Source organism: Crotalus tigris, unplaced genomic scaffold (assembly GCF_016545835.1).
Source record: "Crotalus tigris isolate CLP2741 ecotype Arizona unplaced genomic scaffold, ASM1654583v1 scf7180000017601.7605149639:7615979, whole genome shotgun sequence".
Taxonomy (NCBI): Eukaryota; Metazoa; Chordata; class Lepidosauria; order Squamata; family Viperidae; genus Crotalus; species Crotalus tigris.
Window position 1 is genome coordinate 7,473,997 of NW_024096505.1, and position 139,804 is coordinate 7,613,800.

General features: G+C 39.3%; 1 protein-coding gene and 1 long non-coding RNA gene across 7 annotated transcripts; one reads left to right on the top strand and one right to left on the bottom strand.

Annotated features, from left to right (window-relative positions):
* Window positions 1-36,353: 36,353 nt before the first annotated feature.
* MAPKAPK3 (MAPK activated protein kinase 3) lies at window positions 36,354-112,926 on the bottom strand. 5 transcript variants are annotated; one of them, XM_039319660.1, is made up of 11 exons: window positions 112,549-112,721; window positions 109,916-110,207; window positions 51,651-51,790; window positions 46,434-46,498; window positions 45,766-45,845; window positions 45,304-45,430; window positions 43,769-43,844; window positions 43,420-43,544; window positions 41,614-41,699; window positions 39,780-39,860; window positions 36,354-38,871 (listed from the first exon to the last, which is right to left on the bottom strand). In XM_039319660.1, the coding sequence occupies exons 2-11, from the start codon at window positions 110,138-110,140 to the stop codon at window positions 38,713-38,715; spliced, it is 1,164 nt and encodes a 387-aa protein (XP_039175594.1). In that variant the 5' UTR covers window positions 110,141-110,207; window positions 112,549-112,721; the 3' UTR covers window positions 36,354-38,712. The 5 variants fall into 5 exon arrangements, with proteins under 5 accessions (XP_039175594.1, XP_039175576.1, XP_039175584.1 ...); XM_039319642.1 differs by having other exon boundaries at window positions 109,916-110,269; XM_039319650.1 differs by lacking the exon at window positions 112,549-112,721 and adding an exon at window positions 112,032-112,505 and having other exon boundaries at window positions 109,916-110,269.
* A 154-nt stretch (window positions 112,927-113,080) lies between these two features.
* On the top strand, window positions 113,081-120,209 carry LOC120297248. 2 transcript variants are annotated; one of them, XR_005553746.1, is made up of 2 exons: window positions 113,081-113,513; window positions 119,914-120,209. It is a non-coding gene; the product is annotated as an uncharacterized LOC120297248 (long non-coding RNA). The 2 variants fall into 2 exon arrangements; XR_005553747.1 differs by having other exon boundaries at window positions 113,081-113,285.
* The last annotated feature ends 19,595 nt before the right edge of the window (window positions 120,210-139,804 follow it).

Sequence of the window (139,804 nt, forward strand, 5' to 3'; positions counted from 1 at the left end):
CTGCAATTTTAAGAAGTGATTAAAAAATATTTCATAATACTTTCTTTTTATTATTTGGAACATAAAGTGAAACAAATGTAATTTTTGTCATTTTTTTTGAAACCGTAGTAATAAAAATCTCCCTGTCTCTGAATTTGTTTTTTAACTACCAGAAGCCACAATTTGTTTTACCTAAATGCCTTTATCATAGCATATTAACATTGTTTGTAAATATAAGCTCTTAAAAATGTGTTTTTCTTCTTTAATTTCAAAAATATTTTTAATTCCCTTTTAAATGAGTTATTCGGTTTATTAATATTATCTGTGACACACATTAAGCTAACTGCCATGGAGATTTCTTTAGCTTATTAAAACCTGACATATTGGACATTTTTCAGTCCCTTCGTATAAAGAATGATGTTAGAATATCTAACCTATTTTTATTTGAAGATTTAAAACATTTAAAATTTGATATTGAAGAATTCTTGGATAGATATGTGAACATTGTGTTCTCCAGCATGACAAATGGCGAATCCACAGATGGATTGATCTTGCCTTTCTGCCCTAGAGACTAAGTTAATCAACCTTTGCAACGCCTCTCTTCCTCAAGCTAGGAATCCCCAGTCACGACTTAGTCTTAGCCCTAGAGAGACGTGGTGAAGATTGGCACTAGGTTTTAGCAGAAGGCTACACAATTGGAATCTCTGGCAAAAGGTCGTCTAAAGCTGCTGAGAAAGAGGCAAGCAGAAGGCATCAGGCATTGGAAAAAGAGTTCTCCAAAGCTGCAAAGCAACAGAGCAAGGCAGGAGTTGGGCAGGTTACTCATGTTCCTATAGAGGCATCCGTTTTTGACCCTCAACATGCTCCTTAAACCTCGGCTGCTCCAAGTGCCTGATCTCCAGAAGGGGAAACAGGTCAGTTTGTTTTTCCCATGACATAGCAGGTGCAGATGGTTCCCCTTTCTGGTGAGGGGCTTGGCCTTCAGATCCTTCAAATACAGATAGGCCTCTGGGCCCAGAGGCCATTTTCACCCCTACAGTGGCAGGGCTTTGTCCCTCAGAGACTCAGGAGACAGTATTATCAGAGCAACTGCAGGTTCTGCTTTCTCAGGCTATTGCCCAAGGCGTAGCTTCGATCCTACACCAGAGATCTCGACCTGAGTCAATAGCATCTTATTTCTCCCAGGCGGAAGCAGCTGCATACCAGTGGTTGGTTTCCCCCTCCCATTCCTCCAGGAGAAAAATGTTCACAGTGGACAACGAACAGATGGAGCAGGGGATGTCAGAAGATGAGGACTTATCCCCTGATCCTCCGCCTTTCATAGGCCTTTTTAATCAGGCCATCTTTAAGTCCCTGCTCCACAAGGCCAGGAGCACTGCTCAAATTGGTTCTGAAAGGGTCCCTCAGGCTGAGCCTTCCACCAGCCAGGGTCCTACCAGTTCGGTCTTTTCAGAACCAACCAAGCCTCTTTTGTTGGTACATTGCAATTTAAAAATTCATAAGTGGCTCTGTTTTTTTTTTCTTCTGGTAAAATGTCTTTCATGCTGGGGAGATGTTTTAATTCTCTATTAGCAATCATTTGGTGAGTGGACATTCATGCTAACTGAAGAAATAAATAAATCTTCCTTCAGAAACATGTTTGCTGGCTTTATAATCCAAATTTGCAAGACAATCAGCTGAATAATATCTCCGTAAAATATGTCAAGGCATATTTAAATAGCAGCATTTTTTATTGAATTTCCAAGTTCTTCAGTCTCATTCAGCTTTGCCACAGCAACTTTTAACATCTGTGTTCTTGGCTCTTCATTGTTTATTCAGTTCCCCTCTTACAATTTTGTAAGGTAAGTAGATTGAGAAATCAAGGCTGACATCAGTGAGCTTTATCACTGAGTGGCAATGTTAATCTTATCTGGGATTTCCTTATCCAACAAACAATAATTGTACCATACTCCCTATCTTTAAGATTTCCATTTTCCAACTTCCTGAAAGAGGAAACAAAATTCTTCACACAATATGCAGATCTCTTACGTGGGCTATATTCTCAATGCAATATTTAAAAAAAAAAATTAGAAAGAATATGGAAAGTCAGTATTCATTTTAAACTATTTGCCAGCAGCTCTTAGTTTCCATATTTGCCTCAAATACATAATGGGATACTTCACAACTGATGAAACATTTGCTTCAGCACAGATGGGTAAAATAATTTACATGAATTTTTAATGCAAAATGCTTTCTTGTGTTGTTTAGATATTTTCAATAAAACAAAACTGGGTAAAAAAAACTCAGTAGAACTAACTCTTCATGTGTATTGCCCATTGTTTTGGTATGATTCTTGAAATGTCTTTCCCACCCACACCCCATCCCCCCCCCCAAAAGCACAGATCAAATAACTAGATTTTTCCCCTTCATCATTATTGGTGGCTTCCACAAGGGACCTTATATTTAATATTTTTCTGGTTCACAAGGTAGTTCCTGATTTCAGAATAATAATAATAATAAACCCTTTCTCTGTGGGTTAAGAACTAATGATATTGATCTAAATCAGGAATGATTTAGTGGATTCAGCCTATAAAGCCTACATATGTATTTATTTTTATTCCTTTGATGAATACTTTCCTGAAATATGTAGCTATTATTTTTGAAGGCATAGAGAAATTTGAATGTTATTTATTATGATATAGTTGATCAATTGCTCAATATAAGAATTTATTATTAAATATTACAACTTTTGTAAATAAAATGAGAAACTGAAATATATAAATAGACATTAAAAAGTATACTTTGAAGTATACCATTCAAGAAGCTCACTGCAGCCTTTATAAGATTGTCAAAACTCTAGCTTTCCCTATGGCTATTGGCTTGTTATTTGCTTTGCCTGCTATTTTTTTACATATTGTCCTTGCCATGTCTCTCTCTTATTCTTCTTTGGTCTTTCTTGAAGCCAATTTAGTCTCTCCAGAACTCAGTAATCTTTCATGGTGTACTAGCTTCAATGTATCTTCTTCATTGTTCTTCAGATATTCTTTCAACATGCTCTTTTCTTTTTCCACTGCCTGGTGTACTTATAACATTCCTCGCCCACCTATTTTCCTTGGTATGTAGAGTCTGTCAACATTGCTGTGTATGTGATTGGCATAATTTATTGCCATTATTTTTCTGGTCTTCTATCCAGGTCTTTCTGTCTGTCTTCTTAACCACCCATCTGTGTCACGGAGGAGCTTTCAAACCTGCATCTGTGAATGCTATATTTCATATTACAAATCAACTTTGATCTGCTAATCTCTTATTTCTGATTCTGGATGTTGTTCTTTCTAGAACTGGTGCATTCTTTTCAGCTATCCTCTTCTTGTGGACTTGATTTGTAATAACATAATTATTTCTTTGTTTTCAATCTTTGTATATTTGCAACAGGTAAAAATCTTTTCTCCCAGTAGTCCATAGCTCCCGGCTGTGGTTGCAATAGTCCTGAGTCCTATAGCCCAATTGTCATCAGATGTCCAACAACTCCAGAAACCTAATGTGGTCCTTGTTGACTCAGGCAATACACAGTACGGGTTTCTTTAAATTACATCTCACCATAGTGTTTATGGGAGAGACAGGCTTTGTCTTACTCTGTTGAAACCTGTCCAGTGTGGTTGAACCTCTGGCATAGCTTTCATCTTCCTCAGAGCACACAAGGCTCACAACCATGTCAAGGTAATGGTTCACTAGTGGATGATGATGATGATGATGATGATTGATGATTACTTTTTCAGAAGAATGTGAACATACATCAATGTGAAGTCACAGCTTCCAATTCTCTTTAGCTAATGTTGGCTTCATATGCATCAGGTTCTTGCCAAGAACCTAAGATGTCATAATATATTGGCATAGTATATGTGCAGATCCAAGCAATGGTTTCTGTGATTGGCAGATGGAGAATGTATCAATGCACAGATTATCTACCATCCAAGATTTTTGATAATATATTTTTGTTTTCTGGCACCCAGTATGCTGATAACCATTGGGACCACCATTACTTGTTATGTCATAATCTTCCCATTTTGATTTTCAGATCTTGATACTTTGTAATTTTCTCCAATTCTTTGTCTTCTATTCTACTGTCTCCTGGTGTTGCCACATCAATTTTCCACACTTTCATCTTTTCAACCACAGTTAAATCTGGTGTGTTATGTGCTAAGACTTTATCTGTTTGCATTCGGAAAACTCAGAATATTTTAACTTGCTTGTTTTCATTTACTTTTTTAACTCTGTGTTTCTACAAATTTTGAATCACTTTGGTGATTGTGTTATGTTGTTTATAATCAGTTCATGCAATCTTCTTGCACGAGCTAAGTATATGCTCTACTGTTTCTCCTTCTTCTTTGCATAATAGTACTTATGTGTAATAATAATTATACTAATAAATAGTATAGAATATACAATTTTACTAAATATAATAATTGCATAATAGTAATATTAACAAAAATAAGAGGATGAAGGAGTAATTAGATATGTTTACCGCATTGAGTTATTTATAAAAATAATAGACGTGGGATATATATAAATAATCTGCACTGAATCATTTGGTGATTTTTTTTTTTCAAATTTGGCCTTGATTCCATTAGTTCCAATAACTTCTTGGGCAGTCAAAAGCAAGCCTTCATTTCTTTTTTTAATGTTTTAATTGTAAACCTTTGCTTGGTTTTGTCTGCTAATCATTCAGTGATATTTGAATCTGGATAAATTGTTTTCCAAATTTTCTCTTTAAATAGTTGTGCTTTGTTGGTTCCAATTTATAACAGCAGGCTATAATGGTGCAATTTTCAAACACAGTATACTTTTGTCTTGTCTGTGATTATTATTCTTCCAGTAATCCTATAGAGCTAAATCACAACTCTCTCTGGTTACCCACTTGTTAACAATTGCTCAGGAACTCTTAACATTAAATGGTAAACAGCACATTGTCTAAGTCATGCATGCATCAAAGAAACAAGTGGGGTATACAGAAACCCAGAGTCCACAGGGTCAGGCCTGATAACCAAAAAGTACAAAACTGTTCTAACACAAATGATTCTCTTTAGATTATGATAGATAAATGCATTGAAAGTTATACACATTTCTTTTAAAATTTCTGTTGAGTCATATGTATCAACCTCCATTTATTCATAAATGGAGGTTGATACATATCTTTCATAGAAAAGTAAAACAAATATCATTATTTAGAATAGCCCACTTAAGGCAATTGCAAGTCCAATGAAATTAATAATTATTACCCCCAAACCATTAATTTTTATTACAACTCTTGTGGTACATTTAAAACTCAGCACCAGAACAGAGCTATTTCTATTGAAGCATTTAAAACAGTCATTAAAATACAGGAGAAAAATGTATGTATATCAATGAATCAGCACTACCTTTTCTGGAAGTAAATTACTGTAAATTTTATCAGTTATCTATTTCATGGCTATTTTATATCTTTTGCTTAATTTAAGTTAATTAAGCAAAAGTTCTAAAGTAAAGAAATATATTCAGTATGTATGTTAACATATATCTGACACTGAGTCATAAAAATATTTTGTGTCTTGTAAATAAGGCTTCTAAAAACAAATCTGTAACAGGTTCATGACATTAGCAATTTGGGAGACAGAAGAAACATCAAGTACTGTGAGCAATTTACTTCTGATTACTAGACCCACTGTGATAAACACTAGACTCAAAGTAATTTATATTCCCCCCCCCATCTTGTGGAACTGAATTATATCTTAATATTGTATGTGTCTCTCCACACACACACACACACACACACACATTTAGGCTAGATAACATTATTTATGTACCATTTATGAAAAAAGATTTTTATTTCTATTCATGTTTAAATACTCAGCATAATTATAGACAATCCATTAGGACAGTGGTTCTCAACCTTTTTAATGCCGTGACCCCCCAACCAGTCGTAAGTCGAGGACTACTCAACCAGTCATAAGTTGAGGACTACTCAACTGGTACAGCACCATTTGCAGAATGGGACTTTTGGCGGGATCAGCAGGGCAGAGACAGCCTGGACAATTCCTATTGGCTTTTGAAAGCCAATAGAATTAGACTCTATTCAAGAGAGTCTATTCTATTGGCTTTCAAAAGCCAATAGAATAAAAGGGAGTAGCACAGCTAAGGAAAAGGGGGAAAAATGGTGGACTGCGTTGTTTGGCGACCCCCTTGAAATGGTCGTTCGACCCCAAATGGGGTCCCGACCCACAGGTTGAGAACCACTGCATTAGGATTTTTGTAGAGGTTGGCATTCATACTGGAGCTCAGCTGTCTCTTGTCTAATGCTCTTCCAGAAGTGTTGGGCTCCGGCAGTCACAAACCCAAGCTTAACCTTGTCATTGTGCAAGATTATGGAAATGGAAACTTAACACATTTACAAAACATCAATTTGCAGAAGCTGTATAGTGTTCATGCAGTGTATTAACCTAAATAAGAAATTTGCTCATTTAACAAAGATTAAAACTTTACTATTGATATTTGCAAGAAAAAGAATGATGAATTTTAGAATGCCCATTACTTCTCCTTCCAAATAAATGGCCATAGGATAGCAGTTTAAAATTATTAACCTAACCAATCTTGTGCTTTTTCCCAGGGAAAAGGCTGCCTAATCTCTGAACACATGTAATGAAAGAGGTCCCATCATCATTCTGAGTAATTCATTCCACTGTCGAGCTGTTTTTTCTGTTAGAAAGCTTTTTCTCTCAGTGAGTTGGAATCTCACTTTTTATATCTTAAATCTATTATTCTGTGACCTGTATTTAAGAACAGAAAGCAAACATTGAGACTTCTTTAACGTGAGATATTTGAAGAGCGTTGTCATACCTTTCCATCACCTTTTCTCAATGCAAGACATACTTATCCTCTTCAAGGTGGGGCTGAGAGATTCATAAGGTATCTGTTAGCCACTAAGCATTGAAACTGAGCCTTTATATAGAATGTAAATCATTGAGCAGATTAATTATTTTTAAGATTGGAACTGACAAGGGAAGAAACAAGGAACATGGGATCAGACCAAATGGCTTCTAAACATGGGCCAAATGCAACCCACCTGGCCACATGAGAAATTGACTGCAAGCAGCTGTTTTCAAAACAGTGGAATAAATCAGTTTAGGATATAAAGCTCTCCTCTCCTTCTCTCTCTTCCTTTGTAGAAGTTGCTAGTTTACTGCAAATACAGGTGACTTGTATTTGCAGTAAACTATCTAATCTACTGAAGTGGAATACTTGACTTTTTATAAGAATGCAGAATGCCAGAGAAAGAATTATTGCAAGGCCCCAGGCTCAATTGCCAGACAGTTATTCTATAATCTTTGGAAGACACCAATTTTCAATATTTATTCCTATTGGGCTGTGGGCTTGATGTTCTCCCCTCATCCTTTCCTCCCGTCATCTTTCCCATGTGTCCATGGCCGTGTCCTGCATGCATACCACCTCCTATGGTCTCCACCCCCTCTTCCTCCTCTTCAATGTTCATTTAGTTCGTGTCGCCCCAAGGGTTGCAATGCAATGACGGGAAAGATGACGGGAGGAAAGGATGAGGGGAGAACATCAAGCCCACAGCCCAGTAGGGCGAGAGGGAACAACTGGATAAATACGGAAGAAACGAATGGCCAAAAAAAGGGGGGGAAGAATACACGGACCCTAGGAACCTGCAGTGGGGGGATAGATAACAACATACGCACAAAGGGAGAGAATGGAGGAAGGGAAGCAAGTAACGGAGCAGCAGCTCCAAATAGCATCAAGAAAACAGCTAATACATGTGTGTGTGTGTGTGTGTGTGTGTGTGTGTGTGTGTGTATATATATATATATATATATATATATATATATATATATATATATATATGTAGGTCTTTGGTTGTTCGGGTTTTCTCCCGCGTAAAATTGGAAGTGTCTTGGCGACGTTTCGACGAAGTCCCATTTGTCATCTTCAGGCTGGTGTTTTCAGCTTCGTGCTCCTTGAAGCACGAAGCCGAAAGCACCAGCCTGAAGATGACGAATGAGACTTCGTCAAAACATCGCCAAAACACTTCCAATTTTACGTGGGAGAAAACCCGAATAACCAAAGACCTACATACAAACACCCACGAAAACCTCAGAAAACATATATATATTTGTTTTCTGAGGTTTTTGCGGGTGTTTGTATGTAGGTCTTTGGTTATTCGGGTTTTCTCCCGCGTAACGTGTGTGTGTGTATGTGTGTATATATACCAAATATAAATCAGTCTGTTCTGCGTTTCGCTCCAATCTAGGAGCATGTTTTGTAGGCAGACCTCACATACTGTGAACACTATAAATTCAAAATTTTGTGGCTGACAAAGAGTTAGTGGGAGACTAGTATAGCTATATCAGGCTCATTTGCCCTCATCAGCTAGTCACACCCTTCAGGGATTCGAACATGCAAGCTAACTCTTTATATATGTGTACACACACACACACACACACACACACACACACACACACACATATATACTGAGGTTTTCGCAGGTGTTTGTATGTAGGTCTTTGGTTATTCGGGTTTTCTCCCGCGTCAAATTGGAAGTGTCTTGGCGATGTTTCGACGAAGTCCTATTTGTCATTTTCAGGCTGGTGTTTTCAGCTTCGTGCTTCTAGGAGCAACAGCTACGATCACACATTGCTCCTAGAAGCACGAAGCTGAAAACACCAGCCTGAAGATGGCGAATAGGACTTCATCGAAACATCGCCAAGACACTTCCAATTTGACGCAGGAGAAAACCCAAATAACCAAAGACCTACACACACACACACACACACACACACACACACATACATACGCATATATATATGCATACACATCTACACACACACACACACACACACACACACACACACACACACACACATATACAGGGCTTTGTTTCTCATAGAACACCCAGAACGGAGTTCCGGCACCTTTTTTGGATGGAACCTTGTAGGGTAGGCAAGATGGGTTGTATGATTTGTGTGAGTTCCAGCACCTTTTTTTTAGCACTATATATATATAATATAATATGTGAATGCCTACATGCTTTCTACTTTTGTTTGCTTACCTACAGTATGCTTTTTCCTTTCTACTTTTTGGGCAATACATAGTGGTCATCCTATTTATCAGATAGCAGATCTGTTATTTCATATCTTATCACTAGAAATGGCTCCAGCAGGTGTTTCTCTCTTCTCATTCTACAGTTGCCAACCTGCTGCCCCTCACCTGCCTACTCTTTTTATCAGCCCCCTTCCTCACACTCAAGAATTAGTTTTTCCAAATAGATGGTTCTCTTAGTCAGCCAGAGAGAAAGAATGCCAGAATCATTGTGCATATTTGTAATAGTATTCAGGGAACATAATTATCAAGTACTTGTGGGAAAGATATACTTGGATATAAATTCCTCGTTGAAATTAGTCAATTAGAATTGCAATAGATCACAGACATGAGTCAGCCAGCATAGTGCATCATGTTTAAAATGGGTGGATGCAGACAGAAATGAGGGTGAGAGAGCAACAAAAATAGGAAAGAGTAGAATTTGTTTTTTGTTTATAGAATCAAAGAGTTGGAAAAGATCATAGAGGCCTCCTACTCCAACACCCCCTCCCCCACTCAGTGTAGGATCCTGTACAAATGACCATCAGGTCTGTTTGAACCCCTCTAGTAAAGAGCACACCACATCTTCTGGCAGCTTGTTACATTGACTAACAACTTATTCTGTCAAGAAGTTCCTTCTGATCTGTAGCTTCCTTATAGTTTTAATTTATTGGTCGTATTTCTGCAGCTCAAGGGCAATAAATAATATATTAATGCCTACCCAATATGCTGCATGACAATCTGTGAAGATCTTGTCCAGAATAGATACCAGATTGATATGTCAGTAGATTCTTTGGTCCTCCTTTCCTTTTATGAAAGTGGGGTGATAATTGCTCTCCTTCAGTGTTCTGAGACTTCATCAATACCTCATGAATTCTAAGGGTAGTTCTGCAATTCCCTCTACTAGTTCCTTCAATATTCTAGTATGTAATCCATCTGACCATGGAGCCTGGGGTTAAGTATTTCTGCCTTCTCGCCATCACCATTTCACATTGAAGCCAATACACTGTTTGGCTTTTCTTTCATTGCTAAATTACCCAAAGAATCTTTACAAAAATACTGCCTAATTCATAGTTAGCTTTTCTGAGTTATCTGGAATTATTGTTTGGTTATATGCCCCTCCTTCTATGTCCCCTTTTCAGCATTTTAGAGGACTCCATGCCATTCACCAGGCCTGTTTCGATTTTTCCCATGTTCCTTCTTCAGCAGAACTTTGTGTTCTTTGTGTCTGCATCTCCAAAAACTCTTTGTAGAAATGCCCGTCCTTCCATCACACCTTTTTCCTTAAGGATTTGAACCATTGGATCCGATCTAGCTTCCCTCAGAATTCACCACAGTCTGTTCTTCTAAAGTCTGATCTTCTCTGTTACTTCCTCTCTTGATATTCATGATTTCAGCAATATATTCCAGATAATTGAGTTGGCTGTGCTACTGCTTTACTCCACAATCTCTAGGTAGATTTCCAGGCTCCTACAATGAGAAGTATCTTAGGAATATAACTGACTTGCTTAGCATGTTTTATAAAACATTGAAATATTATTGCTAGAATAACAAAAGCAATATATCCAAACCACAGAAAGGTAAAATTCTGAAGGGAAAAAGTCCTAGCTGAAAGAACCATATATGGAACTTGGCGTGTAGGCTTCTAGCAAAATCTTGCAGTAATAACTACAGGGCTGGACATGATTGTAAGTCACCTAGTCTTTTGCATAGAAAGCTGTTATTTACACTACATTTCAAGACATAGGAACACGCCTCTAAGTCACTCCCATAGCTGAAAATATCTTCTCAGAATGCTTTTAATCAGCTTAGCAAGCAGAGATGCAGATGAGAGAGCACTTTGATTGGTGACATAGGTATGAGTTTTCAATACCATTAGTTGCTGTTGCTAATTCTAATAGTAAATAATAAACCCAATACTCTATAGCATTTTCCAGAATTTAGGAATTCAAATACAATGTTTAGATTAAGGCTATATTATTACAGTATTGCAGATTGCAGGAATTTCTTGTAGTTCAGTCTCTTAGTTACTGCACAGTGGCCTTGCCCTGATAAAATATCTTCTAAAGCTCTGTAATTTCACAAAAGAAAGCCATAGTCATTCTTCTATCATCATCAGTGCTTTCTTATATTAGCTGAATTTCATAATAAATGGAATTGACAGAAAAGTGCTAAGAAAAAAACGTCATCTTAAGCTGTTTAATAAAAATCCATCAATAAATGCTGTGAAATGAGATTTAAAGTATCATTTCAGCTTTGGATTCTGCTGGTGTCTATTTTTTGAAGAATTAGGATTTTCTTTGCCAGAGGGATTTGAAAGAAAAATAAAAGGTTAGATACTAAATGACATAAGGAGGATTTCTGTTTTAAATTTTTTTCCCTCTTATAACACTGTTAAAAGATTTAGTTTTAAATGTTGTACTGCAGCCAGACTGAATGCTTCAGCCCTTGATAGTAGACACGTATGAGCCATAAGAAGTGCTTAATCCTTCTTTAAAGTGAAAAATCTTACCATTAGTGCACTTATCATTTCCATAATAGAATTTATTCAAAGCACATCTTCAGTGAAATACAGCATGAGCAGCCATGCAGAACCAACAGCCTATCAGCTCACAGGGAGATCATCTTGCATAATTGGTGATAGCTGCCTGTCTCAGTTCTCTATACATTTATCATTACTTTAAAGTAATCTTTTTCATGAAATAAATAAGGCATGGTTCTTTCGATCTTTTGTTTGCTTACCTACAATACTATATATTTTGGTGTATAACCTACCTGTTAATCAGTTGGGCTGTTGAAGAAGTTATTTAATTTTTAATTTAACAAAGTTTTGTACTGAAGAAGATGGCTTAAAAGTATCAGATTTAACTGCCAAAATTTTCTCTCCCAGCAAGAGCACAGAGTAGTAAATGGTGCAGTGTCATCTTGGATTTGCCTTGCCTATGGCATCCTTTTCATGTAGCCACAGGAAAATAGCAGGTAACAAGACAGAAAGCCAGGGAGACATGGCCCTAGTCCTCTTGCTTCTCTTTGAAGACGCTCCTTGTTCCTTCTAGGCTGCATCTTTCCAACACTTCTCTTTGTAGCTTTGTGCTTGTCTTGCAATTGGCAGTTTGCAATAAATATGTCCAGCAACCAACTGTAAAACATTGCATGTAAAATTATCCTTCATTAGAAATAAGCTGAAAATGGAACTGTGAGCACATAAAAATATTGTGGAGGTTTTTAGAATTTGTTTGCCGTAATTATATGAAATAGATTTGTCTTTGTTTAAGAAATTGTATATTGAGTGAAAAACACATGATTTTGTTTATAAAATATACAGGTTTATCCAAAATAACATTGCCCATGAAAAGAGTAAAGTGGTCAACTAGCAACTGCATGGGCATTAGCGTAATAAGTTCAAGAATATTTGGTGCAATTAATTTGCAAAGATTGTGAAAGTAGTTTATGTGATGGTTTTCCCCAATAGCCTTTTCTGCTAACAGTTTGCCTTTGGTTCAAAGTCTTCATTGCATATTGAGACCACACTAACAATTTGTCTTTGGTTCAGGGACTGCATAGCATGTTGAGGCTACACTCCAAAATTGACTGAGGCCAGGATCCATTTCTGGGTGGGTGCAAAAAACCCCCCTCAATTTTAAGGAACAAAATGATATCTAAAGCTTGGTTTTCAGTCCCTTGGTTTTCTCCAAGACAAAAATCATACTTCCATCAATACTGACAGGGCAAACTACTATAAACAGGCAGCAAACCCCAAACTCCCTAGCCCTGATGTTATTCATATAGTGTCCTCTCCTTCAGTTACAATCGGTTAAAATCAAATTTCACCAAAACAGTTTTGAGACATATTGTGACAGTGCTCTTCAGATAAAATATATGTCGGATTTCTTTTTTTAAAAATGCATAACTTTAGCCACATGTCACTAGAATTTATGTTTATTTTTATTACCATAGTTTGGTTTTGCAGAATATAGCTGTTCACAAATACCTCTTAAGGTTATTTTAATCTTGGTTTGAAAAGGTCAGATATTTGCCAGGTTTGTTTTTCCCCTGATGCATTCTAGTCTAATTTTACCTTTTGCAGAAGCTTCTTTTTCACATTTACTCACCCTTTTCACCTTTCAATGATGGGTCTGGCTTTCAGATTGCCTACCCTTCGGTCACTGACTGATAAAAAGCAATCTGAGAAGGGGTTCTAAGATCAGTAGTCTGGGCGGCATCGGGAAAGACATTTTGGGAGAAACACAGTAAACTCAATATTAAAGTGTCTAGCTAGCTGGAGTAACAATTGGATGCAGCAACATCCCTTATTAAAATATAAAAGGGTGCTTTTCATATAGACTATATATATTGGCAATTAATGTAACTGAAAGAGAATGTTTCTCATTAATCTGAACACAGCCAGAATTGAGAAAAAAAATCAATTTCATAGCCACTCAGGGAACAAGAAAGCTTTGATTGATTTATTCCTTTGACCGCTTAGCCTCCTGTGACCATCAGGCTACAGACAACCTCCATAACAGAATAGCAACGGGGATTCCTCAGCTATTCCAAATGCATTACTAAACAATCTTAAGTAATGTTCAGCTGGGCTTGGCAGCTTGCCTGGAGACAAAAAGGCATCAGCAGTTACTGTGTTACATTTTCTTTTTCTACCCTGCCTAAGGTCAGTTATTCACAGGGCTTGGGGGTTCAAAATGCTATTCACATTGCTTCACATTGGTAGTTCAAGTTTAAAAATCCAGGAGGATGGACTTCTTAGACATCAGTAGCAGAGCCCTTGGATATGGAGTACTAGAGGACATCTGCTCCAATGCAGTCTCTGTGCCAAGCAGAGGTTCTGCCACTGTAAATGAGAAAACAGAATTGTAGGGCTGGAAGGGATCTTGGAGGGCTTTTAGTCCAAACCTCTGCCCAAGGAGTCCTTATACAATCCACTCTTGGTTGTCCACTCTTTTCACACCCACAATTTCAGGTGGAAAGCTGTTCGATTGATTAATTGTACTTGTCAATGCTGCTAATATTGAATATTCTTGCTTTGACAAAATATGCAGAACTGTCTGGTATTTTTAGAGTTAATTCAGATGATGGAGAAAGGGGAGGAGAATTATAAGGAAAGCCTGGGAAAAGGAGCGGAAATGGATCTTTGTCCTCCAGGTTAATTGGAAGATGTGAATCATGACCCCAAAATAGGGGAGGGGAAATGCCTGGAATATTATATGCAAAGGAAGGGAAATTCAGATCTTGGCATCCACCATGCTGTGCTGACTTCCCTCTACACTAATAAAAGGTTTTTTTAGGTTAAACCATGCCTGAAAGTTCTTTGAAGTGTTTCATTAGTCAGACACATGACATCATGCCAAGATCCACAAATTTTTTAAACCAATTAAGAGGTACCAAGCCTCAGTCACTATTCCTAAACTAAAGGTGATAGACTGACAAAGATCTGGGGAAGATCTCATTATGGAAGGAGAAAGATGGCTTGAGTCCAGCACCTCAGCAGCAACAGCTTCCCTAGGGAGTGGAGCAGCAGCCAGCCAGCCGGCCGGGGGAGAAAGAACTCTGGCAGATCTCCCAGCTGGGAGCAAAGACTTCAAAAACAGAATGGAGAGATAACGAAGTTTTGGGTGAGTCACTGGAAAGATTTCAAAACCCAGAGGTGAAAAGCAGAAACCAATTCCTGGAGAGAGGGAAATCCAATCTGAAGCATCTGCAGCAATGGGTAGATTGGGTTCCTCAGCAGATGGATGGTCAGCAATCTCTGAGCTTGCAACAGCTAATAGAGGCCTTGCAACAGCTTAGGGTGGTGCAGAAGCCAGGAGATCAGCAGCTGGTGGGAGACCGACCACAGCAGGGAAATTGGCCACAATCCCCGAACGTGCAACCCCTGGGCATAAATCTGCATCCAGGGTGGGGCCAGCAGCAACAGCCACAGTGGGGGCCCCAACAGCCTATAATTGCACCACTTTTCAGAGCAACCTTTGATGGGGACTCAGAGAAGCTGTTTTTTTTCCTCAACCAAGTGCGCTCTCATTTGAATTGCTGGGCCTATCTCTACCTGGACCCGGGGGCCATGGTCGATGTGATTGCATCCAGCCTAGAGGGAGAAGCATCCAAATGGCTGAACTATTTATATAATGAGCAAGCCCCCGAATTGGAGGACCCCCAACTCTTCCTCCTAGGGCTGAGGGAAAGATTTGAGGACCCATCTATTGGTCTTAAAGCAAGAGAACAGATCCACAAAATAAAACAAGCCGGCAGGCCTGCCCTGGAGTACGTGTGGGAATTTTGTAAGATATTGAGCAAGATATTTTGTAAGATATTGAGCAAGCAGGTCGAATAGAGGGGTGGCCTGAACAATCCCTAATCCATCACTTCATTGAGGGATTAGACAATCACCTCTCTCAGGCCTGCATCTATCGAGCTGTACCTGATCAGCTGCAAGAATGGTACCAGGCAGCAGTGAAACTAGACGTTCAGCTCGCCAACTATAAGAAGTCTCCCGCACCTGAATTCGAGCAGCCACCAGAGCAACCTGGACAGCAATCACCCCCATGAAAACCTCCAACTACTGCGATGGCCGAGAGACCCAGACCATCTGCAGGCCTGTCAAATAAGTATTTTCAGTGTGGACAAGAGGGACATTGAGTGGCAACCTGCCCAGTCCCCTACCCCCGACTGCAGAGCAGACTGGAACCAGTGATGAGAAAGAAACCTGCTCAGCGGCTAACGAAAGAAAAATCCAACCAGGTCACGCAAGAACCTGTTGCCCAGATTACACCCCCCACAGAGGAGGATGCTGGGACTCTGGGTGGACCCGCCCCTGCTCTACCCTCCTTTGACAATGACAATGAAGGAGAGAACGACCTGATGGTGAGTCGACAAATCCCGCCTTTTTCACTGGCCGCCAAATTTATAATCCCTAAATCTGGGGCACAAATGGACTTAAATGTGCTAATTGATTCTGGATGCACCCGCTGCATTATTAGCCGTTTGCTACGAAAATGGGCATAAGGGGAAAACAGCTTTCCAAATCTAGGAAAGGTTTGAGCAAGCCGATGGCTCCCTGATGGGAGGGACTCTTGTCACACAAGTAACTGAGCCCTTACGCCTAGAAATAGGTGCGCGCTTGGAGTTTATTCGCTTCCTAGTGGCTCCAAAAATGACTGAGACTGTGATCCTAGGCCTAGCCTGATTGGACAAATGGAAGCCATTTATTTGGTGGGAGAAAGGAATGAGAACTGTGAGACTACCTATAGGGCCTAAACCTCCCGCTGATTCAACCGATGTTGCAGGACACCTTAGGCCACCCAGTGAGCAAGCGCACATGGCTGCCTCACCACTGCCAGGCGAACCACTCATCCCCACTGAATAGCGGGACCTGGCGGAGGCATTTAGTGAAAAATAATGTGATGCTCTACCCCCTCACAGACCCAATGACTGCTCTATCGAACTGGTGCCAGGAGCCAACCTCTCACAGCCGATAATGTATGCTATGTCCCCCCTCGAAATGGAGGAGATGCAGCGATACATGAATAAAAACAGCAAGGGGGTTCATCGAACGGGCCAAATCTACTGTGGGAGCCCCTGTATTGTTCAAAGAGAAAAAAGATGTATCTCTTTGTCTCTGCGTAGACTATAAGGGTCTCAATGCTGTGAGTGTGGAAAATAAATATCCCCTCCCCCTCCTAAAGGACTTATTAACCCATCTGGCTAAGGGGAGTGTCTTCACTAAATTAGACCTGAGAGAGGCATATTACCGGATGAGAATAAAAGACGGAGACGAGTGGAAAATTGCCTTCAATTGTCCTATGGGGAGCTATCAGTTCAAGGCCATGCCATTTGGACTACAGGGGGCCCCAGATGTGTTTATGCAGTTAATTAATGAGGTCCTACATGATCACTTGTACAAAGGGGTTTTGGTGTATCTTGATGGTATCCTGATATACAGCACGAATATAACTGATCACATAAAGCTGGTGATAGAAGTGTTAAAGAAACTATTGAATGCCAAGCTTTATGCCAAATTGTCGAAATGTGAATTTCACCAGACCCGATTAGATTATCTTGGCTGCAGAATTTCCAGTGAGGGCATTGAAATGGATCCAGCCAAGGTGAAAGCTATAATCAAATGGCAGCCCCCAAAGACTTGCAAACAGCTCCAGAGCTTTCTGGGTTTTGCCAACTTTTATCGTCAATTCATCCCCTTTTTTGCTGAGATTGCCCTACCCCTTACAGAACTACTCAAAACAGGCAAAGGAGGAGGGATGCCACGATTGGGCCAACCACTAGCATGGGCGATGGGCTGTCAAACAGCTTTTGAGAATTTAAAGAGACTATTTGCTGCTGAACTGGTCCTAAAGCATCCCTGCCCAGGGGAGCCCTTTGTGATTCAAGCCAATGCCAGCGATGTCGCAGTTGGAGCTGTGTTACTACAAAAGAACAAAAGTGGGATCCGGCAACCCTGCGCCTACACCTCTAAGAAATTTATTGAAAGCGAGTGGAGATGGGCAATCTGGAAGAAAGAGGCCTTCGCGATTAGGTGGGCGCTATTAAACTGGCGACACTATCTAGAAGGGAGCAAGGTGCCATTTGAAGTATGGACAGATCACAAAAATCTAGAAGCACTGAAAACTCCCCACAAATTGTCCCCAAAGCAAGTGCGGCGGGCACAGTATTTTAACCGCTTCAACTTCACTCTAAAGTACATACCAGGAGGAAAAAACTTCCTAGCTGATGTGCTATCCCAGTTACCCCATACAAAAGCGAACGGGAGGAGGTTAACGAGGCAATTATCCCCAATCCCCAAACTGCCACTCAACTTACGCCTCGCAGTGTCCCCAATCCTGATGACCCTGGGGTAAAGAAAATAAAACAAGAGCTCCTCAACGATCAATGGTTCAAAGATAATCAACCCTCCCTAATGTGCAGGGATGGCTTGGCTTACAAAGGGGGGAAACTATATTTTCCAGAAGCCCTCCGTCTTAATGCTGTCAAACACAGCCATGATGTAAAACAGGCTGGACACTTTGGATATTTGAAAACCCTACACCTCACCCGTTGGCAATTTTGCTGGCCAGAGCAGAAAAGGGATGTGGAAAACTATGTAAAAAGTTGTACTGTATGTGCCACAATGAAAAGAATTCCAGGGAAAACCCCTGGGTTACTGCAACCCGTGGCAGACCTTTCTCAACCATGGGAAGAAATAGCTATGGACTTTATAGTAGACCTACCTGAAAGTAAAGGAAATACTGTCATCTGGACTGTGATAGATCTGTTTTCAAAGCAGGCTCATTTCATCGCCTGCAAAGGACTCCCATCTGCCCAACGACTGACCAAATTGTTCCTGAAACATCTACCGGCTGCATGGCGCCCCTAAGTGAATAATTTCGGACGGGGGTGCAGTTCACAGTGAAGTTTTGGAGGAGTTTTCTTAAATTAATTGGATCATCTCAAGGTTTATCATCTGCTTTTCATCTTGCCACCAATGGGGCTGCAGAATCCGCTAACAAAATGGTGGAGCAATATCTTAGATGCTACGTTTCTTACCAACAGACGAACTGTGCTGACCTCCTCCCTTTTACGGAGGTGGCGTATAATAATTCTGTGCACAGCAGCATCGGCTACACGCCTTTCAGAGTGGCCACAGGAAAAGAGTTCAGCCCAATACCTGAATATCCTCAGGTGCCCTCCGCTTCCCAGATACTTGACCAGTGGGGTCATGATTCACATCTTCCAATTAACCTGGAGGGCAAAGATTCACTTCCGTTCCTTTTCCCGGGTGTTCCTTATAATTCTCCTCCCCTTTCTCTGTCATCTGAATTAACTCTAAAAATACCAGACAGTTCTGCATATTTTGTCAAAGCAAGAATATTCAATATTAGCAGCATTGACATCCTCTCTTGTCAGAAATTCGTCCTTGGTTGAATCTCCCTCTGATGAGCTTCCACCTGTTGCTTCTTGTTCTGCACATAGTGCCCTCAGGTACTATGGAGAATAAATTAACCCTCCCCCTCTTCAGGTATTGGAAGTCAGCTAACATGTCACCTTCTAAGCTTTTTTCAGGCTAAATATTCTTGGTTCCCTTAGCTCAGGGGTGTCAAACTGCCGTCTGGCGGGCTGGATGCATCATAGCAAAACCGCGCCCATCCCATTGCCGGCAATGACAAAAAAAGTTGTGATATGTTGCAACACGTCACGTGACATTGCAAGTTGACACCCCTGCCTTAGCTGTTCATTGTACAATTTAGCCTCCAGACACTTTATCATCTTTGTTGTTTTCTCTGCACTCCTTCTAGGGCAGGGATGCCAAACTGCCAGTCCGTGAGCTGGTTGCATCATACGGAGGCCACACCCACCCCAGCTTTGGCAATGCAAAAGTTGCAATACGTTGCAACATTTAATGTGACGTGGCGAGTTTGACACCCATGTTCTAGGGCCTCAACATTTTTTTTTTTTTTTTTGTATTGTGACCAGAACCAGATACAGTATTCCAAGTGTAGTCTTGTTAGTGCAGTAAAGAGCAGTACTATTACTTCCTTTGGCCTTGATGCTCTCCCTCTGTCGATGCAGCCTAGGATTGCCATGGGCTTTTTGGCAGCTGTACCACACTGCTGACTTCCAGCTAGCTCCCTCTCAGAACCACTACCTTTGAGCCAGGGACTGTCAGTTCTGTACCTGTGCATTTGGTTTTTCCTGTCTGTGTGCAGGACCTTACTTTTCTCATCACTGAATTGCATCTTTTTGGATAAAGCATAATGCTCAAGTCTGTCAAGATCTTCTGAATTTTGAGCTTATTTTCCAAAGTGTTAGCAATTCCGTCCAGCTTGATGTCTTCTGGAAATTTGATGATACCTTTTCAATCTCTTCATCTAGGTCATGTATGAAGATGTTGAAGAGCACTTGGCCCAAGACAGAACCTTGAGGTATCCCACTGCATGCTTCCCTCTGTGTAGATGTAGTTCCCTTAAGGACTACACAGTAGTGAGGATGGTCAGCCAACTGTGAATCTATCTGATGGTGGTGCAGTCTATTCCCACATTGTTCTATCTTACCAAGAAGTAGGCTGTGGTCTATTATTACCAGATGCCCTGCTGAAGTCTAAGTATATTATATCCACAGCATTTCCTTGATCCACTAATTTAGTCACTTTATCAAAGAAGGCAAAAAGGTTTCTGTGACATGACCTGCTTTTAACAAATCCATGCTGGCTTCTAGTAATCACCTTGTTAATTTCTAGCTGCTCACAAATCTGTTGCTTCATTATCTTTTCCAGAATTTTCCTGGGTGCTGATGTCAAGCTGATTGATCTTTAGTTTCCTGGATCCACTGTTTTCCCCTTTTTGAAGATTGGAACCACTTCCCCCCCCCCTCTTTTCCAGTCCTCTGCAATTTCCCCATGCCCCAGAAGCTCAGAAAGATGTTATTCAATGGTTCCAAGATAATATCTGCCAGCTCCTTCAATACCCCCGGGGTTGTAAACCATGTGGTCCCAGAGATTTGAACTCATCTAAAATGGATAGGAATTCACTTACCAGTTCCTTGCCTATTTTGATCTGCATTCCTGTTCTGTCTGACATGATGCTTTTGATAGGTTGGACTATTTTTTCCTTTTGTGTAAAGACAGATGCAAATACGGAATTCAGTAGTTCTCCTTTCTCCCTCTCACCTTCTTGCCATTTTCTCCCATTAGCGGTCCAACCATTTTCTTGATTTTCTTCTTGTAAAGTGGTAAAATCAGAGCAAGCTGCTGGTTTTGCAGTTTCTTTGTGCCACTCATGCAGATTAAGATATAAGGCAGCTATCTGAATGTTCAGATTGTTTTTTCCTATTTCAGCCAATTTGGATCAATTCTGTCATGCTTGCTGAAAAGCTAATATTCCTCCAGGTCACTTTGCACAATTACTGGTTGAAATTCCTATGGAAATCAAACTTTGGACTATTTTCTGTATCATTTAACCCAGCTTTCTCTAGTGTGATGTCAGTTCTTACTGGGTAATCCTTCTAGCAGTTATAGTCCTAACATATCTGAAGCCCACCAGGTTAAGCTATTATATAAGCAATCAAGGTAATCTAGGGCTGGACGGAGCTGTAATCAACACAGGTACACATTCTGTGCAGTATGGGGAGCCTCAAATGTTGGATTGTAGTTCCTAAAACTCCTTTAGCATGCTTCCAAGGGTTGATGGGGATTGGAATGGAGCAACCTGTAAGGCCATATATTGCCCATCCCTAGCTAATGATATGTCTGCTGTCCAAAGTCAATTGTCTTACTTTCTCAATTAATAACATTCAGATTGTCTTGCTATTATCAATTGATCACATTCTTTTGCTTTTTATGCAGGAGTTGATATGCCTTTTATTTCTTTTAACCCCAAAGCATTTGTGTAAAAGTAGGTTGAGCTATGAGATGGCAGCATCACTCATCGAGCGTTGCAGTGATTTCAAACTATGCCTCATTGATTAACTTGCCAGCTGTCTAGCCAGCTTTTTTCCTCTGACCTTGTGCCTCCATCATGAGTTAACAATACTTCTGATAAGCTTTTAATCCAAATATAGTTTGTTTCTCTTCCCCCTAACAGTTCCAGTTTAGAGAAGAGAGTAAATGACGCTTAAAAAAAACAAAAAACAAGGATACTGCTGTGACCAGTGTTTCCAACCCAGAGGCCCATCGTTTTGCTACCCGTATCTCCTGCTGCTCTTGGGATAACTTTCTTCCTACAATCCAAGCTGCACCACGATTTGCAGGGTAGCTGGGTGCTAGCAAAAGAGAGCTGCATTATTCAGCCTGTCATGAAAGCACAGAATAAAGGTAGAACTCTTACAAGGATAGGGGAATTTTTGACCTTTCTCTCGTCATATTGGAATGTTTTTGTTTTCTCAAAATTCTGGTGATGAATTTCTCCTAAGGAAATTTAGTCAAGATGATATGGGAGCCATGAGTTATCTCTTTCAATAACCACAATAGTCAATAAAAGGTTTACTTTGAAATTGTCATTTCATATGTCAGGTCAGTTACTAAAACAAAGAATGACACTACTAGGGATGAACTATATGGTCGGGTTAAGGACTTAAGGACTAGGGTGGGCCTTAAATGTCTCCCCCCTCCAAAAAAAACCCAAAAAGCAAATCCCTGTACTAACTGAAGCTTGCAGTTAGCTGAAAGCTGTACATTTAGGACAGTATGCAACCAGTTGGCTGGTGCAGCATTTCTTAATCACCGGTGGATGAATAGAGAAAGCAAAGTAGGTGGCAGTAGCCTGGGGGGGGGGGGAAAGGGTGTTGAATGGATGCTTATAGAGAGGAAACACAGCAGTAATAGGGGAAAGAAGGATGACAAATTGGAGGGAGTGAGCAAAAGCTGCAAGGGGAACACAAAGGAGGCAGACTGATTCCTGGAAGCCCTTCAAAGTATGCTGTCCAGAGATTCCTCAAACATGGCACTACTTCTATGAAGAAGTAGAAGATAAAGGATTATCCTACCAGATAAATCTATTCTTTAAGATCACTAATTAGGCAATTCACTTACTGGAGATCTGTATTATGACTGAAAGATCAAAGGCGATGAGTTAGTTCACCCTCAGTGTTTCCTAGAAGGCAACTTTACCACCTGCTCGCATGGAAATGTCAGGTCTTATTTTTAATTTATAGAGACCTAAGTCTCAAAGGTAGAGTGGGGGTGTGTGTGCAGGGATTTCTGTCACAGCACGTTGAAGGTTTTTGTTCTGCAGAAGCAATTTAAAAATTTCAGGTTACAGTGGACACATTTTTTCCAGATGTGCAAAAGGCATCTTAAAAACCTAACTCAATGGTAAATAGGAAGTAGACAGTATCTGAAAACCAGCATATTCCGAAAATCTTTCTATCAAACCTGAAGATAACAAGCCATATTGTGTTTATGCATCCAATCAAAGTTCTGTTGTAATACTGGATTAAAAGAGGAAAAAATAATTTGTTCTGAAATGGGGACAGGATTTTAAACTAACAGAGAACAAGCAGTGTAATCATCTTGTTATTTCAGTTTCTGGACATGTTAGGAGCTGCTTTTTAATTAGACAGCCAACCCTAGGGCAATAGGGAATTAAGAGAAATCCAATCCCAGGATTGCCTGCTGGGTTTCCTCAATTAAGAGATGAAGAAGCTAGACAATGGTTTATAATTAATATTAGACATTAGTAATAGCATGTCAAGAAAAAGTGTGTACTGTACTGAATGTAAGTTTTATATATAATGAACTTTTTGGTGCCTTGGTAAGGCCACACTTGGAATACTGCATCCAGTTTTGGTCACCATGATGTAAAAAAGATGTTGAGACTCTAGAAAGAGAAGAGCAACAAAGATGATTAGGGGACTGGAGGCTAAAACATATAAGGAACGGTTGCTGGAATTGGGTATGTCTAGTTTAATGAAGAGAAGAACGAGGGGGGACATGATAGCAGTGTTCCAATATCTCAGGGACTGCCACAAAGAAGAAGGAATCAAGCTATTTTCCAAAGTGCCTGAAGGCAGGACAAGAAGCAATGGATGGAAACTAACCAAAGAGAGAAGCAACCTAGAACTAAGGAGAAACTTCCTGACAGTTAGAACAATTAACCAGTGGAACAACCTGCCTCCAGATGCTCCAACACTGGAAGTTTTTAAGAAGAAACTGGACAGCCATTTGTCCAAAATGTTATAGGGTTACCTGCCTGAGCAGGGGGTTGAACTTGATGACCTCCAAGCTTCCTTCCAACTACTACTACTACTACTACTACTACTACTACTACTACTACTACTACTATTATTATTATTATTATTATTATTATTATTATTGATCATCGCACAGTCAGCCAGATGCTCAGACTGGATTTGGCATTTTGTCTACCTATCGAGTCCTTACCCAGGACCTGGGATAGGCAGATGTGGATGTTTGATGGTATTACAGATATCGTCGCAGGATGGAAGCAGTTCCTAGTAAGGCCGCCTTTTGCAATTGACTAATAGTGAATTTGTCAATGCCAATGGTGTTCAAGTGGTGCTCCAGTTGTTTTGGGATTGCACCCAAGGCGCCTATGAGGTGGCGCAGCAGTTATAGTGCAGTACTGCAGGCCACTTTAGCTGACTGTGTTCAGCAGGTCAGCGGTTCAAATCTCACCAGCTCAAGGTTCACTCAGCCTTCCATCCTTCCGAGGTAGGTAAAATGAGGACCCAGATTGTTGGGGGCAATGTATATATATATATATATATATATATATATATATATATATACATTGCTTACTGGTGTACACCGCTTAGAGAGTGCTTGCACTTAAAGCAGTATATAAGTCTCATAAATAAATAATAAATAAATATTGGCACTACCCTTGCTTGCTTTTGCCACAGTCTATTTCTATTTGTAGGTCTTTGTATTTTGTTATCTTCTCCAGTTCTTTCTCTTCTATTCTGCTGCCTCCAGGCACTGCCACATCCACTATCCAGACTTTTTGGTCTTTCTTATCGACAATTGTTAAGTCTGGGGTGTTATGTTGCAGGTGCTTGTCTGTTTGAATTCTGAAGTCCCAGAGCAGTTTAATTTTATCATTTTCTATGACTTTCTCTATTTTATGATCCCACCAGTTTTTGCTTACAGGCAAATGATATTTTTTGCAGATCTTCCAATGCACCATTGTTGCTACTTTGTCATGCCGCTGCTTGTAGTCAGTCTGTGCAATCTTCTTGCAACAGCTTACCAGGTGGTCCACTGTTTCTTCAGCTTCTTTGCATAGGCGGCACTTACTGTCTGTTGCTGTCTTCTCAATTTTGACTTTGTATGCATTTGTCCTTAAGGCTTGGTCTTGTGCAGCCAGAATTAGTCCCTCGGTCTCTTTCTTCAATTTTCCTGCTCTTAGCCATTGCCAGGTTTTATTATTATCTGCTTTCCCAGCTATTTTTTTCATGTATTGGCCATGTAGTGCTTTGTCTTCCCATGCCTCTATTCTGTTCTTCATTTGGTCTTTCTTGTAGGTCAGTTTGGTCTCTCCAGTAGTTAGTAAGCCTTCCTGATATACTAATTTCAGTGCATCTTCATCATTGTTCTTCAGATATTCTTCCAAAGCCATTTTTTCTTCTTCAACCATCTGATGTACTTGTAGCATTCCACGCCCACCTATTTGCCTTGGTAGTTAAAGTCTGTCAATGTCACTGCGTGGATGAAGGGCATGATTCATTGTCATTATTTTTCTGGTCTTCCAATCCATTGCTTTTAGTCTTCCTATATTTATTATTATTATTATTATTATTATTATTATTATTATTATTATTATTATTATTATGTGAGCTGCAAAAGAAAATGGGGGAAATTGTGACTTTGCAAATAGGTCAATATGAAAGAAATAAGACAAAGAAGTACAGGAAACATAAACTCCCTTTAAGATAAGCGTCCAATGTGGGACCTTCCAGATGTTTTCGACGTGTTAAGTTGGGAAATTCAGTAATTATAACAGAATAGCAAGAGAAGACTATAAAGTCATTCTAACCTCTCCCAAACTCCTTTCCTCCCACACTCTGTTCTTACCCACTAATTGCAAGGGCAGATGTGCCTGTTTATAAAAGTGTCAAGAATTTAGCTGTAAGGTAAGATTAAGGGTATTTGATAATTTCATGATATAAAAACTGTAATATTCTACATTAAGGGCATTTGGAAAGTGTACTATAATAGGATAAATCTATGACACTTCAATAAGTACATTAGTTATTTTGGCTCCTGGACTAGAGTATAAAACATGTCCTAGGGAAATGAAAGGTCATACAATCCTATATTGCCCTCCCCAATCACCATCTCACTTGTTTTGGACCCATATAGTTGGATTGGACACAGTGATGAAAAGCCCCATCATTATTGGTGAAGGATCCTCACATGAATTCCACCCTTACCAACAAAAGAGGGAAAGAATTACACTATTCCATTGCAAAGCTAAGTTATTGAAAACCAAATAACTTATGATATAAAATATGGTAATATTCCATATACTATCATGCAACATCCCACGTGCTCTAGAGATTACCACTTTAGCAAATGGGAGAGCTCAGTAGTTTCAATAACCCTAATTGATGCAGTGGGAACACGAGCTCCTTGCTGGTCACATCAAAAGGAGAAGTAAAGCTAAAAGTAATCCACATTAATGGGAGGTGGAGCTCTGTGGAAATGAAGTAAGCCAACCTTCCTAGAGAAAGAATTCCAAACTTAAACTCAGGAGGAGGTAATAACAAATCAGTTCTGTGTTGTTGCCAGGAAAATTACAAGGGTGCAGCTCTAAACATCTCACTGACTCTGTGACTAATCATAATAATAATTGTATGGAAGTGACATTGTACTCAACTGCTAAGAAGTGGTGGCGCTAGTATTGAAAGATCATTGTACAACTTACAAGAGCACATGCAATTGAGACATTGTATACTGCTCAAAAAAATAAAGGGAACACATCCTATAAGAAATCCTATAGGATGTGTTCCCTTTATTTTTTTGAGCAGTATATATATTAAGAAAAACTTGAAATTGAATACTAATTTAATACTACCTTAGAAATAATGTGCTGGTTTGGAATGGTTTATTTTAACTTAGAGATACTGCATCTAGTAAAGATGCAGTGGAAGAAGATAGAGTTTCTAATTAGCAAATGGAAAGAGCTGGTATTATGCAATGAAACTAAGATAACCAATTGTAATCCAAAATTGGGAGAATTGGAAGAACTTCACGTTGCCAGAAGATTTGGACTGAATAGACACAGGTTTTCAGGACATAAGTTAATAATACTTTGCTAAGAGAATGATTTATTTATTACAACATTTGCTTTAAGCAACATAAACACAGACTCCTCCTGGATAACACATGGATAATATTAGAATCAAAAAGATTGCAGAACAGGAAAAGAGAAGATGGAGAAGAGCAATCCAGTTGGACAGACTACTTCCAAATTCAGGTCTAGATTGTGGAACACTCCATGAATTATTAATATCAGAAACTAATTAGAAAATTTAATTTAAAAAATACAGAGTGGGTATAGTTGAGCTGGAAAAAGTATAGTCAGACTATAGATAGTCCTCGAATTATGATAATTATTTAATGACTATTTAAAGCTACAGATGCACTGAAAAAGTGATTTACAGCCAGTCCTCGCATTTATCATTGCAGCATCCCTACATGCTGAAAATTCAGGTGCTCGGCAACCAGGATTTATTTACAAAAATTGCAGTTCTGGGGTCATTGATCATCACTTGCAACCTTCCTAGCTGACTTCTGATAAGCAAAGTCACTTGGGGATGCTGAAGTCACTTAAAAACTGTGTGATGCAAAAAAAAAAAAAAGGTCATAAAATTGTGTGCAACTCATTTAACAACCGTCTTGTTAGCAGTGGAAATTCTGGTTCCATTTGTGGTTGTAAGTCAAAGATTACCCGTGTAGGACCGAGGAAGAAATACATTTAGTACACTCAGAAGAACAAAAAACTGATAATCTGTGGGAAATGATAAGGAATGGGATAAGAAAATCCAAATGGAGAGAAGCCCCAACATTTCAAAGAAAATGGCAATCTGGATTGAAAATTTAGTTTAAAAAAAAAAGGAAAATGGATAAAGACATTTTAAGACAGGTAAATGCTAGTAGAAGGCAATGGGTAGAATGTGATTTATTGCAAGGGATGAATATTTGGCAAAAGAGTGGGCTGCAAACAAAAGGGCTGCTTCACTACCCCAGTTTCACATGGGCAAATACGAAATATATAGAGCAGGCCATGCATAGCGGACCACACTGAAGAAGTCACCCATAATTGCAAGAGAAATTTCAAAAATCTGCTGTCTGGGACCAAGTTCACTAAACCCTAAAGCTGAAACTCCCCAACAAATATCAGCTATGAAAGCCTACATACTTGATCTTGAGGCCTGCTAACCTGGGGACATGACAGTCAGAGCTGTTCACTGGTATGATCATAGAATTAATAAACAAACAGGGCAGGGGCTAGAATATACCTCTGCCATATCCCTCTCCATAGGGATATCAAATCAAAAAGTACCAATCAAGGGGCAAGTAGAGTACAGATTGGAGAACAAATAAAGATGATGTACTCTACAGTGCTTTTTATGATGTTATCTCACAGAATATTTCCATCTATAAAATAAAAGCAAATTTGAAGTACAAGAATGCCACATATAAAGGGGATTGTAAATTGTGCACATTCTTCTAAATCTTGTGCAGTAACAAAATAGTTGACCTTTTCTAAAGCTGGCTTGTTTATCTCCTAAAATTTCTTTTCATTCCAGTCAGGCCTGAAATGTTATTTAGATGTTTTGCATATTGTTTACTTGTAACTCTTAACAGACTAATAAGTCTGTACTTAACTGAATCTTCCTTGTTGTTTTTCTTGTAAAAAGGAGCTATTGCTAAAACCTCATTCTTAGTTATTTGCCTTTTTCATCAATAAATGTAAATAGATGCCAGCAAGGGGATCTGCCAGTTGTAATTCAATTTGATTACTTCAGAAAATATAAGATCATTACACAAGGCTGTTCCAGACTTAAAATACTCTTACCAATTTGTTCACATCTGCTAAAGTAACTGGAGACCACTTATCTAGAATGCTGAAATCAAAGTACACATTATCACAACTATAATTGAGGTCAATATACAAAGCTTTGTTTCTTTTCCTGAGAATTGATTTACATTGTGATTTAGGGCCAAATAGGATTTGATAATAGGCTTTAGATGAGTGAAATGTATAAACAACATAAGCTGCCCTAAATTTACGGCTTAAGCTGCTGGCATTAATAGTAATATCACTGCTAATCTTTACTATAATGGACAAAGGGGATACTTCCTCTTCAGTGTGGGAAAAATTGACTTGAATTTTCTTATAAGCTGATTGTATGGTTTTATACGGTTTTATCTGGCATTTCTGTAGTTTGTTTGCAGTTCGTCCTGAGCAAATTTCTGAAAGATCTTGAGACTTCCATCATTCATTTAGAACATTAAGCTTTGATTTCATCCAGATTGCAGCACATTGTTAATAACCTCCAAATTCTGGGTATACTTTGCCTCTGTTTTCACTAACTCATTTTGCAATAGTGTGTTTAATATCAGGGGATGATAGTGATTCTCTAGATATGGTTCAAAATCAGGGAGCAGCACTGCCAAAGAACCAGCTTTAGCAGTGAAATCAGCAGATCGAATGTCTCTCTCTTCCTCTCTTCCTCCCTCCCTCCCTCCCTCCCTTCCTCTCTCTGCTTTTTATTCTAAAAACTTCTACTTTATTGTGATAATTTTGCAAATTTCTGTTGCCAAAACTTCAGACTGAATCTGGGTTCTGACTGACACATTTACTGGGAAAGACATAGTCAAATCTCTGCCAATGGATGCATCATTAAAGCTCTGAATTCTCTGATTCTTCAAGATCTCAATATGGGAGTTGGTGATATTGATAATACTGGTAAGATCTTCTCTTATAGAAGATTCATTGTTGAGCGGATGAGCGTTTTTTGTTTTTTTCTTGCTCAGGATTTTTAATCAAAGGTATTCTTCTCAAGTCAAGTTCCTATTCAAACTGTTGTATATTAAAAACTGACTAGCTTGACTGCTGGTTCTGCTGTGGCACAAAGCGCTAGTAATGCCTGCCTAGCCTCATCTACACTTTTAATTGCGTCCACCTGCTCATATCTTGGCAAGATTCCAAATGTCTCAATTAAACTTGCTTCTTATTCTTCTAAAGGCCTCTTATATGTCTTTATGCTCCAGTGTTTATTTAACCCAGGGGTAGTCAACCTTGGCTCTTTTATGACTCGTGGACCAACTCCCAGAATTCCTGAGCCAGCTAAGCTGGCTCAGGAATTCTGGGAATTGAAGTCCACGAGTCATAAAAGAGCCAAGGTTGACTACCCCTGATTTAAGCAGTTTTCTCTCAAGACCTTTGGAAGCTCAAGCCCCTGATGGGGGATTGTCACTGGCATATCTCTGGTGAAAGCAAGACGGATCTAAAGGGCAGAATGGTCTGGAGAGGTATAGTAAATGATCTGATATAAACTAGGCTTGGTTAGAGTTCCTTTTGTTTTATCTCCTTTTCTTTATTTTGTTTAACACTTTTTGCTGTTCCTGTATTTTTTATAATGCATTTTTATAATACAAAGGAATATTGGGATGCGTTTATATGTGATGAAATATTGTGATGGGCTTATATGTATATAAGTAGCTTTCAGAATAAGCTATCATAATCAGGAAAGGATGAAAGGCTTGGACAGCAGGGACATAAAGCAACCTCAAGCAAAAAAAAAAAACCCAGAAAGATATATAATCAAGAAATATAACAATAATAAAAAGAAAAATAGATGTTTTCAAGAAATCACAGAAAATGTACAGGTAAAGTAAGAATATTAGTAGCCACAGAATGAATCTGATAGAGGCAAATAAGATTAATAGAAGATAGATTATTGAAACCCTTTACAAACTGGATTATAGAATGGAAAATATTTGTAGAAAAATTACATACTTAAAGAGTGATTACAGTAGAAAATAAAGAACAAACAATATATCATCTATCAAATAGAAAGGGACCAGGAACAAATAAATTGTCCACTGAACTCTTGATCAGCCACTCAGTCATGGTCCAAATAAAAACTGACTGTTCCACTGGAAAATAACATGAAGAAGCATATACTTTTGGCATCTGGTGTGAATGTGTAGTGGACTAGAAAGAAATTATTACACTAGAAGGCTAAAAAAGAGAAAGACAATGGAGAAGATGGAGGGCTGGGACTAAAACTCGGGAGAGTTTTGCCATTGCCGGCAATGGGGTGGGCACGGCTTCCACATGACGTGTCCTGCCCACAGGCCGGCAATTTGACACCCGTGAACTAGAATGTTCTTGGGAAGCTATAATTTTATAGTAAAAATGGCAAGCATTTGTTCATCCAGTTGCCAGGACTTAAATGCAACTCAGTGCTATCTTGCTTCATAGTCTAATCACAGAGGTACTCAACATATATCCAGAACATAGAAGAGAGTTTGTATACAGTAAAAGAAAATGTGTTTCAGAGGAATTGTTACTAATCAATAGTAAAAGCATCATGTACACTTGAAGAAAAGCAGAAGAGATGTGGCACCTTTTAGAGAAGCGTAAAGTCAGATAACAATTCCATGGCCATGTATCTTTCCAGAAACAAAATGAAAGAAAACCTGGCCCATTTCATAAGCATGTGTGCTGCTTGGAGACTTTAATTTCCTCTGAGGTTATATCCTTTCTCAGAAAACAACAGTTGCATGATGAGTTGCTTGTATATTTCTAAGAAATCTTTCAATTTTACAGATAATTCTGTTTTGTGCCTTCACCACTTGGTAGTGGGAATACCTATTAGGTTACCACATTTTTTGCCATTCTTGACCAATGCAATATTTACTGATAGTTGTAAGATTTAGAATTGAAGAGCAGTAACACCTGGTTTTCCTATACTTATAATATTTATTGTGTTCACAGGCAATTTCCCCCATATTCACAGAATCATACAATCCTAGGACCGGAAGGGATTTTGGAAATCTTTTAGTCCATGGGTTGGCAACCTGCTACTCCAGAGCCGCATGTGGCTCTTTGAGCCATCCCCTGTGGCTCCGGAGCCTCCTCCGCCATTTACAAAGAGAGGCACTTGCACTTCCTCCCTCCCTCCCCCCCCTCTCATGTGGACTTGTCCCCTCGCAGGGCTCCTGATTGGCCCTGCGCCCAGGTGCCACACCCCCTGGGAGAAGGGCAGCCAGGAAGTCCCTTTCCCAGGCTGGCACCATCTGAGGCCCATGTGGCTGAGAAGCCGTGCGGGGAAGCCCCAAGATCCCCGCTGGGACCGGCCCGCCCGAGCCTCCACTGAGCGGGCCAGCCCTCCCGCAAACCAGGGCCCCAAGGGAGAGCAGCCCCTCCAATGCCTAGCTGGCGCGATCATTGGCCAAGCAGCAGCAGAGCCGGAGGCAGAGGGTCAGTAGCAGGGGAGGGAGGGGGCTCTGAGTCCATGGAGCACTGCCGCAAAGTGGCTGCAGGGCAGGTGGCACGCCCCCCAGCTTACTTGTTCCAGGGGGCAGTCTCGGCTGGGGCATCGCTTCCTGGGCCATCCTCGGGCTGCTCCCTAGGCAGCCGAGCCAGCCACATATCCCCTGGCCGGGTGGCAGTCATGGCTGGAGCGGTGGCTGGCGGGGACATCGCTCCCTGGGAAGCCAAGTTGGCCACATGTCTCCCCAGGTCGGGCTGGGTGGCAGTCCCGGCGGGAGTGGGGGGCGGTGGGGGCATCACTTCCCAGAAAGCCGAGCCGGCCCTTGGTACTGCAGGAGGCGGCCTTGGGCTGCAAGGGCGGCAGGGCCGGCGGCAGTCGGGACCCCCCCTCGTCCCTGCAGTGGCACTCCTTGTTGCCGGCACAGCCGCCCATGGTGCACCCGGCCTTGGTGCTCTCTTGCGACGGCGAAGTGGCTGAGGATGCAGCAGGGCAGCGGCCAGGGCGGTGGCGGGGACCCAGACGATGCTGTAGTGGCTGCCGACGGAGCCACTGCTTCCTGTCCTGCTCCCCCTCCCCACCTGTTTGGCTGAGGATGCAGCAGCCGGGCCAGGGGAGGCAGCCCGGCCAGCAGGGACCCCTGAAAATGCTGCAGTCGCCGCTGCCAGAGCCACTGCCTCCTGTCCTGCTCCCCCTCCCCGCCCATTCGGCTGAGAACGCAGCGGCCGGGCCTGTCGTGATTCTGTGCCAGCCTGTGTTCCCAACAGCTGAGTCCGGGGAATCTGAGGAGGAGGTGGAGGAGACATTTGGAGGGCCATCAGGGTCAGAGGGAGGCTCTGATGAATTACAAAACTCACGGTCTGATGAAGAGCCTGGCCCCTTCAGTCATGTTACGGATGAAGCTCAGCTGTGTGGGAAGAATGAGTCAGACTTGGAGGATTCACACCTGATCGACATTATTGATGCTCGTAGAGTAGATGCAGGCAATTAGTGAGAGCAGATCAGCAGCAGTCAATACAACAGCTCCAGGGGAGGAGGAGAAGGCACTGGGACTGCTTTATAAAAGGTAAGGTATGGGCGGTGCTGATTGCTGAAGGCAACCATTGCAAAGTACTTCATGGGATCATGTTCTGTTAGTATTGCCGGTGACTACTTTTCTGTTTTGCATTGTGTTTCGTATGGACAATTTCCTCCATTTGGATTGTGTTTTGCTGCTTTTGTTTCTGGACTATTTGGCAGGTTTGTTACCCATATTAAAAGGGGTTTGTTTTCTTTTGAGTCTCTAGCCTATTTTCTCAACAGGGGTTTTGTCCTTGTGCCTTTAACAAGGATGGCCATAGGTTGGGATAGAACAGGGCCGGGGCAGCAGGGAACCCTGACGATGCTGCAGTCGCTGCCGCCGGAGCCACTGCCTCCCATCCTGCTCCCCCTTCCTACCTGTTCAGCCGCTGCCTCCCATCCTGCTCCCCCTCCCCGCCTGTTTGGCTGAGGATGCAACAGCTGCGCCGGGGACGGTGGGGACCCCCGATGATGCTGTCACTGCCTCCGGAGCCACTGCCTCCTGTCCTTCCCCTCCCTGCCCATTTGGCTGAGGATGCGGGGCCGGGCCAGGGGCAGCGGGGACCTCTAACGATTCTGCAGTGGCCGCCACCACCGGAGCTGCTGTCTCCTGTCCTGCTCCCCCTCCCCACCCGTTCGGCACCATCTGCCTTTCGTTCTTTCTCTCTCTCTCCTCACCTGGAGAGAGAGAGGAAAAGAGAGAAAGAGAGAGGAAAGAGAGAAAGAGGAAAGAGAAGAGAAAGGAAAGAGAGGAAAGAAAAAGAAAAGAGAAAAAGAGGAAAGAGAAAGAAAGGAGAAAGAGAGGAAAGAGAGAAAGAGGAAAGAGAAAGAAACAGAAAGTTGGAGGAAAGAGAAAGTTAGAGGAAAGAGAAGAGAAAGAAAGGGAAGAGAAAGAGATAAGAGAAAGAGGAAAGAAAGAGGAAAGAGAAAGTTAGAGGAAAGAGACAAACAGGAGAGGAAAGAAGAGATAGAGACAGAGGAAAGAGAAAGTTAGAGGAAAGAGAAAGAAAGAGTTAAGAGAGAAAGAAGAAAGAGAGAGAGGAAAGAGAGACCCTTTTGACATCTAAAATGAAGATAACACTGCATATATCCTTTTTTACCTTTATTTTATATATACACAAACACATATACATACATACATGCATATATACATACATATTAAAGGTAAAAAAGGATATATGCAGTGTTATCTTCATTTTAGATATCAAAAGGGTTTTGCGGCTCCCAGTATTTTGTTTTCGATGGGAAACGTGTCCAAGTGGCTCTTTGAGTGTTTTGGGTTGCCTATCCGTTTTAGTCCAATCTCTGGCCAAGACAGGAGTCTTTACTCCATCCCAGATAAATGGTTGCCCTATCTTTTCTTGAAAACCTGTAATGGGCACCCACCACTCCTGGAAGACAAGCTGTTCTATGAGTTAATTGTTCTGTGTGGAAATGCTTCCTTAGTTCCATGCTGGATCTTTCTTTTTTGAGCTTCCATGTCCTTTAGATGCTTTGGAGAATATGTCAACCTCCTCATCTCTGTGACTGGCCGTCAGGTATTGGAAGACAACTATCATGTCGCCCCCAATTTGTAAGGTAGACATACATAGTTCCTTTAACCATTCATCGTATGGTTTAGTTCCAGAGCTCTAATCATCTTTGTTGTTCTTCTCTGCATTCTTTCTAGGGCCATAGCATCATTTTTTGTATCATACATTATACCCCATAAGGCAGTGATGGCGAACCTTTTAGAGACTGAGTGCCCAAAAACCAGCGCACCCCCTAGCCCACCCGCCTGCTCCACCTGCCCCTGCTCCACCCTGCCCACTTGCCACCCACCGCCTCCATGGCCAGCTGCAGATCGCCATGGCAGCCCTGCAGCGCCATGGCAGCCACGCCCTCCACCCATACCCAGTAGCATCGTCTGTGCACATTGGGGCACGAAGGCAGAGTCTTATCCCTGCTGCCTGGCTGCGTTCTTAGCTGCGCCGCTCAGGGGCGACTCTACAGGGGGGCTGCTGGTAATGAGGGGGCCGCAGTGGAGGAGGGGCTGGGGCAACGGCGCGTGCCCACAGAGAGGGCTCTGAGTGCCGCCTCTGGCACGTGTGCCATAGGTTCGCCACCACTGCCATAAGGAATTGGAGAAAGCCTCTTCCTTGAGGTCTTGCAGTGGTATGGTTTATAATTGTGTGATTGTGAGATTTATAAAACCTTCCTCTTCATCAATTCCTCGTGCTCCTGTTATTCAAAATGTCAGATTATAACATGAAATGTAATTGATGCACATCAAGGTTCAATCTAACTCAAATCAAAGAAAAAGGGGGGATTGTCTAAAATTATATAATCATCTTTAATTGGCCAAAACCAGCACTAAGGTTAGCCAGAAATCCAAAAAGGATCAATAATTCCATTTGGAAGCAAGACTGATTCAGCAAATAAATCTATGGGCAACAGCTTTGCAAAGCCATCTAATATAACTAAGTTGCCTGTTTGCAATTTCTTAAAACTGAATATTTTCCTAGGCTCCTGCATCTGCCCTCCAATTTCAAGAAAAGCCGTTGCTGTTTTAAGGTGCTGTGCACAGCGCAGTCTGCATGCTCCATACTTTTTTGGAGATTGAATCCAAAGCACTGCACAGAAATCAGATCTTATGCCTATCTAGTTCAGCAGTGATGAAAGAGTAACAGCTGTTCTCAAAGTTATCTGGCACTAGTCATCTTAGTAATACAGGAAATGTGAAACATGTCATCTGACAATCAATCGTGGCACTTTCGTAAATATTGGGTAATTGTGGAGTCTGAATAACCTTAAGAGTAGGTAAGGATTTTTTGTTTCTGCTTTTTTTAAAAAAGCCTTTTGCTTTTTTAAAGTTATTCTCAAGTAAAGTATTTTCAAGTCATGCTTGACTTCTGGTGGCTACAGAGAGACGTCCATGATGTTTTTTGCCATCATTTCCAAAATGTTTGTCACTGCTTTCTTCTGATAGGCTTTTTTTTTTCAATTTTCAAACCTACCCTCTAGCCCTGGTGATTCAAGTACTAACCAGATCCAACCATGTTTATTTTTTAAGAGCAGCCAAGGTTGGGCTAAGTGCTGCCACCTAGTGACTACTGCTAACTTATAGTTGCTCTAAATTTAGTTAAATTGAATATTAAAACAAGTAACACATGGACAAAAATGATGCCTTCAGATTAAGTTTGCTTCACATTCTTTGAAGGAGAAAAAAGAGAAGAAATCTGTCATCCTAGAACTGAAAGTAAAATATCACAAAGGAAGATTTATTAAAAGAGCGAGGTCCATTTAAGAAAAAAAATGGGTAAAGCACCATTTTATTAATATCTGCAAAATGTTAGCATTTCACAAACAGTCTGAAGTGCTTTCAACATCAATTTAATATGCTTGCAAATCAAAGAGAGGTACCTATGTAATTAATAGAAATTTACTTCATTGCAGATTAATCCTTATAATTCTAGAATAAGGATATAACACAAAGTCACCCATGTTTTTTGGTTTAACAGCCACAGATTTTCTTCTTCCATCTCTGGTTTCCTGGCTTGTGCAGTAGACTTAGTTTGGAGAATGTAAGGAACAAAACAATTCATCTGCAATTATTTATCATCTTACAAGTACAATTAGGAGAAGACTTCATCTCCCCCTTGTGCCCTCTGACAAACATGGAGGCCATCAAAGGACTTCTCTTTGCTGCAGTGAGTGTTAGAAATGAGAAGTAACAGAAACAAGCGCCTGCCGTTTGTTAGCATCTTAAAAACAGTCGCACAAATGAAAGCTCAAAGAGAGGGGTGGCTCTGTTCTCACCTCCTTCCTAGAGGGCCAGGGACATTTGCATGTGTGGAAAATTGTCAGGAGTATCCCTTTTCAAAGAAAATGTTTGGACAATGAAATGATTTGAATAAAGATAATTGGTATGTAAGGCAGGTTTCACAGGACAAGGTTATTATGAGATATTATGTGACAATCCACCCGTTTGAGACCTTCTCTTCTTGGTGCATATATCGCCGTACTGAAATATCTAAACTCTCAAAAAAAAAAAAAAATACCCAGAAAAATTGTTTGAGTGACTTCATTTTTTGTTATCCCATCTACCCTAATCTACAGGGTATTAAGAAATAATATACATGATATGTAAAAACAACTGTGGTAACATACATATTCATACGTGTCGAGTTTGCAAATTTTCTCTTTGAATTTAGAAGCGCTCGGGGCATGTGCCTATGTTTTAAACTTTTCACATGTGGACAGTACATGAAAAATGCTATATCACCCAGTTCGCAGAATAGGCAAACTAATACCCTATCTCAAGGAAGCTGCAGTTGTAACCATTTATTTTCTGGTAGTTTCCTAAGATTTCTCATGGAAATTCATCAATAGCTAAATAAAAGGAATATAAATCAAATAGGTGAAGTAGGCCTAATTGGTTTAATATGCCTTTAAAAACAACATCACAAGAAGGGGAGGGAGGGCAATAATTCTGCCTCTGTCCTCTCTGAAGATGCCACCATGTCAACCCCAGACCACTTGAAGCTTTCTACCACTGGAAAAGAATGTAAAAAGGGTGCCCTTTACCTGTTCTGCCTGCCTATCATGGTTCTTTTAGTAAAAAAATCATAATGCACTTGGAAATCATTTCCTTCTGAAATCTCAACTAAAATCTTTGTGCAAAGTTGTGGATGCTGACATAATGATATTTTGGTTTATTAATCTTTGATACTTAATTTAAAACGTAAACAGTTGAAAAAAATCTGTGATAATAAATTATGGCCTATATATAAACAAGAAAATGGAACATCTAAATCGTAAAATGTAGCAACTGCATTCTTGTCTGTTTTGCTACAAGGATCCTACAAGGCAGCCAGTAAAAGTTTCCTGCATTTAAAAAAAAAATGTGTGCCCACACCCTGTATGACTAATTTACACTGTTCTTACCTACATTGATCTGAATGTAAGAAATGTGTGCATGGAAACAAGCTTGTAATAATCCCTTAAGCCTGACATTGTAAATATTTCCCAAAGACTAAAAAGCAATGCTTCCTTATACGGATGGACAGTGTATAAAATAAGAGCATTAACTCGATAAGAACATTAAATACAATTGAAATGAACAATGAAAAATCAAACAAATATATGAAAAACTTACTTTTTCATAACTTTCTGATTGCTTCTTGTAATAACCTGATCTTTTTACTTCTTTGCTTTATGCATGGTTTAATCTACTTCTTCAATGGATTCAGCATAATCCAGTCTAAATTAAGCACGTTTATGTCCTTATGAATTCATCTGAGAGTTAAGCAGATGGATGCTCTAATTGCTTTATATGAAAAAAGGGATTTAGAATTTCTTGTTGTGACTTGTGCTTTTGTAAGCACTAAACCCGCATTACCACAAGAAATATTTATTTATCCAAACTTCACTGATAGAAGGTTTGTTGCAGCTCCTTAGGTAAAGTATACTAAAATGTAATAGAATGATTAAAAAAAATTCGTAGAAAAAAAACCCCAGTGCGTTGAAATAAAAAGTTCTTATCACACACTTTTGTGTTTCGGTTATGTGTGAGATTATTTCAGTTCAATTCAGAATTTCATTTTATTTCTCTCATCTTTATTGGTTGTTGCAACCAGCTGATGCAGTTGAGGTGCCTCCTTGTTTTTGTTTCTTACGCCGTTTGTTGAGGAGTCGATTGTTGGATATTTTCAAATCTTTAATTTTTATCTGATCATAGTCTACTCTCATGGTTGCCAAAGCGCTAGTCATTTCCTCCTAAAATACACAAGAAGTAATAGTGAAATTTAAAGGAAAAAAAGTCCATCTTCTGTTGTATCTACAGAAGGAAGGATCTCAGCCAAGGGTAACAATTGTAGAGTTCCCCCACAAGAGCGATATACCAAATGTAGTAAATTGTAATGAATAAAAAATTTATACGTAGGATTAAATATCACATATTAGTGACCAAAAACCCAAGAACCAAATTAATCCTATAAGGAATATTCAACGAAGTAATATATTTTTAATGCTGTCCATGTGTATCTAGAATTTAATGTTTTCCTATGTCAAAGGCAACCTGGCATTGGAAAACTTCTAGACAGAGTGAAGTGGGTATTGAAAGTCCAAAACATCTGAAAGACCAAGCTGCCTATTCTTGTTGGATCTGAGTGAATTACGGTGGATACCTCACACGTGATGTACATGCTTTTGTTGTAGCCCCCCAGAACTTTTGGACAAACATCAATGGTACAATTTTCCCATTATTTTCCAAAGAACAGAAGATTTTTTTTAAAGAGTATAAGTATTTGGACAGAACTAGCACATTTATTTTTTTAAAAAAACCCTCCAAACTTCCTACTTGAAAAAGCATACTAAAGAAAAATTAAAGTAAAAATCCTGGCTTTTAGCCATTGCGGGCCTTTTTTTTTTTTTTTTTTTGCTAAAGTTTATATGAAAAATAAACACCCACCCTGCCACTAAACCCCGCATGTCCTTCTGTGCCTAACTAGTAATTCTCTCAATCAATTATCTGCATATGTTTTAGCAACCATTGTGCAAAAAATAATGAACTGAAGGTAGGTTCACGCTACTTGGGGTTATAAACAATTGGAGAGAACATCATTTTTTCAACTATCCATAAAAAGGAGCATCTCCACCCAACTCTACACATACACAAACGTTACCTTCACTTCATCCCAGTGGTCTTTGTCTTCTTGCAGGACTCGGGTAGTGTGAAGAGGGGTTGGTGGCACCACCATGGATTGCTAAGAGAAGCAATCAACAGAGATGATTTCTTGTGACAGACTGTTGACACACTAACCATTAACTGTTCTTAAAAAAAGAAGTCGTGTTTAAAATGTAGAAACTTGTCTCCTAAGCTAAGTGAGAAAGAGTGTAGGCGGCTGCATTTTGGGAGACAGTCGTATTTTTCATAATCGCAAAATTGCATAACTTCCAAAAGAATATGGCAATTAACTTCCTAAAAACTGGAGGAGAAAATCACATTTGAGCTCCTCCTGCTTCCCCCAGCAAACAGGAGGATAGGCTTGCAGCAGCAGGGAAAAGTACAAGTATCCCCTTCTGCTTCTCAGCTTCCAGATAGACCTTTTCCCCAAAGTAAATCTCACATCTCATAATAAGGCTCAAAACTATATTGTTCATAATATAATTTAGTTTTGCCTCCTATCTCGGTATGAAATTCTGCAGCTCTTAACATCAAGGTCCCATTCTCCTTTTTTAAATGTTTTTTATTTATAGGCCACATAACTGAATGAGAACTGGAACTGTCAGGAAGATAAGTTTTAAAAACAAAGCTCTTATCATAGCTACACTTACATTTTAGTTTGTAAATTCTGCTTACAATGAGGTTGACCCAACACTTGAATCAAAGGCTAAGCCTACACTTTTTCTTGATCAACTGACATCTCTATGTCCAAATTAACCAGTTCTGCAGTATGACCTATGTCAGTGTTTCCACATGTGGTTCAATCTAGGTTTCTGGCTCAGAGGAATGGTAGATGCTAGAACAGTTTCTTGACATAGAAACATAGACATAAAAATTCTAAGACTCTCCAGAACTGTTTATATTAGAAATTTAAAATTTAAAACTTGATATTTCACTTTCAACTTTGGTGACTGGAAGGAAAGCAGGACTTTCTCCTCTTAGACAGGCTCAACTCCTTTGCTTAACTTTGAGGCCTTGTTGAGACAGAGATTCCTTTTCAGCCTACATTCCCTTTGGGCTGAGAGAAATGACAGCTCTCTACTTAACCATTTGCTCTAAGTAGCACTCAGATTGCTCCCCTGGACTTTGTCTCTTTTAAGAGAAAGAGTACATAAGGCATTTAATCTCTTTAGACTGATTTTCCTTAGCAAGGATATATGTAGATACATTTTTATAGCAGCTATCTGAAGTTCATTGATAGATATGAGAATCCAATACAGAAAATATTGGTGTCTTTTGCCTGGCAGAATGCAGATGGAAAACTCACAGCTTCACCAGCAGCTTGCTCTCTTCCACTCCCAGAGCCTTTTAGTTAGCTGGCATCTCCATCAGAAACAAGTCTGGTGTGATTTTCTAAGAGAGCTGTGCTCAAGCCTCCCCCTTCCCTATCTTGAGTTTTCCCAGTCCTCTGCCAAAAACTGAGAACGCCCTCGACGCAGGAGGTCTCTATTCATATCAACACTGTATAGCACGATGGTGCCTTGGAGGTCTAATAATAAGTCCTACGTTGATGAGGTAATGTAACTTTTTATAAATGAGAGAAAGAGAATGTGTGCACTGCAATGAAAGCTAAATCTAGCTGAGAACAGTTGGATTGGGGGTGTAATGTCCTTGATTGCCACTCACAGAGAGGTTTTTTCCCTCTATCCTCCAAGAGTTCCCTCATAGTGATGGAGAAATTATATTCTTTTTTACAGGTAGAGCCTTAGTTCAATTAGTAATATGCTAAATCTTCTCAGCAGGCTGCCTAGAACCCACATCAAGACACAGGCAGACCATAGTGCAGGACTCACATTAATCCAGGGATGATTCATAAATTGAGAAATGGTCATTCTCTCTGTTGGGTCAGTTTTCAGCAATAAACGAATGAGCTGCTTGGCTAGAAAAAAAAAATACAAACGGAAACATAACTTAGGCAATAAGAATTATACAAGAAAAAGATTGTAGAATATTCATGCACTCTAGTCACTTTTCCTCTTCTGTCAAATTAGAAAAAAATGGCACCTATAACTATCTGTAGAATGAATATGTCATATTCATATTCTTATATTTAAGAACTGCTTATCCTTTCCCATTTATATCCTGCCTTTCACCCAGAAGCGCAAGACCATGCATAGCAATTTCCTCTCTAAAGTTAGCAGCCACGATAAGATATATTACTGGTACCAAATGAATCTTTATAGCTTATTATAGTTTCTAAATGTTTTTAATAATGATATTGTTTTATTAATTATTAATTTAACTGTTTTTAGCCTTGTGATACATCTCCTTGAGCTATTTGTTTGTGAGAAGGCCATATACATTTGACAAATAAATCCAGTTCTCAGTTTTAGATCAATATCCTAACTGCTGCAATATTTTAATTCTTCAGGGAGGAGAGAAATGTGAAAGGGGGGGGGAACATGATGTGGAATTAGAGAGCTCTATAAACTGAAATCATCGGATCACCCTCCTCCAATCTGGTACTCTAAATCACTTCTCTGATTTCTTTAAGCTGTGATAGGATATCTATGACTCTCCAAGTGTTGTGGGACTTCAGTTTTAGACAGCATAACCAATATCCGAAAGGCCAAAGATTCCTTGCTCCTGAATGAACCATTTTCCATTGGTTGAGGAGACATGTCATCCACTGCTGCCAAGCCTGGAACAGTTCAGAAATTTGGCACTCAAAAGATGACTAGATTTGCTAGCCCAGATGAGTCAAACTTGGCTCCAAGCAGGAAAAATCATTTCAGGATGATGCATTTTTGAGCAATTTACAAATTTTGAACATGTCTGTATAATATTATTTGTTATATGGAATCTCACATCTGGAAGCAGCAACTTTAGTCAATAGTCTAGTATTAAGCTAGAGGTAAGCAGGCTGTGGTATCCCAGATATTACTGAGCTCTTAATTCTTAGCATCCTAAAAAGCTTGGGAAATAGTGATGGTTGCTGGTAGCTGATAGTGGTCAGACAGCAATTTCTGAAATGTCATATATTGCCCATTCCTGCTCTAGACAAACATACTAATTACAAAGAAAATCAGACATTAAGAGGCATACTGGTGGAGCAATAGAATATTTGTTACCCGGAATACATTTTTGCTTATATTCTACTGGCCCAGTACATCTATATTTCTCTCTAATATTAAAATAAGATTGGAAGAAATGGCATTTAATTCAATTTGTCTATTTTTTTTTTGTTTCAGACCATTATTTTTACAACATTTATGAGTTAGGTATGTGCATTCATGAAATTTGCCAAATTTTATTTGTTTGTTTGCATCTCTCCTTTATTATTTGTACAAATAACTCTAAGGGGAAAACATATTCAACCCACATTTGTTTCCTATTTTGTCCACAATAACAACCCTGAGAGGTGAGTTGGGCTGAGAGAGAGTTGGGCTGAGAGAGAGTGACTGGCCCACGGTCACACAGCTGGATTTCATGGCTAAGGCAGGATTGGAACTCACATTCTCCGGCTTTCTAAGTCTGATGCTTTAACCACCAGACAGTCTTGTATCTCTGTGAGCACATATGTTACCCAACTAAAAGTTGGAATTTTTTAAAAATCAGTGATGCAGTTTTAATTGGAGACATACACAACACTCATTTACCTTCATCAGATACCTCTGCCCATTCAGGATTTGGAAATCCATACTGCCCCATCCGAATTCTTCTTTTCATTCCTGGGGAAATGGCTTGGCCAGTATTGGAATAGAATGGAGGGAACCCACACAAACTGCAAAAGAAGGACAAATACAGATGAGCTTCTGGTAACTAGAAAATTACTATATATTCCCTCCCTGGTCCCATGTAGAGTCACAGATGGGCTGCTGAGTCTTCTGACAGAATGAGTAATGATCCAGTGACTAATTTTTCTGATTTACTAGTGGCATTAGGATATCGAGGAGCTAGTGTGTGACATACCAGAATTCTGACTTGTTATCTTAATTTTACACTTACAGAATATACATGATGACACCAAGAGACCACATATCACAGGATTTGTCATATTTCTCTGGACCAAGTACTTCTGGGGCTGAAGAAGAGAACAAAAGAATTGTGAATGTTAGTTTTTCAGATGTTGGTTATGCACTAACTTATATTTATTCTTTCCTTTATTATTAAATAAGCAGTTGGTATATAATTGAATGTAGGTACTTTAATCTAATCAGCAGTAACAAATACTTTATATAATTTACTTATATAAACTAGTGTACATGAGCATATATGGGGAGTGTCAGAAACAGACATCCCAAATTTTATTTTGAGTGCCAACAGCAATGTGAAACCAATTATCCATAGTAAATCTAGAACAGTGAGCTGTTTTGTTTTGCTTGCATGATCTCAGCTTGTACCATCCTTCCAGTTCATAACATACATAACGAAAGGAGGAAACTTTAGAGTTCACAAGGTTAATACTGTATGGAACAAAGCTGTGATGGAACCTGGATGTTCTGCTTCAGATACCACAGAGTCTCCTCCCTTGTTACCTTCTGGGAGGAGGTTTCGTGATATCGGAAGCAGAACATCCATATTCAGTCACAGTTTTGTTCCATACAGTATTAACCTTGTGAACTCTAAAACTTCCTCCTCACGTTATGTACTCAAGATGGACAGTGATTAACATATATATGTTACTCATATGTAAGGGTGTAGGTCTATACATGTTGTATATAGTATGTTTTAAACATGTGTTATGTATGTGTATACTTGAGAGCAAGCAACTAAATTTCATTTTTAATGTGTGCCGTTGTGCCCACAGGAAAAAACGACAATAAAGGTTATCTAAATCAGTATAATTTGTCAGTTGTTACAGGGACCTTTTTTTTGCGTACAAATCCCACAAAACACCAATTTGCACACTACATTGCTTGCTGAGGTCCAATACTGACAATGGAAATTAACTAAGCCTGTTGTGACTATGCACAGGGGCCTTTTTCCTCTAATCCTGGATTGGTGTCTTTGGATTTGATCTTTGACTGTTTTGGTATACTATATATACTATAGTACAGGGATCTCTGGCACCGGTCAGCAGCATGCCAGAAACTGCTCCGTGCAAACAAGCAAAACTCCATTTGCTGGATGCAGGCAGCACACAAAACCACGACCCCTCTGGTCCATGGAAAAATCTTTTCATGGAACCTGCTGCCCAAAAGGTTGGGACCTCTGCTATAGTATACTCTAATATAATTGCACGCAGTGCTTTTTTTTGTAAAAAAAAAAAAAAAAAGGTGCCAGAACTCACACACGTCATAAAACCCGCCTTGCCTACCCTACAAGGTTCCATCCAAAAAAGGTGCCGGAACTCCGTTCTGGGCGTTCTATGACCAAAAAAACCCCTGATTGCATGTGTCCATAGGTTAGAACTCAACTGTCTAGTAATTGACCTTTTACTTCTAACAGCAAGAGTTGAGTGCATTTATGAAATAAATGTGTAATAATTTCTTGATTTCCAGAAGGAATAAATCAGAAGATAGGAAAAAAGCCAAACTTACCTACATAGTAAGGAGTGTAACAAGGAGTCTGCAGTGCGTTCTGTATGGTTGTCTCTTTAGCAAACCCAAAATCTGTGAGCTTAAGCACTGATTCTTTCTCTTTGGATGTATAAAGAAGGTTTTCTGGCTGGAATTGTATATATAAAAAGGAATACAAATAAAGATTAACAGGATATTTTGTTGGTACTAATCTCTTCTGAATTTTTAATTCTGTTTGGTTTGTAGCTAGAACCAAGTTTACTTTTAAATATCAGTACATTTTAATATTGCAGCCAGTTTTAAACTGATTAGACCTTTTTTACCCCTCATTTAAATGGACTAACTTTTAAAAGATACTTGGATTCCTGCACCAGAGTGTGACTTAAATATTTGATTTAAACTGCTCCTCTCAGTGTCAAAACAGGCCTATGCAATCAACTGTTTACATGTGTAACTACATGTGTAAACACGTTCAGTTCTCACCTTGACATCTCTATGAGCTATGTTCATTCCATGAAGATGTTGGATAGCTGTTCCAATGTCTCTCATTATTTCAGAGGCTTCTAGAAATGTTATTTTATAGAAAGGTCACATTAGCATTCTTGTAGTATCTTAGAGCTATACAGTGTTTCTAACTACAACAGCAACCAGCTTGCTTATGTCAGGGAAAAATAATAAAATTAGCCCCAAGACTTGTGTTTTACTTTGAGAATGACTATCATTAATTAATTTATTTCTGTTTCTCAGTCCTTTGGTTAAAAGGCAACAATACCATTGACATGAAATTTTGTACATTACATACCTGCAATACACTGAACAATTTTTTAAATGACTAAACAAACACCTTTTGTGTATGTTTATTTTGAAATAAACAGCAGTATTTGGCGAAGCTTCAATCTATAATGTGAAAGCCTCATTATTTAAATTTGGATGGTTTTTCATTAAAAGCAATGCACATGTCCCCAATGAAATTTATATTTCTGTGAGTTTTCAGGCATTTAGAAATAAAAATAATCAGAAGTTCCACAGAAGTTTTGAAAAAGTTAACCAATTTTAATTCGATTAGAATTTCTTTAAAATAGTAAGAATGAAGAGTTTATCTAAATTCTAACTTCCAAAAATGTGTTCATAAACGCTCCTTGATGTTCTACCTTTTTCTGTGAAAGCTTGGTCTCCACGCTCCTGGATTCGAGTGAAGAGTTCCCCTCCCTCCATGCTGTGAACAAGACACAGATGATTCAAAATGCAAGCACAGAAGGGCGCTTAATTTCAGTTTTTACGGGTAATACTATTTCTCCATTTCATATCTGCTATGCGTTTCTCAAACCAATCAGACATATCAGCCCAAAGCTGTTGCTCCAGCCTTATAGCACTCATCAACTCGATCATGTTGTGACCTGTTTAAACATTGCTTAAATGTTTCTTAAATGACTTGCTGTGCTTGTGTGCTTTTGCAGCCTCTGGATCACCTGCTTCTGATTGATCCAGTTTTCCTGCTTACAAAGAAGGTCCCTGGCTATCTGGAAAGTATGCCTTCCACTCTAGCCTTTTACAGGCATGTCAAATTACTAAGAATATTCTCATGATATCATCCAGGAACTACGTTTAGATGCCAAAGCATTGGGAAAGTTGCAGAGCAGTTGGGGCCGCTCTACAACTTTCTTCCCTTGAAGCATAAAACAAAGGTGATCTTTTCAAACTCTGTACACCAAACTACACCTTGTCTGTACCTGCCCATTCTTTGAAAAATACTGCAGAAGAGGGTGGTACTGCCAATCCCTGGCCTACTGCCATGTCCTTTATATATAATTTCCTATCCAATGTACAACAATGCACAAAGGAAGTCTCTTTGCAGTGGGAGGAGATGGAAGAGTATGGCCAAGAAGGTGGGCAGAAAAAAAATAGTTTTCATGGCTTTTCAGAAATGGCTGGAAGATCTTAATTTGGACTACTGTAATACTATGTTTATTTATCCACTAGTTACATTCTACAAGTAACAACTTATGCTCTCCAGTAATGGCTAACCATAATTCCTAGAATGTATCTTCATGGGCTATGATTCACTGAAGTTCTAGGAAATAAAGTTCAGTATCTGGAGTCACACAGCTGTCTGCCCTGTATCTCATAAATATTTTTAAATATGTTATTTGTCGGTGCATGCAGATTACTTAAATCCTGCTGTCTTTAATGGGATTTTAAATGTTTAGCAGCAAGACCATTGCTGCAATAAATTACCTACTTGTGACTGGATGACTGTAAATTGCTGCTCATCCCTGTGCCTCCCTGATATATTTGATAACAAAGAAAACAAATGCTCACACAATGAGTTTCAAAGCTTGATGTTTAATATACATGCGGGCTTTTCAGAGAAAGCTGAATCACCAGCATTATTACTTGACCATACTGGAAATGAGCACAATAGACAGTACTGCAGGATGGCTAAAATTAATTTCTCTAGTTTTGATGCTATCAGAATTCTGGAAAAAATAAAACAGCAACAGCAAATGGGAGGTTGGAGAGTATTTGAAGAGAAATATAAAATTGGCCCAGTATAGATTCTACAAAGAAAACTCTTAGGGAGGAAAAGCATAATCTGAGTAGATGCATAGAAAGTTCAGAAAAAGATACAAAAGTCTTAGAACTGGGATGAAAGAAATTTGATTTGCCTCTGTCTCTCACTAATTCTGACTTGACCCTGATCTTTCTCTCTAGTTCTTTTCATAGTTAGGATGAATGACAATAGCTACAAATTCCTTTGAATATACTCCAGTCTTCTGCAACTTTTCCAACTTCTGGACAGTTTGCCAGGACAGCCAGCCAATAGTATCAACTATATTAATTTGTTCACCATCTCTCATCGTATCTGTACAAGACTTTTCAGAAAATATATAGATTTCTCTCTATAGCAGGGTGTCAAACTGCCGGCCTGTGGGCCAGTTGCATCGTATGGAGGCCGCGGCCACCCCAGTTCCGGCAATGCAAAAAAAAAGTTGCAATATGTCACGATGCGTTATGTGACGTGACGAGTTTGACACCCATGCTCTATAGCAGTGTTTCCCAAGCTTGACAATTTTAAGGCATGTGGTCTTCAACTCCCAGAATTCTGGAAGTTGAAGTCCACATGCCTTAAAATTGTCAAGTTTGGGAAACACTGCTCTATAGCATGCAAGAATTATCAACTGCAGTATATTTTACATTTAAGTCAACATCATATATGTTCAAATAGATGAATGTTAGTTTAAGAGAAAATCCCAACAGAAACATACAGTGGTACCTCCATATTTGTCTGCTTTGAAACTCATAGTATTTGTTACTCAACCCATTTTGACAAAAAAAGGTCTTGTTTCGGTACTCATTGTCTGTTTGGTACTTGACACGCAAGCTAAAACTTCTTGGTGTGGGCTGTCTTGTGACTCATTACCCTTTCCAGATGAAACAAAGGGTCCCATATTAGTCACATGGTTTGTTTGGTACTTGTTTTTAGAACTTGTCATGTCTCCCAGAACCAATTAACGATGAGTACTGAAGTACCACTGTACTATATTCATATTCATGATGTAAGAATAAAAATACAGAATCTGTTCCTAAGAGCATCTGTTCTAATGTATACAGTATTATCGTGAATAAAAAATGTATAATGCTTGTGGCTTTTACAGTTTTGGACAGAAATTTCAAACACCTTTTCTTGTGTCTTCACCCAAGCTAAGGAAAATAACCCCTTTCTCAAAAGGCCATACAGCAATCTGCATTATTCCTTTGAGCAACATAGTATTAGGTGCTTCAATAAATCCCATTTTCTCTAGCCATGAAGGCAACCCTAATTAACTAGAAACATATTAGTTAAGGATAATAAATACATTAATTATACTTTAAATAGATCAGATGGCATCACTATCTATAGAGAAGCTTCCCAGAAGATGCCTCATCTTCTGTAGAGAGCTACTCAAATCATAAAACTGGCTACTGAGGAAAATGGGATAATAATAATAATAATAATAATAATAATAATAATAATAATAATAATAATAATAATAAACAGACAAGCACCTGCAACATAACACCCCAGACTTAACAATTGTCGATAAGAAAGACAAAAAAAGTCTGGATAGTGGATGTGGCAGTGCCTGGAGACAGCAGAATAGACGAGAAAGAACTGGAGAAGATAACAAAATACAAAGACCTACAAATAGAAATAGAAAGACTGTGGCAAAAGCAAGCAAGGGTAGTACCAATAGTCCTAGGCTCCTTGGGCGCAATCCCAAAACAACTGGAGCACCACTTGAACACCATTGGCATTGACAAATTTGCTATTAGGCAATTGCAAAAGGCGGCCTTACTAGGAACTGCTTCCATCCTGCGACGATATCTGTAATACCATCAAACATCCACATCTGCCTATCCCAGGTCCTGGGTAAGGACTCGATAGGTAGACAAAATGCCAAATCCAGTCTGAACATCTGGCTGACTGTGCGATGATCGATAATAATAATAATAAAGTTGGAATGGATCTTGGAGGTCATCTAGTGCAACCCCCTGCTCAGGCAGGAAACCCTATACCATTTCGGACAAATGGCTGTCCAGTCTCTTCTTAAAAACTTTCAGTGTTGGAGCATTCACCACTTCTGGAGGCAGGTTGTTCCACTGGTTAATTGTTCTAATTGTCAGGAAGTTTCTCCTTAGTTTTAGGTTGCTTCTCTCCTTGATTAGTTTCCACCCATTGCTTCTTGTCCTGCCTTCAGACGCCTTGGAAAATAGCTTGACTCCCTCTTCTTTGTGGCAACCCCTGAGATATTGGAACACTGCTATCATGTCCCCCCTCGTCCTTCTCTTCATTAAACTAGACATACCCAATTCCAGCAGCCATTCCTTATATGCTTTAGCCTCAAGTCCCCTAATCATCTTTGTTGCTCTTCTCTGTACTCTTTCTAGAGTTTCAGCATCTTTTTTGCATCGCGGTGACCAAAACTGGATGCAGTATTCCAAGTGTGGCCTTACCAAGGCATTGTAAAGTGGCATTAACACTTCACATGATCTTGATTTTATCTCTGTGTTAATGCAGCCTAGCACTGGGTTGGCCTTTTTGGCAGCTGCAGCACACTGCTGGCTCATATTTAGGTGATTGTCCACTAGGACTCCGAGATGCCTCTCACAGTTACTGCTATTGAGCAAGGTACCCCCTATACTATACCTGTGCATTTGTTTTTTCTTGCCTAAATGTAGAACCTTGCTTTTGATGAATGAACTAGATAAACCCTCAAAGCAATTCTGATGCCTTTCCATCTTTTACTATGTAAGCATGGCTGAACTATGGAAAAATAAACAGGGAACTCTTCATATAGAGGTTTTTACTGCCACTCCAACTACAGACTAGCTTTGATTAATGACAGTATTACCACATAGGGCTGGGGGGGGGGAGTGGAATTTAATGCAGTGGTTTGTTTGGACTGATTTAGATTATTACTTTCCAATGGCTCAGTAGCCATTCACAGAGACAATGGCCAAAGAAAAAAAAATCATATACAGCTAGTCCTCAACCTACGACCACAACGGAGCCAAGAATTTCTGTTGCTAAGTCAGAAATGTGTTAAGTGATTTTTGCCCCACTTTATGACTTTTCTTGCCACATTTGTTAAGTGATTCACTGTAGTTAAATTAATAATACTGCTGTTAAGCGAATCTGGCTTCTCCATTGATTTTGCTTGTCGGTTCGCAAAAGATGAACACATGACTCCGGGACACTTTCGACCGTCATAAAAATGAACCAGTTGTCAAAAATCCAAATGTAAATCACATGACCTTGGGGGTGCTGCAATCGCATAAGTGTGAAAAATGGCCATGAGTCTTTTTTTCAGTGCCGTTGTAACTTTGAACAGTCACTAGATGAACTGTTGTATGAACTGTTTAATGAGCCGAGGTGGCGCAGCAGTTAGAGTGCAGTACTGCAGGCCACTTTAGCTGACTGTGTTCAGCAGGTCAGCGGTTCAAATCTCACCGGCTCAAGGTTGACTCAGCCTTCCATCCTTCCGGGGTAGGTAAAATGAGGACCCAGATTGTTGGGGGCAATGTAAATATATGTATACATTGCTTACTGGTGTACACCGCTTAGAGAGTGCTTGCATTTAAAGCGGTATATAAGTCTCATAAATAAATAAATAAATAAATGTCGAGACTATCTGTATAGTAGAAACCCAGCTCCTTTCTCAAGAAACTTAAGATTTTTTCAAAAAATTGCAAGATGGTTGTGAACACTTTTTCTTGGGAATTATGGACAACTCACCACTGTTTTCTATACTAAAGTGATTGTATGACTGCGATCTAATCATTGTCTTCAAGATTCCAAATATAAAACAAGGGAGGATGATGCTTACCACTCCATGATGATTAAAAGGCATCTCTTCCCATGGTGTATATTCTCATAAACTTCCAAGATATGGACAATGTGGGGACAGCCTGAAGCTCGCCAGTGATGATCCACTTCCTGTCGTGCTTTTGGACTGTCATACAAGAGCTGTAAAGAGACAGGAAGGAGGAGTAACAATTAAGCTAACTTTTTTACTTACCATCTAAATGAGCTACCCTTAAAATTCTAATGGGAATGAAAACCTTGGAAACAAGGAGGTTTTAAACCGCTGCCCTTGGTACAATGAAATGAAATAATCTTAAAACTGTTGGCCTTAATCTGCTGCTCTTCCAAATGGAAACTAAATGTATTTTGAGACCATGACCCTTTTCCAATTTGAAGTAGGGATTGAAAGGGTTGAGTTGATGGCCAGTATGTATTTCACAGATATTTGGGGAGAAAAATATCACGGATCATGCTTGCAATGTTAAAAGTGGTGGTAGAAATACAGGATTTATTTTCTTTCTCTTCCCTTTACACAAAAATAACCTTTGTAAATTATGTATTCATTCTAGCCCCAAAATAGGTTTCTAAATAATAGCAATGAAGAATGAAGCCAAAGAAAATAGCAGATAGTCCTTAGACCCCAAAAGGGGGACTTACCACCTGGATTCTAACTCCAATGTCTGCCCCCCCCTTTCCGATCATGTAACTGCATCCTGGGTGCTTATCAATTGGCCCACATTTATGGCTGTTTGCAGTGATCGCAATTTATGCTTCTTCTTTTTCAGACACTACTGTTTACTTTCAGTTTCCACAAAAAGCACACCTGATAGTGAGCAATGGATTCACTTAACAACCATGGTGTTTATTTTCTGAACACTGCATTCACATAATGACCATTGCAAAAAAAGGTTGTAAAATTGGACAATGGACACGGTTACATGATGATCTGATTTATGACCGTCACAGAAAATGCAAGCTCAAATATGGTCATAACTTATGTTTGAAGCAACTTATACCTTGCTTCACCTGTCTGACCGTTAAAAAAAGGTTTGCTTCTCTTCCTCTTTATCTTAATACAATTCTTGGTCGTTGAGAAGTGCATTCTAGGATCTTTAAGTAAATAACAGTTGTTAAATATATGCTAACTGTGTGAGTATGTTTCCTAAATGGAAGAAGTTTCTAAAGTGGGCTATCGGTTCATTCTATAGTAACTACATATAAGTTTGCAGCCTTACTCCCGCTAGAAGTATCAGTCTTATGATAAGAGAGAGAGAACAGAGTAAAAGAAATTCATCTTTGATAAAGCAAGCAAGGAAAATGAACCTATTCTTAATAAATATGAAGCAGTTGGTATTCCTTTATCTTTCAAAAGAGTAGATGAACATTAAAATGTTCTGGTACAGTTCAAAGATTTAAGTTGCTTAATAATTGTTTTTTGTTACGTAATGCCAACAGATACCATGTTACTGCATGGATAAGTGTTCGGTATTTCTGCTTTTATTGGTTCAAAGAAGAAAAGTGCTTCTTATAGCCTTTCCTAGAAGAAAACACAGACATGATTTCATATAGATTTTTTTTTAAGTGCTTTACAAAGCACTTTTACAAGTATCAATCAATTCAGTTGCATTTCCATGGAGCTGGAAGATCATGTAAGTGCTGTAGAATTCTGGCATTTTAAAGCTTGCATTTTTAAAGCCACTGTGAACATAATTGTGATCTAGAATATCTCAATTCTTATACTTGGCATGTATTATAATTAGATAAGCATCCTTTTACAACCAGATGTACCTACAATAATATTCAGGCAACTTTCTTACAGGCATAAATATATTTCCATTACCGTTAGGCAGAGAGGTGCGGGGCTCAGTGGCTTAAAAGATGCCACTGAGAAGGTCTGTATTCCAGTGGTTCAAGACCTACTACTGCATGACTGGGTCAGCTCTCAGCTCCTGCTAACGCAGCAGTTTGAAAGCATGTAAATGCAAGTAGATAAATAGATACCATTTCAGTGGGAAGGTAACAGTGTTCCATGTTTCACCATATGCTTTGTGCTGTATGGTGGCCACATGACCACAGAAATGTCTTCAGACAATGCTGGCTGAATGGCTTAAAGAAGCGGAGATGAACACTACACCCACATTGGCTACGACTAGTGAAGTAAAACTCCTAGCAGAGTAAAATCTTTAACCTTTACTGTTAGGCAGAATATTAAATTAGTATTAAGGCTACACAGAACTCAGCCTAGAATTTCATAACGATGCAAGATATGCGAGATTGGGTGGCAGTGCTAACATTTTCAAGGTTAGTCTAAATAAATTTATCTTGAAATAAAATGCAAATATACACTGTGTTGAATAAATAGGTGGAATATGAGAGGCAGCAGCATAAAGCATTTTTACTCTGAAATATATTTTAAAATATTATTAGTGCTGAGAACTGCGACATCCAGGGAACTGTAATATCCTAAGGCTAATAATTTTCCACTCCACATGGTACTTTGGAATGTGCAAATAAAGGCCATTTTTATTGAGAATTAGCAGCGGATAAGTTTTTTAAGCATAAATTTAAAAAATTTAATAATCTGAGGCATTATATTAAATCTCTTCATTAATTATTGAAAAAATAACTTATTCAATAAAGTTCTTTTCTTCTGTCCTTTAGAAAAGCTGTAGGACTTGGACAATTTGCAGTGAAGGTTAAGGAAGCTCATGTGGGGGTGAAAGGAGAGAGGGAGGAAGTGTTCTTGATCCTTCTCCTCCACTGATTTCCTTTAATAATTCTCTTCATCTCTGGCTTAGAAGCATCAATTAAATGTTCAGAAAAGGAAGATACTTTGAGTTATACTTGAATGGCCTGGTAGGAATCAGCAGCAGCATCACTGGAAAAAAGTAAAACTATTCTCTTTTTGCTTTTCCCGCATTGTTTTCTGGAAGGCCTGGATTTCTATGGTAATAGAAGTCACCAGAGTACCTTGTTGAGATGGATGACCATGTAACTTGGGAGCTGATAGTCTTCACTGACAATTATGTGGATTTAGGAGTTGTGGTAGTGGTCGCTACCTAAGAAAAAAAACTAAGGCGCCTGAGAGATGTTCAAATTTTCTAGAAAGCCTTTGATTTCAATGAAATAATGCTGCTGATTACAAATTAATTACTAATAATAGTTGTGGAAGTTATATAAAATGTAAAAGCTAACGAACATTGCAGAAGTATGGAGACGCCTTGGCTTCAGTTTGTTGGGAAATATGATTTTATTATGTTCTGCCTGTGTGAAAAATGAATATAAAGATAAAGCCAGAAACATTTCTTTTGGGTTTAATGGAAAAAGACTTGGGGAAGGGGATGGAATGTTGATGTTCTATACAGCAGCAAGTTTACTTTATGCACAAAAATGGAAGGACACTTTGATTCCCACAATGGATGAATAGCTGCAAAAGTTCATGGAGTTAGCAGAGATGGCTAAATTGACTGTTTTGATAAAAGAAAAAAACACAGTTATTTTTGTTTTCTACTTGGAAACCACTTCTGGACTTTTGCTTGAGGTGAAAAACAATGAAACTTTGATTTTCAATTTTACCGATTAGATAGGCTTGTTGTTATAGAAATGGTTAGTTTATACTACTAGGTAAAACTAAAAAGTTGAGGTTTGATGTTATTATCTTATTTTACTGCATCAAAAGGAGTTGGAAGTCAACGCCTTTTCTTTCTTTTTCCCCTTTTCTCTACATTTTTTCCTCCCCTTCTCCCTCCCTATTTTTCCTACTAATTTTTTTTGCATTTTTGCATTTTATATTATAAACTAATAAAATAAGAATTTTTGCTTTAAGAATGTAAAGAAATAAGCACGGCCATACTGGCTCAACTAGTCCAGCCGATTATTCTCACAAGGAAGCTACTAATCTCCTAGCAGATGGCCTCAGTGGCAATCACTGGCCTGAAAGCTATAGCTGCTAACCCCCCCATGACCTCCATAAATTTGTCCAACTCTTTTTTGAAGCCAGCCAAGCTGATAGACAGCACCACATGTTGTGGTAGCAAATTCCAAATTGTGATTATACTTTATGTAAAATTATTTCCTTGTGTTTGCCTTGATTATTTCAGGATTCAATTTCATGGGGTAACCTCTGGTTGTTCATGTATGGCACGCATGTCAAACTGCTGGCCCACGGGCCGGATGCATCACACCGAAACCGCGCCCACACTATTGCCAGCAATGGGGGAAAAGTTGCAATACGTCGCGCGACATCACGTGACGTTGCGGGTTTGACATGCCTGATGTATGGGGAGGGGAAAATAGTTTCTCCTTGTCCACTTTAATTTTGAACTTCTCAATCATGTTCCCTCTCATTTGTAGCCTTTGTAAAGTAAAAAAAAAAAACAAAAACAAAGCAAATGTGATGACCTTTTCCTATGGAGAAGTTGCCGTAGCCCCCTGATCAGCCTAGTGGCCCTCTCCTGCACTTTTTATATATCCTTTTCAATCACGTTACGGCAATCAGAACTGTGGGAAATATTCCAGATCTGTTTGCACCACTGATTTATGTAAGGACATTATGATATTAGCATCTCTATTTTCAGTATTGTTTCTTATTATCTTGAATGTACTATTGGCCTTTTTACACTGTGTTGACACCTTCATTGAACTATTTACCATTAATCCAAGGTCTGTTTCCTCACCACCTACTATTAGTTGTATTTTTTGTATTTTGGGGGAGGGGAAGATGGGCACGGTTTTTATATACAGGATATATTTCTTTAAAAATTCATGGTGCAGGGATAAGCAAAGCTATGCTGATCTTTCTAAGCCACAAGGTGACCGAATGATACATATTTCTCTTTGACATTAAAATGTACAGTATATATTCACAGGAGTGGAAGATTCAACTCCTGCAATTTTCAAGTCAATAATATTTTTATGAAAAGGTCAGATGATCACACAATATTGTATATATGAAGAGAAAACAAGCAGGTGTCTATCCTCATAGAATCATTTCCTGGGTCATTTATTTGATGCTGTGGAATAATTTTTAAAAACTCAAAGCTATTCAACTGATATTTTAATCCAGTCTTTTCTAATTAAAAAAAGTCTGTATAATAGGAAACGCAAAGAGCACAACTGAACTCTAGATTGACATATCATATCCAAGAAATACATATTTTCTTTGAACCAATTTAGCTCTATTCAAGACCAGATGGATTACATTCTAGCCTATGGAAGGAACTAAATGATAATTTGTCAAGTCTCTGTCTTCAAAAAATAAAAGGCATGGGGAGGAAAAGCCATGAAGACACAGACAGTGTCACCTAGATGTCTGAGAAGATTTATAAATAGATCATAAAGAGAGTGATTTATAAATATATTGCAAAAGTGCAGTATTTATTATTTTCATATATTTCCATAATCAAAAGATAGACTCACAGTTTTTTACACAATCAGTGTGGATTTATCAAATCAAGTCTAGACACTAATCTCATTTTTTGACTGAGTAAGTGGTTTACTAGAATGTCAGAATAATGGAGACACAGTGCATCTTGATTTCAACATGATTTGATAAAATACCTTCTAATGATCTGATTAGCACTGCACATAACAGCTGGCTATAAAATATAGTACTTAGCTGGATTCATAGCTGTAAAGTCATATCCTAAGACTACTATTAATAGCACGATAAACCTCTAACCTAAAAATGGAACTAACATTCAAAACAATACTGGTAGATTAGAACACTGTTTCCTAACATGTAATTTCAAGATGCATAGACTTCAGTCCTCAGAATTCTCCATGTCCAGCATGACAGTTACAGTTACATACTAGCTACAAGGTTGGGGAAAATTAGGTTAGAGAATGGGCTGAAAGTAACTGAATAAAATTTAATGAAAACAAATGCAAGATTATTAGCTTTTAAGAAAAGCAAATCAAATGCACAGACATAGGGTGAGGATATTAGTATTTACTAAAAAGATCTTGGATTGGAAACTAGATCAGTCAATAGTGTGATGTAACTATAAAAAAAGCAAATGACAATTTAGGCTACATCAACAGACATACAATTTCCAATTATTTCACTAGAAATAATTGGTCCACTTCTTGCTGGTTTGGTCAGATCCCATTGTTAGTTCTTGGTGATGCTTTAATGAGGATCTAGAAGAGCAGTGAGAAGAGAAATTATGTCCCATGAAGAAAGATTGAAGGACCTAAGAATGTTTAATTTTGAGAAAAGATTATTTGAGGGGGAGGGGGTCAGTAATCTAACTGGAAAACCCTGGGACTTGAAAATGCTCTTCAAATACCTAAAATACTGTATATCTCACTGAAGGAAATCATGGCCTGTTCTTTACCATTTTGGAGCGTAGCAGAAAGACATACAAAGAGGAAAAAAGGGGGGAAAAAGATTTTTTTTACTGGAGGGAGGGGGAAGAGAAACTGTGTTAACTAAAGGAATCCAAATTAAATTAAAATTATCTGTCTACTCTCTTTTTGACCACTTTGATAATTGGTTCAACTGCTGAACTGCTCTTACTGTTTGGAAAAGATCATATAATGTGCACTTGAATAACTAATTCACACTTCCCGACATAATGTTCAAATTAGAATGAAATTACTCTTTGATATTATTTTGAATATCTAAGAAGTTTATGATAGCTTTATAATTAATGATAGCTTTATCATTAAAGAGTCTCTCTCTCTCTCTCTCTCTCTCTCTCTCTCTCTCTCTCTCTCTCTCTCTCTCTCTCTCTCTCTCTTCTCAACAAGAGAAGCATCTACTGCAAGTTTTGTGGTATTCTCTTTAATAAAGTTGCATGAAACTTTGCTTCTTACAAGAGACTCTGATTTATACAGTCCTTGCAATGACTGTGCAGTGAAATCTCTTGGATTCAGTAAAACAACTTTAGAAATAGAGGAAGAGCCGATTGATTTATTCTCTAAGTGCTGCAGTTCCCATCAGAGGATCCTATTTAACATTACTGCTTATTTTGAACATGATAATTTTTCTGACCTTGAATAAAAGATAATCTGTTGGGAAGCTCAGGTATCAGATATGTGATATTTCAGTCATTCTATTCTTGGGACACTTTTCAAATGTGAGAAGAGGAGAATATCAGAACATAAGCTGTGGGGATAAGACCTCATCTGTCTTCTATTTTCTTCCTGCAGATATGGAAAAGATGTGGAAAAATACTAGGAAGGGAGAAACCAAGATGATTTTGGGGAAAACAAGATAAATGGCCCAAAGTCCACTATTGCTGGATATTTTAAGCATGTTTTTTCCTTCTAAAATATCTCCTGATGCTGATTAATTCATTCCCACATAGATGAGTAATCAGTTAAACATTCCAAATGAATTTATGATTAATTCCCCGATTCTAAACATGTTTATTTGCAATGAGTTTGGGAGCGCTTTTTATGCTTAAGAGTGAAGCCTAAACATTTTTTGTTGATCACCACTGAAGCAGTAGTGGGCATGTGCACATATGGACCATCTAAAAGGCAGATAAATTATTCTTGGTGACTGCAAGGTTTCAAGTGGAAGGATGTTGTCAGTCATGAAATCAGCTACCACAATGAAGCAAAAGTTGTACTATACATAACGCAACTCCTTACTCAAACCGGGATTATTAAAAAAATAATTTTAAGTAGGCTTCGATAAAAGCTGCAAGCTCTTGTTCCCAGGTTTCCTATTAATAATTAATAAAGTTATGTTTTTCTTCATATTAGCAGAAAAGGAACTGTGCATTAGGTTTTTTTTAGTGGAGATGATTTTTTTTTGTGTATGACTGCACCTTCAATAAGTACGGACTTGAATTTGTAGGAAGAGAGAGATTGAAACTAAATTTATAATGCTTCCTAGTAGGCATAACAGTATCAAGATTACATCCTAAAACTGTTCTTTACAACATAGTAATAAAAAAGTCTTATCTTCTGCATTTCATGGACACTTCAGTTCACCTATATGTTTGAATAAGATTATTGATCTCTGCAACAAAAACTTTAATAAAATCATTGGTTATAAACAAAAAAGCAAAACCTGTAGAATGCATTCCCAGTGATGCTGACATATCTAAAATAATTAACCTAATTCCTGTGATCTAAACTTTATTTGATGAAGTTTGTATTCTGACATATGCGATAGATCCTAACAAAAACTTTGCTACTGGTGCTTTTATTTCTAAACAGTAAACATAAAACAGTAATATCAAGTTATTCTAGCCTCCAGGAATATTAGCTAGAAAAGAAAGAAGGACTTCTTGATATAAAATGGTATAATACTGTAGCAAAAATAAAATAATGCACAATCTCCATTTCTCTGGTACCCTATGGTCAAATGCATATCAAGTATAGGGACATAAGGAAGTAAAAAAATCTGCTTTCAACTAAAGCTGATGGAAAGACATTAAACTAGGCGGTTCAAAAGGCCTTCCTATAATTAGGGACAAAAAAGTTAAAAAAAAACCCCAAACCCCTGTTTGGTCACCTTAAGTTAGCAACTGGATTCTCAAAGACTATATTAATTATTAAATCTACATCAATTTACTAATTCAAATATTGATGTAATGTGAAAATAAAATAAAATTACAATCCTGTATCCTACTTCTATAAAATGTGAGCCCAGGGGAAGGGTAAGTCAACTTACAATATAATAAAGGCAGTTAGGGCAATATAAAATTTAGCAAAGAATCCCCCCAAGCACTGTTAGCATGACAGTCTTAATTATTACTGAGGTATGAAATAAGTAAAATAATTGTTATTGAGAAATGAAATAAGTAAAACAAATCATCTTGCCATGGAAAATAGCCCAAGGACTTTGATGAACAGCATATCTTTCCTATCTCTGCCATAATTCTGTTTTCTCAAGGGATATCATACATAGTTTGTACATGCAAACCTTCTATTTCTGTCGTTGTTGCAAAAGTTCTTGTATTTAAGAATATATATTAAAATTTCTTAATGTTTTTATTGTATTGTAAGCTGCCTAGAATCAACTTTGAATAGCAAAATGGGCAGCATATAAATTAAATAAAAGTTCAATAAGAAAATGCTATTCCACGACCATTTTGCACATGCCAGGGATTTAACTACATGAGGAACAATATATCTCTCATACTGCAAAGAAAACATAAGGAATACGCTGAGAGTTTTACCCCACAGGACAGAAGAAATACAGAGCTAGTATTTACTAGCCTGCTTAGACAAGAAATGGACAGACAACTATTACATGAGATCACCCATCAACTGTATTGTTTTAGACAAATGTAGGCATGCTTATGGATAAATCTGTAATGCATACTAGTTATGATGACTACCTACTCCTCCAGTAAAACTCTGAATGCCAGTTACTGGGGAACAGCAGTAGAGATCTACTGCCTTCATGGCTTACTTGTGGTCTTTCCAGTGGCAATTGGCTGGCCATTCTGGTAAGAGGATGCTGGACTAAACAGGCAATTGGTTTCATCCAAAGGTCTTATGAGAAGAAGCTATGTCAGAAACCTGAAAGGGGTGACAACACACAAATTGAAGAAAAATACAAATTCATTATGAGAATCATTAAGAGATTTCAAAGAGCAGGCAAGCTATCAAAGAGCAAAGTTCAATTTTTTTTATACAAGTTATAAACAGTGGGGTAATGAGGAGTGAAAAAACTCAGAGAGGCAACAAGTGCAGCATTTTGACATTTTGTAAGCAACATTTTTCCTCTATTGGCTATACAATCTTTACTAATGACCACATTAGTAAATCTACTACAGTAGTAAATTTATTACTTGAGTACTATAGTAAATTTACATACAGAAGCCTTGAAAGAAGAGCTGCTTTGAAACAAGATGGGTGGCAAATAATTTTAATAATAAATTAATTTTAAAAATATTGGCCTTTTAGAATGTTAAATAATCTATAAATGCCAGCTTCCATGTATGACTAAACCCCATCCCTTCTTAAGTATTCAGATGTAAAAATATATACTGTGGTCTAGTTCATATTATGTAATTTTGGTTTGGGTTATTTTTGCACTATCTGTTTTTGGGAAATCTGGATTAAAATATATTAAATACCTGATCTAGTTTCATGAGCAGGATTTATTTTAATATATTTCTAATATTTTATCCTCCTACATAGCCTTATTTTAAAAAAGGAATACTTTTACGAAATATTCTTTATTTCATTTTCACACTGCCAGGAATGAATTACCTTACAAGGGAAAAATGAATTGGGCAAGGGATTGGGGAAAAATGATTTTTTTTTTTTTTACACTGACCAAAGGCAAAGAGATTGGTTGTTCAACCATCTCAACGTTATTTACTGTGCATATACTAGTACAGGTGGTCTTCGACTTACGATCACAACTGAGCCCACAATTTCTGTTGCTAAATGAGACAGCTGTTAAGTGAATTTTGCTCCATTTTACAACCTTTCTTGCCACAGTTGTCAAGTGAATCACTGCAGTTAACACGGCTGTTAGGTGAATCTGGCTTCCTCCATTGACTTTGTTTGTCAGAAATATTCAAAAGATGATTTCATGGCCCCAGGACACGGCAACCGTCATAAATATGAATCAGTTGCCAAGCGTCTGAATGTTGGTCACATGACCCATGGGGATGCTGCAACGGTCATCAAAGCGAAAAGCAGAAATCCCTTTTTCAGTGCCATTGTAACTTTGAACGGTCACTAAACGAGCTGTTGTAAGTCAAGGACTACCTGTACTACACATATCCTACATGATCTCAGTGCTCTTTAAAAATGGCTCTGGTGAACATATTGAAAACACACCTAATCTGTGGCTCTGACATTACTACCCTGAAAGGACCTAGAATATTCTTTAAATGAGATCTAAAGCAGTAATTAAAAGATGCAATTAGTTTGCACACAAGTCCTTCAACAGGTTTTGTTTTTGTTTTGCTTCCTTTCTGATGTACAGTCTACATACAAGAAGGTTACAGTACAGAGATGAGCATCTCATGATAAAGGAAGTTCTCCTTAGGTGGGTAATCAAATCAATCCTAAAAATAAGTCCGTTTGCTGCAATTCCCTGGGCTGTTGTAAACTGCGTAATTTGAACACTATGAAAATGCTGAAGAGATGCAGTTGCTCCAAAGTTAAAAAGAGACATTTGAAGAATGAGGATGTGAGAAGGGTAAAAACATGAAGGGGCACACTCAGATGGTTTGGAATATTTAGATAGCACTTTAGGAAAATAAAGTATGAACATAATTTTAAGGACAGTTTTGGGAGAAAATAGAGATTGAAAGAGAGCACACAGTTTGATTTCTTATACTGCATTGGCTTTAAAGCTGCTATAGCTATGCATACATGTATTAATGCATAACAAATTGCACAACAAGGTAAATGCACATACAGACTTGAATATGAATCTTATTCCAATCTGCAGTGTGTATCTTTATTTAAATATACATCCATACTATGTACCAGAACCATATTAGAACCATTTAGTAGAAGCAACAAATGTGTACTAAAGCAACAAATGTATAAATCTGAATGTGGAAATATGCTTAAAAGGGAGATGCTGCTATTACACCCTATTACCACAGTGGGATCTATCACAAGGTAGTAAAGAGGCAAAATACTACTCTCTTGTGGGTAGAAGGCTCGGGTTATCGGGTTGTTTTTCTAAGTCTCTAGAATGTTCCACCAAATTTCACTTCTGATTCTAAGCTTATTTTTGTATAAGGACATGTACAGAAGGGGCGTTGTCTTACCTGAATGCCTTTTCTCAGCACGGAGATGGAGAATCCACCAATGGGTTTTCTCTGTCTGCCTGCTCTTGAGACCAAGTCAGCCAAACTTGTCACACTTCCTGTTGCTAGGAGAACCCAGTCGTGACAAGGGTGAAAGCGGCTGACGACAGTCCGAGGTGTTGACTCTCACACCCCTAGCCCTGGCCTAACTGACCTTAAGGGTGGGTGTGGATTCTCCATCTCCATGCTGAGAAAAGGCGTTCAGTTAAGACAACGCCCCTTCTCCAGCACAGGAGATGGAGAATCCACCAATGGGACATACCAAAGCCTCACTGTCCCAATGGGACGGAAACAGATAAGGCCGGATCCACATCCCCAGACACCACCTGCTAAAGGATCCTCTGACCAAAGGAGGCATCCGTGGAAGCAAAGCGGTCAATCCTGTAATGATGGACAAAAATCTCTTGTCGCAGCGACCAGCTTGCTAAGATCCTGGTGGGTGCATATATCCTCTGGAGGGATCCTGGCCTGAAGTTGCCAGAGCCAGAGGAGAGAGGATCTGGTAAAAAAGGAAGTGCAAGTGGCTGTTTTTACCACCCATGCCGCCGCCTGGTGGGTCCTGCGGAAGGCCATGTCCCATTTCCTGTCCTGTCTTCAGTGCCTCGGTTAAGTCTCCGGACACTGTGGACGAGGAAACGAGTGAGCTTAAAGGGTCGTCCACCTTTGGCACCTCCAGGGCGTCAGTCAAATCTGGCGCCGTTGTGAACAATTTTTTATCCGTTCCTCCCAGAGGTGGAAAGGTGCCGGGTGAGGTCCATTGTTTGCGAACTGCACTCAGAAACAGGGATGGGCAAGGGACATGATGTTGTGCCGCCACCGTCTCAAAGAACATCAGATTTGCATCTGAAGTGGACAGGGGGGCGGTTGAGGGGGACCTATGTTGGCCATCGTGCTGGCCTTGCGCAGAAGCGGCACAAAGAGGGCCGGATTGAATGGGAGGGGGTTCTGGAGGATCTTTCTTCTCCGACTATGGACTGTCTGGCTGGTCTTGCTCTGCGGGCAAAGAGGCCCCGCTATACGAGGATTGGGAGGGTGAGGGGGAACCATGGTACACAGGAGGCCCTAACTGGGGAAAATAAGTTGGAGATTACGGCTGCCATTGGCTCCATCCCGGACAACTGGTGGGACCTTGCGGCTAGTGCCCTGTCCACCGCCCTTGAGATCAGAGCTTCAAGGTAGTCATCCGGAGGGGTGCCTTGAGGGTCAACCCCCCTGAGCCCTGCTGCTGTAGGGGTAAAGGTGGCCTCTGGAGCTTGACCCACCCTGGGAGGTGGGGGAAGTGTAGTGGGATGGTCCTGTAGGGACCATACCCCCTGGGCAGAAATCAAAGGCCCCAGAGGGAGGTCAAAATCCAGGGCCCCTGCCTGTTCAGCTTCTGCTCTGGCCTGCCTCTGCACTCTGGAGAACTCCTTTTCCAGTGCCTGGTGCCTCCTGGTCGCCTGTTTCTCCACCAATTTTGAAATTTTCCTGGACATGGCCTTTGCTTTGGCCTTGATCCTACCTGCCGCCTCCCGTTTGGAGGATTTGTGCTTTTCCTGGCCAGATGATGGGGACACGGTGGTCGTAAGTTCAGGTACCGTGGAGTCCTCCATTCTGAAAAGAGCTATCTCAGGGAGCACTGAGAGGAAGCTCCGGCAGGGGATCAATTGGCGGTTGGGTATAGCAGGTGGAGCAGAGAAATTGCGCTGCTCCCCTGGTCACCTGACCGGTAACTCAGTGCCTCACTGACTTGGAGGCAACAAGGAGGAGGGTAGTATGCTCGCTGGTTAATCTATGGCAGACGCCGTGACAGCCAACTGGAACGCAGCCCAAAGAAATCGCTCAGTGGCCAGGTCAAGGAAATGGTTGCACCAGAGAGGCTGAGTTTGTTTGGGCGCAAGGTGCCTATTCCTTGCATTAAGTGACCACAAGCTATGGTACCCTCGTGAAAAACGGCCCGTCACGTGCCCAAAATGGCAGTCGCAGTCTATGGATGGTAGTTAAAATGGGCTGTGAAATTCAATAAGGACCAGTACTAGTGTAAATGGTCCGACACAAAGAACAAAATGGCGGCCGCACCGAGGGTCGTATAGTGAGAGGGCCGGGTGTGGTGATTGTAACTAATTTCTCTTAAAATCCTAATAGTCCTATGGTAGTCAGCCCGGCCAAGCTATTAACGGCCGAACTTGTACTGCACTGGAGGGGTGGGCCCACGCTCACTGTAGGCCGAAGAAAGCTACGTCTCCCTGAAGTAATGACAGGGAAGCGACCCAAAAGGGTGGCCGTCCCAATTGGAGCACAATTCCTAGCCTGTCAGCTCTCGCACACTGTGCCTCTCTGCCTCTCGCTTAGAAACAGAAGAAGGCAAGTCAAGGCAATTTGCCTTGACTCCGTGGTCCAAGCGGCCACTGTGGAGCGATCGCAGCCGCGTCAAATCGACCTCACCCTGTAGTGTGAGGAGCCTGTTGTGGCTTCCCTGGAAGTTGAGGGTTGATTTTCAGTGTTTAGTGCAACTAATTTCGCTTAAAAGCCTCAGCGCTGAAAACAACTTAAAGAAAAGTGTAGTAGAAAGGAGGCAGCGACCTCAGCAATAATCCCCAGAGCTCTGGGGAAAGGAGGATGGAAAAGAAAAGGAGAAGGGAGAACTACCACCCCCATTCCACTTCAGACGATCTGAAGCAGTGCTGGTTCCAACGCTGCTGAGAAGGCTGGAGGTGAAAAGGAAGGAAAATTCACTAATGGGAGAAAGCTGTTTACCTGTAATATCCTAGAGAGCCAAACCTGTGATGTCTCTAAGAGCTGGACCAAATCAAGACTGGGTTCTCCTAGCAACAAGGGGTATGACAAGTTTGGCTGACTTAGTCTCAAGAGCAGGCAGAGAAAACCCATTGGTGGATTCTCCATCTCCTGTGCTGGAGAATTACACAGGGTGGCAAGTGGATTCCCTCCTTTTAAAAATTAGATTTTCCCTCCAAATCACTTTCTAGCTGATTGATGATACAGAGAGCCTGAGCATTTTATTAAAGGACATACAATCTTAGCTTTCTGGAGAAGTATCTCATATTTTTTTTGTGTTAAGCGCAATTAGGCAAAGCACAGAAAGGGAATAAGAAATAGTAAGCCAAAAAAACCCTATAGTGCTGAATTGCAAACTACTCCCAGGTCCAGATGCCACCTCATAGACCACCTTTTGCTCTTTAATTTTGCTCTTTTCTTTTGGACCTCATCAACTTCATCCAACTACAACTTCCTCAGTCTTCTAATTCTTAATAGCCCATTCACTACTTTGCAGCTGTACTTTCATTCATTCTCTAGTCTAAACTACTTCAAAATACTGATTTTGTACGGATCACATTTATTTAGCATCCATTTATTCTCGATCTCTCATTTTATCACATTCTTAAGTATCCCATTTGCACTACATATCAACTTTTCCACATAACAAAGGGATTAGAAGTATGCTCTTATATGCAACCATTTTTTTGCTTTTGACAAACATCCATTCCTCACAATATACATAGTTATCAGCATCTGCTTGTCTTGGATTTCCCCATTCCATTTTCTTTTAGTAAACAGTCAACAAAGATATAAATTCATTTACTTATTTTACACTATTTATGAATAGTACAATCATTCACTCTATTTTCCCAATTGAACACAAATACAACTGCAACAAAGCTAATAGAATCTACCCTCAGCACTATTCTCAGTTAGTTGACTGGCATATGAATCAAATTTGCATCTTTATTGCTTGATGAAACAGTATCTCCCAAATGTATCATATTCTCTGATAACAGGAAATGCAAATAATTTGGAATAAATTATTATTGTTATTATTGATCATCGCAGTCAGCCAGATGTTCAGACTGGATTTGGCATTTTTGTCTAGCTATCAAGTCCTTACCAAGGACCTGGGAAAGGCAGATGTGGATATTTGATGGTATTACAGACATCGTTGCAGGATGGAAGCAGTTCCTAGTAGGGCCTCCTTTTGCAATTGACTAATGGCGAATTTGTCAGTGCCAATGGTGTTCAAGTGGTGCTCCAATTGTTTTGGGATTGCACCCAAGGCGCCTATTAATGATGATGATGATGATGATAATAATAATAATAATCATAATCATAATCATGGAGCACTGTGAAAAAAATGGGACTAAGAATAATATAAAGACCAAACTAATGACCACAGATACGGCAATTACCCCTAAAATTTGTGAAAATATTAAAGTGGCAGATCATTTCTGTCTATTAACAATACTATTTTCTTTTGGTGTCAGATAGCTATAACAAATCTAACAATATTTTATCAATTCGAGTAGCATTTTACTCACTACAAAAGTACAGAGATCAGAAATGTATAGGTAATGATTTTACTCATGACAGCCTATGGAAGTGAAAGTTAGATTTTGAGGAGGCAGAATAGAATTAGCATTGATGCTTTTAAATTGTGATGTTAAAGAAGACTCTTGAGAATGCCACAAGAGTCAAGAAAACAAAACAAAACAAAACAAAATCAATCATTGAACAAGTCAACTCAAGACTTTTCACTTGAGGGGTAAAAGACCAGGCTCAAATTATCCTACTTTGGATTCATAATGCAAAGATCTAGCTCTCTGAAAAAAAGGGAAAAGTGAAAGTGACAATCAGCAGCAAAGACAATGGATTAAATTACAGCAATTGCACCTTTGGAGAGCCAGACAGGAAATAAAAGATTATGGAAACAGTCTATGTTACCAGTTAACATTAACTTCATAGCCCATAACCAATCAATCAACACTGCCGTGTAAAAAAAACATTGCCAGTATAAATAACAAAGAAAATTAAGACTGGCCACTCTGCCTATTGCACGAGTCACCTTTGCTGGATTCCTAATCAGTGCAAATACCATCAGTAAGGAGTTCCTTTTTTTCAATGACAAAGAGTGCTGCAATTCAAAAGTGAAAGAAACTTCAGCTGCTCTTGATAATTTAGGAATATCAAAAACCATTTAAAAATAATAAGAAATTCTAAAAAAAAAACCTCAGTTACGCCAGAGCCAGAAAATATCCCAATATTTTTCATTGTTTAAACTTCTTGCCTGAATATTGTCAAATATGATGGAAATTGACTTAACATAAAAAACATTTAGCCGGAAGAAAAGATAAATGTTGAATATCTCCGTTTCCCATCTTCCAGAAAGCTATGTCTAGTATTCTTCATAAACAAGAACAGTAGACATTTAATTGTTATGATGCAGCTATATTCTATTTATTTTCTGAGCATTTTTCCTGTAAAAATTGAGGCCTATAATTTCTGCAGTCTTGCTAAAATATCCACTCTGTCTCCCATTCCATTCTAAAGTTTTTCATTAAGTGGAGGATGAAAGGCTTTTTTCTTCCTTCAGATGAATCCAATTTTCCAAGCATTAGTGACAAAACAATCTGCTTACTTCGACATGCCTTCTGGATTACAGGAGTACAAAAGGGCAGTTAATCATATGGGAAGAAAGAAAAGCAAACAAATTGACGCAAGCAGAATGTTCATTCTCCTCTATAAGATAGCACACTAAAATCTTCTTTAATATTTATCTATTGATTTATATGGTTTATAAGTCTGACCCATCTCATTTCTGCAATTCTGGGTGGAGAACGATCATTAAAATAATAATGAACAGATTCAAATACTAAAAACTTAAGTATGGCCAGACCAAATGTTGGTAAAAAACAAAGAACAACCCCGACCAAGCATGAATAAAACTTAAGACCTGAGCCTACCAGTGGCAATAAGCACACCAAAACATTAACATTTTTGCGATCCTACTGCGGCCTCAGCCCTCTTAAATGTGTCCTTTCCTCTTTGGGTTTTTTATGCAATACTTTTCTTTTTTATGTAGATGACTATTCATTTTTTTAAAAAAGCCTACTGTACTGATTGCCAGTGGGTTTCCAAGTATGATTCAAGGTTCTGGTTGTCATATTTAACATCCTATATGCTTTAAGACCTCAGTATCTTCAGGACTAACTGCTTCCAGTAATATCTGCACACTCTATGGTCAAGAAGAGGGGGATCTTTTAATTTCCCTATTGCCACTAGGGCCCCCAAAGTAGACCTCCTCTGTTGCAACCCCCTTCCTCTGGCATGGTGTTTCCATCCAGGATTCAAGCAGCTTCTCTGACCTTGGGTGTTTGCTTGCAGACATTTCATTACCCAACAAGTAACATCGTCAGTGTACTATTATGCTATTAATAGTCTTGGTTGTTCCAGGAAGCTTTGGAGAAATGCATATGGCCCTCTGGGGGTTGTGATTGTCTATACTGGAGACTCTTTTCTCAGTGCTATAAAATTAATGGTGATTAAGTACAGGTAGTCCTCCATTTACAACAGTGACCGTTCAAAGTTACAATGGCACTGAAAAAAAGAGACTTGTGACCATTTTTCACATGACTGTTGCAGCATCCCCATAGTCACATGACCAAAATTCAGGTGCTGGGCAACTGGCTTATATTTAGGACGGTTGCAGTGTCCCGGGATAATGTGATCACCTTTTTTGACCTTCTGAGAGGCAAAGTCAATAGGGAAGCCTGATTCACTTAACAACTATGATAATAACTTAACTCACTTAACAAATGTTTCAGTTAGCAACAGAAATTATGGGCTCAGTTGTGGTTGTGAGGACTACCTGTATTGCTGTAGTATATTTAAACCCAATTACGATTGGAGTACAGTCATATGAAAAAGTATACCCCATTGATTTTTCTTTCTTTTTCAACATATTTTAACATACATCTATTTGATCTTCCTTTCAACAAACATAATGCACTCTGTAATTTAAATAAACATAAAGGCAAATTTCACATGTGGGAAAAGTAAGCACAACGCTACACATAGCCTTACCTCAAATAGCTAAAATCAGAATCACGTGCATCACACTAGAATCAGGTGTGAATGATAAGAACATAGTTAAAGAGGATCGGGAAGAAACCTGTCTTATTTAAACTTCAGCCATTTAGTTTGATTTGTTATTGAGGTGTGTGCTATCAGCATGCCTAGATTAAAGGAGAACTCATGCTTTTGGAAGGAAAGTTTATATATGCCTATGAAGGGCATATATAATGCAAAGGGATTTTAAAAGATTGCCAAATAGTTGGACATTGATCATTTCACTGTCTGGAAAATATGTACAAGGAGAGAAAATTTCCAACAATTGCCACCTTACACAGGTCAAGTCATTACAGCAAGTTCAGTTCAAAAGCAGGACGCAAGGTGCCGAAAGAAGTCTCTCAGAATCCCAGAATTGTGTCACTATTGATATCAGAATGCACAAGTCTACCATTAGAAAGAGGTTGCACAAATTAGATCTACAAGGAAGGCATGCCAGGAGGAAACTTTTACTGTCCAAAAAGAACATCAGGACAAGAGTAACATTTGTGCATGAACACAGGACTTCTGGAACAATAAGTTTGAAACAAAAGGAGCAAAGAATTATTTAACCATAGTACCAGGAAATACGTTTGGCAAAAAATTAAACTATAAAGCAGGGTGGTGGGACGGGGCGTTGTCTTACCTGAATGCCTTAAAATTAAAAACAAAGGAAAAATACGACCTGATCCATGAACTGATTCAGGAGCCAAGGTAAATCTGTCTGATCGGGCTATAGAGTAAGTCGAGACTGGGAAAGGGAGGACTCAGGAGGAGAGGCAGAGCAAAATTGGCTGACTTAGTCTATGGGCAGAAGACAAGCAAAACCCATTGGTGGATTCTCCACTCGTCATGCTGGAGAATGACTCCTTTGCCAGATTAGGGCCTGCACTATGAATCCTTGATTGTACCAAAAGGTGCCTGAGGACAGTATGAGACCATCTGTCAGAAGACTGAAGTTCAACTAAAAGTGGAGTTTGCAACCTGACAATGGCACTAAACATTCCAAAACATCTGCCAAAATGGCTAAAAAAAAAAAAAAAAGAAAGGTTCTAGAATGACCTAGTTAAATTCCCATTGAAATGATGTAGGGTCATTTGAAACAAGTTGTCAAAGCAAGAACCCCTTCAAATGTCACACAGGTGAAAAATTCTGCATGGAGGAGGAGGAAAAATAATTTTCCGATTACTGTCAAAGATCAGTGGACAGTTGTAAGAAATGCCAACTTGAATCTGTTCCTGCCAAAGGACCAATGTAAAGTATTATATCCAAGAGTGTTTATTTTTTCCACAGAAGGAATTTTTTGCTAAACAAATTGTTTTTCATAGTTTTTATTCAATTATATCCCCATTATCTTTATATATTGTTTGAATGAACATAAAATATATTTGTCCACCTATGTTAGAAAAAACTTTATATGGGGTAAACTTACTTTTCACATGGACTGTATGTGCTGCTCAAAGTCAGTTGCAACTGAAGTAGTTTATATAAATAATGAATACTTACATCTTACTTTTTAAAGTACAATTTGAAATGAAAACTTCTGCAAATGTGAATTAAGGTAGAAACATTATTTAGCATTCTGCTGGTGTTGTAATAGCAACCACTTACACAAATAATAACTTTCTGAATGTAAAACCTTCTACTGTAAAAGCCACATTAAGCTATCTGGTGTCATTATCCAAAACATGATGTGCTATCGAACTGGTAAACATGACTCCATCCTAACCTACACAAAGAGTGTTTGTCTAAGTCATGCAGCTGCAGTTCCCAGATTCAATTAATGTTTCAATAAGATTAATTAAGAACAGAGAATTACAGTAAGAAACATCTTATTTACATAAAGGCAATAAAATATAATAGCAAATTTTATTAAAAAATGCACATAAAAATCCAACATTTCAACCTCATTTGCTATAACTCACTTAAATATTAAAATAAATTATTTTGGCAACCATATGGAAAATATAAGTTATCTATATGATCCACATATCTCACCTTTGGTGGACACAAAATAATTCAACAATGACAGTCTGTCCTCAGCTCAGCTGTTCCTATTTTATGTAGATGACATCTATGTCATAATAAAAAAGTACCAACTAGAGAAAACACATAAAACTACCAACAACATCTTCCAAAGAATAACATTCTCAAGGGAAGAAGAAAACAATGTCTCAACTTACAACCACAATTGGGCTCAAAATGTCTGCTGTTAAGTGAGATAATTGTCAAATGAGTTTTGCCCCATTTTACAACCAATAGTAAACAACAGTCTAATCTAGGAACTACCAAGACCACTCTTACCACCACTGACAGGACAAGCCAGTAGTATATAAAAATAAGAGCAAACCCCATTCCCTTGTAGCACTGATGATGTTATCTAGTTTGGTAATGAAATGTTTACAAGAAAACCACCAAACTCAGAGAGCACCAAGTATCCCACAGTTCAATCCTGAGCTACAGATATTCTCTTCTAACAGATTTTATGTAGTTTGTGAAACATCAGAGCCACTGATACACTGCTTTTTAATTCTTTTAAGGAAAAAAAATGAAAGAAAATTAAAGAGTTTAAAATAGAGGATTGGGTTATTCTTGTAAATCTGACATAGTAACAAGACATATTGGGGGAGGTTGCTACTTACTCATATATGGCTTGAGAAATAGTAGCAAGTCCTTTAGATAAATAATTGGATGAGTATGATTTTATCTCCATTTTCCATTCTGTGGAGAAGGAATGTATTATCCATATTCTGTACAATAGATTTATTCTGATATCTTACAGTTTTCCATGTATTATTTTCATAGGCTAGAGCAGTGGTTCTCAACCTGTGCGTCGGGACCCCATTTGGGGTCGAACGACCATTTCACGGGGGTCGCCAAACAACGCAGTCCGCCATTTTTTCCCCTTTTCCTTAGCTGTGCTACTCCCTTTTATTCTATTGGCTTTTGAAAGCCAATAGAATAGACTCTCTTGAATAGAGTCTAATTCTATTGGCTTTCAAAAGCCAATAGGAATTGTCCAGGCTGTCTCTGCCCTGCTGAACCCGCCAAAAGTCCTATTCTGCAAACGGTGCTACACCAGTTGAATAGTCCTCGACTTACGATCGGTTGAGTAGTCCTCGACTTACGACCGGTTGGGGGTCGCGGCATTAAAAAGGTTGAGAACCACTGGGCTAGAGAAAGACGCGTAGAGTTAAAGATACGTAGGGGCTGGAAAGAACTCTAGCGTATGTAGTCTTTTTATCGGAAGAGCATGTACTCATTTAGCAATCTTTCATCAATAATTTACGTTAATAATAAATTATAATTGTTCTTCTATATGACAAGATAGTTATACTCCTTTAACAAAGAAAAGTACTTTAATAATAACCATGTGGCTTCAAGTGCACCTGCTAAATTCATAAAACAGAATGAATGTTTTCCAGCTACTCCAAGTAATTTCCTTGTTCATTCTATGTTTCACGCTTAGTAGCATAATACTGAATACCTTAGCAACAAGAGAAAAGATAATATACTACTCAGACATGGAAGGAAATTTCCATTCCATACTGAACTATCATAATTGCAGCAGTTTCTAAATGAATTGACCTTCTCATCAGCCCCTTCCTATCTGTCTGTCTTTTTTCAGAGTGCTTTTGGAAACCATGTGAAATGACATCGTGTCATTTTCCAAATTTAGTAAGCCTCCAGTGAAATCCAACCCATTTATTCTTTTCAACAAGCTTACCTGGTACAATAAATTTTGGAAGGAGAAAAAGTTATGTTCCATTGTGTTGTACCTTTATTTATCATAAACAATTGGAAGGTCTGATGGAATTCATGATGCCTATCTAAAATGTTTAATAATACAGAAATAAATCCAACTTCAGGAGCCTCAGTATTTTAAGGGAATTATATAGCTATAGCTCTTCATATTATTTGATTATGTATACATTTGTAAATGATTTTTGTATTTGAAATATCACATTAAAATGTTCAAACAATTTATGTAGGTCACAATTTCAAACCAGAATTGTTGTATTAGAAAAATGTAGTAGGAATTATTTGCAAAATAAACTGAAAGTCCAATTGTCTTTCCAAAAAAGCACCTTTGGAACAACTATGACTTCAATGGTTAAGAAATTCCAAACATGCAAAATAAAAATAACAAGGAAGTCAATTGATAAAATATCAAGATTCCTAGTTAACAAGAATAATTAGTACTATTCAGTTATTTATTTGATTTTTATGGCCACCCATTCAATGATTTCTGATATTTCTAGGAAATCTGAATATATGTCCTATTGCTACCATGTAATGTCTTTGAGAAATTTGTAATTTTGAAAAAAAAAAAGCAACAATTACCTTCTTCAAATACTTATAAGACATTTTGATCATTGCAAACAAATATAAAAGGCACTAATGGTATTATTATTGTACAGCTTTTGGTCCTATGTTTTTCTTGGTTTTATGGTAGGATTTGATTTGTTTAATAAATTATATGGCCACCTACAACTCAGGGATGTCCAGATTGTAAAAAAAAAAAAAAAAGCAATAAACAGAGGAGAAAAAAGAACACTGAAATGATAAAGAACAATAAAACATGCTATGCTGGGCAACTTCAAATCAAACAGAACAATTTAAAACAATCGACATGGATATCGACCTCTTAACCCAATACTGGGGGGAGGTGGTTACAGTCTTTAACGTCCTTTGCAAGAGAGGCTGGATTGGGGCCATCTGGTTCTTGGATAGAATACTGTTTGCAGGTCATGCTTTCTGGGTCATGTCAGACAATACTGCTTAACTAATAGGTAGAGTTAATTGGAGACAGATGGTTCTGTAAATACCTAGGCCTTTTGCCATGAAGATCTTTGCAACACGTTCAAGTCTACCAATAACCAGTGCAGCTCACAAACTAGTGCATCAAGGTGGTCTCATAACTATTTATACTACTACATTCTGGGCCAGCTGCAGCTTCCACGTTGTTTTTAAGGGCAGCCCCATGTAGAATGTGTTGCAGTAATCAAACAACAACAACAACAACAAAACCAGCTAAGTATCTAAGAAGACCAAAAGTAGGTTCCCAGTAATGGTGGAAAGAGGGACATGCGGCTCAGGATAGACAAGAAGGTAAAATACTGATTTTTAATGAATTTGAGTCTCCAGGGCCAGATGAATGACATCCTGAGTAATGAGGGAATTAATGGAGGTGACAGTAGAATCGCTGACTATAATCTTAGATACCTTCTGGAAAACTGGTGAGACCCCAGAAGACTGGAGGGGAGTAAATGTTGTCCCTATCTTTAAATTGGGGAAAGAAGAGGAGTTGGGAAATTATAGATCTGTCACCTTGACACCTATAAACGTCAATGTCCTCAAATCATTATTAGAAAAATATTAGCTGTGAACACTTAAAATGGTAACAATTTTCAAAAGCCAGGGTGGGTTAGAAATAAGTCACACTAGACTAGCCTTATCTCCTTTTCTGAGTAACTTAATAAATTGTGTGAATGCTATGGATATAAAAGCACAACGTTTCTCAAATGTCACCATGAGAAGAATAATAAAATATGGGTTAGAAGACAGATATTTTAAATGGATTCATAACTGGCTCACTAACCACACCCAGAAAGTACTAAATAGTTTTACATTAGACTGTACAGTAGTATTGAGCAGAGGGCTGCAGGGCTGCATCCTGGGTCCTGTGCTGTTTTTTATTCATGATTTGGATGAAAGGGTTCAGGATTTGACTATTAAAACAAGGAGTAGACAGCACTTGAGAAGATTTAAAAGATATAAACAGGCTTGAACAGCAGGTCAAAATGAACAGGATTAATTTTAACAAATTAATGTAAATGTAAAGTCATGTATCTGGGAAAAGGAAAAACAAAAGGCAGAAGTATAGGGCAGGAGAAAGCTGACTTGGCAGGAGATAAGGTAAGCACACTGATAAGGTGAATGAACTAAGTAACCTCTGAATATCTTATACTCTGTGAGTCTATCTTCTGGTACAAGTTCTAATTTTTTAACTCTTTTGTTGGGATATTTATGCAAATCCTTATGACTTGCAAAGGATCCCAACCGTTTTTATGTTTTCCTTTGGGTGTTTTAGATTTCCACATCAATCATTTAAAACTACATGAAAGCAGAGTGCTCTATAAATTTAAGAAATCCCAAAGGTTTCTTCTTACAAATGTAAATATAAACTTAGCCTGCATATGCATACACACACACACACACACACACACCCCTTTATATATCTATATCTATCTATATCTATATCTATATCTATATCTATATCTATCTATCTATCTATCTATCTATCTATCTATCTATCTATCTATATGAATACACACACACACACACACACACGCATACACACACACATACATACTCACACACACTGTATATCCAGGACAAATCATTTAGACATTTTTTTATGTTTTATGAGTTTATGAGTTTTATTTTAATTGCTCATCAATCACACTTTGGGCAGTGTCCATACATAATAAAAGTAAAATAGAAATAGAATATAGAATAAAAATATGTAATTTTTTGTCAAAATATATGATCTGCAGTAATAACAGTTGTGGTAGATTAGTAGATAAGATCTTATTAAATGTTTATATAAATACAAAAGTCTTGCCTGAAACCAAAAGAACCATAAACGTTAAGTACCAAACAAGCTTTTCTGGAGAGGATGATTCAGAAACAGGATGCCATTACTGAAAAGAGCATTTCTTTTGTTGGCGCTCTCCTTACACCATAGTGTGGGAAAGAACTGGAGAAGAGTTTTTGATGAAAATCTTATTCATCTAGATTTGAAAATATGGGAAGAGATGCTTCCACAGATTACTTGCCCCAAGCCTTTTATGATGACAGAAAAGTATAAACTCTGACACTGAAGGAGTAAATAAAGATTATTTGCTAAATTAGTGTTAATATTTGTGTAGTATCAAAACAGCACATCACCTCTAGTACTAGAATTTCCAGTTAGCAGAATTTGTTTCCATAGTACATTTTGTAATTCTCATAAAAATAATTCTTGCTTGAACTGTGTTTATCATCTTTACCTAATAGGAATAAATGCTATAGAATTGTTACACATTAATTTTACTATATGACATGAAGTTTAAAAGTTAAGTCTTTAAATGCCTTTGTAAAATTCATCTACATAGCAGTATGTCTTTACTTTCTGCAAAAAAGTTATAAATGGTTTTTTTTTAATCTACTGTGACATCCTTTAGCTTACTGAAATTGCTTACGTGAGCCCTGGGAAAAATGCCATCGGGGAAAAAAAGATCACAGCATATATAAATCATGTATTTTTAAAAGTTGCATTTCACTATTTATATTGCGTTTTAAAAATCTTTTATCAACATGTTTTATACCAACCTCTATATAGTAATATTTTAAATTTTACTCCAATGATATATTTTGTGTCAAATATTTAATACATTATATTTTCCTCAATAAATTCCTTCTCCTTTATACGTAGTTCTAGGATTCCTGAGTGCTTGAACCAAATGAAACTTATTAACTAAATTTACAATTGTACAATTTATATTGTTCATATTTGTTGAAATAATGTTGTTGCATTCAATGGAACTATTTGCTGCTGAGGGTGTTCAGGACTGCAGCCTCAAACTTCATTTTTTATTTTATTGTTTACTTTTGTTTCATTGGATTTAAATGGATAATAAAAGTGTATATTTTGTAATGGTTAACTTCTATTACATGAGACAATTACCATAAAAGATTATGTTTTTAATGTTTCTTTTTTTAATATACATTTTGCCATCCAGTACTTTTGCATTCTGATGCATTTTTATCTGTTAAATGCATTATAAGAATTGTCTATTTTACTACATTGTCCTTTTGCATGTTTAATCCAGAACTTTATTTTTACATTGTCATTAGCATTATAACAGCATTATATCTACATTTTCCCAACTTGCTAATGTCCAAGTAACCCATGCTGGTTGAAATGTCTGAATTAGAATCCAAAACATCTAGAGGGTTTCACAGATTGATTTAGAGATTGAAGGAGAAGGAATGCACAGACAATCACTTTTCTCTTTTCTGCCTCTTCAGGTTATTTTCCTTTATTTTTATTGAAACAATAATACTTATTTAGGAATCCTTTGGTTCCCCTAATCTTGCTTTAATAAATTCACTATTTTTTTCAAATAGCCTCCCATTTTAGTAGAATCATTTCTGCATAGCAGAAAGCAATCTGGATCAGCACTTTATTATGCTACATAGCTTCCATCTAACTTTTTTATTCTACCCCTGTTCCTGCAATAATTATGTTCATCTCCTTCTCTATATTTAGATGTTACAATACAGCTTTTCTTCAAAGTTTTCCTTAGGGGTACATTAAAATTTTTGCAGCATAAGCTAAATAACTATTGCACGTTGCAATTATTCAACATTTTTATTAATAATTTGGATAAGAGTATTGATTGGTTGCTTATCAAATTTGTGAAGGACACAAAATTGGGAGATCTGGCCAGCACACTAGGTGATAAAACAAGATTGGTTAGATTGGGAGGAATAAGATATCCTTCAACTGTCAGAATCTAAAGTACTATGTTCAGGAAAGAAAACAAAATTAGGATACATAGAGAAGATGGTTGATTCGTGGCTTGGAGGCAGTACAGTAAAGGAGGGATTAGGTGTCATCATTGACAACAAGCTGAACAGGGATATTGAGACAGCTGCTGCAAGGACTAATATAGTTCCGGATTGCATTAGAAGAAGCATTGTATCAAATATGTGTAAAGTCCTTATTCCTTTTTATGTCGCACTGGCGAGACCACATCTGAAGTATTGTGTCATTCTGGGAATCACAGGTCAAAATATATTCAGAGAACAAAAAAGATGATACAGGAAGTACTGTAAGTAGTCTGGGGAAACAGACTTGAGAAAAAGTGTGGTATCAGTATTCAGATATTTTAAAGGATGCCAGTGAAGATAGGAACAGTTTTCTGTTGCTACAAAAACTAGGGCTAGAGATAGTAAATATATGTTGCAGCTATCAAGATTTCATAAGGAAAAAAGTTCCTGAAGGTAAGAGGTGTACAACATGTTTGCATTTTTATCCACAGGCTGCTGCTTTAGCTGCCAAAATCTGCTTCAACCCTTAAGTTGCAGACGGTATACCCATAAAGTAACAGAAGATAGAAAAGGCTTCTGCCTAAAACACTAGAGATTAGTTGCAAAACAGAATAGCATGTACTGTACTGGGACACATGGATAACTACTGTAGTCTAATTTAGCACAAAGCAAGTTTTATTTTCCTAAACTAAGAACTTCTACAGCAGAAATTACAAACCAGTTGAGCTATGAAACAAGGTTCCTTAGCTGACAGTGTATGCTTTTCTGATGCGTCAGAAAAGATTTTTTTTTTACTTATTTTATATATGTAAACAATACTATGAGCAAACTTAGTGTACAGTATTCTGCAGAGTAAATGAAAATAAATGGGAAGGGTAAGAACAGTTGCTACCAAAACTCAGAATTTAGATCCTGAAGAGGATGTATTTGTATGGTAGAGGTGAATGTTGCAAGACTGGCCAGCTGTATTTTTTCCATGTTATCAGTCATTCCTGACCTCCATGCTCCAGATCAATCTGCATAGTCTCTTACCAGGCCCAGGAAGACTTTCTGTATTTCAGAAAATATAGCAACATTCTAAATTCATGAACAGGTAACTTCTGAATCAGATTCCTGCTTTAATAATGATACATATTAGCAGGGGAGACAGCTGCATACAATTATATCTAATACCGTTTGAATTTGACCTGCCCAAAAAACTCAGACCTCTTAGCATGCTGAGCTTTACACATTAACTGCATCTGAGTCAAAAAGGATGTGCTTCCTCCAGATTCCTTCCAAGTAAGATTATAAACTGATTTAAAGCAAACAGAGGGAAATACCCTAAAGACTTATTTGCCACAGTCCATGGGTTCCCTGTAATACAGCATGGAGGCTTTTGCTGAAACTACAAAAACACATCCCGCCTTCTTTGGTATTAACAGCTCAGTTGCTGTGGCAACGAGATTCTTTTTGGAAAGCCACACTAACTGTCTGAAAGCAACATGTGGGAAACTGGAATTTTGAAAGCCTTGTGAAAAATGGGTTTCAAAAGAAAATTAGGATTAAAATTATGGAAGCATGTGAATCTTAGAATCAAAGCTGGACAGGGCATTTAGGCTGTGAAATCCAGCTCCTTCTTCAGTGTAGGAACCCAACACCTGCAACAATAGACAGTTCATTTATCCATTGTGCTCTGGCTCAATGGTCCCACTGTCCTTTCTGTGAGGTTTTTCTGGAATGTATTCATTTATATTTCAAATTCTAGGCCACCCAACTGTAATGACTCTGGGTAGGTAGCTTCACATATAACAAAAGCCAGAGTTTTCTGCTTTCTAACTTCCTTTCATGTATTTGAAGAATATCCCCCTCCAGTCTTCTCAAGACGAGAAAATCTCAGATCTTGTAATAATTATTCATAACTTTCATTTCTAGTTCCTAATCATCCTTAACACCCTTCTCTAAATCTGTTCTGGATTTTCAAATGGGGTTTGACAGAAGTTAAAGAAAGCAGAAAATGACTTCCAGTGATTAGGAAACTAAGCCCCTTTTGACGTGGCTTAAAATGTCACTTGCCTTTTCGGGATCTGTATCTCACTGTTGTTCTGTATTCTGTTGTCAAAAATGAACTGATTCCGAATAGGTGGATTCTGATTGAAGTATAAAACAATTACACTGAAATGGTTTGATCAGACAGAAGAAATGGAATGAGAATCAAACTGCAAAACAAGTATGAGAGGGAAAAATGAATGAATCTAGAAGAATTGATTGGAGTTGATGAAATCCACCAAAAGGAGGAAGTTATTTGAAGAACAAACACCAACATATGAATCAATGAAATAATAATGAATAATAAGAAACAATGAAATACTGTATAGATGTGATGGAATCAAAGATGGTTTGGCAGGATATAAATGTATAAAGAACTACAAAGAATGATATTAACATAAGATAAAATGAGCAATATTTCCTTTTTGTCCTCCAACTTCTTGTTCATATTTTTATATTACTATATTATGTTGCCAAGCTATTTCTTATGCCAGTATTTCATAACACTGTTTAACCTGAAAAGGAATAGCATAATGGAAATATATGTATGTAAGTCCATATTTTAGCCTATGAACATTAAACACATACACATACAGAGAGAAGGGGGAGTATGATCCTAATATAAAATCCTGTTTAAATTTTGCTTTGCTTTATTATTTTAGATTTAAATGCCAAAATGAATCCTATTTCTAGGGGGAAAGTGCATATATCAACCATGTTTTAAATGGATGTCTATGAACTTAATTCAAACATTATGGTATGTGAACCTTTTTTAAAAATCCCATATTTATTGTTTCATATGTAGTTCAAGGTGACACATACATACTGTAATTCTCCTGATGTTACCTAGTTTGATAATGAATTGTCTACAAGCTCACATAGCACCAGGGACCCACACATAATTCTCCTTTCTCCTTCTATTTTCCCCACAGCAACAAACCGGTCCAAAGTCACCCAGCCAGCTTTCATGTCTAAGGCAGGATTGGAACTCACAGTCTTCTCATTAAAGTCAGAACTTTAACAACTACAACCTGGCTCTTGCTGTTGTTTCCTACTGAAACTTTTAGCCTTTATCTAGATCTATAGATATATGGGAAGAATTATTTAGAGATGAAAAATTGAGGCTGTATTTAAATAAATACTAATCTTTGTTTCTCATACATGTCAGAGTATCTGTGTAAATTATTTAGCATGGTTTCTTCTTAAATATGCAAAAATGAAAGCTCACTGAAAGCCAATAGCATACTGGGGGGAACAAATGTTATTCAGGGTATTTTAAGATGTTCTATCCACTTAAATCAACCTCTATTAGTTCTGTAGAAATATTTACCGCAAGGGGAAAAAGCCACTGTGAGTCTGTGACTGTACACAAAGTAGGATTATAATTTTCAAATCTAACGATTATATTGATACTGTTTTGAATAAGATTGTATTCATAGCTTCTTTGTATACAGGAAACTAAAAAACAAATCCTTTAAGGGAAATCTGCTATTTGACTGTTTCATTCACTGTTACTCGCTGATCCTTAATACATTATTTTCACATAGTTTTGTAAGCATTTTGTAGCATTTTATTACAAATATATGTCACTTCTCAGTATTATTCAATAAAAGTAATTTGCCTACATATTACTGCCACAGAGAATAATAGGCCGGGCCAAGCTAATTTGCATGCTGAACTACAACACTTTGAAAATACAATTTGAAATGCAAGAGTTGCAGCATAGTTTTACTGTTTAGGATGATGCAAGGCTTTCTCATTTACAAAGGAAATTACAAGGACAACCAAATGCCAATTATCTAGTTTACAGGAAGGAAAACTGGTAAAAGAGAAAAAGATTTTGCAGTTTTCCAGCTCAATAAAAAAGCTGCATCCTATTCAATATTCACTGGATACTTTATGCCCATTCTGGATCTACCAAACAATTTGAGGTGTTTCTAGAATTAGGAAGCATTAGTACTAAGGGCTGATCAAAACATTACAATATTAATTTGTACGAAAAACAACACAACAAGGATATTCTATATATATATATGTATGTATGTATGTATGTATGTATGTATGTATGTATGTATGTATGTATATAGGTCTGATTTGCTACATTTTATAACCCAAACAGTAGATTGCTCTAACATCACAGTACATATTCAACAAATCAGAATCTGAGCTGAAAATCTTTTATATATTGTGACTCACAGATGCGGAAGCATTCTCGGTTGCTTTTTTATAGCATTTAAATAAGCTTGAGGCAAGTTCATACGGCAAAACCACTATTCTCAGAAATATTCTTGAATTCTTCTGGAGAAATCTCCTTTTGGAATGTACACAAAATCTCATGTTACATTTGAAAGGAAGCTTTATATTCTTTAATATCTGCAATATTTTATACTTCTAAGTATATCAATAATCTTAGACTAGTTTGTATTTTTCATATATCATTCTCTATGTGAAAAATAAAAGTAAACTGCAGGTACCTATATATGTCTTCCCAGGGATAAAATGGCATAAGGAAAGAGTCAGATCCATCTCAGCTCAGATCTACTTGTCTAATCAAATTAGCAATTTCCCACCTGAAATTGCAACAAACAAACAAAACCACCTTCCAAAACCCTGGAGATCATGTGACTTGCTTTACACCCAGGAGAACTTTGTTAAAGTAGCATCTAACAGGGATATCAAGAAATAGGCACTACCACAACTGTATACAGAGTCAACAAATAAAATGTAATTCAATACTTTTAAAAACTGCCTCCAAGCCATAAAATAGAATTGCAATCTCTATGAGCTGTTATTATGTCATAAATCTAGACAGACTTGTTTCAGATGGTTCGCAGTTTGGAAATAACTCAGGGAGCAGCACTAACCCAGCTTGTATTACAAAGATGCATTAAGATTATGCTGTACTTTCCTCTCCCTCTTTTTTAATTCCTGTATTTCCACTCACCAAATTTTGATGAGTTAGCATCCACTTACTTACATGGCTGTTCTTTAACAAGAACTACCATTTTAAGAAGTGAACCAAAGAAAAAGAAATCACTACCATTTAAAAAGATAACCAAAGAAATCACTCAAGTGACCTCTTGAACAAGCCAGTTTACAAGCACTCAAATAAATAATACCCCAATGCAAAACAATTTCACTTCACCAAATAGTTTCCATATTATTATCAGAAAGTAGCAAAATAAAATTGTATTTGAACACCAATATTTCCAGCTGTGCATTTTAAGAGGAAAAATTGAAGTTGGAGTGGTGATTTTAGATATGCAGGATAGTGTCCACGAGATGAAATTTTAAAATCTGTCTAGACATTATCCTGTGTTGTAAGCCTTACACCATCAGGAAAATATTTAGCACCCTTGAATTTACTCCATCAGCAGCAAAACTATAAGGTAATACAGAAAATATAAAAATAGTCATTTTTGAAATATACTATGTACTGTATACTATCATTATAACAGAGACACTCAAAAGCTGCTTTATATATGATTATGTCTCTACAGTAGATGGGCATAATTTATTTAGCAGAGTGTTTTATTTATGAAGTCTACTTCACTTGAAAACATGTATTTCCCAATATATTATTGAACAATAAGATATGAACTATACCATATGATAAAGTTCTCAACAGATTGAATAGAACACATTTCCAGTCAGAGTTTCTTAAATACATTGCAATCTTTTCACAATTTAAACTAGAGAACAATATTTGTGGCTCAAGGTTGAAATAAGGGGTCCTTGATGCCCTCTGAACTTGGTTATTTTCATGCAGATTTTTCATTACCCAAACTAGGAAGTGGGATTTGCTCTCTGTTTATATTCTAGTGCACACATGTCAAACTCACGACGTCACGTGACGTCGCGCAACGTATTGGAGCTTTTTCGCCATTGCCGGCAATGGGATGGGCGTGGTTTCCCGGTGACGTGTCTGGTCCACGGGCTGGCAGTTTGACACCCTGTTCTAGTGGCTTGCCTGTCAGTGTTGGTGGGAGTGGTCTTGGTGGTTCTTTGGTTTACGATTAGTTTGTTTGGTAGTTCCTTGACTGGAATATTGTTTGTATCTTGATTGTTAGTCTAATGTTAATCTTGATGTTAATCGCTGCTCATTTGAGCGTTTTACCTGGTGAGGTTGATAGCTGATGTTTTGGTCTTTTTATTCCCTTTTTGGCATGTTGATTGTCTCGTTTGAATGGTATTTAAATTTTGTTTATATCTATGTGCCTGTTGATGGCTGATTTGTCAGAGAGACAGGCTTTCAGGAATTCTTTAGCATTTTTAGACTCGACTTAGTCTAAGATGGTTTTAAGTTGACACTATGGTTAAGTCTGTCCATTATGGAGTTTTCATCATGTCTTCTGACTGCTAGTTGGCATTCATGGATGTGTTCTGCTAGTCTTCTGCCTGTTTGTTCCACATAGTGGCTGTTGTAGTCCTTACACTATATGTTGAAGGTAACTCATCTTTTTTCTTCTGGTCTGCTGAGTCTTTTGGTTTACTTAAAATGTTTTGAAGGGCTTTAATTGGTTTGTATGCTGATGCCAGATGGTTGTAATTGTTGGTTGGTGGTTTCTGAGATGCTTTTGATGCATGGCAACATTATCCTTTTCACAGCTTGATTCGCTGTTTCATATTGGGTTGAATGCTCAGGCATTTTTTGATGAAGTTGTGTGAATATCTGTTTTGTTGGAAGATGTTGTACAGGTGATCCATTCCCTTTTCTGATGTTCAGGGTTGCCCCAGTGTGTTTGTGCTCTTTTAAGTAATATTCTTATTTATTCAAAAGAGTCAATCAACAAGCCAAAAAGGAAACAAAAAGACACCCATATGAGCAGATATTAACACCAAGATTAACATTAGATTAACAATCAATAAGCAAGCAATACCTCAACCAAAGAATTGCCAAACAAGCTAACAGTAAACAGCTCTCACCAACACTGACAGGGCAAGCCACTAGAATATAAACTGAGAGAAAACCCCACTCCTCACTAGCATTGATGATGTTACCTAGTTTGGGTAGTGCAACCTCTGCAAGAAAACAACCAAGCTCAGAGATCATCAAGGATCCCTTATTTAAATTAGATTTTATTCTGTGGGAAGAATCCAGAGAAAGAAATACTTTGGGAAATATTAAAAAGGCAGAATACATTTTTCCCCAAAGGAATTATGGAGAAGACCTTAAAAAAGACAGAAACCAGCCCCCAGAAATCAGCCCCAGCCCCTAGGCCAGCGGTTCTCAACCTGTGGGTCGCGACCCTTTGGGGGTCGAACGACCCTTTCACAGGGGTCGCCTAAGATCATCGAAAAACACATATTTCCGATGGTCTTAGGAACCGAGACACCATTCCTCTATCCGTCTCCACACAGCTTCGAGCTGGGGGCAGTTGCAGCACCGGATTTGTTTCCGTCAAGCATCTCCTAAGGGAAGCTGCGCTGCTTCATGGCCCTTTCCTCGGAGGAGGCTGAACTAAGCTCTGCCAGCACTGATACCTTCTTGGCTCTCTCTCTCTCTCCCTCTCCCCGCCTGGGCACTTCTCCAACTAGGCTGGGCGGAGCCGGCAGAGCAGCCTTCCTGCCCCTCCTCCCTGGCCAGCTGGAGCCGGGCAGGCCGGCGACCTTTGGAAGTGAGGCAAGGACAGGTGAGGTGCGCTGAGCCCCAGGCGCGGCGGGTGAGTGGGCAGCGTCAGTACGTGCTTGGAGAGCCCCTAAAGTTGGGGGTCACCACAACATGAGGAACTGTATTAAAGGCTTGTGGCATTAGGAAGGTTGAGAACCACTGCCCTAGGCAGAGGCCAGCTTTAGAAATGCAAATTTAATAATCCATTCAGGAAGGTTGGGGCCAGGAAGCTAGAAGCTGAGATTAGGAAGACAAAGACCTCTAAAATCTACACATCCCACACAAACTCTAAAAGACATGACCTTTGGGGACATAATAGGATTAAATCACCAATATCAAAAGGGCACACTCGGGGCTTCCGGTGGGAGGCGACGGCGATGGCGGCTAGCTCTTAGCCGTCCAGCTGGGGAAGTGTCAGAGCCGCGGAGCGCAGCGCGCATCAGCTGGCCTGCGGCTCGGAAATCCCTTCCCGGGCAAAGGGAAGGGATAGAGAACGCAAGAGTAGAGGTAGAACCCCTAAACCCCCTCTGGATTTATTTCTAGAGGGGGTGAAAGGAGTGTTCCCTCGGAGCTCTTGCTGATCTCCGCCTCCCAGCTGTTTTTGCTTCCTTGGAAGCAAAAGAAACCGCCGCTTCTATCTCCGTGTTTACAGCATTTTGGTGAGTAATTTTTAAACGGACGGAGCAGTTTAAAGGATTTTTTGTTATATTTTAGGTGTTTATTTTTTTTATCTTTTGATTTTTACTATTTTTCCTCCTTTTCTTTGTTATACTAGTGAAAGGACTTAAGATGGCGTTTTGAAAGTGTCGGAGTTTTTTTTTCCTTTCTCTTTTGTTTTACTTTCCCTTTTTAAGGATTGTTTTTTGCTTTTGCTTTTGCTTTTGGCTTAGAATTTTTTCTTTTGAATTGTTTGCTCTTTTACTACTTATTCTTGGGATTTATTCTGGACTTTTAATGATTATAGTTTGTCTCTTTTTAAAAATTCTTTTTTTCTTTTTTTCCTCCTCCCTTTTTGGCTGGAGGGGAAAGGGAAGTGACAATTGTGCTTTTTAAAATGGCTTCAAAGAGGCAGCAGCCTTCCTCAGTACCCAAGGTTATTTCTTCTCCTATAACTTCCACTGCACAGCTACAACAACAATCTAACATGCACCACCGGCTCAGCCACCACCCTCCCCTCCTTTACCTGGACTTTCAGTGCAAGAGGTTAGAGGTATAATGGGAGAGATTGTAGTTCAAATGAGAGAGGAAATGACTCAATTTGTTTCACAGATTAAATCAGAAATTAAATCTGATCTCAAAGAAGAGATAACGGGGATAAAGTCCAAATTGCAAGAAAATAATAATGAATTACGACAAGATATACTGGCAGCTGTTTCAGGTTTGGCTACTGTGGTGGTTAAGCTCGATGCAAGGCTTGAGGAAGTGGAAGACAAAGTTGACTCTTTAGATGACAAAATTCAAGACGTGGAAAGGAAGGTGGACTCCTCACAAGAAGATATTTTGATGTTTCAGTACAGACAGATGGAGTATGCTCTGAGGATTAGAGGCCTCAAGGAAGATATGAATCAAGATTTGATGGAGGTGGTTCTTAGTGATCTGGCGCTGGCTTTGGATATGGATAAAGGAGAATTACAGAGAGAAGTAGAAAAAATTTATAGACTCAATTCCTGGATTGCTAAGCAGAAGAATTTGCCCAGAGATGTGGTGATTTACTTTACAAAGAAGTCCCTGCGGAATGAGATTATACAAGCTTTTTACAACAAAAGATTTCAGATTGCCGCCCAAGATGTCATCATTTTAAAGGAAATCCCATCTAAAATTTTAAGAAGTAGGAAAGACTTTGCTTTTTTAACCAATGAGCTTAAAGCTAGATCGATGCCATTCAGATGGGAAATTCCGATGGGTATCGTTTTGAGCCATGCTGGGACACGTTACAGATTGAACACAGTTGACAAAGCTAGAGATTTCTATACTTCGGTCCTGAGTGCAGGCTCAACTTCATCTGGTCGGAAATCTTTGAGTGCTAAGGAACCTGAGCAGCAATCTGAGGCATTAGATTTGGTTTCCGCAGGGATGATAGAAGTGGCAAAGCAACGCCAAACGGAGGCTAAAGAGCAGAGGATGACTCGTGCAGCTTATAAGCGTAAAGAGAAAGAGCAACGTAAAAAAGAGCCCAAAGAGAATTCTCCTGGAAGTGCATCACCGCCGGTGGGAGGAGCAAGACCCAAGAGTTATGCAACACACGCAGCTCTGTCAGAGTTTGATGGTGTCTTCTCCAGGCTGCGTGCCAAGGGAGATGGCAAAGTTTTTGACCTGGAATGTTAATGGATTGAATTCTCCTCAGAAACGGAAAAAAATCTTTTATTATTTGAAACAACATACCAATGATGTTATTTGTTTACAGGAAACTCATATTCTACTTAAAGATCAGAAATATTTAGTTAATGCTCGTTTGGGATCTCATTTTATATCTCCTGCACCTGGGAAGAAAGGGGGAGTTGTTATATATGTCAAACAAAACCTGCCAGCTTGTCTGGTAGAATCAGATCCCCAGGGGAGATATGTGATGATTGAACTTGGTATTTATGGTAAGAAAGTACTTATAGTTGGACTTTATGCTCCAAATCAACAACAGGAACAATTTTACAAACAGTTACACCAAAAAATAACTTTGCTTGACTATAGATCAGTGGTATTAATGGGTGATTGGAATGGTGTCTTAGACACACAAAGGGATAAGAAAGGTTCCTCTCCTTTTCTTAAACAAGCAAGGCTACCTAAAGCCTTTTTTGATATGAAAGAAGACTGGGAATTAAGGGACTATTGGCGGGAACGTAATCAAGAGGAGAGAGACTTTACTTTTTTTTCTGACAGACACCAATCTTTTTCAAGAATTGACTTTTTCTTGATTACCACGGATTTGTATAATAAAGTAAAGAATGTAAAGATTTTTCCTAGATCACTGACGGATCATAGTCCAGTTTGGATGGAGTTGATTCAAGAGAAAGAGGAAAGAAGATCCTGGAGAGTTAATGAAAATTTGTTTAGACAAGAGAAGAATGTTCAAAAACTAAAGGAGTGTTTAAAGGACTATTTTGCTTTGAATATGTACAAGGGGACTTCAATGTCAATGGTATGGGATGCAGGTAAAGCATTTATGCGCGGTGTTTTGATAAAAATGAATAATTTTTATAAGCGAAATCAGATTCAGAAACGTAGAGAACTTGAAGATGAAATTAAACTAAAAGAAAGGGCTTTGATTCTAAATCCTTCTGATGAAAGTACTAAAGAATCTGTAAAGTTATTAAGGTCACAATTTAATATGTTGATAGCAGATCAAGCTGCAACCAATTTATTATTTATGAAACAAAATACATTTTGTAATGCTAATAAGCCGGGGAGATGGTTGGCTTATCAATTAAGAAAGAAACAGAGACAGAGAATAATAGAGAAAATAAATTATAAGGGTAAACTAGTTTCTCAGAAGGAATTAATTAAAAAATCTTTTTTGGATTATTATCAAAACCTATACAAATCTACTAATGTACAACTGTTAGATATAAATAAATATTTAGCTGAGGCAAGTTTTCCTAAACTGACTGAGGATCAGAAATATGAAATTAATGGTTTAATCACTAAGGAGGAAATCGCCTCAGCAATTCAACAATTGAAATTAGGGAAAGCACCGGGTACGGATGGGTTAACAGCTGTTTATTATAAAGCCTTAATGGAGGAGATGATTCAACCATTAAATGATCTTTTTAATGGTATCTTACAGGGTTTAGAGATTCCTCCTTCATGGCGTAGTGCTTTTATATCATTGATTCCAAAGGAGGATCAAGATCTTACTTTACCAAAAAACTATAGGCCTATATCTCTTTTAAACGTGGATTATAAGATATTTGTAAAAATTTTGGTAAATAGGCTTATGAGGGTGGTGCATCATCTTGTGCATAAAGATCAATCAGGGTTTATAACAGGAAGGTATATGAAAAACAATGTTAGACAAATTATTAATTTATTAGAATACTTAGATAAGAACAACCAAGTTTCTGCAGGGCTCATATTTTTAGATGCTGAAAAAGCATTTGACCAACTGAATTGGCATTTTATGCTAAGAGTAATGGAAGAAATGAATTTTGGTGAAAACATATTACAAGCCCTTAAGGTAATATATCAAAAACAAACAGCACAACTTATTGTTAATGGAGGTTTGTCGGAGGTTTTCACAATAGAGAAAGGTACTAGACAGGGGTGTCCTTTATCGCCATTGTTGTTTGTTTTAACATTGGAAATATTATTGATTAAAATTCGAGAGTCTCAGGAAATTAAAGGAATATATGTTAATAAAAAAGAATATAAGTTGAGAGCTTTTGCGGATGACTTGGTTGTTACTTTGTCGCAACCTGACTATTCTGTAGTAAACTTATTACAGTTGATTCACCATTATGGTTTGGTCTCGGGTTTTAAGATTAATGTAAATAAGACTAAAATTTTACCTAAAAATATGTCGAGTCAGGAGAAGCAGATTTTGGTTAACTCGACGGGTTTTGAGATTGTTAATAAGGTAAAATATTTGGGGGTGATGCTGTCTGTTTCTAATGCAAAATTATTTAAAAACAATTATGAAAGGTTGTGGGTCGGGGTACAGAAAGACTTGAAGAACTGGGAAAAGCTGCAATTATCCCTCATGGGAAGAATTGCAGTGATAAAAATGAATATTCTACCCAAGTTTCTTTTTTTGTTTCAAATGTTACCAATTTTGAAAAATGAGATTAATTTAAATGAGTGGCAGAAGGGTCTCAATAAATTTATTTGGGCAGGGAAAAAACCAAGGGTTAAGTTCAAAATTATGCAAGACTTCCGTGAGAGGGGTGGACTCAAGGTACCAAATTTGAAATTATATTATGATGCGGTGGTTTTAACATTAATTAGTGACTGGGTAAATTTGACAAATTCTGAGATACTTTATCTAGAGGGATGGGATTTACTTTATGGGTGGCATGCCTATTTAATATTTAATAAAAAAATAGATTGGGCTTTTAAATCTCATATTTTAAGAATTTCTTTACTTAGGATTTGGAGAAAATATTATAAAAGTGATTTTAAAGTACCATTATGGGCTATACCTTGGCATGCGATAGAAGGAATAAAAAGAGGGGTTAAAATGGATATGGTGTCTTATAGACAGTTACTTAAATGGGATGGACAAAACTGGCAATTAAAATCACGGGAAGAATTAGCACAAGAAAATTTTACTTATTCTTGGTTCCAATATAGGCAACTACTAGATAGATGGAAGATGGATTGTAAGGTGGGTTTTCTTAGAGAAGATGAAAATCTTATTAAGCAACTGAAGGATCAAAGACAAACCCACATTAAGAGAATTTATGGGGTTTTAGTTGAATTGGACTCAGAAACGGAACTAATTAAAGATTGTATGATTAGATGGGCGCAGAACTTTGGTGAGCCAGTTTCATTGGACACCTGGGAAACTATTTGGGTGAGAAATGTCAAATTTACTCAAGCACAGAATTTAAGGGAGAATTTTTATAAAATGTTTTATAGATGGCACCTTGATCCACAAAAAATGTCTTATATGTACCCTGACGTGCAACCTAAATGCTGGAGATGTGGTTACAAGGAGGCTTCTTATTATCATATTTGGTGGTCATGCAGAGAGATAAAAGCATTTTGGATCAAAATATGGTGGAATATCCAGAGAATTTTTAGAAGGAGGGTAAAATTCACTCCGCAATTATTTTTGTTAGGTATTGTTACAGATTGTGATACAAAGGAGGTTGTATTGATGTTAAACTTGATCACAGCCGCGAGGCTGTTAGTTGGACAATATTGGAAGAAGGAATCTTTGCCTACATTGCAGGAATGGTTTTTTAAAGTAGCTTATCTGGCGGAAATGGCAAAGATTTCGGCTTTCTTAAAGCAACAAACGCAAGAGAAGTTTTTTGCTATCTGGGACAAATGGATAAAATTTATACAATTTAGATTGGGTATACAAAAATATTATATAGCCTTTTCATAAGTTTTATTTTTATATATATTATAGATATCTTTTTTATATATATAAATATAGAGTTTTTAATTTAATTTTTATTTTTTTTCTATTATTTCTTAAGCCTTTATTCTGCTCTGGGAAGCTCAGGGGGGGGGAAGGGAGGGTTTTTGGGAGGGGTGTGGGGTGGGGGTTTTTTTTTATATATGTATTGTTTAATTTTTTTTTTCTCTTTTGTATATGTTGTTTTTTGTTCTGTATTGTTCTTGTTTTTTTTGTAAAATTTATAAAACTTTTAATAAAAAAAAAAAAAAAAAAAGGGCACACTCAGACTCAGATCAAAGTACAAAGCCTCAAACAGGCACAGGAAACAACCTTAAGAGCCTCAGAAGATATAAAAACCCACCACTCCCAGCAACATGTGGTCAGTTTTCCAAGAGCTATCTTTCTGTCTGGCTCTCCTCTTCAATAAACTGCAACCTTCTTTCTAAAGCAGTCTCCATTTTGTTTATTCCCAGCTTGAACTGGACCCTGATAAAGATTTTTCTTTCCACAATTCCATTCTTTATATATTAAAATTGTGGGAATTTTTAGTATGTACTATAAAGCAACTGAAAGCTCACTCTTGATTTCAGTGATAACTCAGCAGGGGAGACATGCTCATCAGAATAAAACTAGTCAGAACAAAGTATCTTGTTACAATAAGTAATTATCTCACAATAAATTAACTTTTTGAAACGGAGCAAGTTTTGATCTCACAAAATTAAAGTAGACTTCAGGCATTCAAGAAAAGGGGCGTTGTCTTACCTGAACGCTTTTTCTCAGCATGACGATGGAGAATCCACAGATGGGTTGATCTTGTCTTCCTGCCCTAGAGACTAAGTCAATCAACTTTTGCCATGCCTCTCTCCTTGGACTAGGATCCCCAGTCATGATGAAGGCGCAGCTGTTGATGACATTTCAATGTGGTAGCTCAAAATACCCGACACAGGCCCTGGCGGACCTTAAAGGGGGGGAGTGGATTCTCCATTGTCATGCTGAGAAAAGACGTTCAGGTAAGACAATGCCCCTTCTCCAGCATGATCGATGGAGAATCCACAGATGGGACATACCAAAGCCTCACTGTCCCTATGGGCGGGAAGAAGTCTGGGCCTGTGTCCCACTACCTGGTATTACTCAATGGAGCACCTTCCTATCAAATGAGGCATCAGCAGAGGCAAACTTATCTAGTTTATAGTGCCTCACAAAGGGAGAAAGCAACGACCATGTCTCTGTCATACAGATTACTTCAATCGATGCCTGTGTTGCCCACGCCGCTGAGGTTATAGCACTGGGAGTGGAGTGCGCGGTGATCCGACTTGGAACTGGCAAGGAGTGCGTTTGGTACACCCCCTGCTATGCAAGCCCTAATCCACCTGCCAATGGTAGAGGCAGTCATCTTCTGGCCCATTGAAAAAGGCTAAAATGAAATGAAGAGGGCCCCAGATTTGCGGAAGGATGCAGTCCACTTTATATAGTGACGCAAAAGAAGAGAGAAGAAGTCGAAAGGCTCACGAGGTTGGCAAACCATGGCTGCCTTGCCCAGTGTGGAGCAACTAGAATCACCTCTGCCTGTTCCTGCAGTATCTTTTGGATAACTGCCTGGACCAGAGGGAGAGGAGGGAATGCATAGAGAAGCCCTCTGGACCATGGGCTGCGAAGGGCATCCACCCTCTCTGCCCCTTGAGACGGGAACCGGGATAAGAATCTCAGGAGCTGTGAATTCACCGGAGTAGCGAACAAGTCCAGCACTGAATGACCAAATCTCTCTGATATCTCTTTGAAGAGATCTGGATGCAGGCACCACTCGCAGTGGTCCACTGTTGACCTGCGCAAGAAGTCCGCTTGTTGATTCGTCTCTCCTGAAATACGCTCGGCCTTGAGGGAGGAGAGGTTGGTCTCTGCCTAGGTTCCCAACAACTGAGCCTCGGCTGTAAGGGACCCGGAATGGGTACCCCCATGCCAGTTGACATGGGCTTTCGCCGCCACGTTGTCCATGAGGACTAGAGCGTATTGCCTTGCCACTGTGATGCAAAAGTGGCATAGAGCCAGGTGTATAGCTCTGAGCTCCAACCAGTTTACGTTGTGCTTCAGATCTGACTGGGACCATCAGCCCTGAACCAAATGTGATTGTAGGTGTGCTCCCCAGCCGAACAAACTGGCATCTGAGGTCAGAATGAGCCAGGTGGGTTCCTTGAACAAGGTCCCCTTGGCCACCGCTGGGGAGATCCACCACTGGAGGGATTTTAGGGTCTATGACGGAACCCTTACCCTTTGGCTGGAGGAACTGGTGCCCGCCTCTGGAACAGTAGCAAGAACCATTGCAGATTTCTGGAGTGTAATCGGGCCCAAAGCACATCACTATGCAGGAAACCATCCTTCCTAATAATTGGGAAGGCATAGCCAGGGTGACTACATGCTCCCTTTGAATCTGGTTGACCAGGGACCAGATGCTGTCCTGACGTTCCCAAGATAGGTAGACTTTGCACTTCCATGTATCTTTTTATCACCGTGCCCAGGTGAAGGAGGCGGGTGGAGGGAACTGTCTGTTTTTTCTGGAAATTTACTGAAAACCCATGGTCTTGGAGGGTCTTGATGGATAATGCCAGTTCTGACTGAGCCAATTGAACTGAGGAGGATTGAATGATGATGTCATCCAGGTAATACTGGATACGCACCTGAATGGTCCTCAATGTGCGGCAAGCGCTTCCAGGACCTTCGTGAACACTGGGGGCCGATGAGAGGCCGAAAAGTAGAGCCCTGTGTTGAAAATGTTGGCCTGCCTAGCAGAGCCTGAAGACTTTCCAGCACCCGGGAAGGATGGGAATATATAGGTAGGCCTCCGTCAGGTCGACAAATGTCAGGAGGTCACCCTTTCCGATGCCGGCCAATATGGATTGAACCGTTGCATCCTGAATCTCCTGTATGCCAAGTGAGTATTCAATCCCTTTAAATCGAGGATTGCCCTCCATCCTCCTGAGGTCTTTGAAACAATGAACAGAATGGAATAAAAAAACCCATCTTTTCCGCCCTACTGATACCGACTCTATGGCCCGATCTCCAGGTGTTGTCAAATGGTCTCCTTCATGAGACCTCTTTTGACCGGATTTTTTGGGCGATGGGCAAGAGACTAAATGTCTCGGGGGATTGGAGATGACTCCAGAGATAGGCCGAATCTCATGGTGTTGAGGGCCCAGAGGTCTGTGGTGGTGGCTTCCCATTTGTGCGCGAAAAGAGCCAACCTGCCTGCTATGGGAGAGGCCTCCCTACGGTCACTTGGACCGTCGAAGGGACAGCCACCCATGCCTCGAAGGGCTGGTTGGCCTGAAATTGCTGTCTGGGTCTGACCCTATTGCCAGATCTGTCGAATTGACAGACTGGTCTTGGGAAAAAGGTCGGGAGAGCCGAGCAAACTCTGACCCCGTCGCTAACGAAAGGACTGCCTGCGGGTGTAGGGGATAGTTCTCCTATCTACCATCCCGAAAAGATGGAACATGACCCTGCATTTATCCTTATTTTCAATTAGATAAGGATGTAAGGCCTCTCCAAATAACTGGCCACTCCTGCACGGGGCAGTAGCCAAATGCCACTTGGACCTGGCATTTGCTCACCACTGTTGAAACAAGAGTCTACGAATGGTGACATTAAACGCTATTGCTCAAGATAAAAATCTGACAGTGTGTAACTATGCATCCGCCATATATTCTGATGCAGCCACTGATTTGTTCAAGTCGTGGTGCATCTCTACCTCTTCTGGCGGAACTCTAGCCTGCAACTGGCGGCTAGAGGAAGTGGATGTAGCCACCCTTATGACCAAATGTTCCAAGTCGTGAGACTGCGAGGCTTGATGGATCCTGCAGACGGTAAGTTCCGCTTTCTTGTCCCCTGATCTCAATGCCTCCGCCATGTCTCCAGACACCGTGGAGGAAGAGAACAATGGTGTCAAGGGTTCATCTACAACAGGGACAGCTAGCACCACTGATAGTGCTGGGTCCACATTAAACAGCCTCTTATCTGTCCACCCCCAGGGAGGGGAAGGGAGGGGAAGGTGCCAGGCATTCCCCATTGTCTTTGAACCGTTTCTCCTTCCGGAGACCAGGCACTTGGGGCAGCTGAGGTTGAGGGAGTGTATTGCGGGCCAAAAACCAATGCTTCCATGGGAACAGAGGAGGCCTGTCCAGCTTCCGCTTTGTCGCTTTTCCGCTTTGGAGAATTGTTCTCTAAATCCTGGTGCCTCCTGCATGCTTGTTTCCAGCAGCCTTAGCGGATCTTTTGCAGAGATGGCTTTGTCTTTGAGCTTCCCAGGAGCCTCCTGTTTGGATGACTTGGACTGCTTGTGCCTGGAAGAACTGCTGGAGGCACCTTTGAGAAGTCTGAGGTGCAGTGTTGTCTGCCATGGCAAATAAGAGACATCTCAGTGGTGTACTGAGAGGGATCCCAACAGTAAAAGGCCAAATAGTGGCTAGTGGTAGTGGCTGCAAAAACTGGCACGCTCACAATCCTGATAGTGGCAAGAGACCAACTTGATGGAAATGGCCCCTACACTTATGGTGAATGATGGTTTCAAGACCCACTTAATGGCATGGCCAGTGCATATGCAATGCTCTTGATGGCGGCCAGACCAGTTAATGGCACGGCTTGTGCCCTCTCAAGGCTTTTAGTGACAGCAAGACCAAGTTAATGGTACGGCTCGCACAGATGCAATCCACTTAGTGGCGACAAGACCAACTTAATGGTAACAGCCAGCACACCTGTAATCCACTTAGGCTTTCCAGCAGCCTCCTGTTTAGATGACTCTGACTTCTTGTGCCTGCTTTGAGGAGGTGCCGCGTTTTTTGCCACTGCAATCAGAGATATCTCACTGGTGTGCTGAGAGGGATCTTGACAATAAGGAGCCGAATACTGGTTAGTGGTAGAGGCTGTAATAGCCAATATACTCACAGTATGGATAGTGGCTGTGGGCCCACTTAATGGAATAGCCAGTGTACTGAAGGTTAACAGTGGCTGCAAGATCAACTTAATGGTATGGCCAGCACACCCGTAATGCTCCTGATGGCAGCAGGACCAGTAATGGCACGGACCTGTGCTCTGGTCAATCCTACAGTGGCGGCAAGACCAACTCAGTGGTAACGGCCAGCCCACATGGAGTCCACTTAGTGGCGGCAAGACCAACTTAATGGTAACGGCCAGCACACTAGTAAGCAGTTGGTGGCAGCAAGACCAATTCAGTGGCATGGCACACTTTGTACAGTCATATGTCAATACCGAATTGAGGCCTGTATACAGGAGCCAAATGGTGGCTGTCTAGGTAGGCCCAGGCATGCCCTGAGGCCTTGAATTGTGCCAACTGAGGCGAAGAGGACAGACTGTTGTAATGCAGAATTGTCCTTATCGAACGGAATCAGACACTTTCTGTAGTAATTTGCCAGTTGATTGGCAATCCACAATCGATTCCCTTGCTTCTGTCCTGTTTGGAGCGCTTTGCGGCCTTCAAAATGGCCACAGCTAAGGCTACTAGCTTTCCAGACCTGTAAGATGTGGCCGAATTAGCTCAGCCGCCCCAGCAATCACCGGGGAAGGTAAATGCTGACTGCAATGCTGACAGTTAAATCCGTCGTCCCCCATGAGTGGGCTTGTCCGAAGGAAGGTCCTTTCCCCCCCCAGCTGAAAACAGTCCAAAATGGCTACCGCTGCCTTTCCAGTCTGCTGAAGGAGAAATGAGGCTTGAGGCTTCAGCTGAAGCCTGCAAATAGCAAAAACTACTCGATCGGCTCTAATCAGCTCTAAACTGCTCGGAAACAACCACAGCAGAGAGTAGGACGAATATGGAGAGGGTCTCACGCGGTGCCAAAATGGTGATCGCTGTGAACTGCCTGCTGAATCACCGAGGCTTCAGGCTTCAGCCGAAGCCTGTAAGCTGTTTGAAACTGAGCGGTTTAACGCTGCACAGACAGCAGCGCAGCAAAGGGAAGGGGAAGAAAAAAGGAAAGGAAAGGAACAGTACAACCTGATCACTGTTTGTTGTCCTAGGACTAAGAGTCAACTTCACCACATCTCTCTTGGGTGAAAACTAAGTCATGACTGGGATCCTAGTCCAAGGAGAGAGGCGTGGCAAAGGTTGATTGACTTAGTTGAAGACAAGATCAACCCATCTGTGGATTCTCCATTGATCATGCTAGAGAACTACCATCATCAGTTCTAAAAAAAATGTTGGTTCTGAGAGAAATTATAATTTGGAACATGTTTATTTAATCATCAAATATATTAGAAAGATGATAGAAAAATAGTTTTTCTGAAAAACACATAATTTGTAAAAAAAACCTCATATTTCTGCAAAATGTTTGTGCTAAAGCATTATTACTGAAAAGGTTTGAAGAAAGGTTTGAAGAAAAAAGAATTTGATTGGGGATTAATCCAATTTAATTATTTTGTATGTGTGCCACATTTTTTTAACTTCAAGAATATTTAAAGATTAAATTGTTTGATATTAATGGGAAATCCATGATGATTCTAATTTACTCCAATCCCTTAGCCCAATCCTTTTGCAAAACTGCTGATAGTTGTGTGTGATCCTTTAGAACAGAATGGCATAATACAAACAGTTTTGGAAGGTGGTTCCAGCGACGAATGGTGGCGTTTTACAAAGCCGCCCGTTCCTGGTGTGTGTAAAAGCCGCGGGACTTTGACAATCAGTTGTCCCGCGGCTTGAATCTCCTCCCTGGGAAAAAGGGAGGAGGAGACCTCTCAGGTAGAGGTAAGAGCTCCCCTGGATCCCTGTTATTTTGGGGATCGGAGGGTAGAGCTCCCTCGGAGCCTGAGCAACTCCGCGTTCCAGGGAGACTTCATTCCGAAGCTTTTGGGATGAAGCAAGTTGCCGCTTCCACATCTGCTTTTTTTTTCCAGCTGCTTGTGAGTATTTGAAAGCAGACGGAGCAGACCAGGAGAGACTGTGCTCAAGTTTGATGGTGCCTTTAACTTCAGCAAGTTTCCTCTTCCTTTTCTTTTGTTCACTTTCCCTTTAGAAGAAAGGGAAAGTGAAAAGTAAAATGGCGATCGTCTTTCTTGCCTGATTTGCATTACAAAGTAAAACCTGGATACAGATTAACTCTTTAAATACAGAAGTAAGAATTTGGCTTTTATTCTTTCCTCTTTTTTTCTCTATTTTTTTTTCTCTTTTTTTTAAGAATACTTAAAAGAACTGTGCCCCCTTTTTTTTTTTTTCAATAAGAATCTTTCTTCTTGGAACTTAAGAAAATGGCTTCAAAACGTCTGCCTCCCGCCCCTAAGGTTCCTATTTCTTCTCCAATGCCTCAGCCTGCATCTCAGAAACCAAAATCACCTCCACCTTCTCCTCCTCCTCCTGCAATTTCTCTTAATGATTTACAAGATGCTTTAAAACAGCATGCCTTGGATATTAAGGAGGAGGTAAAAGATCTTATAATTGCAGAGAGGGCTAATACAGAAGAATTATTGGAGAAAAAGAACAAACAAGTAAGAGACCATATCCTTCTGGCCTTTCAGGGCTTAGCCCTGCACATAGAAAGGATTGATGACCAGATGGAAAAGATTACTGAAAATGCATCAAGGATGGAATTTAGAATGCAGGAGGTAGAGAACAAGATAGAAATTACACAGGATGAACAAATCATTTCACAATATAGGGAGATGGAACACGCATTGCGTATCAGAGGCCTGAGGGAGAACCCTCAGGAAGACTTAAAGATGCTTATTGTGAAAGATACAAAAATTTTGGCAAATAGAACTACTTTGATGTTGAATTTATTAACTGCAGCAAGGTTACTAGTAGGTTTATATTGGAAGAAAGATTCTTTGCCTACTTTAGAAGAATGGATATTTAAAGTATCTAGTTTTGCAGAAATGGCAAAAATTTCTGCTTATTTAAAGGATCATACACAAGAAAGATATATTACTGTATGGGGAAGGTGGATAGATTATATTCAGAAAAAGTATGGAATTAAAAAGTTTTATTTATTTTATGAATGAATATCAAATATTATAGAGAATTGTTTTATAGGTTATGGAGTTAAAGGTTAATTATGATAATTTTTTTCTTTTTTTTTTCTTTTTTCTTAATTATTATAATTTTCTTTTTTTTTTAACCCTGTATTCTGCTCTGGGAAGTGAAGGGAGGGGGGGTGGGGGTGGGAGGGAGGGTAAGGGGGGGGTTTCTCTATTTTAAAATTTTATTGTATTTTTATAAATGATTGTATGTTTTAAAAAATAAAAATTTTCAATTTAAAAAAAAATACAAACAGTTTTGGTAAGAGAAAAATTGAGTGCTTCATTTTAAATGAACAAACATGCTTTGTACCGAGGCAAAGCCACCACTTGACATAACACTTTATTTGAATTGGCTAAAAAGGAATAAACTGAACACCACAGCTTCTCCCTTTCAGTAAATTAAATTCAGTTTATTCAGGATCAATTATCCTACAATATCAGCTGTTCTATTATATTTCTCCAGCAATAAATATGTATGAGAGCAAGATGGGAAATTTCTGTGCATAAAAAAGTATTACGTACCTCTAATTACATTCTCACTGACAAAAATGAATGATATTAAGAAAAGATTAACAAAATTAAACTAAAAAAAAGAATAATATTGTCACACCAGTTAACATTTTTACTTTTCTGCCCTTTTAAATCTGAGCATTCTCTCCATTGGAAGCATTACCTCTCATATAATCTGTCTTAAAACCAAATATCCAGTTTTAATTTTCTAAACTATGGCAGCAATGCATATGACATTTCAATTGCATGGAAATAAGTTAACACCATTTCTAAGAAGGGCATCAATAAATAGTTTAACTTATTCTGCTTGGCATAGCAAGTTAAACACCTTGAGAAAATAACTAAAGTAACTATTGAAGCTCCTACACTGTCTTTGGAGACACCCATGTTCACATTTCCAGACAAAAGCGATTAGCCAAAATGTTGAATAGTTCCATTAATAAGAATTATTGGATATGACAGGGACTTTCCAGTTACTATGCAATTTGAATGAGTAACATATGGCTCTGCAAGTAAGTCTTCCCAAACACTTTTGAAGACTCATACTTTCCCTTGAGTAATCTGTCCAGTTCCAGACTGCTCTAATTTTATTCCCATAGTAGACAAAAGATTTTTGGTAAAAAGCCATCTATCAAGAACACAAAACTTGGGGGGGGGGGACTGGATGAAGCTAGAGGTTTGTTATGCCTCAGCTTTCTCAAAAAAGGTATCACCTGAGATAACAGGAGCACCTAACAGAATCTCAGCACAGAATATCTGTTATGTGTAAAGTCACAAACTTTCACAGGTAACCCTCACTTAGCAATAATAACTGGGACCAGAATATCCATCACTAAGCAAATGCAGTGTAAAACAGTAAATCATATGGCCCTGCCAGTTAACAATGGCTGTTTCAGCAGTCCCCAATTATCATCATTAAGAAAATACTGTTCAGATCATTAAGCGAGGATCTGGTGTGATTGTAACTCTTGCTGGCTTCTCTACTGACTTTGCTTGTTTGGTGGCAGGGAAGATTGCAAATCATGATCACATGACTGTGTGATGCTGCAAAGGCTGGAAATCTGGGCTGATTTCCAGATCACAATCACAGGACCATGGAAGTGCTGCAATGGCCAAAGCTTTAAGAACTGGTCATAAATACCACTAGTTCAGTGCTATGCTAAGTTTAGTCGCTTAATGAGTGGTTGTTAAAACAGGACCATATTTCCCTCCAAATCCTTTATTCATAATGCCCCAAAACAAATTAAAGCAATTGTAATGGGCATCACAGAATGTATAAGATATTTCAGATATTTTATTACATTGGGCACTAGAGATATGCATCTAAATACTCCCTCTACAACAATACTACATAAATGCTTCTACTTTCACTGTATTAGCTGCTTTTCTCCAAATAAATTCTCTCTGCCCTAGTTTATTCAGGAGGGGGCAAGTGTGGCTTTCCTTCCTTTAGTAGTTCCCTAAATGTGAAACTATGCACTAGAGGCTGATTCTTTTCTTCAGAATGAATACCACTTAAGAATTCAAGTTTTTATGATTAAATATACATATGAAGGTTAAAGAGCTAGAAGAAAGTTGTAAAGCACCAAAAGAGAAAGGAGGAAAAGGAGAAGAGATGAATACTTTATTCTGATTCAATTGCTTCTTTAACCTAGGATCTCACTTATCACACGAAGAGATTGAGATCAAGAAAAAAATTAAAATAAAGCCACAAGAACAGTAACATCCAATTTAAGTCTAGTTTCATTTATCTTAATGGGTAATATAAAAACCCCATCTCTGTTGGAGGATTTTAAAGGAATGGTGCTTCTTTTTTTCTTACCTGGCTTTCAGCTAGCCTACAGGGAAAAGAAACTCCTACTCTTCACATCAAAGATAAGATTAAAGACAAAATGATGATTATACCTTTCTCTTTAAAAACAAAACTTCCAAACTGAAAGGGGAACTGTCATTCCTAATTGGTTTCTTAGCATTTGATTTTCTTCAGCATCAATTGCCTCTATACACAACCAGGATTAAATACCTAGTCAGTTTTTGCTTGACTCTTTTAGTGCTTGAACCTCTAGGAATGAAATGTCCCCCATTCACTACAACAATTTTACTCTTTTTGATTTCTTGTTTCCTCAATAATTTCAATCATTATTGTTTATGTTCACTTTTTGATGACACAGAACACCAGAGGAGATTTTCCTGAGTCTGCTTTTAAAGTAATGAATGTAAGACATCAAAGCTGGAGAACATATATCTTACAGATAGTTGGGGTACAAATAATGGAAATTCTGAACATTGAAGTATAATCATCAAAGCCCAGGACAGAGAGAGTTGTCTAGCAGAAAATGTAACTGAGAAAGTATATTAATTATATCTGTTGTTGACTCATGCAATTAACTGATATTTACTGATAAAGATAAAACAAATAGACAAATATGAAAATTTCTGGTGTAAGAATACTAGTAGTCACTATCATAATCTGTTATTTTTTTCATTACTTTTTGTTGAACAGTAATTAACAACATTATCATCAAATAACTAAGTAACATACCGTATATGCCGGTGTATAAGGCGACTTCCACGAGTGTTAAAATCGGCGCCAAAGACGGGGGTCGTCTTATACGCCGAGTCGTCTTATACGCCGGAAATACTGGTAGTTTCCGGCGTATAAGACGACGTTCTAGGAATGCAGCTCGGCGATAAAGACGGGGGTCATCTTATATGCCGGGTCGCCTTGCACGCCGGCATTTATGGTAAATCCATAATGCATAGAGGAAAAATATAGACACAAAAACATTAACATTCACCATATATCCTAAATGTTGCTGTTGATAGATCTGTTAGACTTAAGATAAAATATAAACTCCACTCAAATTTTATGTAATTGTAGTCCTGCCTCTGACCTTTCACCATTTTAACTATATTTGAAATCTAGAAAGCCTAGAGTCAATTTTGTAATGTTTACATTATAACAACTTAGAAATCCACTGTCTTCCTTTTACATTATCCATTGTGTAAATTCTAAAAATTGTATGTACTAATGATTTTTCTATGAATTAATAAAAAGAATCTATGCTCTAATTAGAAAAGGATGATTATACAAGAGTGGTTTGTACAACAATGGTCCCTACCTAAGTCTACTGAAATAAAGATGGCATAAGATAGCGCCGTGTGATTAATATATCCAATTTAGTTCAATAAAATTTATGAACAAATTAACCTAAGCGGAATAGAACCAATAGCTTTTCTTATTGCAAATATACTACAAAATGCAATTGTTCACATCACCACCTGGTGCTGTTGTTGATTCTATTCTACAATGCTTCAAGGTGAAGTATAGCCTATAGAGCTGCAATGGTCTACATCTGGAATGCTGTATAAGGTTACTTTCCTTTCACCAACAGCATGGCAAACAAGATAACCAAACTTGACCAAAATATTTAGTGACTCAGTCTGTTCAATTTATTTCTATAGGACCAGAGGAAGCGGCTGCAATTATATTGGGAATTAACAGGAATTTCCCACATTCAGTGTTTTGTCATTCCTTTTCCCTTTTCTCTTAGTTTGTATTTTATTGTACGATGTTGAAATTTAGTAAAGGTATTATAAAAAAGGAAATTTTCTACATTCTCCTACCCTTGTTATCAAGGTAAAGGTTTCCCATATCCAATCATGTCCAAATTTAGGGGGTGGTGCTCATCTCCATTTCTTAGCTGAGGGAGCCAGCACTGTCCAAAGACATTTCCATGGTCATGTGGCCAGCACGACTGTACGCCAAGGCCACAGAATGCTGTTACTTTCCCACTGAAATGGTACCTATTTATTGACTTGCATGTGCATGCTTTTGAACTGCTAGGTGGGCAGGAGCTGGGGCAAATAACGGCAGCTCACCCTGTCACATAGTACTCAGGTTTTGAAGCTGTCAGCTTTCCAGATGACAAGCTCAATGTCTTTAATCACTGAGCTGTCATGCCCCTCCCCCGTGCCTTATTATTAACTGATGACAATTAATAGCGGACAGGAATCAGTTTCATATTAGAGTATTAGTGGTCCAATTGCTCTGTATCCTTGTTCAGTTTATCATTTACAAAGTTGCTATTTATGGACAAAATAAAGTGAGATGCTATCATGAGCTCCTGGAAAAAAGCTGTTTTATAAATTTAACAAAATCTATGGAGTAAAATGAGTCGTGCCGGACAAATTCTCCTTCCACTGCAAAACTCACAGATTAGGTCCAAGATTGCTGAATAATAATTACCACTGATTCTTCTGCCAGATAACCCTCTGAAGCAGTACTATTTATAAGAATATTTTCCAGCTGTCTTCCTGAGCTTATCAGGGGAAGCACTACTATATCCAAAAATAGGCTTCACCCCCTCTCTTAAGTTGTTTACTGCTCAAGAGGAATCCTATCTTGACTGGACTGATACTCTTTTGTTTTACCCAAAGAGTTACTTATTTTACTGACTGCATTCAGGCTTTGTATATATTTCCACTGTGTATGCAGCATTAGCTGAAAAAGAGCTGGATATAGCCAGCACATTGATGCAACTGAACCATAACATTCTCAATGTCTTTTCTTTGACACAGCCTTGTATATTTGTCAGAAGATAAGAAATTGTGAAGCATCTCAAACAGATTAAGACAATAAGCTGTAACCTGTCATCTGAGTGTGTTCAGTCAAATAAGACTAGAAATGTCATAAATGTTAATTCTTGTCACATTAGTTAAATAATATGATAGGATACCATTCTCAATTGTATCAAATGCTGCTAAGAGATCCAGCAATAAAAAAAAATCAGGACATATAACCCGTCCAGTTCTTGGTATAGGTCATATCCAGATAGCTGAGATTGAAGCAGATTGAAATAATCTGTTTTATTCAAGAAAAACCAGGATATGGTGTCACTGTCATTTTGGAGCTTTCCGAGGAAAAAAAAATGAAAATAGAATTTTTATTTTCTGGATATTTGAAAACATTAAGAGTACCAAGGAAATAAGAAATGGGGGAAAACATAGAAAAAAGATTTACAAGCTATATAAAACTGAATAAAAAATTCAAATTAATATTTTAGTAATTCAGTTAAAGGTACTCTTACATGAATGTAACATTTTTAAAACATTACAATCAAATCAATATTCAATAATTAGGAATTGTAGCCAATATAAGACTCATCAGAAAAAAATGTTTATTTACTTAGGAACTTACACAGCCTCAGTACACCTAACATTGTATGTGCTGCCAGTTGAAATTTTCAAATTTTAAGGACAGCCCCATATTCAGCATCTTGCAGTAATCTAGATCTGAAGTGACATAGGTATGAGTAACCATGAACACAATGTTTGATCCAGAAACAAAATGCAAGTGATACAAAAGATGGATTTGGACTCCCAGACTTTGTATCAATTCTACTTGGAAGAGTGTTATCCCATTGAAAGATATTGATAGTAGTGCAGAATTATAGCCTGTAATTGCCTTATAAGCTAAGTTTAATTCAGTATGGCTTTTTAAAAAAAAATGAGCCAGCCTCATTATTGCAATTCCAGCATCTTTTAAAACATAATTATCTAGTTTGTCAATCAACATTGATATAATTATACCAATAACTAGTAATTACACCAATTTAAAAAATCTGAATGTAATATCCACCATAAATTTAATATTTATTTTCCCCTGGAATTCCCACTTTGCATATCAACTGTCTTGTTTTATCCATTTAATGTATACAACGTTTGACTTGTTCAGTTTCTGAACTTTTTAGTAACAATTTATAAATAATCTCCAGTGAGCAGCTCTTCTAAGTAATGGTGGACATGAACCAAATGAACATGTAGCTGTCCTCTTGCCACATTTCTGTCTTATCTTTACTTTCAAATAATACATTTATCCATCAAAATTATGTCAAGTGGTACTTCAGTCATTGTCATTAGTTTCACTGTAAAAAAAATCTAAATCAGAGCAGATACTAATGACTTTTCTTATAGAGTATCTGGCAAATCTAAAACAGTACATTTCAGGAAGTTTTCCTCTCTCTTCAGCCATCAGTGTACAAAATTCTCTTTACCAAATATAAACAATAACATTACAGAATTTGTTTAGTGCCCTCATATGGTAAAGATCTTAAAATGTCTCTGACTGATATTCAGTTGCATTCACTTTGCAAAGGTGAGTTCCTTTATTGTTGCTTCACAATTTGTTAAGAAGTGTCACCACCCAAAACTTACTGGAAATTTAAGAAAACTCAGCTCAGGATCTCAACCAATCTATCAGAGTCACCATTTCCATTTTTTCACAGATCAATCAGGTTTGAAAATTGAGATAAGACTGCCAGATTTTAATGTTCCTCAGAGCACAGAGGAATTCACAATTCATTTATGAATGAATGTAACAATTCCCTACCATTACAGACATTTCAATCCCAGTGAATCTAAAGTCTATTTGATAGTGATCAATTGATGATAATATTAAGTACAAGTGGTTCTCATTTAACAGCCACTGTTCAAACTTGCAGTGACATTAAAAAAAATAATTATAGCTAGTCCTCAAACTTTTAACTGTCACATAATCACAATCCGGCATTGAGCAACCAATCAAGATTTTGGTCATGCAACCTGATTTGCAACCTTCCCTTCTGGCTTCTCACAAGCAAACTCAATGAGGAAGCTAGCAGGAAGTCAGAAGATCACATGAGATCCTTGATTAACCGTGTAAATGGGAACTGACACAATTGCTATCACTAAGTCATCTGGTCATGTCACATAGAACTTTATGAACTTAGCAACAGAAAATCCAGTCCCAATTACTATTGTTTAACTAGACTACCTGTACTTGTAAACGTTTCTAAAGATCCCTGTATGCTAAATGGCAACTATAAGTATACATCAGACATGTCAAACACAAGGCCCGCAGGCCTGATCTGGCCCACGATGGGCCCAATGCCGGCCCAGGGGGCTGCCCCGGAGATGGTGAGGAACCAGCCCCAGCTGCCCCAGCCCACCTGAGCCTAGCTAGGCGCCTCTGTGGGCACGCGTAAAGGAGCCATGAGCATATGGAGGCCAGCGATGCCTGGCAGCAGCCGCAGCCCACCAGGCCCCTAGCCATCACATCCTGGGATCCCACAACCCACACAGCGCAGGTGGGTCTGAGTGCCGCGGTCACTGGGCCAGCCCATCAAGCAGTAGACAGGCAAAGACACAGGGGGGAAGGCACATAATCTGACCCACTAGATGCAGCGGAGAGCCGCTGCCCCCCACTGCCCAAGGCCCTAAACGGCCCAGTCAGCCATCTGGGGGGGCCCTGCGTGGCCCAAGAGGGACGGCAAGGCTCCTCCAGTAGACTAGGCCCCTCTGCCCGCCCTGATCCAACCCACCTGCTGAATCCTCCAGATTTCCCCAGAGCCCTGCCCAGCCCCCTACAAGTGCCCCCCACAGAAAGCTAGATTGAGCAGGCCACACCCACCTCTCCAGCCACACCCATCCAGCCGTACCCACCTGGGCCCCCCTAGGGCAATCACAATGCTGATGCAGCTCTCAATGAAATCGAGTTTGACAGCCCTGGTATAGACTGTATAGCCTGCCACAAATACAGTCAGGTATTCACTGACACACTTATGCTTGACATGGATGAAATCTGGCTCCTAAACCTTGTAAAGTAAGCTACAGAGTAAATGTTAATATTCTACCTACAGTCAGATTGGGATGAACTGGTATCAGTACAAACTCTGGTAGTTCAATCAAGGAAACGCTTGAAGAGTGTGGTAGGGAATATATCAATAGAACCTGCCTCACTGTCCTATTGTTAGGCATAAACTCAAATACTGGAGATTACTAAGATTAAGTAATAATAAGTGAAAGGATTCATGATACGTGCTTGTCTACCAGATACACAGTTGGTCATAAAAGGACAACTTATAGTAATTTACATCACTTCATGACTTGCTTTATCCAATTTTCTCCAAAACCTTAAACATCAAATAAGGATACTTATAAGGGAACATGTAAATCTGCATTTCTACTGCATTCATCCTGCTTTATATTTCAGCACAATTGTAAATTCTGTTTGTATATACATAGCAGCTAAGGCCCATTTTATTCACAATTAAGTTTCATAAAAGTGTAATGTACACCACTCTCTGATTTCACTCTCATTATCCTTAATTATCATGAAGGATCTACCTGAGTTATTAACCATGGTCCTATTTTGACTTCAGTGTCAGTTCTCCATGCAGCAGGATATTTAGTCTCTTAATATAAATGTAATGATTTAGTCTATCAATATAAATGTAATGATTCTGACCAAAAATACCATAAATTATTTAATCCCTTAACAAATCCCTTATTCCAAATAAATGTTAAGAACAAATGTAATAGGTACCAAAATGGTTTCAATCATTTTCTGTTTCTTAACATGGGTTAATATATACACATTTTCAAAATACATTCCTCAACAGAAAATTATTGACATTTTAATTATCACAATATTAACTAGTGACAGAAAAAATATTCTTCAAGCAACAAACATCATTTGTTTTAGTGTGTACAAACAATATCTTAGGGCTTAGTGTTAAATTTTAAAAAAGGAATTCTGCAATCTGAATATTTGTTGGTTTGCTATCAATCCACATCCCCAGCTAATATAACCTTTGACTCTGCTGGCTGTGAATTATGGCTGTGATGGTTGTGAATTCTAACACCTCTGGAGAGCACAAGGTTGGGAAAGGCTACTCGATATGCAATTTAGAATTTCTAATAAGAATACTTTATTACCCAAGCCTCAACAACTGCTTTTAGCCTAGAAATCAAATAAGGAACATTAACAGCTAAATCAGGATGAATCATCTGCTACATACCTTTAAAGCACATTTCCGTCCTGTCACTTTGTGAAAACATTCCAATACTTTTCCATTAATACCAAGGCCCAAAACCCGTTTAGAGATTTTATAGTCATCTGTAACTGCATATTTCTTTATTTCCCCTTTGACAGCAGCAGCCAGGCTAGGCAAAAGTCTTGTGTTGCTTTTGCTGTCATCTTGAATCTCTGATGAGGATCCTTGTTGATTCTCACTTTGTTCCATAGCAGGTAGAAGTTCAAAATTTTAAAAAAACTGCTGCCACAATCTTCAGGAAGACTCTTCCATTAAGCTGTCGAAGCAAACATTTCAAACAGACTAGATCCATTTCCTAGGATTTCACAGAACATCCTCCTTTAAAAAAGAAATGTTAACTGTAAGGTACAGATTGGACTATTTACCTACACCCCTTCTTTCGTGATTTTATGCTATGGCACAGAATTTATAACATGGTAAGGAACATAATTCACTCAATAATCTTGTGATACAATATACCAGGAGTGCAGCATTATGATTTACAGATATTTATCATATTTTCATGGTTCCTGTGCCTCTAAAAATCATATAACATTAAGCAATTTAACATATTAAGCACTGACAAATATTCTGTTTCATGTAAGAAACTGGGATGTTGAAGGCTTTAGATCTGAAGACAAAAAAGTGCTTTGGAGCCTGGAGGCTGCTTGAACGTAACACCTATCTGTTCTCTTTAAAGCAGCTGCATCTTTTCTCAGGATTCAGTGACTATCTTCTGTAGGTATTGTGTGATCCCAAGAAAGCACACATTTGGTTTAATAAGGTGTAAATAGGGACTACATTCATGTCTCCATGGTCTCAGAAACATCTTCTTGCCTTCAAGCCAAAAGCTTGTTATACAGTTATAGTAAGAAATGTTGTAACAAAGAATTTCTGAAATTGTACACTTGCTTGATGGAAAAAAGTAGCAGTCCTGGCTACTAAAAAAAGCACTGATCACTTAAAATCATATTTTCTTATGTTTGAAATAAAAACCTTAACTTTTGTAAGAAGGTTCATTTAACCCATATTCAGCCACCCAGCTAGGAATAATTATGTAGGCTTGCATTAAGAACTGGTAAATCATCCCCATAAGCAAAGTTTACACAAATGAAATTGCTTCTAGTGTTTGCAGGAACTAAATTAATGAAATAAATCATTGTATTTAACATCTTGTATAATAGCTATATACTGACAGACTATTTTGTAGCTGCTCTAAGTAACTAGCATATAAAGACAAGGTGTATATAATACTGATCACTCAGAAGCATATGATTAGCAACTAAACTGGTAATTTTTCATCAAAACAAAATTAAAATTGGTAACAATACGAGGTCCCATTTCAATCAGTGTGATTCTAAATTAAAAATCCTAGCAAATAAAAATTATTTTAAGACATTCCCCATTTTGGTGGTAGATGTAGTTCAAAATTACTTCAATAATATTGAAAAGGCCTCATGGCCATTACAAACATTATAAAACGACAACAAAGGCAAAGAAAGACTTCCCATACCACAATTCATGGAAACACCCCCACAATCCTTCTTTGACTCATATCTTTTGACAAGTTTTGCACCTGCACAATTAAATTGCAGGGCTATAGCCTGATAATACAGGTTGTCCTTGACTTACAAATTGGGACCGGAATTTCCATGACTAAACAATGCAATCATTAAGTAACTTGCATCCAATTTTATGTCCTTTTTGCCACAGTCATTAAGCAAATCCCCCTCCCCCCTTGACTTTGCTTTCTGGGAAGCTCACAAATGGTAAACACATGATCCTAGGACACTATAACCATTGTAAATATATGTTGGCAAGAGCCCAAATTCTGATCATGTGATAGTCAAAGTGCAGGGCCAGTTGTAAGTCACTTTCTTCAGTGCAATCGTAACTTTGAAGTTATTAAACAAATGATCATAAGCTGAGGACTAACTGTAAGACATTTTGAGACTCCCTTTCAACCATGAGTCTGCCAACTCATATTGGCCATGAACCCAAGATGTGATTTTACGGTCAGAGCAAGTTTTTGAAAAAAATTATTGTTAGAATTTATATATTAAAGGTACTCATTAAATGTTAAAAAACAAAAGCTAACTACCTGGATTGGCAAAACAATGGATAGCGTATTTTTCAAACACACAAAAATAGCAGTTGCTTCCTCATCTGAGGCAGAATATCTCCCCTTTACGGAAAGAAAGAAATCCAACAAGTCAGTCCATCCGCTCTTCTACAGCATCTTTGACCCCCATCCCTTCTAGCAAACAAACAGATAGGTGGCAATTTACAGTCCCATTCGTCTCCCTTGGACCATCGTCTCTCTGATAGTGATGCAGAAATGAGGGTTTTCCTCAAGGCCATTTTCCTATTTAGGGCAATTGATTGAATCTTCCCTTCTGGGCAACTATTGGTTAAAGCCGTTCTAACTCTGAACTGGCCAAAGAGGTAAATTATTCCAGAAGCGGGGCTGGCTAGAGGCTAATACAGCCCTCTTTCAATCCAGAACGACCCATTCATTCGCGCACGGTCCTCATGGCAGCAACGTTTGCGGGTGAGGGGGAAGAAAACCCCGCCGACAGAGCTGTGGAAGCTCCAACGAGGGACTGGAGGGAGGTTACCTTCGCTGCGCGCATGCTCCTCACAGGTGGTCGCTCCGCCGCTGCTCCCTCAAACCTGTGGCTAGCTGGGAGGGGAAGGGTGGAGGAGGGGGAAATTCGCGGCCATGGGAAGCCTCGCCCAGGCCAGGCCCCGCCGAGGCTTTTTTTCCAACCGAGCAGGACAAGCTCAGGCAGCCGCTCATGTGACTCTCCGCCCCGGCCGGCCCAACCCGGTCCCGCCATAGAGAATTGCCAACATGGAGGGCGGGGCATGTAGGCGGGAGAGCACGTGCTCCGGGGCACCTGGCTGCCCGGCGCGGGAGTTGCACGGTACCCGCATTCCGCGGCCAGCAGCAGGCAGGGATGCCTCTGCCTTTCCCGTCCGGCTGGCGATTCACAAACTCGTATTGTCGTCCGAAACTAAAAGGCATTGGAAGAGAAGGGGGGGATGCTGAAGAGAAGAGAGAACAATAGCCCTTAATAGTTACAGTCAACTATAGTGAAAGGCGAAATTTCGCCGATCTGGGAGGGGGTTAGCAGCGGGGTGAAATTAGGTCGTCTATCTTTTGCGATGACGTCCAGTCCGAAATACCTTGTGGTCTCTCTGAAACGCCATGCTCGTTAGTCTCTTTGTCAGACAGCAAAGCTTGTGCTGAGAACAAAGGGAGCCGTGGGGATGGGAACCACCGTCTTTCGCCGGAGCCCCAAAGACTGGAGAACAACGAAGGGTCTTGATAGACCATTGAGGGCGTTCGACGGTAAAAATTGGATGTAACCTATTGCAGGAAACGAATCTGACCGTGGTGGTTCGGTAGATTCGGATTTCGGATATGCGGTTGTTTGTCAAGTACAATCTTGAGTCTGGTATCAGGGCAACACCTACTGGTGGAAGGAAAGCTGGACCGACAAGACGGGCGGCGGGAGCAATGTTTTCACGGTGACTTAGGAAGGAAGGCGTTCAGCCCACGGTGGTGTGCTAGACTCGTGTACGTCTATGTAATAATCGCAAAGGGTTGATAAAAGATGGGTGAAGAGAAATCAGAAGCTGTTGATTTTTAAAGCCCGATGCAGAGACTCAAGTTCACTTGATTGTTTTTTGTAAGCGGTATGGTGGATCTGTTCGTGTGTTGAGGAATGTGCATTTGAGAATGCTCAGATGCTCTGCTTGTTCTAAAATGTTAAGCATGGCACTGATTGCAGCTTCACTGTCATAAGCCTCAGTTCACCTGAACAGCCTTCCCTGCCCTAATATCTAGTAACATTGAATACTATTTACAATGCTATTTATTTCCATCAATATAAGAGAATATTTGCAGCTCGGGATTAAATTGTGGGGTCCTTGGTAGTCTCAGCTTGGTGATTTTCTTGCAGGCGTTTCATTATCGAACTAGGTAACATCATCAGTGCTAGTAAGGAGTGGGGTTTGCTCTCATTTTATATTTTAATGGCTTGCCCTGTCAGGGTTAGTGGGAATGGTCTTGGTCGTTTTTTGGTTGTGCTGTTTATTGCTACTTATTTGGCTAACCTCCAATACTTTTCTATAACAGCAATTGCTGGATTTTGGGCATACTACATTGATAAATACAAAAGCTGGCCAAGTTTGATGTGATTATACTATACTGTTTTAAACAATTATTGAATTGTTAATCTTAAAAGACCACTAATACATAATCCATCCTTCACTGCATTTCCAGTTTAATTCTTCCCACTTACTAGCTTTCTGATTGCCCCTAGAACCAAATTATTTCCAAATTCACAAAAAACTAAATATGAACTGAGAATTTTTTTCTTTGTGAACATATCATTGCCCACCCTTGCTTCTTAAATTATGTGAATACCGTATGCAAAATGCCAACCTTTGGTTTTGAAAGTCAATGAACATTAATGGCTGTATTGGAAAATTAGTTTTCACCGCACCTGTTGCTGCTGAACAAATCCATATATGAGAGAAAGATACAAAAAGTGACATAGAAGTAAGAACTACTTTTTTATGAACAAACCCATTTTGTCACATTCTGTATAAGTTCATATGCATAAACATTTGCAGTTATAGAATTAGGACACTTAGCCAGTAGTCCTAATTTCACTCCATTGGGGAGGAAAGTGTATATATAGTATGCTAATGTTGCTTAAAGTGCTAATGGCAGACATTAAGACACTATGCTAATGAGAAGATTATAAAACCCCATTGAGACTCAATTAAATTCCTTGGGAGTCAAACTAGAATCTTCACATCTATAGTTACATGAGGTGGAATAGAATTTACAAACAGTAATAAATCTTTCCTTGCGCTATTGAATATAATGATGAATGAAAAATGGTCAATCCTGTAATGGTACGTGGGAAAGATCTTGGAAGAGAGACAAAGAGCAAAGAGACACTGCCAAGGGAATACAAGTAGTCCTTGACTTACAACCACAACTCAGCCAAAAATTTCTGTTGCTAAGCAAAACATTTGTTAAGGGAGTTTTGCCCCATTCCACAACTTTCTTGCCATCATTAAGTGAAACACTGCTGCTGTTTAACACAGTTGTTAAATGAATCTGGCTTCCCCATTGACTTTGTTCATCAGAAGGTCGCAAAGGGGGGATCAGATGACCCCGGGACACATCATAAATATGAGTTGATTGCCAAGCATCTGAATTTTGATCCCATGATCATGGGGATGCTGCAACACCCTTGTGAAAAACGGTCATAAGTGCCGTTTTCCAGTGCCGTTGTAACTTTGAATGGTCCCTAAGTGAACTGTTGTAAGTCGAGGACTACCTGTAGTCATATGAAAGGGCAGCAAAGCCTGCAACTAGATCAGGGGTAGGCAACCTCAGCTCTTTTATTACTCGTGGACTTCAACTCCCAGAATTCCTGAGCCAGCGTGGCTCAGCTTGGAAACCTCTCCCTTTTCCCTCAGCATGGCTGGCTCAGGAATTCTGGGAGTTGAAGTCCACGAGTCATAAAAGAGCCAAGGTTGCCTACCCCTGAACTAGATAGTGGGTGGGGCAAGAGGCTGAGAAGAGACTTTCCCTAGTTTCTCAGGCTGCAAAGGAGATGGTGGGGAGGGATTGATCTTTCAAACTTGCAACATTCAATCAGTGTAACCTTATAGTAAAGTAGAATTAGCTCATCTGGTTGTGATTCTTGTATGGTTTACCCCGAGAGGCTGCCAACTCCTGATACTGACATGATTCCTGATATGAGTAAGCTTTGTATGAAAAGAAAGACTACATTGTCTTATCAGTTCAGTAAAGTAAGAACCATCTAGTGCAGGGGTAGGCAACCTTGGCTCTTTTATGACTCGTGGACTTCAACTCCCAGAATTCCTGAGCCAGCCACGAGTCATAAAAGAGCCAAGGTTGCCTACCCTTGGTCTAGTGGAATCATCCGATTGAGACATGCTGTAGTAAAGAAATCTTCTCGATTTGTAAACAAGAGATGTTTCATAATTTCCTAAGTCAGTACAGTAATTTTGTAATGTAATAGTATATTTTGTGTAAAATCTTTACATTGTTTTCTTCTAAATAATGCTCTGCAAACAAAAGTTCCTTTTTTAAAAAAACACCAATAATTCAGATGAATTATTTGCAAAATTATTTTTAATGGAAAATAAAAACATGCTGTTTATTCAAAGCAAACAGATGCTGTGAGATTAATCACTAAAATGGGTCATGCAGAAGAGGTGTTGCTCTGACTATAAGAAAAGGAATGCCAAGTTAATTGGTCACATACCACATACCTAAAGTAAAAAGGTATATATATAAACACACACTACCCTACTAATATAATTATTTATTATCCTTCCCATGACTCATAGCGGTAAAACAAAGTAAGGGGAACAATCAAGAGTTTTTATTCTTAAGCTATATAAATAACTAATTTGATTTTTGGCTTTTGTGCTTGTGTATCTGCCTGGACAAGTCCCTGCTGTTTTCTTGACAAGATTTTGGAACTGATCTGCCTTGCCTTCCTAGGGCTGAGAAAGAAGGACTGGCCAAAGGTTCCATTTAGATTCAGGCCTGAAGCAGGACTAGAATTGATAGTCTCCCTTTTTATAGCCTGGTGCCCTAACCACTACACTAACCTTCTGATTTTTTTTATAGAATAACTTCAATTTCCATTCTCACTCATACCATATTTCCCCGAAAATAAGACCCACCCAGAAAATAAGCCCTAGCATGATATTTAGTGTGTGCCTAATATAAGCCGTATCCCCAAAATAAGTAGTGTTACCCAGGCCCTCCTAGCCCCCCCCCCTCTTCTCTCTTGTCGGCACTCGGCAACCATGCTATCAAGGCAGTGGAATGTCCCTTTTAGCGGGAGCTCATGTGAAGTGGAGGGGAGGCAGGTTCTCGTTGTCAGCAGAGTTTGCAGGAACAATGATGGCTGCCCCTTAGCTGTGACAGTCAGTGTGCAACAGTGTTTATCAGACCCTGGCAGTCATGGGGACAGTAATCGATGACTTCCAGCAGCCTCTTGGAAAGCGAAGAAGGGGGGGAACCCTTCAGCTCCAGGCAGCAGCAGGAAGCACTAGCGAAGATAGTCAGCGAAGATAGTCAGCGCCCCATGGCAACAGCTCGCCCCACGAGGGCAACTCCCCACAATGTCTTCAGCTTGCAGAAGTGATAATAACTAAAGTTTGGATGGCCGCTGGTCTCTGAAGCAGTAACAACCAGCAGTTCCTTTTCTTCTGTCAGCACTTGTCACCCCAGGCCTCTCTATCCCAAATCCCCCCTCCCCTTTCCCTTCTAGTTAAAACCTAAGTTTAAAACCCCAGCAAACTTTCCCTCTTCTCACTCTCGCTCTTCCCTTCGCTCAGAATATTCCCTCTGCAGAGGAAAGCAATAAAACTCCACTCCACTCATGCTCTCTCCCTATCCCTCCATTTCAGAGGAAAGGGAACTTATAAAACCCCAAACTCCTCTTTTGCTTCACCCCACCCCACCCCCCCTTTCTACTTCCCCCTTTTCTTCCCCGCGGTCCATGCCCGCCGTGCCCAAACCGGCCACAGCTGCTCGAGCATTGCTCTTTCCTCCCTCCAGTCAGACTCCCATAAAGCCTTTCAGCCAGTCCCGCTACATAAGCCTTAGTTAAGAACCCACTCCCTCCATTTCACCATCTGGTTGCTTGCTGCCGCAACAAATTAAGGCGAGGCAGATGGGATGGCGCTACCACACAGCCACGGGAGAGTTGGCCAATGTAGTCATGGCAGCACGGTCTTCAGAGCGCCCCTGCTGCCAACCCTGGTATACCTCTCCCATGGCTGTATGGGCAGAGCTGCGAAGGTGGCCAGTGGTTGAAACTCAGAAATGATGCAGAGAGCCTACCACCAGTCTTCAGAGCTGATACCATTGAAACCATAAAATACAGGTGGCAAATGGGCAGTAGGCAATGCGATGTAGCGCTGCAGGACCAAGCAGCAGGTGGTGACTACCACCAGGCAGTTGATCTGTGGGGTGGGGCCGATGAGGACCGAAGAAAACCCCTCCAGCGGTAGACACAGTTGATGCGCAGCAGTGGTGGAGGCCTTTCGCCATCACTCCCCCCTCCGAAATGGTGGAGGGGGACTGGGTAAGGCGACCGAGCCTCCCCTGCCATCCTCCATAGCATGGCATTCCAGCTAAGGAGGGGAGTGAAAGGGAAGAGGTGGGTGGGCAGCCAGGTCATTGAATGGCAGTCGGAGATCACTGAGTGGGGAGTGGCCTGGCTGCAGAGTTAAGCAGGTGTGGGGCGTGTGCAGCAGCTCCAGCCCCACCTGCCTCACTTCATTTCGTGGTGACACTGGTATAACCACAAGCAACCAAACAGTGGGATGGAGTGGATGGGCGGCCGCCAAGTCAGACAACCCTTGGAAATAAGCCCTAGTGGATCTTTTGGTCCACAAAAATATAAGACCCGGTCTTATTTTCAGGGAAACACGGCTATGTGACAAACTAATACAGTCGCCTCTCAAGTTCTCATATGACAATGTATATGAAGGTTAGTTTTGTTGTGTATCACTCTACTTTTAAGATATTTAAAGTGGGATGTAGGGCATATATTCACTAAACACTGAAGCTGTTCCTTCCCTATGCTCATGCCAGCTCAACTCTAAATGGATTGAAGAATATCTTTTCTGGACTGAGAAATTTTTGCAACAGCTTACAAGATACGCAGTTCAAACAAACAAAAAACAGACTACCACACCCTCCCATCAGACAGCTCCCTCATTACTATGTCCTCCCAAATTTTTATTCCTGGAAAGGAATTGCTTTCTTTCCTGTGAGGTACTATCAACAGATCAGCCTAAAAAAATGGTGCCATAGAAGTCAGAACCAGTTTGATGTAGTGGTGAAGGTGGTGGCCTAAAAAATCAGAAGACATCTTCCAAGATTTAAATTCATTAATTTTGAACTTTGTTTGGCAGGGAAAGAAAGCTAGAATTAAGATGAAAACATTATAAGAAGGAAAATGGAGGATTTGGGTTGCGGAATGGGCATTGTATTATCAAGCATCTGTCTTAACATGGGTGAAAGAATGGATAATGCTTAGAAATAAAAGATTGTTATATTTAGAGGGGCATGATTTAAACTGGGTTGGCATGCTTTCTTATGGTATGGAAAAAATAGAGCTCATAAGTATTTCCAAAACCATTATATAAGAAATGCCTTGTTAATAGTATGGGAAAAAATCAAAGGTAAAATATACTTTAAAATTCCAGGGTGGCTATCAACAATGGAGGCATTTATACATCTGAACTTGGTAGATTTTGAAAAAATATGGGCATATAGAGATATTCTAAATATTGATGGGAATTTAAAATCTAAGCAAGAACTGAAAAATCAGGGATCAACCTGTTGTGGGCATATTTATAGATGCAAAATAGATATGAAAAAGACGTGAAAATGTATGGATTCTATAAAGATCAAACTGTATTTGATAAGATTTTGTTAACTTCAGATGAGAAATTGATTAAGAAAATGTATATTTTTTTGTTAATTTTGGAAATGGAAAGTGAACAAGTTAAAGAAACAATGATAAGATGGGCAAAAAACTTTGGCTACAATATAGAACTAGAAAAGTGGCAAAAGCTATGGGAGAGAAATTACAAATTAACAATGTCAACTTCATATAAAGAAAACTTATATAAAATGTTTTATAGATGGCGCTTGCCGCCAGCAAGATTAGCAAAAATGTTTAAAAAATATGTCAGATAGATGTTGGAAATGTAAGCACAATTCAGGCATGTACTATCATATTTGGTGGACATGTGGCAAAGCAAAGGCTTATTGGAAAAAGATACATGCTTGATTAGAAAAAATATTAAGTGAACATGTTGATTTTAAACCTGAAATTTTCTTACTAGGTATAATGCCTGAAAAGATTAATAAGCAAAGTCTATATTTGATTTTACAGGTCACCACAGCACGAGAATAATCTTTGCACAATATTGGAAGAACGAATCAGAGGAAGAAATAATCAGAAAAATATTGGAATGCGCAGAGATGGACAGATTAACCATGAGATTGAAAGATAAAGAAGATACAGATTACTATCAAACTTGGAACTTATTTTATTGTTGGCTAGAGGAAAGAATGAAGGATTAGGAATTGAATATGTATTAGCATAGCTGAGCCTAGACTGCTCGTTGGCTGAAAAATTAACACATATATATAAAAGAAAATCAATAAAATCTTTATTTAAAAAAATCAGAAGACTTGAGTTCTAGTCCTGCTTTAGGCATGAAAGCTTGCTGGGTGACTTTAGAGCAGTTATTGTTATTATTTTTCAGGTCTTCTAGTTCTGCTTGAGTCCAGTCCACTATTCCATTTGTGTATTTAATGATGGAATTACAGAGTTGTTAATTGCTTTGATGGCGTTTTCTCCATTGAGTTTGGACTTTAAGATCTTCTTCACTTTCACGATGAAGATCTTCACTACTAAATCTTCTCCTTGACCTCAGTGTGCTTCATGTTATTAGCTTGTAGGAAGCCCAGGTATTGGTAGTGATTTTCATCTTGGTGTTATTTCCTCAGGTCATCTTGATTCTTTCAGTTTTCACTATTTCCAGTCCAAATTCCATTGCAATATCCTGGTTTTATATATGGACAGTGTTAAGCAGTGAATCTCTTTCAGATGATATTTTTCCATATAGCTTCAGATCATCCATGCAATAGAGATGGGATAGCTTGCAAGATTTTTTGATGTTTGATAATCACAGCCAGACTTGTTCAGTGGAGTTGATAGAGGAATCAGTACAATGTCAAACAGTATTGGTAATAGTGAGTCTCCTTGGAAGATTTTTCTATTCATATTTATCTCTCCCAGTCTATCACCATTGACCAGCAACTGTGTCTTCCATTGTGCCATTGATCTTTGCACAAAGCTTTTGATGTTTCTGTTATTTCTAGGCATTTGATTGTCCAATCACACGGTAGGGAGTTGAATACCTTTTGTAATCAATCCAAACTATATTCAAGTTGGTCTTCCTTCTCCTGCAGATTTTCCAAAATCATCTTGTCAATTAGGAGCTGATCTTTTATTTTGCTATTTGAGAAGTTTCCTTGTTTATGGAAGAGGCATTTGTCTCTGGCTCCTCTGATAAGATTTGCCCAGTATGATTGAACTTCTGAAATAACTCTCATCCTCCTCAGAGCATGCAAGCCCTACAACCAGACCAAGGTAGTGCTTCATTGGGGAATTATTATTATTTAGCCAACAGGTTCTGTTGCCTGAAAAGGCCTGATATTTGCTCTTGCTTCTGTAAGCGGTAGAAGGGTAGTGTTAGTAAAATAATGCCATTGGAGATAACCCAGAGAATCTGGCTGAACAAGATTGTGGGAGGCAAAGTTGCTACATTGTCTGATTCCCTTTTCCTACTATAGGAGATCTAAAAATTGAAAAACAAAATAAAATGTGAATATTATGTACTGCTGTATAAATCTTATTATATACAATGGTAAGCAATCCTTACATGCAAAATCTGGCAATTAGCCTGATGGTTGGCACAAAGTAGAGGGATAACACTTTTGCTCACACTAAGGAACAGTGTGGGCTACAGTTGCCTGGCTGTTAAACTGATTGGTGGTGGCAGTGAAAGCTTCCAATGACAGAGGGCCTGATAGAGAATCTGCTTTTCCTATTATGAACTGCCTAGTTGCATACATTACCAAGATAGGTCCTTCCAAAGATGCTAGTCTTGCCAGAAGCTTGACTGTTGGCTACAGGGGAATCTGATGCGATTCTCAGGAAATGGCTTGCAACTCTCAAGGAGCCAGATTGGGTCCTGTTTCCAAGTGTTTAGCAAAATAACAAAAAATCTCTTTTCCCAAGAGTTTAATAATAGTGTTATCAATTTTTTTTAGTTCAATTGCATCGGTTTTATCTTTTAAACACATTTTTAATGTTGTAAGTCATCTTGGGTGTTGCTAGATACAGAAAAGCAGGTTACAAATTTATTAAGAAAATAGAATAAAGAAAATTCCAAATCCTTATTAAGACAATGTATCTCAAGAAAAAAAAATCACATTTTGGAGATTTCTAGGGTCAGGCAAGATATGAAAAATACATGGGCAAAAATGGAAAGACTGAACAAAAAAAAGCTGATTGAAATTGGAACAGTAAAAGACAAGATGGCTTTTGGATCATTGTTTGCAGTCTTCATCGTGATTTATCTGTGATCTGTAGAAAATCATTCAGTCTAACTTTGGATCACAGCCATGGCAGTTCTTTTGATGACATAGCTAATAGATTTTTCCCAATAAAAATAAAATTCCCTGAACCAGTTAAAATTGATATGATTTCTTGGCCAGCCTGATTAGTGTAGATCACAAATTCCTCTGCGCTAGCAATTAACCATTGTCACTTCACAATAGAGCTTAGCATTTTGGCAATATAGTCTACATCTCCTAGGAACATTCCTTATACTTAAAGTGTCAAATACAAATCTGTTTCTTTAGAAATAGATTTATTATGATCTAAGGAGACCTACTTTTAAAATTTTTTTGTACCTGTAGTGCAGTTCTTGTAAGAGACTGATAGAGGACATGGCAATAAGCCCATAGGAGTTGAAAATGCCATGGGATCTCTTCACTCATTAGAATTATATTTATTTATATTTCTTTTTTGAAGTTCTGAAGCGCCCAAAATTCAAACATTTCGTTTCATTTTTGTGAATATGAAAATTAAATATTAAAGTTTAATTAGGTAAAGACCTTGAATGTACTACTTCCAAACCATACATCTGTTTCCCTCATATTCATATAAGCAGCTTATTACTATACTTTATCAGTAAGTCTTGAGAAACAATTAAACCAGAAAATTCAGTCTATGCATAATGAATAGAGAGTGTGGCCTTGATGCATGACAAAAGAATCCTGATTATTAGTTTTTACTTTAAGGAATATGTTCTTCTGTCAGTTTTAGAAGAGTTAAATTCTCTATTAGGAAAGGCAGAATGTTGCTTAGGGAGAAATATATGCAAACATTTTAAGATTGAAATGAGGAATGTTAGAAAACTTGTTGTGAGAATAAAACAGTCTATTTCTTTTCCAGACTACATTGCTTTGGAAGTATTGTGGTTGTTTTTCAGAAGTTAACATTAACCTGGAAATATTGTCCCTGTTTTCCAGAATTTAATCCTTTCTGGAAAACTGTCAGGCGTGTGTGTGTATGCGTGCGCATGCGCGCGCGCGCACACACACATGGAGGGAGGGAGGGAGAGAGAGTAGCATGAAACAAGGAAGAAGGAAATCAATGCTTACTGTTTCATGAAAATACTACAGTCCTTTTTAGTCTTCATTCTACTATGTGTTGTGTGCATGTAGAAGGAAATAAACTGAAGGCTGGGAACCTTGAGTTCAACAACGAAAAATGAAGCCTCAGTAGGTAGACCACACCAATTCCACAGGAAGGCTAAAATAACTTTTATTTATTTTATTTTATTTTATTTTGAAAAAGCACCTTTGAGAGAATTGTGACCTGGATGACTGAAAATCCCCACAGATACTTATTGGTTATAGAAACAGAAACTTGCAGGTTTGATTGTGCAGTATTTCTTCCTCCAGTGAATTAGGAAGGTGTCTGTCTGAATCATTTCTGATTGTTATCTGAACTGAGTCTATTGTGAACTTCATATACTGTTCACCCTTCACTAGATCTTGCATATCTTTATCAAGGTCATCTTCCTAACTGTCTACAAAGCCTCATTTTGACAGCTATTTTGAGTGATTGAACTGGAAGTGCCTATAAAAATGCTCTCAAAATTTCAGATATACCCTTTGGTCCAAGAGTTGCCTTCCCTTACCCTAGTTCAGGCATGTCAAACTCGCGACGTCACGTGACGTCATGCGATGTATCACGACTTTTTCTCCATTGCCGGCAATGAGGTGGGTGATGCATCCGGCCCGTGGGCCGGCAGTTTCACATGCCTGCCCTAGTTCAACTTCCAAATGTTGTTGATAATAAATGAACTCACACTCCATGGCCATGTATTGCTGTAGGCTGCGTCTTGGATTGAAAGCAGCATCTTTTTAGGGAAGATTGATGAGAAAATCATGCAGCAAATCCAAACTACTGGGGATCAGGCAGATTATCTGGACCTCTTCCAATCAGTTTCAAATCTAAGCATGGGACCAAAGCATCATTGATTGCACTTGTAGATGATCTCTGACAGGAGTGGGATATTGCACACATCCTTGCTCTCCTTGATCCCTTAGCTGGTCTTGGCTCTGTTGATCATAGTATCTTTTGGAACTTTCAGGGATTCAGAGCCAGCAGCATTATGTAGAGCTAGTTCTCTTCCCTTTAGCAATTATTTCAGACAGTGTTGATACCGGGATAAAGGTCTTGCTAGTGGCTGTGGTTTTGCTGAGTGCTGTAGGGTTCAATACTCTCTACTCCGGTGTAACATCTGCATGAAGTTGCTAGATGAGATAATCCAATAGTATGGAATGAGATTTCATCAATATTTCAATAATGCCCAACTTTATATCTCCACCCCAGGCTGTTCAAGTGAAGTGGTACAGGATCTGTCTCTGTCTGGATGGGGGGGGGTTGGATTAAAGTTGTCACCTGGCAAGACCTGGAAAGAGAGTTTTTTTTCTATCCTTCTACCTGCCCTATGGAACATCCTTCCCCCAGAAATGAGGTTGGCAGCTAAGTTAACCTTTTCTGGCCCCTGCAGTTGTGGATTTATTCCTGCTCTTGGAGTCAGAGTGTCTGTTGGAGCCTGTGAATTAGTGTTATTGAAATATTTGTATTGGGATTTTTAGAAAGAGCTCAGCTTCTGGCTGCATATTATTTCCGTTTTTGTTGTTTTATGCTGGGTTTTAATTGTTATCTACCCAAAGTCACTTGTTTGAGACGAGCAGCCTTATAAATGGAATGGATAAATAAATCTCTTCAGCATCTGGACAACTACTGTTCTCTTGATAAGAATCTCTACTGAATCTATTATACCAGGGGTCTTTAAACTTGGCCCTTTTATGACTCATGGACTTCAACTCCCAGAATTCCTCAGCCAGGCACGTATTATACTAATGCACTGTATTATACTAATGCATCACTACATACATGCAAAACTCTTTTTAAGATTAAAAAGCTGACTCAAGTTCTCCTGGACAAATAATTTCATCTTAATCATTGTTTTTTAAATTCAGAATCTATTTTTAGTCTAAGCTGCTGGTAGAGAAATAACATTCCTGCACTTCAGTAGCTCTTTTAATTTTTTTCAGATAGAAGTGTGTTTCATGAACACTTTAATTAACCTTTGGTTAATAAATATTAATAGTCTGTTAAATAAAGTGCCTAATTCTCTAATAAAAGAAGCAAGAATGTACTTTAAGCTTGTAAGAAACATTTAAGTAATGTTGGAGCAGCACATTGAAAGTAATCAAATTAACCTCAAGCATCAGCATGTTTTAAAAAATAAGCCTTGCATGAAGTATACATGAAGGCAGTTCTGTTTAAATCCAAAATATAACTTTTCTACTCCTGATAATAATGGTGATATTGCAAATGAAAATTTATACTGTATCTGATTTTCTGAGTTCTTCAATTTTATCTACAATTTTTTATCTACCTATAGGGAGGTAGCTACAAGAGAATTGTTAATTTTGAATGTAATTGTGAATTTAAGATTTCTCTAGTTGTGAAAATCTACACCAGTCTTCCATGTTTGTATAGGGTGCAGTCTATTGAAATACTCTTAAGTTGGTGCCGTACCAAATTACTGTTATTGAGAAAATGACTTCTTTTGTAAATTGCACAGGGAGAATGTCTAGGCAGAGGAGTTATTGCAAAATTGTTGCTCCTACAAAGGAGTAGAGTTTCATCCCATCCAAAGGACATAGTTCAAAGAGGGGGCGCTGATATTAATGAACTAATAGGGCTGCCTAATTATGGTACCTAGCACTGAACCCAATTTATTTTTTTTGTCATACTAGTAGCCTGAAGGGATTTTTTATTATTTATCATACTTGCCTTCTTTAAAAAAAAAAAAACATTTATAGGGCACTTATATATGTGTGGCATAAAGGTTTTGTGTCTAAGCTGATATGCTGAGCTGGTATAAAGCAGCAGAGAAAATATACTTCCCCCCCCCCCAAAAGGAGGGGGAGGATGGAGAACATGGCTGAAGTATGGCCTTGAAATGCAGTTATGCTGCCCCTAGGGCAAATAAGCTGCCCAGACTATTAACCAGTACTGTTTTGGGACAGTTGAAGGCAGCATTTTGATTGGCCCAACCTAGGATGTAGGTGTGTTGAATCTAAATACATCACCTCTTCAATGGCTGAAGGACTGTTGATTATTTGAGTTGTAAAAGGAGAAGGAGAGAGGGAGAGAGAATTGGGAGAGAGGGAGGGAGGGAGAGAGAGGGAGGGAGAGAGAGGGAGGGAGGGAGGGATGCAAGGATGCCATGTTTGAACCTGTACTGCTTTGAGGCAGAAAACACCTTGGTTGTGGTAACTAGAAAGAGACATTGTTGTGTGTGTGTTCTGGGCCATTTGAATGAACAGATGCCAGTTTTTGGCCAAGAGGAGAGAGAAGATGCTGGAGGGCTGCTTCCCAGGGGTAGAGAAGACAAGACCCAGACAGAGAGATATGTTTCACCCCAAATCTGGTATCTACTTCTACTTATATTTCTTCTGTTGACCCCATTCTTTTTTCCCTCCACTTATAGAATTTATTCCAGATTCCTGATTTGTCTAGTTCTGCGCAATACATAATTTTCCTTATTAGTGCTTCCCCACTCAGTGCTTCTGTTGCTTTCCACTTTTGAGCAAACAGGATCCTTGCCGTCGTTACCATGTGAATGATTAGATACAGTGGGGCAAAAAAGTATTTAGTCAGCCACCAATTGTGCAAGTTCTCCCACTTAAAAAGATGAGAGAGGCCTGTAATTGTCATCATAGGTAGACCTCAACTAGGAGAGACAAAATAAGAAAACAAATCCAGACAATCACATTGTCTGATTTGGAAAGAATTTATTTGCAAATTATGGTGGAAAATAAGTATGTGATCACCTACAAACAAGCAAGATTTCTGGCTCTCACAGACCTGTAACTTCTTCTTTAAGAGGCTCCTCTGTCCTCCACTCATTACCTGTATTAATGGAACCTGTTTGAACTTGTTATCAGTATAAAAGACACCTGTCCACAACCTCAAACAGTCACACTCCAAACTCCACTATGGTGAAGACCAAAGAGCTGTCGAAGGACACCAGAAGCGAAATTGTAGACCTGCACCAGGCTGGGAAGACTGAATCTGCGATAGGCAAGCAGCTTGGTGTGAAGAAATCAACTGTGGGAGCAATAATTAGAAAATGAAAGACATACAAGACCACTGATAATCTCCCTCGATCTGGGGCTCCACACAAGATCTCACCCCGTGGGGTCAACATGATCACAAGAACAGTGAGCAAAAATCCCAGAACCACACGGGGGGACCTAGTGAATGACCTGCAGAGAGCTGGGACCAACGTAACGAAGGCAACCATCAGTAACACACTACGCCGCCAGGGACTCAGATCCTGCAGTGCCAGATGTGTCCCCCTGCTTAAGCCAGTACATGTCTGGGCCCATCTGAAGTTTGCTAGAGAGCATTTGGATGATCCAGAAGAGGATTGGGAGAATGTCATATGGTCAGATGAAACCAAAGTAGAACTGTTTGGTAGAAACACAACTTGTTGTGTTTGGAGGAGAGAGAATGCTGAGTTGCATCCAAAGAACACCACACTTATTGTGAAGCATGGGGGTGGCAACATCATGCTTTGGGGCTGTTTCTCTGCAAAGGAACCAGGACGATTGATCCATGTACAGGAAAGAATGAATGGGGCCATGTATCGTGAGATTTTGAATGCAAACCTCCTCCCATCAGCAAGATGGAAGGAGTGCAAACCTCCTTCCATTGAAGATGAAACGTGGCTGGGTCTTTCAGCATGACAATGATCCCAAACACACCGCCTGGGCAATGAAGGAGTGGCTTCGTAAGAAGCATTTCAAGGTCCTGGAGTGGCCTAGCCAGTCTCCAGATCTCAATCCCATAGAAAACTTTGGAGGGAGTTGAAAGTCCGTGTTGCCCAGCAACAGCCCCAAAACATCACTGCTCTAGAGATCTGCATGGAGCAATGGTCCAACATACCAGCAACAGTGTGTGCCAACCTTGTGAAGACTTACAGAAAACATTTGACCTACTTATTTTCCACCATAATTTGCAAATAAATTCTTTCCAAATCAGACAATGTGATTGTCTGGATTTGTTTTCTCATTTTCTCTCTCCTAGTTGAGGTCTACCTATGATGACAATTACAGGCCTCTCTCATCTTTTTAAGTGGGAGAACTTGCACAATTGGTGGCTGACTAAATACTTTTTTGCCCCATTGTATGTATCACCTTTATTTACGTTTTTTCCTAATATTCCTAATAATAATGTCTCAGGTTTATATTGTATGCTTTGCCTAGTCCACGGGTAGGCAACCCAAAACACTCAAAGAACCACTTGGACCCATTTCCCACCAAAAACAAAACACCGGGAGCCGCAAAATCCTTTTGATATCTAAAATGAAGATAACACTGCATATATCCTTTTTTACCTTTATTATAGGTGTGTGTGTGTTTGTGTGTGTGTGTGTGTATGTGTGTGTGTATATGTATGTATACACACACACATATATATACACATACATACACATACACATACAGGTAAAAAAGGATATATGCAGTGTTATCTTCATTTTAGATGTCAAAAGGGTCTCTCTCTCTCTCTGTCTCTGTCTCTCTCTCTCCCTCCCTCTCTATCTGCCCTTGGTCTGCCTGCCACTCCTCTTCCCCCACTCTTTTTCTTTCTCTCTCTCTCTTTCCTCTCTCTCTCTCTCTCTCCCTCCCTCCCTCCCTCTCTCTCTCTCTCTTTCTCTCTCTCCTATCTGCTGCTCACCTGGAAAGCTTCAAGCTATTGTCCAACAAGATCAGGGTAGGCAACCTCGTCTCTTTTATGACTCATGGACTTCAACTCCCAGAATTCCTGAGTCAGCCTAGCTGGGCTAGCTAGCTCTCTCCTGCCCTTCTTGCTTCCTGCAGAGACGCAGCAAAGGGAGGAGCTCCGTCCAGAAAGCTTTTCAGCTCCTCGGAGAACAGTGTGAGTGCAATCTTTTACACACACACACAAATACACACACACACAGAGAGAGAGAGAGAGAGAGAGAGAAGCAGGGAAGCGCAATTGCCTCTATGTCTCTGTCTCTCTCTGCAAAGGCAGAGGAGGCTGGGAGCCACCGGGGAAGGCTCAAAGAGCCGCATGCGGCTCCGGAGCCGCAGATTGCCGACCGCTGGATTAGGGTTACGTCACTGTGAACTCCTAGTGCAAAATGGACATCACCAAGAAACTCAGAGTGCTTGGGTATGGTTAGGAGGGCACTGACTTTTCTAGGCTGCCCTATGTATGTTTCCTGGTAAAATTCATGGGAAAATCCCATTGTAGGAAAATTCCACTTAGGGTTAGGGTTACGTCACCGTGAACTCCTAGAGCAAAATGGACATCGCAACAAACTCGGAGTGCTTGGGTATGGTTAGGAGGGCACTGACTTTTCTAGGCTGCCCTATGTATGTTTCCTGGTAAAATACATGGGAAAATCCTATTGGAGGAAAATTCCACTTAGGGTTAGGGTTACGTCACCGTGAACTCCTAGAGCAAAATGGACATCGCCAACAAACTCAGAGTGCTTGGGTATGGTTAGGAGGGCAATGACTATTCTAGGCTGCACTATCTATGTTTTCTGGTAAAATACATGGGAAAATCTCATTGGAGGAAAATTCCACTTAGGGTTAGGGTTACGTCACTGTGAACTCCTAGAGCAAAATGGACATTGCCAACAAACTCGGAGTGCTTGGGTATGGTTAGGAGGGCACTGATCTTTCTAGGCTGCCCTATGTATGTTTCCTGGTAAAATACATGGGAAAATCCAATTGGAGAAAAATTCCACTTAGGGTTAGTGTTACGTGACTGTGAACTCTTAGAGCAAAATGGACATCGCCAACAAACTAGGAGTGCTTGGGTATGGTTAGGAGGGCACTGACTTTTTTAGGCTGCCCTTCCTATGTTTCCTGGTAAAATACATGGGAAAATCCCATTGTAGGAAAATTCCACTTAGGGTTAGGGTTACGTCACCGTGAACTCCTAGAGCAAAATGGACATCGCCAACGTACTCGGAGTGCTTGGGTATGGTTAGGAGGGCACTGACTTTTCTAGGCTGCCCTATGTATGTTTCCTGGTAAAATACATGGGAAAATCCCATTGGAGGAAAATTCCACTTAGGGTTACGGTTAGGTCAGCATGAACTTGGATAGTAAAATGGACATCGCCAACAAATTCCGAGTGCTTGGTATGGTTAGGAGGCACTGACTATTCTAGCCTGCCCTATTTGTATTTCCTGGTAAAATACATGGGAAAATCCCATTGGAGGACAATTCCACAGGGTTAGGGTTACGTCACCGTGAACTCCTAGAGCAAAATGGACATCGCCAATGTACTCGAGTGCTGTATGGGTAGGAGGGCACTGACTGTTAGGTTGCCCTAGTATGTTCCTGGTAAAATACATGGAAAAATCCCATTGGAGAAAAATTCCATTAGGGTTAGGGTTATGTCACTGTGAACTCTTACAGCAAAGTGGACATCGACAACAAACTTGGAGTACTTGGGTATGGTTAGGAGGGCACTGAATTTTCTAGGCTGCCCTATGTATGTTTCCTGGTAAAATACATGGGAAAATCCCATTGGAGGAAAATTCCACTTAGGGTTAGGGTTACGTCACCGTGAACTCCTAGCGCAAAATGGACATCGCCAACAAACTCGGAGTGCTTGGCTATGGTTAGGAGGGCACTGACTTTTCTAGGCTCTGACTTTTCTAGGCTGCCCTATGTATGTTTCCTGGTAAAATACATGGGAAAATCCCATTGGAGGAAAATTCCACTTAGGGTTAGGGTTACGTCACCTTGAACTCATAGAGCAAAATGGACATCGCCAACAAACTCGGAGTGCTTGGGTATGGGCACTGACTTTTTCAGGCTGCCCTTTCTATGTTTCCTGGTAAAATACATGGGAAAATCCCATTGTAGGAAAATTCCACGTAGGGTTAGGGTTACGTCACCGTGAACTCCTAGAGCAAAATGGACATCGCCAACAAACTCGGAGTGCTTGGGTATGGTTAGGAGGGCACTGACTTTTCTAGGCTGCCCTATCTATGTTTCCTGGTAAAATACATGGAAAAATCCCATTGGAGGAAAATTCCACTTAGGGTTAGGGTTAGGTCACCATGAACTCATAGAGCAAAATGGACATCGCCAACAAACTCGGAGTGCTTGGGTATGGTTAGGAGGGCACTGACTTTCTAGCTGCCCTATCTATGTTTCCTGGTAAAATACATGGGAAAATCCCATTGGAGGAAAATTCCACTTAGGGTTAGGGTTAGTCACCATGAACTCATAGAGCAAAATGGACATCGCCAACAAACTCGAGTGCTTGGGTATGGTTAGGAGGGCACTGACTTTCTAGCTGCCTATCTATGTTTCCTGGTAAAATACATGGGAAAATCCCATTGGAGGAAAATTCCACTTAGGGTTAGGGTTAGGTCACCATGAACTCATAGAGCAAAATGGACATCGCCAACAAACTCGGAGTGCTTGGGTATGGTTAGGAGGGCACTGACTTTTCTAGCTGCCCTATCTATGTTTCCTGGTAAAATACATGGGAAAATCCCATTGGAGGAAAATTCCACTTAGGGTTAGGGTTAGGTCACCATGGAACTCCTAGAGCAAAATGGACATCGCCAATGTACTCGGAGTGCTTGGGTATGGTTAGGAGGGCACTGACTTTTCTAGGTTGCCCTATGTATGTTTCCTGGTAAAATACATGGGAAAATCCCATTGGAGAAAAATTCCACTTAGGGTTAGGGTTATGTCACTGTGAACTCTTAGAGCAAAATGGACATCGCCAACAAACTAGGAGTGTTTGGGTATGGTTAGGAGGGCACTGACTTTTTCAGGCTGCCCTTTCTATGTTTCCTGGTAAAATACATGGGAAAATCCCATTGTAGGAAAATTCCACTTAGGGTTAGGGTTACGTCACCGTGAACTCCTAGAGCAAAATGGACATCACCAATGTACTCGGAGTGCTTGGGTATGGTTAGGAGGGCACTGACTTTTCTAGGCTGCCCTATGTATGTTTCCTGGTAAAATACATGGGAAAATCCCATTGTAGGAAAATTCCACTTAGGGTTAGGGTTACGTCACCGTGAACTCCTAGAGCAAAATGGACATCGCCAATGTACTCGGAGTGCTTGGGTCTGGTTAGGAGGGCACTGACTTTTCTAGGTTGCCCTATGTATGTTTCCTGGTAAAATACATGGGAAAATCCCATTGGAGAAAAATCCACTAGGGTTAGGGTTATGTCATGTGAATCTTAGAGCAAAACGGACATCGCCAACAAACTAGGAGTGTTTGGGTTTATGGTTAGGAGTGGCACTGACTTTTTCAGGATGCCTTCTATGTTTCCTGGTAACAATACTATGGAAAAATCCCATTGTAGGAACATTTCCACTTCAGGGTTTAGGGTAAGTCACCGTGAACTTCTAGAGCAAAAATGGACATCACAATGTACTCGGAGTGCTGGGTATGGGTAGGAGGGCATGACTTCTAGGCTGCCCTAGTATGTTTCATGGTAAAATACATGGGAAAAACTCCCATTGTAGGAAATTCCACTTAGGGTTAGGGTTATGTCACCGTGAACTCCTAGAGCAAAATGGACATCGCCAATGTACTCGGAGTGCTTGGGTATGGTTAGGAGGGCACTGACTTTTCTAGGTTGCCCTATGTATGTTTCCTGGTAAAATACATGGGAAAATCCCATTGGAGAAAAATTCCACTTAGGGTTAGGGTTATGTCACTGTGAACTCTTAGAGCAAAATGGACATCGCCAACAAACTAGGAGTGTTTGGGTATGGTTAGGAGGGCACTGACTTTTTCAGGCTGCCCTTTCTATGTTTCCTGGTAAAATACATGGGAAAATCCCATTGTAGGAAAATTCCACTTAGGGTTAGGGTTACGTCACCGTGAACTCCTAGAGCAAAATGGACATCGACAACTAACGTGTAGTGGTTGGGTATGGTTAGGAGGACACTGACTTTTCTAGGCTGCCCTATGTATGTTTCCTGGTAAAATACATGGGAAAATCCCATTGGAGGAAAATTCCACTTAGGGTTAGGGTTACGTCACCATGAACTCCTAGAGCAAGATGGACATCGCCAACAAACTCGGAGTGCTTGGGTATGGTTAGGAGGGCACTGACTTTTCTATGCTGCCCTTTCTATGTTTCCTGGTAAAGTACCTGGGAAAAATCCATTGAGGAAAATTCACTTAGGGTTAGGGTTTACGTCACCGTGAACTCCTAAGAGCAATGGACATCCCACAACTCGGAGTGCTTGGGGTATGGTTTTAAAAGGAGAGGCCTGACTTTTTCTGCTGCCCCATTTCTATGTTTCCTGGTAAAATACATGGGAAAATCCCATTGGAGGAAAATTCCACTTAGGGTTAGGGTTACGTCACCTTGAACTCCTAGAGCAAAATGGACATCGTCAACAAACTCGGAGTGCTTGAGTATGGTTAGGAGGGCACTGACTTTTCTAGGCTGCCCTATGTATGTTTCCTGGTAAAATACATGGGAAAATCCCATTGGAGGAAAATTCCACTTAGGGTTAGGGTTACGTCCCCGTGAACTCCTAGAGCAAAATGGACATCGCCAACAAACTCGGAGTGCTTGGGTATGGTTAGGAGGGCACTGACCTGTCTAGGCTGCCCTATCTATGTTTCCTGGTAAAATACATGGGAAAATCCCATTGGAGGAAAATTCCACTTAGGTTAGGGTTACGTCACCATGAACTCCTATAGCAAAATGAACATCGCCAACGAACTCAGAGTGCTTGGGCATGGTTAGGAGGACACTGATTTTTCTAGGCTTCCCTATCTATGTTACCTGGTAAAATACATGGGAAAATCCCATTGTTGGAAAATTCCACTTAGGATTAGGGTTATGTCAAAGTGACTCCTAGAGCAAAATGACATCACCAACAAACTCAGAGTGCTTGGGTATTGTTAGGAGGGCACTGACTTTCTAGGCTGCCTTATCTATGTTTCCTGGTAAAATACATGGGAAAATCCCATTGCAGGAAAATTCCACTTAGGGTTAGGGTTATGTCACGGTGAACTCCTAGAGCAAAATTGCCATCGCCAACAAACTCGGAGTGCTTGGGTATGGTTAGGAGTGCACTGACTTTTCTAGGCTGCCTTATCTATGTTTCCTGGTAAAATACATGGGAAAATCCCATTGGAGGAAAATTCCACTTAGGGTTAGGGTTACATCACCGTGAACTCCTCGAGCAAAATGGACATCGCCAACAAACTAGGAGTGCTTGGGGTATGGTTCGGAGGGCACTGACATTTTCTAGCTGCGCTATGTATGGTTTTCCTGGAAATAACTGGGAAAATCCATTGGAGGAAATTCTTCCCACTTAGGGGTTAGGGGTACGTCACCGTGAACTCCTGAGCAAAATGGACATCACCAACAACTCGAGTGCTTGGGTATGGTTAGGAGGGCACTGACTTTTCTATGCTGCCTTATCTATGTGTCCTGATAAAATACATGGGAAAATCCCATTGGAGGAAAATTCCACTTAGGGTTAGGGTTACGTCACCGTGAACTTTTAGAGCAAAATGGACATCGCCAACAAACTCGGAGTGCTTGGGTATGGTTAGGAGGGCACTGACTTTTCTAGGCTGCCCTATCTATGTTTCCTGGTAAAATACATGGGAAAATCTCATTGTAGGAAAATTCCACTTAGGGTTAGGGTTACGTCACCGTGAACTCCAAGAGCAAAATGGACATCGCCAACAAACTCGGAGTGCTTGGGTATGGTTAGGAGGGCACTGACTTTTCTAGGCTGCCCTATGTATGTTTCCTGGTAAAATACATGGGAAAATCCCATTGGAGGAAAATTCTGTCAGAATACAGCTGGAAGGGACCTCGGAGGTTTTCTAGTCCAGCCGCCTGCTGAAGCAGGAGACCCTAAGTGGAATTTTCCTCCAATGGGCCCTATTAATAAGGTGTTAATACCGTTAATAAAGATAGAGAATACCGTCATTTTAAAATGCCGTTAAAAAGGTTTATTTCTTTTGTTGTTGTTGTTAATTGCGAAGTCGTGTCCGACCCATCGCGACCCCATGGACAACATTCCTCCAGGTCTTCCTGTCCTATACCATCTTCTGGAGTCCATTTAAATTCACACCTACTGCTTCAGTGACTCCATCCAGCCATCTCATTCTCTGTCGTCCCCTTCTTCTATTGCCCTCAATCTTTCCCAGCATTAGGCGCTTCTCCAGTGAGTCCTTCCTTCTCATTAGGTGGCCAAAATATGTGAGTTTCAACTTTAGGATCTGGCCTTCTAAAGAGCAGTCGGGGTTGATCTCTTCTAGGACTGACCGGTTTGAACGCCTCGCAGTCCAAGGGACTCGCAGGAGTCTTCTCCAGCACCATAGTTCGAAGGCCTCAATTCTTCGGCGCTCAGCCTTTCTTACGGTCCAACTTTCACAGCCATACATTGCAACTAGGCAAACCATGGCCTGGACTATACGCACATTTGTTGGCAGGGTGATGTCTCTGCTTTTTAGTACGCTGTCTAGATTTGCCATAGCTTTCCTTCCCAGGAGCAAGCATCTTTTAATTTCTTGGCTGAAGTCCCCATCTAAGGTGATCTTGGAGCCCAGAAAAATAAAATCTGTCACCACCTCCATTTCTTCCCTATCTATTTGCCAGGAATTGAGTGGGCTGGATGCCATGATTTTGATTTTCTTAATGTTGAGTTTCAAGCCAACTTTTGCACTCCCCTTCTTCACCCGCATCAAGAGGCTCCTTAGTTCCTCTTCACTTTCTGCCCTTAGAGTGGTATCATCTGCATATCTTAGGTTGTTGATATTTCTCCCGGCAATCTTAATTCTAACTTTTGATTCATCTAGCCCTGCCTTTCTCATGATGTGCTCTGCATATAAGTTAAATAGGCAGGGCAACAGTATACAGCCTTGCCGGACTCCTTTTCCAATTTTGAACCCATCAGTGGTTCCGTGTCCAGTTCTCACTGTTGCTTCTTGACCCGCATATAGGTTTCTCAAGAGACAAATAAGATGGTCTGGTATTCCCATCTCTTTAAGAACTTGCCACAATTTGTTATGATCCACACAATGAAAGGCTTTAGCGTAGTCAATGAAGCAGAAGTAGATGTTTTTCTGAAACTCCCTAGCTTTCTCCATGATCCAGTCGTATCGCACTTCCCTGTGTTACACCTTAAGAGGTTGCTCCTAAAAGTGCACCCCGCTCGCCCCTTCAAACAAACCCAGATGTTTTTATTCAAGCATAGTTTTGTTTGTCCTGCACTTCTTTTTCTTTAAGGAGATCGTACGTATGTAGGTTTGTATTTAGGTTTGGTGTTTCTAAACTATATTTCTTAGAGATACCTATGTATTAATATAAGCGCAATATCAAATATCTATTTGAAATATTGTGTATTTTTATTACGAAAGGATCAATATAAAAATAAATGTAGTTTATTTTGAAAAAGTATATAACCCATCGTTCCCTTATAGCAGGGGTAGGCAACCCAAAACACTCAAAGAGCCACTTGGACCCGTTTCCCACCAAAAACAAAACACCGGGAGCCGCAAAATCCTTTTGACATCTAAAATGAAGATAACACTGCATATATCCTTTTTTACCTTTATTATAGGTGTGTGTGTGTTTGTGTGTGTGTGTGTGTATACTTATGTATACACACACATATATATACACATACATACACATACACATACACATACAGGTAAAAAAAGGATATATGCAGTGTTATCTTCATTTCAGATGTCAAAAGGGTGTCTCTCTCTCTCTGTCTCTCTCTATCCCTCCCTCTCTATCTGCCCTTGATCTGCCTGCCACTCCTCTTCCCCCACTCTTTTTCTTTCTCTCTCTCTCTCTTTCCTATCTCTCTCTCTCTCTCCCTCCCTCCCTCCCTCCCTCTCTCTCTCTCTCTTTCTCTCTCTCCTATCTGCTGCTCACCTGGAAAGCTTCAAGCTGTTGTCCAACAAGATCAGGGTAGGCAACCTCGTCTCTTTTATGACTCATGGACTTCAACTCCCAGAATTCCTGAGTCAGCCTAGCTGGGCTAGCTAGCTCTCTCCTGCCCTTCCTGCTTCCTGCAGAGACACAGCAAAGGGAGGAGCTCCGTCCAGAAAGCTTTTCAGCTCCTCAGAGAACACTGTGAGTGCAATCTTTTACACACACACACACACACACACACACACACACACAGAAAGAGAGAGAGAGAGAGAGAGAGAGAGAGAGAGAGAGAGAGAGAGAGAAGCAGGGAAGCGCAATTGCCTCTCTGTCTCTGTCCCTCTCTGCAAAGGCAGAGGAGGCTGGGAGCCACAGGGGAAGGCTCAAAGAGCCACATGCGGCTCCGGAGCCACAGGTTGCCGACCTGTGGCCTAGTCATTTCTATTATCCATTTCCAGACCATAAGCCAGTACACCTGTGCTTCTCTACATGTCCACCATACATGAGAAAATGTGCCCTTTTTTTTTGCACTTCCAGCATATAGGTGAGTATCCATTATACATTTTAGCTAATCTGGCCGGAGGCAGATGCCATCTATACATCATCTTATAGAGATTTTCTTTATATGATGTCGCCAGTGTAATTTTGTTATTTCTTTCCCATACTTGCTGCCATTGATCCATGTTTATATTATATCCAAAATCTGTTTCCCAGGTCACCATTGTTTCTTTAACCTGTTCCTCATATAGCTTATATTCCAACAAGTATTTATAAATATTTTTAATTTGTTTTTTTTCCAGGCCTAACAGTATTTTATCTAACCCCGTGTCTTGTCTGTTAATTCCCCACTCTTGCTTATCCTTCATGTATCTTGCTTGTATCTGAAGATAGGACCACCATTCCAAGGCTATTCCTTGTTGTCTTAGCTCTTGTTTTTGTTTTAAGTGACCTTCTTCTATCAAGATGTCTTTATATATAATAGCCTTATCTTTCCTATACAGATTGGGATATGTGACTGCCTCTAGTGGCGATAGCCAAACTGGAATTTTTATATAATGTTGGCATTTATTGAATTCCAGCTTTTTATAAGTTCTTGCCGAACCTTATGTCTCAAAAAATACTGGTGGTTTCTGCTTTTCCCTGTCCATATATGTGCGTGCCAGCCCTGCTGGAGATTGTAACCCTCTAAATGTAGACATCTTTTATTTTCTAAAGTAATCCAGTCTTTAATCAATGTCAGGGCCGCTGCTTGGTAATACAGCTCCCAGTCTGGGAAACCTAAGCCTCCTTTCTCTTTGGCAACAATTGATGCAACATTTTAATAAGCCAGGGACAATTAGGGCCATCAAAGTCAAGTTATCTACTTGTAAATTAGCAACAAAAGTTAATTGCCAAAATTGATAAGGAACAAAAGAACAAAACATTCTACAGTAAAAAGCTCCACTTACAGTATTACAGGTTGCAAACCTCTTTCTTTTATGCTTTGACCAGTAGGTGGTGACACTGTTTTGAAATCCTGGATTGTTTAAGAATTATCTTTGGCTCTGCTTTTTTCAAACTAGCAATGCTACTTTGAGCTTCTCAGAAGGTTGATAATAAAATTTCTTTCTGATGACATTTATTTGAACTATTGACCACAATTGTAATGTATTCAAAATATGAAGGATTTATTCTTTTCTAAGTTTTGATTTCATCAGGCAATGTAGCCCCAAAAGCAGCAAATAAAAATAAATAATCCCAAATTAGGCCAGATCTTTTTTCATTTTGAAAAAGAAGACAGCAAATTGGAAAAGGTAGTAAGTAATTAATCAGGTTATGAGACTATACCTGGCAATCTGGGTCATTTTTACTGCACATATTGCATCATATATGGAATTGAACTAAAATCTATTACAAAATCTGACATAGCCATTTCATTCTGCTTGATGAACACAAAAACTTACATTCTTTAATTAGCCAACAGATGGTGGGAGATTTCAAAACTCTGAAAATAATAACATCAACTCCAAAGTTGAAGAGTTTTTATTGGATCTAGTAAGTAACTGATCAACTGTAATCAATATCGATGTCTAGATTTATAAATACTCCATTTGTAGTCATTTTTCAGATTTTTACTTCTAGGCATATGCCTAGAAAATATATAAAGGCAACACTTTTTTTCTGTCCATAATTAACTGGGATGAGCATAACACTAACACATAATACATCTAAAATTAAAAATATCCACTTTGAAATGAAAACTCTGGTTGGAAGCTATGTTGAGCTTGCAAATAAACTGGAGTTGCAAAGCTTGTAATTAAATTCATACAGACCCTTTTCCAACTGATTAGTCAGATATTTTTCTTTGTGTGAATATTAAAAACAAAAACAAGCTAATTTGCTATCTAAGTGACATTAAAGGAAAAGAGGCCCCAAATTGAGCTCCAGGAAATAATAAAGCTCTCTTATGTCCTGCATACATTTTCTAAGCTGCTGGTTTGACTTCAATAGTAAACTGTTGTATTTGAACAACTAATCTCTTAGGATCAATCTTGCTGAACTAAGTCATCTCTGTTCTAGTTTATGAGAATATCTGGTGTTTAGCTAGTCAGATAACATTAACTCATACTACTCTTCTTACAGTCCAAAATCAATGTAAAGGTGCAAACAGCTGATGACCACATTT

Bases quoted from the DNA above. Each gene is read 5' to 3' on its own strand.
- MAPKAPK3 (XM_039319631.1), bottom strand. From the start codon at position 112,800: ATGCCCCGCCCTCCATGTTGGCAATTCTCTATGGCGGGACCGGGTTGG. The intron at 51,791-112,548 runs GTAACCTCCCTC...GTCTCTTTACAG, and splicing joins GGAGCATGCGCGCAGCGAAG to CTCTTGTATGACAGTCCAAA. The intron at 46,499-51,650 runs GTAAGCATCATC...TCTTGTTCACAG, and splicing joins CTTTTAATCATCATGGAGTG to CATGGAGGGAGGGGAACTCT.